This window comes from Cricetulus griseus, chromosome 3 (assembly GCF_003668045.3).
Source record: "Cricetulus griseus strain 17A/GY chromosome 3, alternate assembly CriGri-PICRH-1.0, whole genome shotgun sequence".
Classification (NCBI taxonomy): domain Eukaryota; kingdom Metazoa; phylum Chordata; class Mammalia; order Rodentia; family Cricetidae; genus Cricetulus; species Cricetulus griseus.
Window position 1 is genome coordinate 4793294 of NC_048596.1, and position 137656 is coordinate 4930949.

Genomic DNA, 137656 nt, shown 5'->3' on the forward strand with positions numbered 1-137656 from the left:
GATGACTGCAGAGGGAACATGCCCCTTCTAAGAAGGCTAGCTGCCACTGTGTGGGTGACAGGAAGGACTCAGGACTGCTGAGCCTCTTATGAGGGGGCCTTTTCCTGTTAGGTCTGGGTCTTCTTGTAGCAGAAGAGGTTACATTAGGTCTGTAGTTTCCAAAGTGCTTGAGAGATTCTAGAGGGGCTCAGAGAGTCCTTCAGCACCTGTGGGTGAGGCAGGAAGAGGTAGCCTGGAGTCACAGTCTTCACATGGCACCAGCCTGGCCTGCCTTGGTGTGAAGATCATGGACCCTCCAGGACCCCCAGCTCTAGCTCTTCATGATCCTACATAAAGTGGGTATTAGAGGTGCTTTTCCTGAGACCAGGCGACAGTTGACAGCAAACTTCAGCAGAGGACACTCCTTTGTTCATGTGATCCAGGGTGCCCATGGGATGGCCCCTAGCCCCCACTGTACCTATAGAGGCTGACTGTTGGAGATGGAGAAACCCCAGTCATCATGGGCTGGAGGAGTTTAAGTGGCATAGCTGTCTGTAAAGAGCCCCAGTCTTAATCCCTTAGAGTTGTTGGGCCGGCCAAACTGTCACAGACCTGGTATTCAGTACTAAAGTTATACTGACAGAATCAATGCTACATTGCTGGCGCTAAGTCCTGAGAAAGCAAAGGGAAACCCCGATTAGATGGCTTGATGAGTTAGAAGGTTTGGGTTAAGTTCTCCTGTGTGACCTGGCCAGGCCCACATTCTTCCGGCTTCATAATGAGCTACAGCTTCTTAGTCCTATCCGAACACACCTCACTATGGGCCACCCACTTTGCCAACAAGCAGCTACTGTCTCTCAGCTCTTCAAGCATAAGTTGTTGCTAAACACTTGAGCTGCCTCCGATACCACAGCAGACTGGCCATCGTGTATTAGAGAAGGATCGTCAATCAGGCCACCACCAACAACAACAACAACAAAAACCCAACCATCAGCAGGTTTTCTCTTTGACAAGGGGCTGCAGGGCAGAGTACCTACCTGCCTCAGTACTAAAGGGCTCGGGTGGTGGCATTCATCACCAGAAAGCCCGCCCCTATTCCTACCAGGGCTCAACAATGAGGTTGGTAAATCTGAAATCAACAAAACTGCATCCTGTTCCGTCAGACTGTGCAGCAAACACAGATGCTCACAGCAGAGCTGTAATGCAACCAAGAAGATGCTAAATATTTAAATGTCTGCCTGGTGCTGACTCTTACCAGAAGGGGTTTTATTGCACAAGCTTTAGACAGAGGTATTTTTTTCTCTAATTTTTAAAAAGGTGCCATGTCCGTGTTTTCACGTGTACTATCAAGTTGCCTTTTGGTAAATCATTATTTATCTTAATCCTCAGGCTCTTTTTTTCACACTGGAAAGTTCTTTACCAGAATTGTCTCAAAGCCAGGGAAAACTCTTCCTAATTGGACGATAGTTTATTTCTGTTTCTAGGAGCAACCACTTCAGATCGCTAGTGTGTGGGTGGCTTGCATACATTCGCCATGCAGATGTTGCATTCCTCCAGAGGGACTGGCCAGATGCTCTTACCAGGCAGGGCCTCATCCCAAAATGGGGTGACCTAGGAAGTCAGCCCCACCAGGGAAAGTGCCATCTAGGCAATGAGAGGACTCAAAGGCCAGCGCCTCCTGCCCCAAGAGATGACACGGCAAGCATTTGAGAATGTTCCCAGGGCTCCAGGTCACAGCTCAGCTTTATCTGAGACAACCGTCTTTGCTCAGCTTCTTGTTTCTCCCTCACAACTCACATGTCTGGGATCCTGTCTCAGTTTCTGTTCTGGCTCTGGGACTGAAACGGTGCCGAGATCAATGGTCTCAGAGAGCTCCCATCTGAAGGCCTTTGACCTGCCATTCTAGATGGTCCATAGGTGACCAACACCGTCCCACTCTTCTTTAGTTCCCTTCAGATGCTTGCTTTGGTGGTAAAAGTAGGTCATGGAGTCTCCACTCAGGCACAGAGCAGGAAGACAAAAGTCTTCGGTAGACGCAACTTGACTTCAGTAAATGGATTCTCGCTGGGGTCCATTCATTAGGCAAGGATGCAGCCACTTGTCTGACGATCCTAGCTTGATTCCAGGAACCCACAGTTGAAGGACAGAACTGCCTCCCTAATGTTGTCCTCTGGCTTACAATACACACCATGACATGTTTGTGCCTGCACACACACACTCGAGAGCACACACACAACAGCCACTAATCCTAACAAATTAAAAAATTGAATAAAGAAAAGATTCCATCACCTCTAAAAAACAGAACCACGAACTGGGGACAAACTTTAGATATACCAATCTGTGGGAGGCATTTCATATTCCACAGCCAACCTGTAACAACCCCCATTACTGACAGTCTTAGTGCAGACTTAAGGCTCAGGTAGGGCAGACATACAAAGGGCTGTGCAGATGGGCTGGCCCTTACCAGATTATGACCACCATCTGAAATTCACTTGGAGCGATTCAGTGGACTGAATCATAAAGTTGAAACACAATGTCCCTTATTATGTTGTCAGCTGTTAGCATTTTCATGGGAATGCTTTTGTCCCAGAGCCCGTTCTGACAATTAGTCCAGGCAGCATTGGGTAGTGCCCGGGAGGAAAGTTAAGACCAGAATAGAAATGTGGGAGCAGGCAGCTGTGCCATGGGCTGGGTGATACCAGGAACTGTAGCCAAGGTCGGGCTTCTCCCTGAACTGGCCAGTGAGGGGGCTCTCATGGGTAGATGTGACATGACATGTATCCCTCAGGAACATTTTGTTTCAAGTTGATAGTGCTAGGTTGTAGAGTCTTCTCTTCAAAACAAAACAAAACAAAGGATATTAACATGTGTGGGTGGTATTGAGGAGATGCCCACACATGCCACTCTGGTGTGCATGCTAGGTCAGACGACGACACCCTGTTCCCCTGTGCTGGCTCCAGGGATCAGACTCAAGTGGTCAGACCAGTGCTTCCAGCGCATCTGCCTGCTGAGCCACCTATCTGGCCGGGGCTGTGGAGCCTTTAGGAGATGGGGTCCACTTGGAGGAAGTGAGCCACTGGGGGGTGAGACTTGAAGGTTATTGGCCTGCCTGGCTTCTGGCCTGAGCTGTTTCCTGATCCAAAGACAAGGATAAACTACGTGACAAGCTTCCAATCCCCTGCCTTCCCTGTACTGGACTGTATCCCCTGAATTGTGAACCAAAATGAACTCTTTCTCCCTTGAGTAGCTTCTGTCAAATGTTTGGTAACAGTGGGCAGAAATGTGACTATAGAGAAACAATGGTAGTGTAGACTGCCCCAGGTTAATGAGACCCAGCCTAGGATGCTCTTTTCTAACAGGCTGTTTCCTGCTTCTGCTTCTTTTGCCCCTTTTCGACTCTCTTCAGTTCTGTCAAAACCCATTACTTCTCACTCAAAAATCATCTCACCAGCTGAGCCTGGTCACACAGGCCTGCAATTCTGACTATCCGGGAAGCTGGGGCAGGAGAATGGAGAGTTGAAAGCCTGATTGCGCTACAGAGTGAGTGCAAGGGCTAGCCTGAGGAACTAGTGAGACCTTGTCTCAAAAGACAGTAAAAAGGTCAGGGTGTCTCTGGGTGGAGTACTTGCCTACAGTGCTCAAGGCCCTGGCTCTGATCCCCAGTACTGCAAACACCAAAGAAGCTGGGAGTACATTCCATTTGCCAAGTCAGAGCTGCCTTTGGGTCTTCTAAGGACTATGGGATGGTGAAGAGCCAGAGCCAGCCAGCTGTGAGTGAATCTTACCTGAGTGCCACAAAACGTGATGGTACCAAGAGAGAAAGGAATAAGCAGTGTTTCCAATTGCCATCCAAATGTCATACTGCTTCACACAGGTTTCCATACAGATTAATTTCAGAGTAATTATCCTAACTTCACCGTACTGTGTAAACCACTTTGGAGAAACGTGATGAGCTTGCTGAGTAGGCAGCCACGATCCTGGCAATGGCAAAGGTTTTAGAAACACTCCTCCAAATTCCTGTGTCTCCCCAGTTGGGGCAGTTAGGTCTTATCCGCCCTTGTTTAGATGAACAAGACAAGCTCTTGAGTAATTAGCATATTGTCGACAGCTTTCAACAACTTGGAATAATCTGCCCAGCTACAAAAAATGGGATGGGGGGGTAGTAAATTAGCCATAAATTGAGAGAGCTGGCACACTGTGGACGCTGAGAGAATATGCAGACAGACAAAAGGTCAGCTCCCAAGAGGCCACACAGGAGGAAAATGTACTTCCTGTGAAACTCCATTGACACTGGGTGCAGAAGAAGCAGTGGGAATTAGGGGTGTTGGGGCAGAGCTGTTAGGGTGTGTGGTCTTTTTAAGGGACAGGGGAAAGACAAAGTGGAGTCCTTGGAGTTGAAAAGGACCCAGCAGGAAGCTGAAGGAAGCCATCAAGGTTGTCTGTGTGGTTCTACCTGACTTGCCAGGTAGCTCAGAGGTGAGTGGTCCTGGGAGGGCTGCTGAGTTTGGAGTCAGTGCAATCTGGGGCGGGGGGGGGGGGGGGAGGAGGAGGGGGACATTATGTGATTCCCTTGATGTCACCATACTAGGGGGCACTATGTAAATCTGAACCCTCAGCCCAGAGCACATGACAGCTCTCCAGGGTGAGGGTAATGGGTCCCCTCAGGGTGCTCCCTACAGCTTCACTTTTACTGACAGCCAGCTAAGCCTACAAATGGTTAAGACCAGGCAACTTCCTTCCCACAGTCCTGTCTTCTGGGGACAAAGTGGGAGAAAAAAAGACAGACCCAGCTCTAGTGCAGCAAAGCGGGGTTGCGAACACTGTGGGCTAAGTGTGTCCTGTTCCAGAACAGACTCCAGGTGCCTTGCTGTCATACACTGTGGGGCAATGGACTCAGGGTGCCTTGCTGTCATACACTGTGGGGTAATGGACTCAGGGTGCCTTGCTGTCATACACTGTGGGGTAATGGACTCAGGGTGCCTTGCTGTCATAGGGAAACACCAGCACTGATAAGAAGCAAGTAACAGGAAAACAAGAGGAAAAGAGAAAATGATGCACCAAGTCTAAAATTAGAAGGCGGATTCAATCTATTCAGTCTAATAGGGAACGGTGCCATGTTTTCTGGGAGGCCAGTGACATGCTGTCCCATCTCCTTTTTAAATTAAGAGTTAAATAGTGTTCCTCTCCATTTAGGGGCCTGCATTCTGATGAGTCTCTTCTGGTTTTGCCCAGTCTTTTTTTTTTTTTTTTTTTTTTTTTTGGCTCTCTGACCCAAAATCTCCATTTCAATAAAAGCACCAGGCTCCATCACAGCCTGTGTGGACAGCTTCCCTGTAACTACCTTTCACTGTGAGTCCTTGGCAAGTCGGGAAGTGGCAGAGGGGTCAGAGGTCAAGAAAGAATCAGGCCACTGATTAACACGGGAACCCCACATTTCAGAAAAGAAAATTCTGCTCGACACATTTCCCTCCTCTTCTGCATTTAAATGATTCTGGATGAACGGTTTTCTGGAAGGGAACAGGACTAAGCAGGCACCCTCCCGATAACAGCTCTAAACCAAAGCAGGACTGTGTGCACAATGGACCCAACTCCTGGCCAGGCTCTCAAGGCACAGTAGGACAGCGCTGTGCATATTCAGTGCTGGGTATTTTTATTTGGAGAACAAAGGCTATCTTTCCTTTCAACTCCAAGACTTGTTTGCCAAGATTATCTTTATTTAAATGCTCTGTGTTAACCAGCAACACCTCCATCCTCTTACTCATGATAGTCATTTTACCCTCCAGAGTCAAAACAGACAACACATACACTCACACTCACTCTCTCTCTCTCTCTCTCTCTCTCTCTCTCTCTCTCTCTCTCACACACACACACACACACACACACACACACACACACACACACACACACACACACACCAGAAGAATGAGGGAAGCCATAGGGCACAATATTAAGGCCACCCAGGGATCCCCACTGATCAGCAGGGTCAAGTTCAAGGACAAGACAAAGGGTCTACTGCACTCTTCTAACTTGACTTCTCAACCTTCCTTCCTAAGGTCCTTATCCCTTCCTCCTTTGTTTGTTTAAAAAAAAAATGTAAAACAGGTCTTATACATCCCAGGATGGCCTAGAACTTTAAGGTAGCTATCAAAGTAACTGAACTTCTGTTCCTCCTGCCTCCACGTCCCAAGTGCTCGGATGACCGGGGTATGCCACCATCCTCAGTTTATGTGGGTTAAGAAGCTAAGGAAGGTCTCCTGTGTGCAAGCCAAGCATTTTACCAATGGAGCTATGAACAGCTCCAGGAACCCTCAGTGAAGAACCTCAGATCTAGGTGCCCACATCTTCCAATCCGGGAGTGCAATCAGAAAGCAACGGGGAATTAGTGCCTCACCAAGCACCTTGCAGCCTTTGGTCAAAGGCTGACTAAGCACCTGCATGGCTCCCCCACCTTCCAGATGAGGGGTAAGTTAGGCTTGGAGGGATGACAGGCTGCGTTAGCTCCTCCCCAAACCCCACATCGATGCTCTAACTCCTAGTAGATCCTGTGACCACATTTGAGTAAGAAGTTTTAAAGCAGAACTCGGATTAACCTGAGGATCCTCAGGGGAGTCTAACCTCACCTGCAGATGTCCTGCAAATGTAGCTGCCATGCTCAGGACATCCGTGTCGTCCCCTCCACAGCTCCGGGACGATGCAAAAGAGAGAGCAGGAGACGGTAAAACTGGAGGATGGGGAGGTGTGCTGTGGAGATTCCTCATGAATACACAGCAACTGTGGTTCCCTGCACGAGGCCTACACACACACACATGCCATGTGCACATGCACACACACACACATGCACACGTACGTGCACACACACACACACAAATAAAATAGAAATTGTATTTAGGTGAGCTAGTTGAGAGAAGAAGGGGCCCAGCAGGAGTGGGAGAGGGTTAATAGAATAAGTGGGGGTTGTGAATATGATCACACAATATATCATATACAGACAGGAAATCATTAAAACACACAACAAATCGCAACACAGATAGCAAGTACAAAGTTACCACCACAGAAACTCACAGCAAGAGGGACCAAGCGGGGCTCAAGGAGAAAGCCCTTGGAGAAGACAGGCTTGCTACGCTTTGGACTTCAAGCCCCCACTGAAAGGAGCAGACGTGTGTGGCTTCAGCCGCCATCAGTGGTCTTTTATCGGGACAGCCAAGCAGACGGATGTCCTGGTCCTCTGGAAGACTTTCCTTTCAGCTGCTGCCCCCAGCTCTGCAAGTCCATCCAGCTGCTCCCTGTACTATTGATCTGGAAGGTGAGACTTGGCATTATACGGTGATTGCCTCTTCCCTCCTTAGCTGTTAGCTGTGTCTCCTCATCTTCACGTGATTTAGCTGGAGCCTGCTGGGGCGCTCACTACCTATTTGATGTAGGGTCTTTTCTGATTCACCAGACAACCAAAAACTGCCCCCAACCCTGTGAGACCTACAAAGGCACAGAGGGTTTCCTTCAGAAGTCAGTACTTTTCTCTTTTTACCTGAAAAACAATCTATTTGTATGTAACTATGTAGACGCCCAGGACTGGCGCATGTGTGTGCAGGTGCCTGCAGGGTCCGAAGGAGGCATCGCAGTCCCCAGTTCTGTTTTAAGAACTTTTCTTCTGTCTTGATTTTAAAACAGTGTCAGGAGGAGTTTCTTATGACAAAGCAGCTTGTGCAACCATTGTTAATGTAATAACATACTTTACATGCCATCTCTATGTCTAAACACTTTCCTGCATGGAGTTCCTAACAGTTACTGATTATATTAATTTGTTATGTCAAGCAGCCTGGCTTATTAGCTGGCCATATAAACTTTTGCTCAGTTTTCTAATTTTCTTATGACAGATACTAAGAAAGAAACTATAGGACTATGGGAGACAACACTAAGACTCAGTGAGAGCCTCTGCCTCAAAAACTGGGTGAGGAGTGATAGAGGGAGACAGCTGACTTCAGCCTTTGTTCTCCACATGAACATATACACGTGCACACACACCCTCACACACATGTGTACACATGCACTCACGCCCTCAGGCACATGTGTGTACACCACAGACAGACAGGAGAGGAGGGAATCTTGGGGTCTCTGTTTCTGTGAAGAGACAACATGACCACAGCAACACTTATAAAGGCAAACATTTAATTGGGGCTGGCTGACAGTTCCAAGGTTTAGTTCATTATCATCATGGCAGGAAGCACGAAGGCTTGTGGGTAGACATGGTGCTGAGAGTTCTACATCATGAAGAAAACTGTGACACTGGGCACCACTTGAGCATATATGAGACCGCAAAGCCTGCCTCCACGGTGATACTTCTTCCAATAAGGTCACACCTACTCCAACAAGCCACACCTCTAACAGCAGTATTCCCTATGGGCCAAGCATTCAAACACATGAGTCTATTGAGACCTTATCTATTCAAACCACCAGAGAGAGAGAAAGAGAGAGAAAGAGAGAGAGAGAGAGAGAGAGAGAGAGAGAACGGGGAGGAAGGGAGCAGGTCAGATAATCTTTCACACACACTCTCTCTTTCTCACTCTCTTTCTCTCTCTCCAGAGTTTCTCTGTGAAGCTCTGGCTGTCCTGGAACTCTCTCTGTAGACCAGGCTGGCCTTGAACTCAGAGATCCGCCTGCCTCTGCCTCCCAAGTGCTGGGATTAAAGACATGTGCCACCACCGCCTGGCTTCTCTCTCTCTCTCCTCTCTCTCATGTCTACCATTAAATGACTAACCTTTTTTTTTTTTTTTTTTTTTCCGAGACAGGGTTTCTTTGTGGCTTTGGAGGGCTGCCCTGGAACTAGCTCTTGTAGACCAGGCTGGTCTCAAACTCACAGAGATCCGCCTGCCTCTGCCTCCTGAGGGCTGGGATTAAAGGCGTGCGCCACCAACGCCCGGCCCAACCTTTAATTTTTATTTTATTTATTTATGTAGTGGAGGGACTTGTGCAACAAGTGGCTTTCCCCTCCCACCTGTGGTTCCTGCAGATTGAACCCGCGCTGTCAGACATGGCAGCAGCTGCCTTCATCAGTCCAGGATGTCCGGCTCATTGACGTTCGATTTGAGACCATCTACAGATGCTTTGGGCCCAGTTCAGAGCTATCCTGGGAGGCATTCAGCCAGTCCCACATGTCAGGTTGGACATGTCTGGGAGTTGTTAATAAGAATTTAGTGCCTAAACAGAGGGAGGGGGAGGAATGGGCAGAGAGACATAAATTAGTCACAGCTGGCACTTTTACATGCTTGGCTGGCAGTTTGAATTCTCGTCCCATTCCAAAACTTCACCTACTGTTGACCTTATAGCCACTACCTGAAGGCCATCTAGCACACCCCACCCACCCACCCACCACCCACTCCCACCCATCCCCCACCCCACCTCCGTGGCTGCTCATTAATCTCAGGCCAAGGAGGCCTTGCCTGGCAAAGGACTGCAGAGCCCTACAACAGGATGCCGCCATTGGCAGCCGGGTTCTCTTATCAGAGACTCACAGTTGGAGAAAAGGCCTCCGTGGGCAGAGAGGGTGGCCTTTGTTTGCTTTTTCTTTTCTTTTAGCTGAAGGGAATTCCTGGGGAAAAAGGATGCCAGAGAAAAGGAAATGCTTGCCAATAAGAAAAATTCTTCCCAGCCAGACTCCTGCCCCACCCGAAGGACCGTCCCAGCTTCAAAGGGTTCATCAAGTGTTCTTCATGCTCAGGTCAGTCCCAGTCCACAGCAGCTCACTGGCCCTTTCTTGCAGAGAGGCCTGTGCCTGGGTTCCTCTGCTGCCAGAGCTACATTGAGATCAAGGAGGGCCAGGCACTCGGCCAGCCCTTCTTGGGTTTCCTAGGGTGGAGGCCCAGAAGGACCAAGGAAACTGGCAGAAACCTAGGGACCACCTGTCCAAGAGGAAGGTGCAGAAGGCAGAGAGCAGTGCCACAACCTCACAGCTAGATTGGAGGACAAGTAGGGGCCTGGCTATGTGTCTGCCTGGCTGCTGGCCTGGAGAACACACGGCCTGTGTGGTTTGCTACTGAGACATTGCCTTGTGTTGGTGGCTGTTGCAAGTGGAGGTTTGGAAAGAGGGCTGGGTATTGGGGTCACACCCAAGGCCATCACCCGTGGGCAGGCACGGGGGGGGGGGGTGTGTGCTCAGGCCACCAAAGTGGCACTGATCGGGGTTTGCCTCTTCCTCATTTGAATGATCATTCCTGTCCCTACTGTGTGCCAGCCACTGGGGGAGTTGATGAAAGAACTAGCCTGGAATCCCTGCTCTGACCCCCTACCCTACTGAAGGAGGGAAGACAGAAAGAGGTTCAGTGAAGGAGGAGAATGATTTAAAGAAGGGTGAAGCTGGAGGTTTCTGTCCCACCTGGTCCCACAGCCACTGAGCTCCAAATAAGCACATGAATGCTATACTAATTATTAAACTGTTTGGCCAATGGCTTAGGCTTCTTATTGGCTAGCTCTCTCTTAATTATTAACCCCTTTCTATTAATCTATGTATTGCTAGCATGTTACTCCTTCAGCAGCATGGTGTCTTGATGGAAGAAGTACTTCCGTGTATGTTCATCTTATTGATTGTTTAATAAAGTTCTGTTTGGCCAAAGAGGCAGCAAGTTAGACGGGACTAGGAGTCAAAGAGGATTCTGGGAAATGTAGTAGAGAAGTGGTGTTCCTGGCAGGAAGTGACACAGCAAGGAGACTCATATTTAAGCAAGAAGAAACAGGAAGTGTCCCTTTTGCCCTTCCTCCTCCAGCGGTGCTATGTGATCCACCGGCAAGAGAGGGTGCCAGCGAAAGGCATCCTCTATAAGATAAGTCTTATAAAATATATAGATTTACGATAATTAAGACTGAGCTAACAGATGAGAATCCTAGTCATTGGCCAAGCAGCTTTGAACCTAACACAAGTCTCTCTGTGCATAAATTTGGGCCTAACTCAGGCGGTGGCTGGCGTAAAGCGCACACATGGTGGTGGGGCTCGGCGGCTTTTGGTGGAAAGATTTATCATAACAGTGTCTCTTGGCTGCTTCTCCCCACCTCCTCTCCTCAGAATTCTCCTTGCCTGAGCCCCTCCTATACTTCCTGCCTGGCTACTGGACAGTAAGTGTTTTATTCATCAACCAATAAGAGAAGCACATATACAGTAGGATGTCCCCCATTAATAGGGTGGCCAGGAAAGACCTTGCTGACAAATGGCGCTTACGAACAATCTTCTGGATGTAGGCTGTTGAAGCAAGCTTCTTCACCCTCTGACTCACGGAAAATAGCATTATGATAACAGCAATAGGTGAGATGACTTAGCTTCCCTAAACCTTTCCTGGTCTTTATGTGTTAAAGTCATCTGGCTTCCTGAGAGCCTTCACGAAGTCGCCACATCTCTGTGAGGAAGAGTAGGAAGCCTGGACAGAGGAAAGTGCTGTACACACCAGGCGGGCCATGCGGGCAATGTCCAGATGGCAGGCTGGCTCCAGACCTGCTCCTGTCTCTCACAACTGGAACACAGGGCATCCAGTTCAGACAGGAAATCCCCATTTGAAAGTTGATGAGACTTACCCAACCGAGAAATTCTGCCAGTTCAGAATCTTTGTATTTCCACTTTTCCTCCTCCAACATTGTATAATAAACTTTTTTCATTCATTCATTCATTCATTCAGACAGGGTCTGTGTGCTGGATGGTTTTATGTCAACTTGATGCAAGCATAACATTTGACTATTTCAGGACATTTTCTTAATTAGTGATTGATGGAGGAAGGGCCATTGTGGGTGGTGCCATCCCTGGGTGAGTGGTCCTGGGTTCTGTAAAAAACCAGGCTGGGCAAACCAGTAAGCAGCACCCATCCATGGCCTCTGCATCAGCTCCTGTCTCTGGTTCCCGCCCTGTTTTGTATTGCTGTCCTGGCTTCCTTCAATGAGGGGCTACAACATGGACGTGTAAACCAAATCAGCCTTTTCCTCCCCAGCTTGCTTTTGGTCATGGCTTTTCATCACAGCAACAGAAACAGTCTCACTATATGGTTCAGACTGCCTTCAAACTGATGGCGTCCAACCCTAAATACCAGTCTTTGCATCAGACATGCCCGGCATGATGGAACATAGCGAATGTGGCATCAATACGAGTCGAGCCCTGAACACCAGGTCTTTACGTCAGACAGACACACCTGGGGAAAATGTAGACAGGCAGAAGATATGACCTACAAGGCTGCAAAACCAATTCCTAAGGAGGTCAGAGGGCCAGGGTAGTGGAGCCACCAGCTAAGACCTGCCCAGAGGCGGGAGGAGGGAGAAGGAGGGGGAGGGGAGGGGAGCAGCAGGAGGGGGACACAGAAAGATCCCTGGGGCCTGGTGGACAACTTAGCCGAAGGTAAGTGATGCTGAAGGAGTGACACCCAAGGTTGTCTGTCCTCTGACTGCCAAAGCATGTACACACACACACACACACACACACACACACACACACACACACACACACACCAGAAAACAAAATGCCAGCATCCTATGCTGGCATCTGTCTTCCGGAAGGGTTAGGATTTCTCAGTAAGGCCTCTACCTAGTCCTCAGCTGTGATTCCTCCCAACAGGGGGTCACTGAAATACCGTGAAGTATAATTATATCCCAGGGTCTCCTAGGAAGAAGTCACAGCTTTGCCTGCGTCTTCCCACCTCTGTGTCCTACTGCCCCCCCCTTCGTCACCAGTTCCCATGAGGACAGTCATACTGTGTATCATTGCAATGAGTCCAACCACACCACAAGTCTGTGCATGAATACCAAGTCATCAGGGCTTTCATCTCACAGAGCCTCTGGGGCCTGAGCGTTCTGATCCTGCTCACCCTGCCCTGTCTACCCAGGGGTCGTTGGCTTATTCCCACTGCACTGCCTGGGTGACCTTTCTCAGGGCTCCAGGAGTTCCGGGCACAGGATGAGGGCTGGGCGCTGTTCAGTCGAGCACTGTGTAAAAAAAGGCACGTGCTCTTGGAAATTGTCAAGGGGACAAATCATGAATCCATAGTTTTTTTGATCAACAAAACTGAAATAGAAGCAGAGGCTATTCATTATGCCACTAGATTTAGAGGCTTTAACAAGAAACACACTCGTGCTTAAAGACAAACCAACAGGTCCTCAAAAATCAGTCTTGCGCTGGTCTCTGGCCTGAGAGTTCTAGAATTTCGGTGGCTTTGTAAGTGGGATCAGGTCGACACATCAGTGTGTTCAGACTTTCAAAATTTTATCTTTCTGTCTGAGGGGTGCATTTCAATTCCCATGCACAGTTCCTTTAAAGATGTAAGTAAATAACCAGATTTCCATTTGAGTCCCAGTAGTCTCCTTTTCCTAAGGGTGGAGGTCTTCCCCCCGTCCCACATGTCTGTATACCAACAGCCTGGGCCACCATGCTTCTGTTGGTGTGTTTGTGATTGTGTAGCAGCTACAATACTTATATCTAGTTAGGCCCCCTTATTTTGACAAGGCAGGCAAGCCTTGCTCCAGAGCCAGGATGAAGAAGTCAGGGAGCGGAGAAGGCCCAGCTGAGACTGGGAAGGGAGCCACAGAGCTGTTCTGTCTAGTGTTCCCCTGTCCCCAGGGATCATTAGCTTGGGGATCTGTATGCACACAGACATCCAGAATCAAAACCAAGGGGCCCTTCACTCGGCCCAAGCCAGCATGGGGCAGGGGGCGGTGACCGGGGTGGAGGGGCGGGGGTCGGGCAGGGGTGCTTAACCTAACCAAAATCACATAGGTTCCCAAAGGAGGACAGGGCCAGGCCAGAACATTCAGGGTTGAGCACCAGGAAGTCTGTTGTAGACAAAGTTGTAGGGAAGTGTGAGTGAGTGAGTTTGTAGGACAGAACCCAGCACAGATTCCAGCAGATAATACCACGGCAGGTTGCCCCTCAGAACAGGAACAAATCTTAGACATCAAACAGGGAAATGAGAAGTCACTGCTACTTAAAGTGGGGAAGCCAGGATGGGAACCTCTTAAATCCCTGCTGGCCTCTGCAGGTCATGACAGGAATGAATCTGGAGGTGGTGGATGAATGCTGACCAGACCAAAACTTAAACCCAGCTTTCTTAGCTTTGGTTGCATTAATTGAAGCCCCGAGACTAAAGGCCAAGAGCCCTAGCTCTAATTCCACTACCCCAGGTCAGTATGCCTCAGGGGACCGGCAGTGTTTGTCATGTGGCTCTTTCTGGAGGTGACGAAACGGAAGAAACAAGCGGATTGTTTATGAAGCATTTATGGAACTCTAGGAAAGTACAGAGCACTCTTCCAGTGGCCAACCTGAGTCAACAGATGGCCTTCACCGTGTAGAGAAATTCATCTTTTTCCAGCTGAACATGTGAAATCACGTGAACACAGATTCCAACTTCTCTAAGTTCTGCTGGCATCTTGTGACAGCAAATATTGATTGACGTTGGTGGGCCACTGGCAGGGTCTTGCCAGTGTTTGAGTTCTCTGGAAGCTCTGCCAGGATGTAGTGGAGAGAATAGAATTGGTTCTGGCTTGGTCTCTGTTACCAGCCAGCAGTGTGTCCTTCCATGACCTATGTGGATTCATGGCCCGCCTGGTTACCACAGTTGTAGAATGATGGGGTTGGACTGGATCTTTCCCAGATCTACAAATGAGTGATCTCATGACACAAAGAGGGGGCACCATGGCTAAAACCATCTGATGTTACTGTGGACTTCAACCCCATTTTGATAAATGTTTTCAGGCTTAGGAGGTGGCCTGAAGTGCACTTTCAAATCTAAATTGGTCTCTTCCAAAGCCCAAGTCAACAGAAGGCTTGTGGCCTCTGAGAGCTACTCGGAGTTCCAGGCTGGCCAGATGGTGCAGAGTTTGGTGCCCCTGACAATGGAGTTTGGTTCACCTCTGGCTGGATCCTGCAGCAAAACCAGATTAAGGTTTTTATGTCCCCATTTCTAGCTGGATAGGCACAGTTCAAATATAAAAGCCCCAAGTGAGGGGGAGTGAGTACCAGAATTTCTGTTATAATCTCTCAAGAACATTAAAACCCTACCAAGGGATACTCTTAGCCCCAAATTCCACTGGCACAGGCTGACTCCCAGCAATCAGATGAGTCTCTGAGATGGAGTCTGTCCTGTTCTTCCCTAGTGTCTACAGCTTGAGACTAGGGAAGAACAGGACAGACTCCATCTCAAACATCTGTGGCTCCCCCTTTCTCAAGTAAGAGGCAAAGTGAAAAATGGTTTTCTTTGATATAGAGGATATCAAAGCAGCCATGACCATGGGCAACCTTCCTAATGGTCCAGACTAGTCACACCTATTTGAGGGTTACAGGAGGATATTTTAGCCTCTAAAGCATTCTTAAGTTTATGTATGCAAGTATTCCGTGTAGAGAAAGCTGTCAGTATGGATCGTGGAACAGTGGTCTGGATTTGTGGTGCACTGAGTAGATAGGTACCCACGGATGCTGGCCATCCTTGGGTGATATTCTGAGGAACCAGCTCTCTCCTGCAATCCCTATATGACACACCCCTTTCCTGTACTACCCTTTGCATACACATTTATGACATAGGAGAAAACTTTTTATGGCTGTAAAAAAAAAAAGATATTACAATGCCTTGAATGCCCCAGTCCTACAAGTAGCCTCATGAGACACCACACTAGTTGGACCTCCTGCTTATTTTCCAGGGATGGTGGTGTAGAGGCTAGATGTATCCAGAGCACAGACTATCCATGAATGACTTAGATTAGGCGTGGAGATTATTGTCTTATACTGTATCTCAGGTTGCATCATGAATCACGTGGTTTTAGAATTTGAAGATTAAGCCACTCTTCCCCTTCAAAAGCTGTGCTAGCCAGACAAGATTAAGCCAGTCAAAATCCCAGGATTGATGTGGGAGGGGCCCTGAGACCCCACGGGTTATGAATGTTGCATTGACAGTGAAGGCTGCTAAAGGAGGGACCCTCTTTTGGAGGTCTGCCTGTTGGTAGGTTGCCCACGCTCCAATGGATGGCCCCACACCTGAGTGAATATGTGGGCAGAGCTAACCAGATGCAAAAGCTTACCAACAGCATTTTTTCATAGGGAAGGCATGAATGGAGGATGGAGATGGAGGGGCCAGTAGGTGGGTATGATCAAAATACTCTATGCACATGCATAGCTGGAAACAGAAATTTCTGTTCTACCTGTTCCCACTGCCCTTAGTCCCAAGTAAATACACAGAGGCTTATATTAAATAGAGACTGTTTGGCCGCCAATGCCTCAGGTTTCTTACTGGCTAGCTCTCTCTTAATTATTAACCCATTTCTATTCATCTAAGTATTTCCATATGGTCTTATCTTACCCAAGAAGGGTCTGGACCTGTTACTGCTTCCTCAGCTACATGGTATCCCTTGGCAGCTCCTCTCTGCATCCTCTCCCCAGAATTCTCCTGGTCTCATAGCCCTGCCTATACCCCCTGCCTGGCTACTGGCCAATCAGTGTTTTATTCATCAACCAATAAGAGAAACATATATATAGGAGAACATCCCCCATCACATAACTTTTCCAAATAATAAATCTTAATTTTTTTAATGTACCTCTTGGAACCCCTCCCATTCCCTGGAGTTCTTTATTACTTTTCCTTAATCAATGTACAATCACTCTTTTAAATAAACAAACACATTTACTCTCTCGGGTGTGTATCACAGCTTCACCTCCACTAACAACACGCACACTTCTCTGGAATGTTTTCATCTTGCAAGTCACAGTCCTTGTCCCCATAGCAACTCCCCACATCCCTCTTCCCAGATGCCGGCAGCCTCGTTCTGTCGCCATTGACAATGTTACACAGCTTTCAGCCTTCTCCACTCAAAGCCTCAGAACAAGCTCAAGATGAAGTTGTTGTTGTTGTTGTTGTTGTTATAATTTCCATTTCATTTCCGGACAAACTGAAGCCTTAAGTTTGTTTAACTCCACAGACTTTGAACCCAGACTTCTAGATCCCAGAATATGGAGTTGGCCTTTTGTTATGCTGTACTGGATTCAACAACAACAACAACAACAACAACAACAACACACACACACACACACACACACACACACACACACACACACACACACACACTTAAGGTACAATGCTATTTGAAACTAGGGCACTTGAAGATGTAGTGAGTTAACTAAAGATGAGGGTGGACATACTAAATTAAGATAGGCCCAAATCTGAAGATGAGTGTCCTTGTTAGCAGGGCAATTAAAGCCACATACCCACAATGGGATTCTGAGGACATCCTGCACCCACCAGAGACTAGTGAAGTCATGGGGGAATTCTTTCTTTGCACCATCCCAGGGAATGTGACCCTGGTGACATTGATTTCAGGCTTCTCATCTCGAGAACCTATCAGAGTAACTCTGTGATGGGAATGTTGTTCTGTGTCTATGTTTGTCTTATTGGTTGATGAATAAAATACTGATTGGCCAGGCAGGATGATAGGTAGGACTAGGAGACAAGGAGGATTCTGGGAAGTGTAGGCAGAGGAGTCATCATGTGATCCCAGGAAGTGACGTAGCCGGGCAGAAACTGCCACTAACTAACCAGAGAGGTCTTGAGGTCTGTACAGATGGGCAGGAAGTGACATAGCTGGGCAGAACCAGAATATATGCAGAGACAACCAGGAAATCGCTCTCTTCTCTAGTAAGATAAGACCACGTGGGAATTTTTAGATTAATAGATATGGGTCAATATTTAAGACAGAGATAGCCAAATAAGACACTCAAGTCACTGGCCAATAGTTTCATAACTAATGCAGGGTCTACATGCTTCTTTAGGGCTGAGAAGGGCAGCAGGACCTAGCTGGGCCTGGAAACATTTTGTGTAACAAGTCTGCATTGCTTTGAGATGCCTAGTTTGTGATTTGTGTGTGTTCATGTACTCCTGTGTGTACATGTGTAACTTGTATGTGTTCATGCATGTGTCCTCGTGTGTGTGCATGTGTACTCCTGTGTGTGCATGTGTCCTCCTGTGTGTGCATGCATGTGTCCTTGTGTGTGTGCATGTGTCTTTGTGTGTGTGCATGTGTTCTCCTGTGTGTACATGTGTACTTGTGTTCATGCATGTGTCCTCGTGTATGTGCATGTATCCTCCTGTGTGTACATGTGTAACATGTGTGTGTTCATGCATGTGTACTCCTGTGTGTGCATGTGTCCTTGTGTGTGTGCATGTTTCTTCGTGTGTGTGCATGTGTACTTGTGTGTGTGTGCATGCATGTGTACTCCTGTGTGTGTGCATGTGTCCTTGTGTGTGTGCATGTGTCCTCCTGTGTGTGCATGTGTACTTGTGTGTGTGTGCATGCATGTGTACTCCTGTTTGTGTGCATGTGTCCTTGTGTGTGTGCATGTGTCTTGGTGTGTGTGCATGTGTACTCCTGTGTGTGCATGTGTACTTGTGTGTGTGTGCATGCATGTGTACTCCTGTGTGTGCATGTGTCTTGGTGTGTGTGCATGTGTACTCCTGTGTGTGCATGTGTCCTCCTGTGTGTGCATGCATGTGTCCTCGTGTGTGTGCATGTTCCTTGTGTGTGTGCATGTGTCTTTGTGTGTGTGCATGTGTTCTCCTGTGTGTACTTGTGTTCATGCATGTATCCTCGTGTGTGTGCATGTATCCTCCTGTGTGTACATGTGTAACTTGTATGTGTTCATGCATGTGTACTCCTGTGTGTGCATGTGTACTTGTGTGTGTGTGCATGCATGTGTACTCCTGTTTGTGTGCATGTGTCCTTGTGTGTGTGCATGTGTCCTCGTGTGTGTGCATGTGTCCTCCTATGTGTGCATGTGTACTTGTGTGTGTGTGCATGTATGTGTACTCCTGTGTGTGTGCATGTGTTCTTGTGTGTGTGCATGCATGTGTCCTCGTGTGTGTGCATGTGTCCTCGTGTGTGTATGTGTCCTCGTGTGTATGCATGTGTTCTCCTGTGTGTACATGTGTACTTGTGTGCATGCATGTGTACTCCTGTGTGTGCATGTGTCCTCCTGTGTGTGCATGTGTACTCTGTGGGGGACCAAAGTATTTCCATATTTTGCCATCCAGCCTTTGGTCTCACTAAACATGGAGCACCAGAAAGCTCTGGCCCGCTATTGTATTGTTAATGCCAGTAGGGCTACTATTGTTTACTATGGCCTCAGGGTAATATGCCTCTTATTTGCATTTGTATGTGCCAATGCATTTGAATAGGCCCTCACCTGGGTGGAGGTGCTAGAGGTGTGTGAATAACTTGTGAGGACAGGAGGTTAGGAGTTAGGGGCAAGCCACCAGAGAGGAGAGAGGGAACAAAGAGAGGGATGTTTTCCTTGTGGTATTGGCAGGATGGTTAAGAAACACCAGAAAAGATGGCTAATAAAGAAATGACTCTAGTTCCACAACATGGAACTGAGAGCTCTCTGAAGATGACAAGATGCCTGTGTTTGGTCTTTATCACCGTTGGGTTGCTGGGAGCTTCCAGGTCCACACACCCCCACTCAGGCCGAACCTCATGGCTGTCGTGGGTTAAAGCTGAGACAAGCTGGGTCACGACAGTACTCCTGTGTGTGCATGTGTACTCCTGTGTGTGCATGTGTACTTCTGTGTGTGTGTGTGTGTGTGTGTGTGTGTACAGGAACACACCTGTGGGGGAGGAGGTTATGTGGACAGCAGAGGTCAACCGTTGGCGCTGTTTCTTAGAAGCCATTCACCTTGCTTTTGCTTTTGTTTGGCAACACTCCCAACACTCCAAGTAGACAACTACGTGCTTCTATGCCAGGCCTTTCTTCTTTCTTTCTTTTTTTGAGTTCTTGGGGAAGAACTCTGGTTCTCATGCTTGCATGGTGTGCTGGCTAATTTTACATCAGCTCGACACAAATCTAGGAAAAGGAAACCTCATTTGAGAAAATGCCCCCAGCAGATTGGTCTGTGGTGCATTTTCTTGATCGATGGTTGATTCAGGAGGGTCCAGCTTGACATGGGTGGTGTCACCCTGGGAAGATGGTCCTGGATACTATAAAAAAGGGAGGCTGAGGAAGTTATTGGGAGTTAGCCAGGAGTCACTACTTTTGCTTGACTTTTTACCTGCCTCCAGGTTCTGCCTTCTGCTACCATCCTGACTTTCTTTGATGATGGACTGTGACCAGAGAGTTGTAAGCTGGAACAAACCCTTTCCTCCCCAAGTTGCTTTTGGTCATGGTGTTTATCACAGTGGTGGAAAACCCAACCAAGCCACATACAAGGTCTTTACTGGCTGAGCCATCTCTTAGGCACCTAGTTTGTGATTGTTCACTCCAGCACTTCTAGAAGACACACACAGGTACAATCTCTTGAGCAACTAAACTCCCAACAGCTGAGGAGTGCTGGAGGGATCTCTAACCGAGGGCCAAGATGCCCAAGATAGCCCACCTCAATCCAGGTTAGACCTCTTCTCCCTGATCCTCCAAAGGCTCCATATAGAACTGTCTTTGTTTGCCCCTGACCAACACACACTCTGTCTTCTCTAGTTCTTAAGCCAAAGCCCCACCCCAGGGCTGGGGTAAGAGAAGGAACATGGTGGAGTCATTGTCTGTGATCCCAGATGATAAATATTACAGGACACAGGCTTGGGTGCATGAGATTTTCTTTCTTCTTCCATGCGACTGGCCTGAGATTAAAATCTTTCTGCTCTTCTCCCACTCATGTTCTTGAACTTGAATGCACTTGAGCAGTTTGTTCACAGCAGCTTTGTGTATGTCCACGTGCATGTAGTTTTTAGCAGTCTCTGCTGCCCATAACTATGGTAGCTTGTAACAAGAAGCTGAGGTCAAAGTTCAGCTGGATGAGGGGGTGGGTGTGGTGGGAACCTCTGCAGGACATACTGTTCCGTGCATTCAAGTTGGCAGGTTCACACGGAGGAGGTCAACAATGCTGTACCAAGGGGACATTCTTCAGATTCAATGCCATGGCAAGGGATGCTCATGTCTACAGAGCGTTTGAAAAGCAAGAATTTCCTCTTGTGTGTGTGGGGGGGGGAGATGGGGGGATACATTCAACGGAGCCCAATAACTGGGAGTCCATAGTTTTGATCAGATGGAAGGCACATGAGAGATGCTCTCAATAGTCTCCTTTGTCAGATTGAGAAGCCTGAGCACAATGGTTCTCTCCAGTTCCTTCCCAGACCCACTGCCCCAGCCCAAACAAGTGCACAGAGGGCTCTGCTGTTTCTTTTCATTTCTCTCTCTCTCTCCTATCCTCTCCTTAAGTTTACCTCCATCCTATACAGTCTTGGCCTTACATCACCTGTAGTTTAAGTTGTGGGTTTCAGTAGGGTGTAACTGTCCAACTACCCACCCATCCTTCCATCCGATCATCTTTCCAGCCACTTACACATCTGTGATGATTGATTTTAATTGGCAGTTTGATACAAAGTAAGACTCCCTGGGAAGAGTGGCATTATCTATGGGGAATTGTCTCGATTATGTTAATTGATACAGGAAGACCTAGCCCACTATGGGTGTCACCATTCCCCAGGCAGGGATCCTGGACTGTATAAGTGTAGACAAGGTCTCAGGACACATAGGCACACATGCCTTCATTCTCTCTCTGCTCTTTGCTGTGGATTCGACCAGATACTTCAAGTTCTTGCCTTGACTTCCCCCAAATGATAGACTATCACCTGCAACTCTAAGCCAAATAAACCATTTCCTTGCCAGATTGCTTTTAGTTACAATTTTTATCATAGCAACAGAAATGAAACCAGTATATCACCCAACCACCCATCCATCTCATTGAGTAGACAGCTATGGACATACTATTGAGTATGACAGTATCCCTAATGAACACTGGGATTATGAGGACAAGATTCTAGCTACCAGTGAAACGACAGTCTAATCAGAGAGGTACATGTTTGCAAGTAAGCAGCTCCAAACTCACCCCTTTCAGAGCAGCAGCTCCCCACTGAACAAAACTGGAGCGTTCTTCCCCGTTGAAGGGCTAGAGAACACAGGCAGTTCTACAAGCAGGAGCTATCTACTGACCTATATAATTTGAAAAGTTTGTGAACTATATATTCAGCAACCGGACATCCTGAAATTTTAAATAAACTCTAGTTTAAAATATTCTATTCTCTTTTTAGTTCATGTGTCCTGCAAGCATGACTTTTGAACCCCAACTTTCCCTGAGGCTTTATTTAACACCTCAGACTGGTTCCTTGGACTTCAATCCTGCAGTCCTCTGTTCCAGTGCAGCCATTGTGCAGAGCCGCCCTATGGAGGCTATATCCTCCTCAATCATATGAAGCACGGGTTTCCAGGGGACCCCACACATGGAGCTACATGAAGAAGAGCCCTGCACCCACCATTTTAGGTGGGAGGTACTGAACGCTGTGTGACAGGCACCCACAATGCTTAAGAGCTCTTCCTACAGGGGCCCACAAGTGCTGGAGAAGAGGTAGAGCAGGATCTTCAGAAGATAGGGAAGTCGGAGTGTTCTTTCCTCCTTGTTATTACCTGTCCTGGCATGAACTGTGCTAGGCCAGAGCTCACACACAGGAGTCTCTAAAATCATGGCAGTTCTGTTTTATTAATAAAAGGATCCCCTGTTTTCTTTCCCCAACAGTTTGGAAAGAAAAATAAGCGAACTCTTTTCTTTAGTGAAAACACTATTTTTTCTTCTGTGTTTGGAGACAGGCAGCCTCATGTAACCATAGACAGACTTAAGCATGCATAGTCAGGGAGCTTTCAAGGAATGGTCTCAAGTCACCCAGGCCTTCCTCCAAACTTGCTAACCCTACCTGTGTGGCCTCTGTGGGAGCGCCATTGCCATCACAGATGCTCTCATCTCCTCAAAGACTTTTCCTTTCTGGGGTCTCAATTAGAATTACCAAAGTCATTTTTAAAAATATGTCATATGAACACTCCAGCTATAATAGACAAGTTTAGATTAAATCTGTTAATGAATAGATACTTTCCTTCAAACCCGCCCCCCCCCAAAAAAAAAACATGTTGCCCAATCAAACACATTGAGCACCGATTTTACACCAAATACTTATGGAAGTCACAGGTCAGTGTCCTTGGGGTAAGGAGATGAGGAACCATCTTCTGGGGGTGTGCTTCCTCCTTCTGGGGGTGTTTCCTCTCTCAAAACAAGCCTCCTGGACCTAAAGTTTATTCTACAAAACAAATCATCAATAGATACAAGGTGAGTGGCCCTAGATTTCCTCACGAGAAGACCCAAGACACTGGTCCAAATACTCATCTTGATTAGTAATATCTAAAATAAAGCTCAGGCGCTCTGTCTGAACATAGTTGACCAGTGTTTGCCTTCATCACTCTGGGAAGATCCCCCAGCATGGAGCGTGTACTAGGTGGTAATGGTAGCATCTGTAGCTGGGAAAGGCTGGAAACACCCTGTTGTGTGACAAGACTCCAACAGGCTCCCTATGAAGGAGAAGGGGCCCTCAGTGGGTCATTGACCTGTAGAGCTAGAAACTAGAGTCTACAAGTTGGACAGTACTCCAGACCTCTTGTGGAGTATCACACCACCCACTCAAGGGAGACACACTTCCTGGGCTCACCGTGCCAGGTGGTGACTGGGCCTGGGCTTGCCCATATCTGGAAAAAGATTATTCATGATTTGTTTGCTGTCCTTGGGCTCACAGATATGACTGATTCCCGTCAGGCTCTTCTCTACCAGCAGAAGAAATTAGCTTCACCGTCGCACCCACAGATGCTGTGTTCCAGAGCTTCCGTAACAGAGTGTGTCTTCTAGGTTCCTGTGGCCACCTAAGCCTTCACCTCTATCCCAAGTCATCCCTGGAGTACACCAGTGGCCTCTTGTCTCTGGGAAATTAAATTCCTGTGACTTAGGGGTGTGTGTGTGTGTGTGTGTGTGTGTGTGTGTGTGTGTGTGTGTGTGTGTGTGTGTGTTTAATTTTTCTTTTGTTTCTCTTTTCCTGAGAACCATCCCCTCTACAGGTGCCAGCCTTCCCTCCCCCCCCCTTTCCCGAGGTGTGGAAAGCTCTTATTAGAACATCTGGGAGTTCATGGCTCTCTTCAGAATCAAGGCAAAGAAAAAAGCTGCAGTGTGTGTCTGTCTCTTGACAAGACTGCTTAACTATAATCATAGCTCTGTCACACAATAAGCAGGCTTATGAGGGGTTGTCACAGTTTCCCTTGAAGTGGGAAATGTCTCAGGGGGATTAACTAAAAGGAACAAGGAGGAAAACTCAAGAAGCAATCAGTTTTTCTTTTCTTTTTTTTTCTTTTTTCTTTTTCTTTTTTTTTTTTTTTTTTTTGTGCCTTTTATATAGTCACCATGCTGCAAACCTTGTCTTGGCTACTGATACTGCAGAGGAATCCAGAAAGAGACAAAACTGAAGCTTTGGACTGAGTGTATAGGAAACCATGCTGCTATTCCTGGAGGTTTTAATTCTCTTAGCCTAGTGAGCCGGAGAGAGAGGTGAAAGGTTCAACCCTCATCATTCCAATGAAGACATTGTTCTCATGGTGAACGTCAAAGGCCACTGCTTCATAAACACATAGGTGGCAACCTGTAATGATTCCCCATCACAACTCCAGAGGATTTACGGATTCTTTGGCATAAAAAAAAAATTCTTGTGGCTGGGGAGAAAGCCTAGACCATGTGCAAGCATGAGGTCCTGAGTTCAAGCCCTAGATTCCATGTAAAAGACCCAAGTATGGTGGCCTGAATTTGTAATCCTGGGGCTACAGGAGTGAGGACAGGTAGCCCCTGGGGCTCCTTGGCCAGCCAGCCAAGGTGAGTTCTGGGCTGATGAGGTACCAATATGACACACACACACACACACACACACACACACACACACACACACACACACACACACACACACCTCTTTTTGAAGCCATTTGCATTTATATTTCAATAAAAAACGAGGAAGAAAATGTTCTGGGCTCTGTAGCTGGGAGCCCTGGAGGTGTTTAGTGTTCCCAGGCTGGTCTCTTGACTGTTCCGTGACCATCAACCTCTGAACCAGGGATGCCTCCCTCTCTGTCCTGAGCTGTCCCGCTCTGTCAGGATGGTCCCTCTGTGTCCCTCTCTGTCCTGGTGCCTGCTTCCAGGGTGTGCACCCCAGCTCGGCATAGCCCAGCATTTGGAGGTGGGGCTGGTGCTGTGTGCTTCCCTTGGGCCATCTGGCAGGCCTGGAGTCCTAGACCTTAGGTCTTAGAGCCCCTAGAAGACATCTCTCCTTTCTCACTTCTCCCAGGTACGCCACTTCTTTGAATTAAATAAGTTTTCAAGCTTAAGCCAAGCCTTCCTTTCCCTCCCACGGTTAAGCCCTGCATGGAAAAGCCCGTCGGCAGCAGGCAAATTTGTTGAACCCGAGCTGCCCCACAGGAACAAAATGTTTCCTCCTATGGTTTTCCAGCGACTTCTCCTTCCCCTCCTTCTTCTCACACTCAGGCTAAATGAGAGCTCTGCCTGGCGATGCAGCCTCCAGAAAGCCAGCCTACTTCCCTGCTCTAAACCAGAAAGCAGCCCCGCCCTCTCACCTCCCAGTAATTGTAACAGGATTGTGGCAGATGCCAATTTTCAAACACAATGTTAGCACTGTTTCAGGTGCCTACCCCTCATGTAGACTAACTAAGGCAGCGTTGTTGGAGTTGGTCTCAAAGCCAGGCTGGTGAGGCCTCAAATTATGATGTGCGTGCCCAGGTGAGGGGGTTGGGACATCAAAGGAGGGATCCATTTGCATGGCAAACAGAAATAAACGCCGCCGGCGCAGACATCGCAGACATCTGGTTAGGAGTCTGATGTCTGCTTCTGAGGTGGGGACAGTTAGTGACTATAATGAGAGCTGGACGTGGCTTTGTCTTCTAGCTTTGTTGGGGGGTCTATTTCTGAAGGCTTGTTTTAAAAAGAAGATTGTTTTAATTTTAATTTGCATATGTGCCTTGTGTGGGTATGAGGAAGAGCACCGGTCGTCTTTGGGCACCAAATAGGGTGATGGGTCCCTGGGGCTGGAGTTACAGATGGTTATGAACCTGCCCCACACGAATGCCCCGGAGCCAAACTGGGATCCTCTGCAAGAGGCCCTGCTTTGAAGAGCTTAGTCATCATTCTGCTATCCTCACAGGTCGGTGCCTTGCTCAGACATTATCAGAGAAACCTCCTCCCCGGGTGGATGGGAGCACACACAGAGACTCGCAGGCATTATACAGAGAGTGAGAGACCTTGGAACACTCAGCCCTAAATAGGATGTCTCCAGCAAATCTCTCCTCCCCTCAGGGCTCAGGGAACCCTGCCGGAGTGAGGCAGAGAGTGAGAGCCAGGGGGAATGAAGGACTTAAGAAGCTCCTTTTGGAGGCTTTGAAGGAAATACGCTTCCATTGCTTCCAGCCTCTAGCAATCAATAAAGAATTGTTTGGGAGAGGGAAGTATTTAGAGCGAGCTTACATGGAAAAGTAACATTTGTAATTAATGTGACTTTTTATGGACCCAAATGTTCTGAGTTAGCCTCTTATGTAATTTTTGCACTGTCTCTTATGATCTTTTTATAGTCGATTTCTATCTTTAAAAAGGCAGACTTTGTATTGATGCTGCCTCACTGAAGGGGTTTGGTCACCCACGATGAAGCCGTACCCACCCGGGGCTAGTGGGTGACTCTGAGCATGTCCTTACCGTCTCTGGTTTCGGGACGATGATGATGTGATGGCCTTTGTTTCCTGGTGGTGCTGCAGAGACAGCACAATTCACAACAGGGCATGGCTGGAAAGGGAGGAAACGGAGCTCCTACCCGGGGATTTCTGAGAAAGGGCAAGGACTGACTCATGGGGCCAGCGTTAGAACCTGGAAAGGTCTCCGTGCTCCTTACCGGCTTTCCGAGGAGGAAGCCAGGTGCTCGGACGCCTCCTGCTATGCCAGCTGTAAACCCTAGGTAAATGACAGACCTGCTCTCACAGAAAGCAAGGGCATTTTGTTATGGGCACAAACACATTCTGTCACTCTTAAGACTAAACAGCAGCTGAAAGGACACCGATCCCCACAATTCTTGAGCTGTGCAGGGTGGGGAACCTGCACCGAGAGAGCTTCTCAACAGCCTGGGAGCCAAGAATGAGCCCGGCAGTGTCCCTGCACCTGAAGAGCCTGTGGGACTGAGGGCCGAGCCTGGGTGCCGAGTCTGCTACTGCCTAGTCTGTTCATGGTGCTGTAGCAAAACGCCCCAGACCGGGCTATTTAGAAATAACAGAAAGGCATTGCTCACAGGTCTAAAGACTGGGTAGCTCAAGATGTCTTGCCAGTTGCCTGGCAGGACTGGGGTGGGGTGGGGTGTCAGGAGAGGTGCCTGCAGTCACACGAGGGAGCCTATTTACACAGGCTCTGATTCCATTTGTGAAGATGAAATCCTCATGGTTTAATCTCTTCCCAAAGCCGGACTCTTAACATGATTGCACTGGGGACTTAATTAGCACCTGGATGTTACACCAGGTGGCTCAAACCTGTAACCCCCGCTGCAGGAGGCAGAGCTGAGGGTCACTGCAGGTTTAGGGTTAGTATTGTCTATGCAATGGATTCCAGACTACGCTTCAGCAACAACAAAAACAACAGCAGCAGCAGTAACAATAAACTTGGGTGCTCATTTATTCAGACCATAAGAATCACTATGGCTTGTGGGTATCATTTTCCCTGAAGGTGTGATGCTTCTGAGCTGAACCCCATGATTCTGAGAGCTCTTGGTACCACTGGACAGCCCTCATGGCCTCATGGGCTGTCATTTCCCACTTTGGAGGTAATTAAGGCTTCAGATGGTAGTGTTGGGGACATCTTAAAAAAAAAAAAAAAAAAAAAGAAGCCTATCTTGCAAAGAGGCTCAAGGCAAGCTAGGATTTTCCCTTAAGTGGTTATGGCCATGGGAAAGACCCCTCCCCATTGTGCTCTGGAGTAACATAGGCAGGCTAGCCACTACCTCACACACCTTTGATGGGACTGCCCCATCTAGCTGATGGGTGCTGTGGCTAATGGAAACGGGGTGTCCCTACTTGATGAAGAAACAAGCCTAACAAAACTTACTACTGACTGGAACAATGGGCAGTCTCTTAGGAGGAGTTCTGGAACTTTCCATATTTAATTCCAAACAGCAGGTCCTGGAGTCCATACTGCAGGCAGGCCAGCCGCCCTGCAGTGACTTCCTGACCTGAGTTTCTTCCATACCAGCTCATGCATTGGCTCCATATGAGAGCCATGCCCGCTCTGCGGGTCGGGAAGAGCTTGGGAACTGAGTGTAGATCTCTACTCTTGTTAGATGCTGAAGCTGCCGGCTGCAGTTAGAAGAGGAGCAGCCACCAAGCACTGAGTCTGCTCTAATTGCTTGTGTGTCAAGGTTCGGGCAATGTTTTCAAGTGTAAGTAGAATGTGAGCGTGGTAGCAAACCAGCAGAGTCAACACCAAGAATGCAATTGCCCGGTAAGTCACTCCTCACACAAACTGTCTCTTTAACTTGCAACATCTGTACCAAGACCTTTCGTCCCGCAAAATGAATTACCCTCTTGTTCTTTTTATCTTTCTTAGGCATAAAGGGCTGACTTTATTGTTGTTGTTTTTTAAGGAGGTTTTATTTATCCCTGATTTCTTTTCAGCCAAGGCTAGGACAACAGCTAGGAGTGACAAAGGGCGATTAAAATGTAACACAGTGGCAAGCCATCAGTGACTCAAGGACCACCTCTGCCCAGGCCCAGTGCTAGGCTACCTGCCTGGCTTTTGGATTCACATTGCCGGCTTCCTCCTCCTGCTTTCCAGGAGGGCAGCTCAGTTGTAGTTTGGTGCTGTGAGATATACACATGTTTGCTGACTATGGAGAGTGAGGATGTGAGGCCTGCCTCTCTCCCCACTCCCCCTCTCTTATTGGTGTGGATCAGAGTCTGAGGGCACCTGGGATTTCTGGGTCCCAGGGTCATAGTACAAAGAATACAGGGACATGGGGACAGTGGTAGAAATAGAGACAGTGTATTAAGGGCTTCTGAGGCTGGGCAAGGGCAAGAGACAGAGGCCCGATTCTTTGGGTCATAGTCAGGGTCCTTTGTGGATCTTTTACATAGCACCCACCTGCCTTTGCAATATCCGTATGTTGCCTTTGCATTTGGGGGAGTGCTTTTCTGCACATGGTATGTCCCTTACATGTAGTCTTGGTGGAGGAAGCCAATTGGCTTCTTTCATTTGGTAATCTCTCTCTCTCTCTTTCTCTCTCTCTCTCTCTCTCTCTCTCTCTCTCTCTCTCTCTGTGTGTGTGTGTGTGTGTGTGTCTGTCTGTCTGTCTCTCTCTCTCTCTGTGTCTCTGTGTGTCTCTGTCTGTCTCTGTCTGTCTCTGTCTCTCTCTCTCTCTCTGTCTCTCTCTCTCTCTCTCCTCTCTCCTCTCTCCACCTTCCTGTCTTGCCCACTGGCAAGTTATTGTTGTTTCAAAGTCTCATTATGTGGTCTAGGCATGCCTCAAACCTGCGATCCTCCTGCCTCAACCTCAACAGATCACAGGCACATTCCATCACGCCCAGCCCTCCCTCCCTTTTATAAAGCAGCATGTCCCATCTGCATTACTTCCTCATGCCACTAGGACAGATGATCGTGAACACAGTGACTCAGAACAACTTGCATTTATTCTTAGTTATGGAGGTCACAAGTCCAGATGGACCCGAGAGAACCAACATCAAGATGGCAGCTGTCATGAGACCCCAGAGCCTCGCTGGTCTTTTCCAGTTTCTCATCCCTTGGCTTGTGGCCCCCTCCAGCATCAACGTCACTCCAACCTCTGCTTCTGGGGTTACAATTCTTCCAAGAGATTCTGATATCTAGGATCATCTCCCCACCTGGGAAACACTGTCCTTATGTAAGACAATGTCACAGGTTCCGGGACATCAGGCTGTAGACATGGTTGAGAGGCCATTGATCTGCTAAGCACAGGATCCAGCTCCCGAGCTGTGGATGGGTGGGAAGAGGGCAGTGGTTATGTAGGGGGAGTTAGGAGTCCGCAGCCTCGGCAGGACTTGGAGCACGTCCATCCCTTTCACGTTTTTCAGATGGTGAGTCTAACTAAAACATCAACTCAGCTGACATCACAGAGCCACGTGAACATAACGACATACAAACTCACATTTGAAAACCCCATGTTGAAGTCGGCTCCTGATCCTCATGTGTGTAGGGCGGCCCTTTGTTCCTCATAGTGTAGGTTAACTTCTGGGCCTCTGAGGAAGTGGCTGGTGCTTCCACAGAGATAGGAAAACTCCAAGCGTGCTTATAAACACAAGTAAATTGAGTTTGCACCAGGCAACAGAGTGTACTCAGGCCCTGCCTGTATTTACCATTGTCGGAGTCCATTCCTTGCTCTACAGTAAATACAATCAGGAATTTCCCCTAAGTGGACACCATTGTTGAATTTCCTTCCATAAAACAAATGGCAGCAGAGGCCACAGAGATGTCCCCAGCCTCGGAACAATGGATACCATTAAGAGAAATGTTTTTCTCTGAGGGCCCCAGGTTGAATAAGGATCTTAAAGGGCAGATTGATCTGGGAAAGGGGCAAAAGAAGTCCCTCTAGGCTTTTCTGCCTGTTGCTGCTCCCATATGTGAACATAGTGCGATGTTATTCCATGTTTGTCCATGGACTTTCAGGTTATTTACAAAATTCAACATGCTTTCAAGATGAAAATGCTCAACAAATTAGGGAGTGTCATACTCTGACAAGGTCAAATTTGATGTCATTGTCATCTTTAAAACATTACTAATGCTCTGAGGGTTTCATAAATGTATTTTGATTGTATTCAACCCTTCATGCCTCCTCCTAACTGCTTCCAGATTCTCCCCTCACCTCTGTACTTTTCTTGTTTTAATCTAGTTGCCATATGTTGGTCACAAGCGATTAATAAATTAACCTTATTTGCTGAGCCAGGCTTGGCTAACATTGGAAATGTGTCAGAAAATAAGGAAAAAATAAATAAATTTGTTAGCCACATAAACATCTGAAAAATATCATTAAGTCTCTTTTCTGAGTAAAATTTTACTTTACTTTGAGCTCAACTGTCTTTATTGTTATGTATATTTGAGGTACACATCTTAGTTTCTTTTCCTGTCGCTATGATGAGACCACCTGACACAAGCAGTTTAGGGAAGAAAGGGTTTGTTTCAGCTCGACACTCCAGGTTGCTGTCCATCATTTTAGGAAGTTACAGTGGCAGAAGCTTGGCACAACTTGTCACACCACATCCATCGTCAAGAAACAGAGACAATAAGTTAATGCAGGCATTGCTAGTGCTCAGGTAGCTGTCTCCACTCAGCTCAGCATCCCCTGGCTGAAGAATGGTACCTTCCACTGTGGGGTCCTCTGTCTTCCCACCGCAATTAACACAATCAAGATAACCCCCACAGACTTGCCAGAAAGCCAACATGATCTAGACAATCCCTCAGGGAGACCCCCCCCCCCGCCACACACACACACACACTGTGATTCTAGATTGTGCCAAACTGATGACTAACCATTACAGCATTCTAATCTATTTGATATACACAGACATTGTGAAGAAATAATCACATCCATGCTAATTAGCATGATCACCTTTTTTTGTTTGTTTGTTTGGATGGTGAGAACACTTAGGATCTATTTTCTCACCAATTTCAAGTGGATAGTGTAGTAACATGTCATTCATTAGGTTTCCAGAACTAACTCACTTTACACTGTTTTGTACCCTTACCTCATCATCCCTTCTCTCTCTGGAGCCTGGTATCTACCATTCCATTCCACGTATCTGTGAGTTTGATGATGACTCTCTGACTGCTCCTCATTTTCTTGGTACTGAAAATCAGATCCAGGGCATTGCACATGGTGGGCACACTTGAGTTTCACTATTTCAGCTGCCATGTAAATAAGATCACATAGTCTTTGTTCTTTCTACACCTGGCATGTTTCACTTTGCCAGCCTTTCTTTCCTTCTTCTTGAGAGTCAAATACTATTCCCTTGTATGAACATTTGAAATCCATGGATTTGCCATTGGAGGTTTAAGTTATATAACAAATTTCAACATCTTTTTCAGATAAAAGCGCTCAACAAATTTGTTATTGAAGGAATGTATATCAATATGATAAGTGACATATAATAACTACAGCTAACATTCTGTTCAATAATGAAAGAGGGATTTTGTTTTCTCTAAAAGCAATTCAGTTCAGCACAGTATGGAGAATCCTAGCCAGAGCAATTAGGCAAGAAATAGAAACAAAAAGCATCCAAATTGGAAAGAAGTAAAAATTTCTCTTCAGATGGTATGGTGTGGTATATAGAAAACACTAAGACTCTACCAAAAACACTAGAATTGATAAATGACTTCAGCATGCCTAATAAAGTCCCCCTCTGGCCTAGAAGTAGGATGCAGGTCTCACTCAACAGTCAGGGATGTCTAACACAAGAATGGAAACCCACTAGTAATATCAGTGGTTGGCAGTGGGACACCTGTATGATTTTGGGGTGCTGTTTGTGTTTTTGAGATAGGGTCTCACTATGTACCCCAGGCTGGCTTACCATGCTCTATGTTCTGCAGTCTGGCCTTGAACTTTTTGCCTCCGCTGGGGCAATGCCACACCCAGTACTGGGGATCACATTAGACTTTGGGGAAACATTCAAACCACAGCATTGTTTTTCCTTTGCTTCAAGACAAGGTCTCCCTCTGCAGCCCTGGTTGGCCAGGAATTCATAAAATAGACTAGGCTAGCTTCATGTATTTTTAAAAAGTTCTTTAAAATTCAGTTAAAAGGTAGTCTGCTCTGTCCTTCACCTGGCAGTCCAGTGAGGAGGACTCTGCTCCAGCCCCGCCACTGCCAGGAACACAGGGTATCATCTTCCCAACTCTCCACAGAAGGGGAACACAGCGTATCTTCCCAACTCTCCACAGAAGGGGAACACAGGGTATCATCTTCCCAACTCTCCACAGAAGGGGAACACAGGGTATCATCTTCCCAACTCTCCACAGAAGGGTGAGACTTCAACATTTCTTATGTAGTCCCTACCTACTGTTGTGACTAGCTCACTGGCAAGTGTGTAAAAAAGACTCGGCCTCTCTCTCCTTCTGTCCAGCCCTCACTGGTGGAATGGAGGACTACTTCAGATAGAGCACACTTGGAAAATGGGGCCCAACTCTCAAGGGAATAGTTTCATGCCAGGAGAGGTGAACGAACAGCTAAACTGTGGGCATCCTGTTACCAGGATGAGCCACAGCCATGGATAGATTTGGGGGAAGCTGGAATGCAAGTTACTACGTTCAGGAAGTCAATAAAAAAGACAAAAAAACCCAGCAACACCCCCCCCCCGTACTGTATAATTCTGATAGCATTCCGGGAAAGGCAAACACAAAACCATGGACACTGTAAAGCTCGGTGGTTCCAGGAACTAGTGGGGACAGAGGACTTTAGAGCAGTGAAATCAGCGTAACCATAACAAGACTGCAGACTTACTGAACCCACTGAATGTATAGCACCAAAAGTGCACCCTAATCTGTAACCCTGATAGTGAGGGTCACATGGGATCCCGGGGTGGGGGGTGGGGTTGAGGCTGCACATGCGGGGTGCTATCGCTTTTGTTCCGTTTTATCCTCTGTAGACCTGTATGGACTGAGAATGCTGTGGCCTGGGCCTCTCGAGCAGCTAACTCTTGAAGACAGGGTTTCTCTGTAGCTTTGGAGCCTATCCTGGCACCCACTCTGTAGATCACAGAGATCCGCCTGCCTCTGCCTCCCGAGTGCTGGGACTAAAGGCGTGTGCCACCAACGCCCAGCGAGGAGCTAACTCTTTACTTGGAATTTGGGGTGGGGATCCCATCTTCATAGCCACACCTGGAGTGGAGCTCCCAATCTCCAACTCTGGGCCACAGAAGGGAGGAGGAACGAGTTGTGGTTGTAAGGTTATGGTCACTCAAGGACCGAAATCTAGTAGGTTTTCTTGAGTCAATCCATGGTCTGTTTGCTCTATTTCCTTGGAACCATTTCTAGAGACTTTGAATGGTTACTTAAAAATAATTTTCAACAGCTACGGTTATTCACTAAAAGAGGGACTCAGAGCCTTGTGTGCCTCATTTAGGAGGCACTGCTTTACTTCCAACTTCTTTCATCTTCTCTACAGAAGGTTCTGTTTAACTCTTGGCTTTCCAGCGTCAGGTGGCTGTGAACAGAGTGGGAAGGGCTGGAAAGAGGACCAGGAAGATAGAGCAGTCAGCGTGCACGCGGGAATTCCTATTAGAGGTGCTAAAATGAGCAACCTCAAACACATGGCTAACTAAGGTCATAAAGATCTAGCCCACATGTTCATTGAGCAACATACCAGGGTAAAGCCCATGGATTAGAGCCAAGAAATAATCTCCTGGCTGGCTTGTTAAACAGTTGACTGTACTTCCCAGAAGTTTCCAGAATAGCCTTTAAAAGTCTTTGTAGGGCTAACCTCACAGTCACAGAACCTTAGTTCCTGTATTCACACGCATCTTAGTAGATTCCGACAGAGACATTTGCTAATGCAAATTCCTTAAATAACTTCAGAAATGTATGTTCATGTCCAACCCTAGCCTACAGCAAAAGCATCCAAGAGTGCCTGAAAGCTGGTCATTCTGAGATGCAAGAAAACCGAAGATTCTTGACCATGTGGGTATCAGCTCTTCCTCGAGGTAAAACAATGGAAGCAGCTGTTTTTCCCTCCTCAACTTTCTGCAGGGCTGATGTGGCCATGCCACTCAAGGACAGGAGGACATGGCCAACAAGCTGCACCAGCCCCTGGCAATCCTTGGAATTCTAAGGTCGGGTCAGCTTCCTGAACATGACTAAGCCATTGTCTTTCCATTTCCAGGATGGGGAGATAAACTACACTCTAAATATTTACTCTTCTTATCTCCTGTATTCTAATAAGGGATTTGCTTGAGGTGACATGTCAAATGAAATGCTAAATATAGGACAATTTCAGTTTACACAGAGAAAGATTATTCAATGGGTGATTCTTTGCAAATTAGGTCATAAACACCAGGGGAAATGGGTGCTTCTCATGTGCTGGCAGGATTTCAGAACTCAGTATTCCTCAGGGAGCCCCGTCTGTGGCTGTGCAGTGACTCCTTCAATAAGGGAAGGGACCCCCAACACACCACACAGCAATGCTCTCTGCTTGCTTCTCAAGACTAAAGTTAAAATAACTCAATATTTTTTAAATGTCATTTGCAAAGTTTGATTAGATAGCAACTACTTACTGAACTGACACTCTTAGATGAACTGAATTTGACTGCAAGTGCAAGCAGGAAACCAGAAATTGCAACACACATGCAAATTATACATACCCGCATACATACATACATGTGCACACATGTAAAGATAATCACACAGCATGCATGCAACTCGTGTGCCCATCACAATAGAGATAGAAGCACACTCTCAGGGTCATGGGGTGTCTTCAACTAAAAAGCTAATTCTACAGAAATAGAGTTGGTTCTCCAGTGCTCCTGGGATTGAACCTAGGGCCAGTACAGGCCAGGTGAGCACCCGCCAAACTGCGTCTAAAGCCCTTAAAGAAGTCCGGTGAACAGCACAGTGACATTCCCTGGTGTGACTTCTCTCCCATCTTAGCTTTATTACATGGAGTTAAAATGGACATGAAGCAACCCATTTGTTGATTTTAAGGGGTATCTTCCTTTTAACTGGCCTCTGCTTGTTGCTGGATGCTGCTCTCATTTCACAGGTGGAAGGGCAGGTTCAAAAGGAGCCTGTCACTCTCTGAGTCTGCTGGCTAAGTCTTCCCCTTAAACACTGAACAGGTAAGTAACCAGGGAACAGCATGACAAAGGGCTAGATGCATCCCCATGCCTTGATTTAAAAAAAAAGCAAAAACAAAAACAAAAACATAAAAAAGAGCAGTATGTTCTTTGGAAATCGTTAAGACTGAGGTCACAAATCTTTAGATAAAATTATATGTTGGAGCCGGGAAATGGTGGCGCACACCTTTAATCCCAGCCCTCGGGAGGCAGAGGCAGGCAGATCTATGTGAGTTCGAGACCAACCTAGTCTATAAGAGCTAGTTCCAGGACAGCCTCCAAAGCCACAGAGAAACCCTGTCTCGAAAAACCAAAATAAATAAATAAATAAATAAATAAATAAATAAATAAATAAATAAAAATTATATGTTGGAAATCATATACGTTTCCCCATCCAACGCTCGATTCCAGCAAACTTTTAAACTATGCTGGCTAAAGATTTTGGTACATAAAAATATTTCAATGCTTTTATGGATTATTCATAAAGAAAATAAAGGAAGAGTGAGTGCCTCATTTCTTAAAATCCTTATGACTGATATATATATATATATATATATATATATATATATATATAAACACATATGTATATATTATATATGGTATAAATTGAATTAGCTAGTGATTGGGATTACAGAAAACTACCTCTATTAACAAGACTTCACTTTGTTAACAAAATATACTTAAAATAATTCTGAGTCCTATTAAAATTCTAAGAAAAATACTCAAGTTGGTTTGTAATGGGTATCTCATTCTAAAAACTGGCATCTTGGGCTTAGCAGGTAAAGTGATTACTGTGCCACCATGAAGCCTGGAGCTCTGATGCCCAGGATTCACACGGATGCCAGCGGCTGTGGTGGGCAGCCTGTAATCCAGCACCTGGGAGGCAGAGAAGGCTTGCTCAAGGCAAGCTGGCTAGCTATACTAGCCAATGCCAAGTGCTACCCAGGGAGACTGTACTTGTAAGGTGAGTGTGATCAAGGAAGACAGCTATGCCAACCTCTGGTTTACACACACACACACACACACACACACACACACACACACACACACACACCCCACACCACGTGGACAAGCACCTACACACCCATGCAACCTTGCACACGCATACCACACATACAAACATAATAAAAATGCTATCTGACAAAATCCCAAGGCATAAATAACAAATGACTCTTTTGGAATCACACTAAACAGGCTTGTCCTTATACCGTCCAGCACATGGCTCAGAACCGCAGGTTGCCTGACTTTACTTCCCACCTGATGGGCAAATCCCTGGGCTGAAGACATTCACTGTCAGAAAATTCGTGGTTTGCATCTTCTCAGTTCTTTGTTGTTTTTTTTTTTTTTTTTTGTATTTTTTTTATTAGTTCAAATTAGGAACAAGCTTGCTTCACATGTCAATCCCTTCTCCCTCTCCCTCCCCTCCCCCCAACCTCCCACCTGCCCCCCACCCCAGCCACCCTCTGCTCCCCAGGCTGGGTAGGGCCCTCGACGATGGGGGCTCCCCAAAGTCCATCACATCATCCTGGGCCGGGCCTAGGCCCTTCCCCATGTGTCCAGGCTGAGACGTGGGATGGGCTCTCAAAGTCCCTACTTACATCAGGGAAAAATACTAATCCACCACCAGGGGCCCCCTAGAGTGTAGAGGCCTCCTCATTGACATCCATGTTCAGGGGTCTGGATCAGTCCTGTGCTGGCCTCCCAGACAGCAATCTGGGGTCCATGTGCTCCCCCTTGTACAGGCCAGCTGTTTTTGTGGGTTTCACCAGCCTGGTACTGGCCCCTTTGATCTTCATTTCTCTTTCTCTGCAACTAGGTTCCAGAGTTCAGTTCAGTGTGTATCTGGGGGTGTCTGCCTCTGCTTCCATCAGCCACCGGGTGAGGGCTCTAGGTAGGGATCAGGACAGCAGAGGAGGGGGAAGGAAGAGTCCTTTCTCAGTTCTTAATCACTTTTCTTGTTTAATCAAAAAAACGATTCTGGGCAGCACTAATCTGTAATAAATCCAGCTGTTCAGACAGGGAGCTGGCTGCTGGAGACAGAGAATGGCTCAGGGCCATCCTTTTGTGACGTGGCTGTTGGCATTACGTTGTGGGACAGGTGAGATTCGTGCCCATTTTCTGCACACGTGCTTACAAGGCTGGTCCCCTCTGCAACAAGCACTTATTCGTGAGGGCTCTCACACCATTCTTCCATTAGTTCTGGTTCTTTTCCAGGAGCACAGGTGAGCCACATGACTGGGGAAACAGCAGTTTTTACTTCACTTTGTCCTGAAAGCCACCCAGAAACACACAGCCCAGTAAGGATTAGTTCCTCTGCACATGGCTGCAGAGTTTTCTGAGCCCTGATGCCTTTCTGGTTTTCCTATTCATAAATATTTGAATATATACAATACACTTATTTATTTAGGTGTATACATGTGTATTTTTCCTGCATCTGTCTCTGCAGGCAGACAGGACATGGCTGAAGAGCTTGAGGACCCCCTGGCCCTCATGCTCTTGCTTTGAACAATTTTGATATGCACAATTTCAGCTTCTGTGTTGTAAACTGCACCAGTCTCTAGGAACACAGTCCAAACTACAGTCACAAACGTCACTGTCGTCCACCAACCATTCTGTAATATGTGTCCCACAGTTAGAAACCAGTAATGTCACTTCCTTCAAACTCTACAAGCAACCGCTCATTCCATCTTTGACTCATTGTTCTTACAGATAGCAATGCATGTAGCTGTGCTCCATGACAGCTAACGAAAATGTTGAGTCAGAAGAGGGAAGTGGTCAGTCAACATAAAACACACTGCAAGACAAACTCAGGTAACAGAAGGTCCAGGAACGATCAGAGGTTCTTTGTATTTCAGATTGCCTGGCCATTGTACGCTGTTTAAGCTGGGGTCTCACTATTTCACCAAGGCTGGCCTTATGGCCTTGGTCTTGGGGTTCTTGTGGCCCGCTCTCCCACACTCGAGGAATTCTAATGTACACTGACTTCTGGCTTGAAGAGTCATTTTTGTAGTCTTTCATAACCGCAAAATCAAGGTCTGTTAGTGAATGTGTATATGTACATGCACGGTTGGTTTTAAAAAGTAAGAAAAAATGTGGTATTAATATGTATTCTGAAAGCCGCTGTTTGAATAATGTGAGCTCAGGCACACATGCATAGCTATTTTCAATGGCTACTGTAGTCCACTGAATGGATGAGCGGCTTCATATTTCGTTGCGGATGGGCATTTAGGCTGTTTACGTTTGTTTTTTTTACATGCTAACACATTGTCGTATACGTACACAAGCATTCTACTGAATTGGTTTCCAGAAGTGAACTACTATCTCATTGAGTTCTAGGTCGCACTGGGTTACATAGTAAGACCCCATCTCAAAAAGGAAAGTACTGTTTTGCTGTTGGTCCCAGCAACACAAGGCTGCACCACAATAAAATGACACCTTGTGATGGAATGTTAAGGATTCAATTTGACAGGACATGGCTGAAGAGCTTGAGGACCCCCTGGCCCTCATGCACTTGCTTGACCAGTACTGGTGTGACCAGTGTGACGTAGCTGGCAGGTCCCCCACAGAATCTGTGGGGATGGATCACTCACTGTTCGACTGCTGCTGCTGTGCCTGGGCATCCCTGTGTGCCGGCTGAGGTGATGAGCCGTTTGTTATGAATAGGCCCACTAAGCAGCTGAGCTAACACTCCTGAGGGAGCACCATTTCATTCCTGCAAATTCCCGGCAATCGCATGCTGATGTCCTGATAATTCTCCAATTGGTATATTTATAGTTTGCGATAGTGTTTAACATACACAGGCATCGTGGTTTGAATGAGGTGTCCCCCATAGGCTCAGATACTTGAGCACTTGGTCTCCAGCTGGTGGCGCTGTTTGGAGATGCTGTGGAGTATCTGGGAGGTGGAACCCTGCTGGAGAAGTATGTCACTGCCAGAGGGTTTCGCTCACCCCTCTTCCAGTTTGCATTTTCTGCCTTGTGTTTGTGAATTAGTGTGAGCTCTAGGCTTTCTGCTGTGGCTGCTAAGCAACAAAATTAGCGATACACTTAAAACACAGCATATTAAGGACAGAAGCGCAACATTAGAGATAAAATATTTAATCTATTTCATGAAAAAGAAATACAAAGCTTTGGAAAAGAGGTTTAGGTTTCCATGTACAGTACAACACCCTCGCTTCCCAGGACCCCAGGAGTCACACTTTACAGTAGAACACACCAGGAATCACACTTTACAGTAGAAACACACCCTCACTTCCCAGGAGTCACACTTTACAGTAGAAACACACCCTCCCAGGACCCCAGGAGTCACACTTTACAGTAGAAACACACCCTCACTTCCCAGGAGTCACACTTTACAGTAGAAACACACCCTTGCTTCCCAGGACCCCAGGAGTCACACTTTACAGTAGAAACACACTCTTGCTTCCCAGGACCCCAGGACCCCAGGAATCATATCTTTTAAGTTAATGAAGGCCACCACACTCTCATTCCACCTAACAGCACTCTTTAAAAAACCACTTGAGTTTAGTCTAAAAATAAATGTAAAATACCAGGTGCTTAAAAAATATATTAATCCATCTACATTAAACACTTAACAATGCACAGCAGGTAAATTCTTTTAGGACCAAACCATGTCTAGAACTTGCATTGTTTAGGCACAATGTCACCATGGCAGACCACCTCTAGTCTCACAAATGAAATTACAAAACTTATTCACACAAGATGGGAAAGAGTCTAACGTGACACATGCCTCTAGGAACCGTATCTTGAAGGAAAGATGGACAGATGGAAATCCTGAGTACCTCGCAAGCATGAAGTAATGACAGACATGGTGTCAGCACCGACTCTCCGTGCACTCCTACCGAGGGGTCTAGAACTACACCATCAGCCCATGTACATTAGGAAAATTTACTGCAAAGAAGACAAGTTAATTTGGAGTCACACGGGGTCCGGGTTCCCTGCCTTTGAAAACTGAGACCTTACTAGGACTCTAGAGAAATCACCCAAGGCTCTACCCATTCAGTTCTCTGTGGAACCTTGGCTCCTCAGCAAAGTTTCTCCAGGAACTACAGCTGCTCTGAGGGTGCCACGATGACATCACAGGCATGCATCAACAGCACATTCCAACTCCATGCAAACAAAAACCACCTTATGTTTCTGGGGGAACTAAAAAGAAAAATAACTTTTAAAATAGAAGATAGCTCAATGGCTATGTTAGGGACTTGTGTATTTTCCCCTTATGTCTTATTTATCTCAACATTTTCCATGAAACTGGGTATAAAATCTAATTCCCTGTGAACTGTCAGCATCTCAGAGGACACTGACCCTCCTTTTTATTTTATTTTACTTCAAGTGGAAAGCTGTAACTAAGTATCCTAAGAGTACCAAGGGCTTGTCTACACTTAACAACCTCAGATTTAATGTTTAAAAAAGTGATTCTGCTCAAGTCCATTTCTTAGGCAGGCCAGACAACACTTTTGGTACAGGACTGCTGGCTTAGTGCTCGCTTCTAACCCAAGGCTGATGTGCACACAGGGGAGTGCACTTGAAAATGCTCACAGTTCTTTTCAGGAGGCTGCCAACTTCAGAATGGCGGCAGACACACTGGAGTGACACGCCAGGGGAGGAAAGGACACACGGAGAATGAGTAACTATAGCGAGGCACACATGCCACAAGCATCTAGGGTTTTAGCTTTTCAACTCTAACCTCTGGCAATGATTAAACCCCAGCAGCACACTATGGCAAATGCTGGGCTGGAAGAGCCTGAAGGAGAGCTTGTGCCCTGGTCCTCTTCCAGCCTTGTACTCTACGGTCATCCGAGAGTTGGGGCACCAGCCTACATCACAAGTCAGCACAAGCTGGAGCCAAGGTTTATTAGTCACAGAATGCCATGTGGTTCAATTACACAGCCTGTGGCTTTTACGGCCATTCTTTCTATTACCCTATTGCAATGAAACAGAGAAAAGCAAACTTCATTAAAGCTGGGGTAAAACAGTGACAAAGGGTGACTGCCAATTCTTCATGTCAGCTATAGGGCAGGGTGGTGGAAAAACAATCTCGGTGATTAGCATTGTGGTCTACATTAAGGCATGTGGCTACTACCACGGTCAAGATCAGACAGGTGTCACATGGACACCAGGAACGCATTTACGACACAGCAGTGTGTTCCTCACCACACAATACTATGTCACTGCCATGCTACTGGGATGCAAAGCATCCCATCAAAGCATCACCGACACGCAGCAGTTCACCTTACAATGCCAAGCTGACCTCAGGAATGACTTCTGATTCACTAGGGGTGGCTACACCAGAACCATTAAGGGTTCAGGAGGGCAGAGGATCTCATACTTCTGCACCTCACTTTGGTTCACAAAGCATTGTCTCAAATGAGTGAACTTTTCAGGGACTATGCCAGCCCCGTTCTTCATGACAAGGCCACTTGGACGGTCCTACTGGAATAACTGGTGTTTCTGTACACATACCTGCCGAGAGAAAAACTGGGGATAACAGCAGAAACTAGGGGCACAGAAAACCCTTTGGGAAATAACAATTACACATACCATTCCAAGGCCCAGGTGGTGAGAGTCTATGAAAAGTCATGTAATTTAAATGGCATTATTTGAATTTCAAAAACAATCACTCCTAGGGCTCCTGGAATTCTCTGGATTGATAAGTTACCACACAAAGGCACGAAGTATGTGAACTATGCATGTCTAACAGAAGATACAGCAGGCAGCGGGCAGGGCAGACAGCTGTCCAGGCTCTGCACTTCCTCCACTGGCAGGCTGCAGTGAGGATACATTGTGGACACACAGAGCGTGTGGGAAAGCACCAGCAGGTGAAGAGCTCAGTGAGGCAGACATGAAAGCACTCCTCCTTCAACAGGCTCTCCACTCTACATCTTGTAAGGGAATCAAGCTCTGGGCTCACTAGTCACACAAGTCATTTGAGGGTGCCCAGTGCACCCGCCTTCTAGGTCCTGTTCTAGGCACTGGACTCTATCCCAGGGCTTCCTGACTGACAGACAGACTACCCATACGCCAGAGCAGCTCCCTTCTTTGCGCGGCACACACCTGTCGGGTCTGTACCTTGTTCTGAAGCCCACTCCAGGAAATACAGGTGAAAGCAGGTTAAGATCCTGGGCAACAGCCTCCCAGGGTGACACACCCTCCCAGCACTCCTAGGTCACAGTCTGAAGATTGCTTGTACACGTTGTAAGAGTGTGGTGAGGGCTCCAGCTATGTCTGGATTCTCTATTGAGCACATTGACCGGTTAAAATTCCAGAAGGTCTTTTCCAATACTTCTCTACAGTATGGAGGTGCCTCTTTATCAACAGAGGTGTGTGTGAAATAGTGATCCATCCTACCACAAAGTGTTCTTTTCCTTTTGAGCCCAGATTCTATTGGGTCTACTAACATGTGAAATGGTGAAGAAATATTTTGCTTTAGAAATTGGAGTTGTGAAGAAAATGTCAAGCCCGTGTCTGTGGCCATAAATTATTGTCATTATTAGTCACTAAACTGATAAGTAGCAGTTCATAAATTACTCCGTGCTAAATGCCGTGTGAACATTTCACTGAATCCTGGCAGCAAGCCCAGGCAGCCCTGCTTTATAGGGTTAGACTTAGCTGCAGAGCCCATACCCTTGCCACCACACTGTGCTACACGACAAAAACACCGTAATTATTCCTGTCCTCACCAACTCACTTTAAGGGAGACCAGTATATGAAAGGACTCTAAACTATGCCCCATCTTTTCTAATAGAAGAAGCTTTAGAAAAGCTATTAGTGCTTACAACTCAGATTTATCTTCAAAAATATTAGATTTCTTCCTGAAGTACTGATGATCGGAAAAAGAGAGAAGTAGAATTAAAGGAAACACCAAAGTTTGCTCCTTTAGAAATATTACAGTCCTCCTGCAAACACTTTTATGTGATTGTTCTCTATAAAACTTCACTTTTGATGATTCTTCCTGACTGAGGACTGACCCCAGGGTCTCTGCAAACACCAAACAAACGTCGTCCTACTGAGTTACAACTCTAGTCTTTGGTGACTGGACTTAAACATCTTGCCAAAGGCAACAGCTAAGCTGAAGTCTCTTCAGTTGATAGACAAAAACTAACAGTCAAGTACTGAATATGTGGAAAATCATAGTTACACATTTTCATTATGTTCTCCAAATTTCCATGGCCAAAACTCCTTATCTCAGTGGTATGAACCACAAAGTAGACAGGCCCTGAAACAATTAAAAAGCTCTAGAGAAAACAGAAGGTCCTGAAGTGTTTCCTTATGTGACATTTATGTCACCCACGAATCTAGGAACCTACGTGCATTGTTCAGTGTGAGTTCTCTTAATCCACATTAACCCACCACCAATAGTGTAAACAGCAGTGTGGAAAGGCAGGGGTGAGAAGGAGAAGTCAAACTGTATTTTAAAGATCAAGGAACCACTCAGTCTCTGAAGACTCAACTAAGATTCTATCCAGATAAAGGGAAAACAAATGCAATCTAAAGAGGGTTTTGGGATCTTTAAGGTACATGACAGTACAGAATAAACACTGTGTTTTTAGAGTGGAAATAAATGACCATTATTTCTACATTAGTTAAGCTGTATATCCTCTGTTCTAGAGAGTGATTCAAACAAGGCTGAAATGTACTCAGGGCACTCACTCACCACGCACGGCACAGCAGCTTCACACTGTGGCTACTGGGCCTCTGCTGCAGCCAGTTCTAGAAGCCAGGGTTTCTGAGGTAATGTGTATAACGCTAACCAAGGTCCCTTTCCCTTCCATTTGCATTTCTCCTGAAAGGAGCTTCTGTAGGTTACTAATTAAAGTCATGATCTATATGTTATTATTTCAGAAGGTTTTTAGCTAACTCAATAATAAAACAAACAAATATTACCTGTCAAAACCGCTTTAAAAATCAATCAACACATATGTAGAATGATACTTAGATAATTACACTTTGTATCTAGTACTTTTGTGGAAGGAAGGCACGCTATACCAGACTGTCTACAGATACTTAGTGAATTTATAGGCAGGGTTCAACTGAAGTTTCTGAAATATTGTAATATGAATAAATAAAAATACGCCGAGTCTGTTTTAAACAAGCAAACAGGTTTTGCACAGTTACGATGATAATCTATGATAATCACAGTTACGATGATAATCTATGATAATCACAGTTACGATGATAATCTATGATAATCACAGTTACAATGAGAATTACACTCCACTATCCCTTTCAGTGATGCTTCTTATAAGGCTAAAAAAAAAAAAAGAAATACCAGAACAGTAAGCAAACCACTGTGTTTCAGCCCTAATACTTTAAATGAAAATATATTAGGATAACAACTGCATTAAAATATTTTATATTGACAACAGCAATTTGAAGGTTTACATGTGATCTTTTAAAATATCAGAATTAAAGATCATAATTTAAATTCTAAATATGGGAACCAAAACAATAACAAAAAACCCAAACTCAATAAATCTGTATTTAACTCTTAAAACTGAAGTATAAATTTCCAAAACAACACAATACTCACTTATATCAAGTTCTACCATTACAATAAACTATCTCACACAGCAACATGGCCTGACCCCCACCTCAAAAGTCAGCATGTCTCTGGGGACGTGGGCATTGTCTGCTAGGAATGTGTTCATTTGAGAAATAGTTAAGAGTAGGTCTGCATGCCCCTAGAAATTGTTTTTCTGTATAAAGTTATAAGGCATTAGTAATGGCATGTCAAAACAAATAATTTATAAAAATAGATTAAAACTCTCTTTGAAAAATACCTCAGGTTTGAAAAAACACAGAAGAGAGAATAAGTAACCACTCATGTGCTCCCTCAGCTTCTAGTGAGCATAGTTGTTAGCTTAGACACTAACTGAACTGGAGGTATCTCACATAAAGGCGCACAGCTTAGGCCCTGTCCAGTTACTATACAGCTCACACATGAAATGGGCTGACAGCCACTGATAAAGGCAGAAGAGGTCACTTAAAACCCTGGTGTTGTTAGTATTGACTAAAAAGTATATTACCTAACATAGCATGGACTGCAGCCTTGTGCCAAAGACGCAGCAAAGCTCACACTACTGTGGTTTAAATGATGCTCCCTGACTTGGCTAGTGCACAGCTGAAATGAAGGAATTGGTTTAGAATTAAAACATTAATAAGGAGCACAACTTTATTCTGGTATCAGTTGTCACAAGTGAGCAATGGGTTTCTATAATGCTTTTCCCCCTAAACGGCAGATGGAGGATGGATGGTGGGTTGTAGTGGGAAGCTGTGGTGGGGGGCTTCCTTCCAGCTGGCTCTCTAGAATACATGTGTGAGCTCTACAGGAGCTCCACAGCCTGGCTGGGTATCGGTTATGTGCAAAGGTTGCCGGAACAAGATTGCCTTCATCATGCAGGCACTGCTGTCTGCACTACAGTAGTAAAGAAACACGCTGACGGATATCACAGCTTCAAGTGACAAGCACTCAGCAGGAATCTGAAGTGAAATTGTGGGTTGATTGGAAATATTCTCTATGTTTCCAGATGGGATCTGTTCCTGAAGAAGCCACTCATTGCCTAGAAAACAGGAGAGAATATTATAAAGACTATAGAAAATACAAGAGGCTGGCCACAGCTCTGGGCAAAGCACTTGCCACAAAGTGTGAGAACCAAAGTTCAGACCACAGAACTCACCTAAATGCTGGGTGCATGTGACACCCACCTGTAATCCCAGAGGACAGGGCATCTCTGGAACAAGCTGGCCAGTCAGACTTTTCAGAACAGTGAGCTCAGGCTTAGTGACAGACCCATGTGGACACACATTCACACACATAATATACACACACATTTGAAAAGACACAAGTGGGAAAAGAAAAAAATTCAGCAAGTATTTACTACAAGCCTGTGAGTGCCAGGCCTCTTGCTCTGTGTAGAGGACATGCAGCGTTAAACAAAATGACCCAAATAAGACGCTAGCTCCCAGACTGCTCATCTCTGTGTTTCTTTAGTGCAGCTTCCCTTCTGTGGAATCTGTAAAACAACCCCCAAACTGCTTTCCACTGAATGAAGCTGAGAGCTGCAGCTATGGCTCTTTAGATCCTTCTCACACCAGCTCCAAGTGCGGCTGCTGTTGAATCAACACCAAAGGGATGATGAGAGTCTAAAAACTACAAAGAACACAAATGTAGACACAATAAACTATTTTAACACTCAAATCTTGGAATAAGACACTGACTATTTCTTTGTATCCCATTTGAGACACACACACACACACACAACTTATGAAGAAATGAGATGCCTGAAACTCTTTAAAACATGCACACATTCTAGCCACTTTACCTATTTCTTTTTTAAAAAAATTTATTTATTTATTTATTGTATATACAGTTATCTACATGCACACTTGCACACCAGAAGAGGGCACCAGATCTCATTACAGATGGTTGTGAGCCACCATGTGGTTGCTGGGAATTGAACTCGGGTCCTCTGGAAGAGCAGTGAGTGCTCTTAACCTCTGAGCCATCTCTCCAGCCCCAATTTACCTATTTCTATGGAGCCAGCCCCAAAGACAAAGTCTCTTCTACCCTTTCGTGTAGACATGGGCTTTCTCATCCCTTCAGAATCTTTAAATTAGTAGGATTCTTGCCAAAAAGCTTATTTGCCCTATATAGTAAAAATAGAGCCCATATTTTAGACAAATAATCAAGCATCTAAGTATTTGACTCCTTCACTTAATGTCATCTTCACTTCATAGGACAATGACTCAGAATTTAATTATTTGAATGTTTAAGAAGGCAGCATTAAAAAGGTTAATTGTCACCAGGCCCTGTTGGCACACACTTTTAGTCCTAGCACCTGGGAAGCAGAGGCAGGTGGATCTCTGAGTTTGAGGCCAGCCTAGTCTACCGAGTGAGCTCCAGGATGGCCACGGCTATACAGAGAAATCCCTCTTGAAAAGCCAAAACAAAACAAAAACAAGCACAACAAAACAACAAAAACAAAACAAAACAGGCTAATTGTCAATACCTTACTTAAAAAAAATACTGGTCTCTACACAAAGAGAAATTAAACATGGAATCTGTGATCCCCAATTATGGGGCTTCTTTGCTATGCATAGACACAGCCAGAATAGCTGGACCCTTCCTAGGGCTTCCTGGAGCCCAGAGAATGGCTGTGGCTTAGGTTTGCACAGGCTCAGGGAGTGTTCCGGGGCAAGTCCAGACTGTAACCAGCAGTGCAGCTGCAGACCAGCAGCTTCTGCCTGAGACTGAAGGTGAGCAAGGATGAGGCCAGAATTGGGTTACCATACAAACCAACAAGTGTGTGAGAGGGCATGAGAGTGACAGGAGTGAGGACGTGAGAGAGAGAGAGAGAGCGCGTGGAGACTAGGGCAGAGGACAGTCAACTTCAACAAGAAGTCCCGAGTTGAGAGTTCTGGTCCCCAGGACCTCACTTCAGACCTGGTCTCTGCTGTGCACAAGGGCTCTAACAGCAGCAGGCAGGACACTGAGTCCTAAGGCAGCAGGGTTCCGACACACAAGGGCCGCCAAGGGAGAGCCACAGAAAATGAGTAAACGAGGAAGCCCCACTTCATTTCTCCTCATCAGACTTGCAACTTATTTAATTTTTTATTTCTTTGACAGGCTCTCACTCCGTAGCCCAGATGGCTTGGAAACCATTATATAGCTCAGGCTAGCCTCAAACCTGCGGTCCTCCTATCTCAGTCTCCTGAGTGCTGGAACTGCAGATGAGACTTTAAGTGGTTCTTTTTGAGGACAAGAAGAAGAAGATAGAATAAGGCAGACATGCAGGCAAGTCTAATTCTCAGAAACCATGCTGTCAGAGATGCCTGGGCTCTTATGGGCCACACCGTCTTAATGAAAGGGAAGAAGAAATCGCAAAGGCCAAGAGGAAAATATCAAACTGGTCATAGCTAGATTCACATTTTTTTCACATAATTTCCCTCAAATCTTTCCCAACATAGTAAATATATAAGAAAACTATCAGTTCAGCCCCGGACTTTACTCTACTGCCTGCAGAACTAGGCCCTACCTTCAGCGGTCAGGAACCAGCAGCTGGCCACACCTTCTGTGAGCTTTGCCCCTGGTGGAAGGTCCAGCTTGAGCTTGAGTTGCAGAGTCTGGCCAGGACACACAGGCACAGGGGGGAGCTGAATGTTGGGGGCAGACTTGGGTACTTTGGGCGCTGTCTTCTGCTTCTCTGTAGCGAAGGGGCCATCTACCACAACACTGCCAGGCTTCAGGATCGGGAGCTACAAGACCAGAGGACAGGTTATTAAAGCACAGACACCTCTAAGACCAAAGCAAGAGAACCTCGTCTCAGACAGGGACAGAAAACTGAAGTTCTCCGTCAGTGACACACATCAGTGTTTCCCAGAGTATGGAACACCAGCCTGCCTCAGCAGTCAGATCACCTGTGAGGACAGCAGGAAACCACTGTCCCATGGTTTACAAATGGCAGGAAGTTAAAGCAACACTTTAGGGATTTAAGGACAGTGAGTATGATACACGCTCATAACCTCCACTGCCAAGAGAAATCTACACAAGATACTTTTGATGCCACTTTGTGGTTATTTTAAAATAAAACACTCCCCACCCCAGATAAACAGGACATCACAAAACAGTGGGCAACAGACACTTCTCTTTGAAAACGGATGTGAATTTGGTCAAGTTTTCCCTAGTCTATCTCGTTTTCAGAGTTTGGAGAGCTGTGACTTACACAGGTTCCCCCAGAAGATGACTTGGTGATGGAGTCACCAGAGGAAACAGACAGCAATAACCTCAGGATCACTGAATGAAACAACAGGTTCACATGATACAATGTCATCACGTCTCCTCATTTAAAAACAGAGCCAACTCTGCAAATCCCAGCGTTTTCCTCAAATGCTCAAAGACTAGCAAGAGACCTGCACAGCAAGTCCCTGGTCTGGTTGTCCCAGAACACAACGGGGCATCCATTTCCGACTCGGGCCAAGCCAAGGCTTTAAACCTCAGCCCCATCCTGAAACCCCACCTCCTCTAAGCCACATCTAAGATGACTCACCACAGAGACTGTTCTTGCTTCCAGGTCCATCACTTTGATCTGGTGATTATTAGTGTCTGCTACATACAGCAGCCGGCCACTGTCACCGACACATAAGCCTCCAGGCTCATTAAAGGCCGACTCCGCAAAACTGCAAACAACATCATTTGCAACTCCGGTCCCGGCTAGTGTTGTGCAGAGTTTTGTTTTTGGATCTACAACTTTAATCTAAAGAAAAATGGACAAACATTTTCCCTGAAGTCAGCCCTGTTTACAGCAGTGCAGGGAAACAGAGGCTCCCAACTGCCATTAGCATCCCCAGTAAATAAGTCTTAGAACAGTAGCTATTTCCATAGTTTCCTAAAACCCCAACACTCAAAGTATATCAGGAAAGGGACAATATCTCATCCTGAGGAAAACCTTTAGAAATCTTAGTTTTAGACCGTGTTTTGTTAATTCCAGGGTTCTTCTTTTTTTTTTTTTTTTCCTGGAATTAAAAATAGTCCCCCTTCCTATCCCCATAGTGGAACCCAGTTAACCTGACTTCCTGAGAATGCTGCTTGAGGAGCGTTACTTTTGTTAATGTAAGGCCTGACGGTTATGTCTCAAGCACATGAAGTCTATGGTTGCTCATCACATGGCAAAGGACTCTGCAGAACTACTGGAAACACCCAGATGGAAGAAAGGTGTATTTGCTCGTGGTCATTGTAACCGGGTAACAGTTCAAATATATAAATCTTCTAGTGTCCCAGTTAGCTTTAACTGCTGACCTGATACAATCTAGTCAACAGAAAAGGGACCCTCAATTGAGGAACTACCCAGATCAGATGGCAGTGGACGTGTCTTGTAATTAATGTGGGAGGGATCACCTGACCAGGGATCGGTGGGTAGGCACCGATCCCTGGTCAGGTGATCCTGGGCCATGTAAGAGAGCTAGCTGAGCCTGGGTCTGTGAGCAAGCCAGCAAGCAGGCCTGCCTTCCATTCCTGCTCCGACTCCCCTCCATGATGGACCTCGCCTCGAAGTGTGAGCCAGCTAAATCTCCCTCCTAACTGCCTGTGGTCGGTTTTACTATGGCAACAAAATGAAACTCCACCAGCTGGCTTACACTTCCCTTGTTCCTGACTTCTTTACCGAGCAGCTTTGATGGGTCATAGTTCATACATCTATGTCACAGCCACAAGACTTAGCTTAGCATTTCCCTCAGTTCAGTTTGGACATCAAAAGGCAAGGAAGGCCCAGGACAAGCTATGCAGCGTTGAGAGCTACAGCTGCTCTTTGTATTTTAGAGAGGCACTGGTAGGAGACGCACGGGTCAAAAGCAAGGCACTGTCTCTCTGGCCAAGACTCACCTTGTGGTTGTACGAGTCTGCGACATACAGCAGACTCCTCTTCTGGTCCCATGCAACCCCAAGTGGATGCTGAAGCTTCGCAATGATGCCGACTCCATCAGCATCACCAAAAGCAAATAAATTCTTTATTTTATTGTTTTAAAGAGAAAGAAACAGCAGTTATTTTAGTGTTTTGTTAGGAAAGTAAAAACTAAGGTTGTTGTGTTACTAAAGCCTAAGGGGAGCTCTGGTTTTCCTGGTAGATCTGGGAACGTGACGCAGCCTGGAGAGCCGCAGCAGAGGGGTCTGGACCCCTCTATTTGCTGCCTTGCTGTGTCATCTGCTCAGGGACAGGCCAAGTCTAGTGCTCTTTCCAGTCCACTGCTACACCCAATGTAACCTCCTCTGTCTGTCTACCAGCGGCTACTTTATCTTTTCTGTCCCTGGGAGCCTCAACATGGATGTGTAACCAGTTTCTTTACAGTCAGGCTTTCTTTGGTTTCACTGCATTCTATCACAGACAGGACAAGACTGAGCTCCTGACTGTCACCCGTGACTCATCATACTGCAGGGAAGCACACAGAGCAGCTTCTTTACCATGGGGTCCCGCTCTCCTCCTACAAGGTGCTTCACGGCTCCATCTTTGAGTGAGACGCTTCTCACTGTGCTGCTCTCACTGTCTGCTACAAAGAGGCAGCTCCAGGGGTCTTCTGAGGCCAGAGAGAGACCTGAGGGTTGGGCAAACCCCGCCTTGTGAGGATAGGCATTGTTTCGGTTCTCTTCATTTCCACTCCCAGCAAAACGAAGGCAGGTTCCTTTTTTCAGTTCACTGGAAGACAAGCACGGGTGGGAATCCGCAAGTGACCACATGGATGGTGACAGCACAGGTCAGCAGTCCCACAGAACCCGTGGTGCTGGCCCGGCCTCTCCTGCAGGTGTCCAGGCACTCTCTCGAGGAGTACTCCACCTCACTTCTCCGCAGTTTACTAACCACTGACGTCTGTCACCCCCGAATAGCAGGCCATGAAATCAGGTTGTTATGAAATAACAGTGAGAGATTTTATTCTCATTTTGACTTCTTAGTTTCACACAATATCAGGTTCTAGAAGGAATTTACTAATAGACTGTCCAGTTTTTGATAAAATTTTAATTCTCTTTAAAAACATCCGTGTCTTCTCTAAAGCAGATAGCTGTTTCAAGAAACCCAAGTTGAAGATGATCATTTTCAGAAAAGTGACATAATGACTGTACTGCATTAAACAGTCAACTGTACAAAACCCCTTTCTTCTACACACTGGGACACGTCTACTTAAGGTACCGAAGCAGAGGCACACAACTGTCACACACAACTGTCACACACAGCTGTCACACACAGCTGTCACTGCTGCAGCTGCAGAGAGACCGTGTCTCAAAATGCTGAAAAGAACACTGCAATGATGCAGAGAAAGTTTACACCTTGACTTCTAAATCTACGCCAAGAGGATTATAAAGACACTGTTGGCAGTAAAAGAGTGGGTGTACCCCATCTCCAAATACAGCACACACTCTGAAGCCCGGTGTGACCAGCACTCTGGACTGCAACCTTCTTTCTCAAGGCTAAAGCAGGGGTGGAAGGCAAGGGAAGGAGTGGAAACATGTGAGAGAGGGATCCCGTGACACTGAACGTGGACGGACAGTGACACCAGAGCATTAGCGGCCACTACTACCTGAAAATCTCATTTAGACACCATCTTGGCAACAATGTAGTAACTGTGCAGTAATGCACCCACAAAATTAAGATCAATGTAACTTGTGCAACCCTTCTCCTATGTTCTGGCTGCCTAGCATTACTTGTGGCTGCTGGTATAAGCACACCTCATGGACCACTGGTGACCCTATTGCTCACGTCACTACTGTCTCTGGCCTGGATGGCAGCCACAGCCTCCTGCATAGGTTCTTGCTCCACTCGGGATGCTAGGTTTTTTCCAGAGTACAGATCTGACCATGCCACTTCCCAGCTCAGGCCTTTCTACATCAGCTTTTGGGATCTTCAAATCTCTTAGCAAGGACTCAAGGCGACATGGACCTATGTGTGCACTGATGTCACAGGCACCAGCGGTGGCTCAGAAGACCTTCTCTGCACAAGTCCTCTGGGGCTTCAGAGCCTGTGGGCAAAAAGCTTAGCATGAATGACTACTTCAGAGGCTCTGATGACATGCGATTTCTGTATATTCATTGTTTGCTGATCTAATTCTTCTGAGGCTGGGCGTGTCTTTTCATCTCTGTTGTCTAACACAGGGCCTAGAAAAAGTACATTTAACAAATGTACTTTTGGGTCTCAGCCTTCCTAATGCTTCTATCCTTTAATACAGTTTCTCATGTTGTGGTGACCCCCAACCATAAAATTATTTTCATTGTTACTTTGTAACTCTAAACTTGCTACTGTCATGAATCACAACATAAATATCTGCATTTTTCCGACAGTCTCAGGCAATCCCTGTGAAAGGGTCGTTGGACCCACATGTTGAGAACCACTGTTTTAGATGCATGACTGGTCACAAAATAACACACAACTGTGTCACATTCACCCCTGGACATTTGAGATCTTGATTTGCTAGACAGCTGTCTCTTTCTGCTGATAAAGATAACTGATGAGCCCAGGGGTGGTGGCGCATTTAATCCCAGCACTCGGGAGGCAGAGGCAGACAGATTTCTGAGTTTGAGGCCAGCCTGGTCCACAGAGCAAGTTTCAGGACAGCCAAGGCTGCATAGAGAAGCCTTGTCACAAACAAGCAGACAACCTAACTGTGATGGCTAGAGTCTACTCTCTATGGCCGTCATAACAACTTCAGGGTCTACGATTCTGCCTTACGTCAGTTTTTGTCAGCTTGACACAAGCTGGAGTTATTTGAGAAGAAGGAACTTCAACGGCAAAAACTCTTCCTTCCATCAGATTGACCTGTGGGTCATCGTCTTGACTGATTACTGATATGAAAGGGCCCAGCTCACAGTGGGAGGAACACATGGGCCTGGAGTGTAGAAGAAAGCAAACTGGGCAAGCCAGCAAGCAGCATTTCCCAATGGGGCTGCTGAGTCCCTTCCTCAGACTCCTCCATGACAAACTATATAACCTGTAAGCTGAGATAAACCCTTTCCTCCCCCAGTCAGTGTTGGCCATGGTGTTTATCTCAACAACAGAAACCTCATCAGGACAGACTTTAACCCATTTGCTTATTCTATAAGCTTGGCAGTATTAGGCACAGAAGACACACTAATAATGGGATGAGGCTCCTTTAAGAGGTAGCTTAGTAAGAAGAAATAGTTAACACTAGGCATGACCCAAGAGATTACAGAGGTGAGAGAGAAGCCACAGAGGAGAGTGTGGCCAGCTCTGCCTGAGGCGGCTGAGGGAGACACTGCAGAGACAGTGCTTTCCTATCCACACATGCCCAACAGTGGTTCATATGTGTTCTGTGTGTGCCAATGCTATGCCTAACTCTTCACAGGGCAATCCCGTAAAGCGATGGAAAACGCAGAGGCTCTCCTGTGCTTACATAGTAAGTAGCAGCTGGTATTCTGTTTTGGGTCGAATACATCCGAGTGGTGGCCACTCTCCCATGCAGCACTCAGCCACCTGAAGGAGTGACTACAGACACCTGTCCTGTGTTTACACTGCAGAGTATTAAAGCCCCAGCTAACATTTCTAGTTCCCTCTAGTACCCAGAAGAATGGCACCCCTAGGCTCTTAGAAATTAGATGCAGCCCTAAGGCTTAACCATGGCTGATGAAATACAACTCCAAGAGATGGATGCCATTTCTGAGCAGCAGCTTCGAGAGCCAGTCAGTGACTCACCACCACCTCCTCCTTCCCCCTCCCGCCCTGCAGAAGAGCCCCTGACAGCAGCTGCTTCCTCAGCCTACGACTAGTGCTCTCCAGTGAATCTACTTGAGTGAACAAAGAACACTGCTCCAAGTTTTCTGTGGTGTGAGGCCAGCAGGTGCTGTGAGGATGGTGACCTGGGGAAGGACCCCAAGGAAGGACAGCCACTTACCTTTTCTTTGGCAGTGTGCCAGAGTCCAGGAGGAGAGCCCATATCTGATGAGTCCCGGCCATGGCTATCCACAGGATGTCATTTCTTTGGACTTCTGAATCTTTATAAAATAAGTAGCGTATATTATATTCATATCAGGCTAATATGAGACTTAACCCAGAGACTGAAATGTAATGGCGGATTCTAATTTTTATAAATCGGCTGTTTTGGAAAATGATCCTTAGTGAGAAATCTGACCTACAGAGTTACCTTCTCACCTGCAACTATTTCATGAGAACTCAAAGCTGCCATTTTTAAATTAAATGCAGTAAAGGGTGATAATTCAATACATGTTTACAAAGTGTAATGATAAATTAAAGCAATTAGCATTTCCATTTCCTTAAGCCAAATCCACACATTCTTAATAGCAGTATGTCAACCTGCATCTCTGGAAACAGTGTTTTTAAACACTGATTTTTTAAAAAAATTATGTGACACAAAAAAAATAGGCTAACATTCTCTAAGAAAACTGGCAGTTTCTATGGGAGAAATGATGCTTTTCAGAGTGATGTGAAGGCACGAGCTTGCTGCCCCAGAGCCTGGGGCAGAGGCAGGAAGAGCTCAAGTTGGAAGCCCTTTAGATTACACAGCAAGTCCCAGGTAAATCTGGTTACAAAGTGGACACCCTGTGCTAAAACAAAATGACCATAAAAAGAAGTTTAAGGAATATATCTTTTTATTATTATCATGATACGAGAGTTGAGATTCAAACACAAAGTAGAACATTTAAAAATCCACTTGTCTAGGTGACTGTAAAATTTGTGGGAGTGGGCACATGTGTGCATAGAGGTTAATGTTGAATGTCTTCCTTAATCATGCTCTACCTTGCCGGGCGTTGGTGGCGCACACGTTTAATCCCAGCACTCAGGAGGCAGAGGCAGGCGGATCTCTGGGAGTTTGAGGCCAGCCTGGTCTACAGAGTGAGTTCTAGGACAGCCTCCAAAGCAATACAGAGAAACCCTATCTCAAAAAAACATATAATGCTCTACCTTATTTATTTATTAGTCAGGTTCTCACTGAGCCTGGAGCTCACTGATAGGTCAGACTGGCTGGCTAGTAGGAAGCCCCAAAGACCCTCTTGTCTCAGCCTTCCAGTGCTGGGACTATAGGACTACAGGGACTACAGGGACATGCCCCTGTGGTGGAGCTTTCATGTGGTGCTGAAGACTGAATTCAGATCCACAAGCTGCAGGGCAAGCCCTTTACCTACTGATCTACCTCTCAGCCCTGGTTTATCAGACCAAGAGTACAATATATTATAACATATCCATTTACTACCATTAATTTTACCATCCTATTTTTAGACACTGAATGATGTCACATATATAAGAGAACAAAGCTCTACTTCTCAGATTAATTTCTTTGACATATTTAAGTAGGTATTCTGAAATAACTGAGACATTTTAATTAAAGCAATCTGGTAAGACATTGTCTTATAGAAAGTTATTTTATCTGTAATCTCTTTAACTTCAAGGATTTTGTAATGAGAAGGGTATTTCTTCCTTAATTAGTAATAATTTTTAAGTTTCTTTCAGTTTAGTAACAACGAAGATAACCAGCAATGATGATGGTTGTCAAGTAATTACAGATGCTACAATGCCTAGCCTTCCAAAGACTCACCCCGAGATGAGTGCGGTCAGAATCCTAACTATAGGTTGAGTGACTGCACACCAGGTCACTAGCTAGCAAAGGAAGGAATTGCACTCAGGGCCCAAGGCAGCCATGATATGCGGATCCTCTCGGTTCTCGACTGCTACACAGTAGAAAGTATCTGCTTGCCTCCTTCATACAGAGTCATGTCTGCAGACTCAAGTGTACTCAAGGACACTGCTGTCCACTGTCCATGGATGGCTCTGTCACTTTACAACCAGAAGAAAGACCTGTGCAGCTAATTTTTAACACACCACACTTCAGCCATTCTAGGGCTACTCTCTGGGACTAGTAAATGACTGTCATCTAAGCTAATAAAATAGTCCATGATTTCAGATATAATGACACAGGCAACAGTACTCACATGTCAGCCATGACCATTACTTCATGGACCTGGACTGTACCTTCATAGCATGTTGCATTAGGCAAGCATAAATGCAAACTCCAAAGCCCTAGAGCAGATGGCACTGAGGGCAGAGTGTGACACAATGTCTCCCACATAAGTTTATTAATTCCATAGTAACAGTGACTACTACTATACGACAGACCACACCCAACAATGCACTCAGTTTACAACTGCTCACTTGTATTACAGCAGTCACAAATCTAAGACAATAAACTCGTCATTCAAACAATGAAAATGAGTTCATGCTCCTGATTAGATAATGGTATTATTAACTAAGGAAATGAACAACAAAATAAAACAAAAGCTTCAGTAAGTATTATAAACACAAGGCACAAATGAATAATACCCATTTTACATAATCGGGAGTGTTTCCCACTCATGATGTTCCAAAGCCTGTATTTACCCAGTTTAGACTAACATGCAAAGAACTGTAGACAATTACAGTCTGAAGCCCACTGCTAATAGAGGCCCCCCTAATTCTCTCTGAATGCAACTAAATGATGTATCTTGAGTTGTGATAGCCTCTAAAACAAGCGCCCCTTCCATGGCTGAGGAGACAAACAGGCAAGATTAAGACTGGCAGGGATTTCATCAAGCGATGCCAGGACTGCCAACCTCAAAAGACGACCAAGAGGGTGAGCACAGGCCCTGGGGGTAAGCACCACCACAGTGCTGGCAGTGCTGGGTGCAAACAACACCTGCTGCTTCAGCTCCTGCACCACGTGTGCTCCCTCTGTCCTTCTGGGACTCTCACCCTCAGCCCCTAGCACAGACTCCTTCAGACTGCTTTCTTGCTTCCCCTACCCAACACAGCATGCTCACTCATGAGCGTGTGCACAGGCACGCACGTATGCACACACGGCTCGGTGCCCTGCAACCTTACCTTACTGTTCTCGTGACTCTCATCGCCACCCTACGTGCTCTGTTTGCTCACTCGTTGCTCTTCTGAGAAGGCAACAGCTTTGCTTTTTTCAGCTTCATTACCAACAACTAAAACAGTGCCTTCCCATAGTAGATGCTCAGCAAATACTCACTGAGTAAGTAGCCTTTTCCTGGACAGTGGCAGACAAATGCTCTCATTTTGCCAGTACATCCACAAGCCCTGAAGCTACCAGAATGATGGCTGATACTTCCTAACACTGGGAACGATCTGTCTCTAGTCAGAGACGTCTGCCATAGATGCAAGCCTGTGCCATCATCCTCCACATCAGCACACTGAAGATAGGAAGTCTCACCCTGAAATCAGCTTTGCACACGAGCAGATGTGACGTATGTGGTAACCAAGTCATGCAGAGCACTCACAGGATGGGCCTCATTTCATAGAAATCCCTTTTACGTCTTTTCCATATTTAAAGACACATAGTGTAGTCTGATGATACATCTGTGATTTCACTTTGTTTTTTTTTTTCAGATAATTTACAATGGGCTGGGCTTAGGATCTCACAGGGCCGAAAATCCTCAAGTTACGTACGAAAATTGTCTTTCTGCACCTTTTAATGTCCCAGTCATAAAAACCCTGAGCAAAAAGACACATAGATGACCTATTTGATTTAGGGGTAAAGAATACTTCCAAAAGAACTGACAGCAAACATAGTAAAAGAAGAAAAACTATTAATATATTCCTGCCAACAGAAATGAGGTAAAAAACAACCACAAAAACCCTATCATTATCTCTATATAACCTCACGTGAAGGCATAGTGTGGAACAAAAGCAAAAAAATGCAAATATTATAAAAGAAATTGAAAGCAGGTGACATGGTTATATATAGAAACCATGAAGGAATGGTCACAAGTGTAAGTGAGCTCAGCAAGGTTCTGCAGACTGAAGGCGCGCCGGAAGATACCACACAAGTACAGACCCACCCTCTTCACTGGAGTCACCACCATGAGTCACAACAACAACCCAGTTTCTTGGTAACCCTGCTGTCACCCTCACTGACACTTCCACTCACAGCCACACACAATGCACCAGCAAGTTCTGTTGGATGAAGAATTTGATCAATTTGAGACATGTTCACTTTGGTCTAAGGCGCCATCAGGGTGACTCATGAATTATATCTAAGCTTATTTGTCCCTGTGTTCACACCTAAGAAGAGCCCTGTGTCTTCTGCTGGGATGTGAAGCACACCTGTCATCCCAGCACGAAGGAAGCAGAGGCAGGAAAATCAGAGTTTAGGACACACAGTCAGGTCCAGGCTGGTCTGTGCTACACAAGCAAGACCTTGAGTCCAAACAAACAAAAAGAAGAGAAAGATGACCCATGAGAGCAGTCAGCCGAGTTTCCCTTTCAACTTCAGGAGTCTTTAGAGCCTACTTTTGCAAAAGAACTTTGCTGGCACACATCTGACTAAAAGATCCATGTGGCCTCTGCTGTCTGGTTCTCTGAATAGGTCAGAGTAGCCCAGGCAGTTTACCACACATACAAAGGGAAAAGTGTGTCTGCTACAAAGTGTGGGAACTTGTGTGTTCTTGGCTTACACACTGATTTCCTTTACAAGTTTGAACGGTGAGGTAAGCACAGACACACGAGCTGTGTCAGCTTAGGGTTTGCTCTTTGGCAGTGTCTGAGAAGCAACCATCAGTGAGAGATATCAAAATAACCATTAGAATACATCCCAGTGAAAGTGTTGAGTTTGGGAAATCCTACTATCATCATCTTCATTTTACCAAACTACAGTATCTCAGAGAGGTTAAGTAATGTTTTAAAATGTGCACAGCTAGACCTGGAACTTGAGTCACCAGTGACCTGCCTCATTCGTGCTGAGATAAGATGAGAGCACTACAGAGGAGCACTCCCGCTCAGTCTGTTTCTCTGTCCACAAGCCTCTGTCTTGGTGCACGCCAGCCAGTGTATCAGGTACACGTTCATGTGTGAGCTGCTCCAACGCACCTGCAGCTTTCAACTCCAGGGTGGGAAACTGTTTATCCCTGTCATGTCTAAAAGATTTTTAAAAGGTAAAACAGAATTTCCACAAAGACTGCCAAAATGATCTTAAAAATAAGAATAAACTCAATAAAAGAAACCTGGAAGAAAAAAAAAAAAAAAAACAACCAGAGTCCAGCTTGGAAAGTGCTGCCTAATGTTAAGGTGCTGTGAGCAGCGCCCACCCGCCCTCCGGCTGCCTCTGTAGCTCTGAAAACTCCTTCCGAGCGGCTCAACCCAGGCACAGGGAAAGACCAAAGACAGCTGGGGGTGGGGTGGGGTGGGGTGGGGTGGGGTGGGGTGGGGCAGAGACCGCTCTATGCTGTAAGTGGAGGGCTTCTGCTAGGGAAGCAGGACCCACAGCCACAGCCATAGCAGAGCCCCTCTCCCCAGCTGGGCTGATGCTCTCCCCCAAGTTTGTGGAGCCCCAGGACAGCCAAGCACAGAGTGACAAACAGTGGAAGTCTGTCCTGGGGATGAAAGTGGACAGACAGAACCACCATGTGGCTCCATGTACTGAGGTGACAGAACAGAACCCCGAGGGTAAAGAATGCCACCAAGAAGACCCCAAGCAGCTAGATCCCACTTCTCACACCTCTCACTACGCAATCAGCCCAACTAGAGGCACTGGAATGCTCCTGAGCAAGCAGCATTCTTAGCAATAATGAAACCCAGCCAAGCACGATAGCATAAGCACTACTTAACGAAGTCTTTATAGCTCTAGTCCACATTACTGACATATAATTAGTGATGAGAACACAAACATGAAAGCAAGAGGGGGGGAAGCGCAAAAACAATGAACTGAAACTCTCAGTGCTGTCCTGAGACTGACTTAGTCTGCTGAAGACTGGGGAGAGAGAGCCAGAGTCCCCACAGAATGGGCGGCTTCTGTAGAGACGAACCCAGAACCAAGAGCACAGCACAAACTGTTTCTCTTTAAAGGCACCGTACTGAAAATGAAGAATCCTTCCAAACAGGGACATTGGCTGACAGACACAGTCAAGGAAAGAATTGGTGACCCTGAAGACAACAGCAAGAGTAGTTATGAGAACAAGGAAAGAGGAAGGGAATAGGGACCAAGGGATGTGCGAAGGCTCCAGACAGGGTGCCGTGGAATGTCACCTGAGTAGTTAGAGGTCCAGAAAGACAGAAAGGAGCAAATGGTGAGCACGTGAGGATATCACAGGGCTCCTTGAAAAGAGAAGCCCTGAACAAGGAAGACATCAAACCACAACAGTCCAGGTGGGCTAACTCAGAAGTAACAGTCAAACTGCTGAAAACCAAAGGCAAAGGCTTGAAAGTAGCCAAAGAAAAAATATACTTTACCAATAAAAGACTAAGTGCAAGAAGTAGAGCAGGGTGCTCAGAAACTATGCAAGCTCAGTCCAGCTTACCTGTGAAGTAAAAACACCTTTTGAAATGAAGGCTCAACAGAAAAGGCAAGCAATCAGCATTGCTGGGTTAAGAGAAACTTAAGCAAAGTCCTATAGGCAAAGGCAATGATTTCAAACACTTGCTTGGGACTGAAGAAGACAGCCACTTTGGAAAACAACACAATCAATTTCATTCCTAGGCATTTACCCAAGAGAAGTAAATGCATTACCACCACAAACAAATAGGAACTACAAATGTTAGTGAAAGTGTTACTGTATTTATAACTTTCAGTAACTAGAGACACAGAATGAACTGTGATGACCCGTACATTGGACTACTCAACAAGAAACAGCAAACCACAACAGCGAAAGGCCCTGAAAGCACTGTGCTCGGTGGGAGAAGCTGGACATAAAATGCTGTCTTGAGGAAGCACAAAGCCACTGCTATGAGGGGCAGACTGGGCGTGGAGATGCTGGGAGACGGAGCAAAGGGCACGAGGGAACTTTTTGAGGTGATGTAGCATTCCTCATCTTGACTGTGGTCATAGTTACATGAGTGTATGCATTTATCAAAAATCTTAGATCTACACAGTAACAATAAAATTTGTTTTTTGTAAATTTTACCCTGTTAACCTAAAACAAGACAGTTTAAGAATTTTCTGACATGTTTGTCCTTCTGTGACTGGGTTACCTCACTCAGAATGGTTTCTTCTAGTTCCATCCATTTGCCTGAGAATTTCAAGATTTCATTGTCTTTTTCCACTGAGTAGTACTCCATTGTGTAAATGTACCACATTTTCTTTATCCATTCTTCAGTTGAGGGGCATCTAGGTCCATGTTCTGGCTATTACAAATAATGCTGTTATGAACATAGTTGAACAGATGTCCTTGTTGTATGAATGTGCATCTTTTGGGTATATGCCTAAGAGTGGAATTGCTGGATCTTGTGGTAGACTGATTCCCATTTTCCTGAGGAACCGCCATACTGATTTCCAAAGTGGCTGTACAAGTTTGCACTCCCACCAGCAATGGAAGAGCTTTGGTGATCCCTCATGGAAGGCCTCACCCTCTCTGGGGAGTGGGTGGGGGATGATATTGGGGGTGGTGGGTGGGGGCATGGGAGGGTGGGAGGGAGAGGGAACTGGAATTGATGTGTAAAATAAGATTGTTTCTTATTTAAATAAAATTTGTATATATACCAAAAAGAATCTTCGGACAGAGGAGCTTCTTCCTGCAATAGAGGGGAAATGACAGGGAGCCCTACAACTTGACAGGAACACTCAGCTCTAAGTGGGGCCTAACCTCCCTCAGGCCCCAGGGTTTTCTGCAGAAGAGGCGAGGAAAGATTTGAGGAGCCAGAAGTAATGGATGACTCCAAGGAAGCCATGTCCTCCAGACACAGCAGGACTAATGCACGTATGAGCTCACAGGAAGCCGTGTCCTCAGACACAGCGGGACTGATGCACGTATGAGCTCACAGACTGTGGCAGGGCTCACAGGGCCTGTCCGGGTTCAAAGCAGGTGAGGTCCCAGCACTAAGACAGGGGAGGGAGGGTGGGCATGGAGCTTCCTAACCAAGATGCTTGCTTGCTAAAGAAAACTTAGTTTTCTCCAATGGAGTCTCAGGGAGTTTACAAACCACACTTTGGGATGGGAGCTTTGCTTAGCAGCAGCTGAATAACACAAAACAAACTCAATGGCACTTCTGTAGACTTTTCATGTCTCATTTTGCTTTGTTTGGGATATTTTTTTCCTTTTGGTCTTATTGGTCAATTGCTTAGATACTATGGTTTTTCATTTTGTGCGTGCACACGTGTGTGTATGTGTGTGTGGGTGTGGGTGTGGGGTGTAGGTTTCTTGTGGTTTGCTTGTTTGCCTGGTATTTTTGTTTTGTTTTCCTGAGACAGAGCTTCTCTGTGGCTTTGGAGGCTGGAACCGCTCTTGTAGACCAGGCTGGTCTCAAACTTACAGACATCCACAGCCTCTGCCTCCTGAATGTTGGGATTAAAGGCATGTGCCACCAACACCTGGCTTCTTTTGTTTGTTTGTTTTTAAAGAGTGGGAGAAAAAGAAACTGGGCAGAGCTGGGGCGACGGGGAAGACATACGAGGACTGTGGAAGGGGAAAGCATGGACAGAGTATACTATGTGCAAAAACATTTTCAACAAAACTATTGTATAAAAAAGAATCTTTTGTCAAATTTTAGATATAAAGATACAGCTGTTTTTCAAAATAAAAATACACTGGCCACAATGCATAAAATGTATCCCTTTAAACATGCCTGTATCATTGGATTACACTTAAAAATATTCACTGGTAATTTACAGAACACTAATAAGCGACAGAATACATTTCATCTACAGACCATCGGCTGAGCACACTCGTACTCAGTTCCAACCATCAAAAGTGACATAAGGACAGCTGGGTTTGTATCTAGAAAAACCCACCAGAGTCAGGAAGATTGACAGAACTCAAGCACAGTGCTCTTTCTATAAATGACTCTGAACCAGGGACTGTCAGGAGAGGTCAGCACTGGAGGGTTCCGACCGACAGATAAACACCACCCATACAGGCTATAGTCTGGCCTCAGAGAATCAAGAGAACTGAAACATGGTCAAGCAGCTGCTCAAAGGTCAGCCCATCACAGACATTAGCCTCACACAGAGGACTATGGTCATATTATTTAAAGTGATAAGATGAAACTTAATTTGTAAATTCTACCTTGTTAATTATTTTTACTTTATTGTAGCAATTCTATAATTAGGTGAAATGTGCAGGTGCTATTTAAAATATTTGTAATATTTACAATTTACATATATTTTTAGAATTATCAGGCATTTAAAATCTATTTCTCAATGTCTCGTTCAAGTATATTGTTTACTAGCTGAGATGCTTGCAAGTACACATTCAACAGCTGTCTTTGTTACTTTCCATTGCTTTTCCTTCCCTACTTTTTCTGTACTGTTTAGCTTTTAGATACACACACAGAGGAATACGTGTAATATAAAGATTAAGAAACTAAATCTGATATGCACATGCCAGTACAAACCTGAGAAAGAGCATCACTGAAGACTCCAAGCACCCCTCCATGATCACATGCTCCCTCTTCTTTCTAGAAGTCATTAGTGTAGACTTTTGTCTTTTCATTCCCTTCTCTTTAAACTTAAATCTGTGTGGGTGTAGCTCCCAAGCGTGTGTCTTAACTTCTAATGAGACCCAATGGAGGTTTCTTCCTCAGACTCCTGACACTCGCCCACGATGCTGGGGTGCCGCGGTCCACTGATGTGCACTAGACAGAATCCACTATTTAAAGATGTTACAAAGCAACCTTTTTTTTTCATGTTTTCTCTCTGATAATTCTGTCTTCTCACTTCCATGCATTATGGTAAAATATAAGAAAGCTTTATAAATTTTTTGAAACAGAAAAGAGCTTAAGAAGAACTATTGTCTGGAGCTTCTGAGGCTTTTCAGTGTTTATGGTAACATCTGCTCTAGCCAGTTTCATGATCTTATGTTTAAATATACACACTACTGAAACAGGAATGCAGAGGTTGTTTACAGTTTCAGTAGAAAAATACTATGAAAGAAGATACAATAGAGGCAAGCAGCTAAATCAATTGTTGAATGCATAGAAAACGTAACTTTTTTCAGCCCTCGTATTTACTTCTTTACATGTATTCAAAACATCTCACCATGCTTTGAGAAAATAAAAACACCTTATTTGAGGTGATGAAAGAAAGACTAGTAGGAACCTCTTAGACGAAAAGTTCTATTCTTGTATCACGAGAGCGGCTAGCTGGCTGTGGTGGTGCCTATTTACAAACACAGCACTCCAGGCTGAGGTAGCTTGGCTACACAGAAGAAATTGTGTCTTAAGAACCACCACTAACAACAAAAAAGAGAAACTGACTTTGAAATGTATATTTATATTTCTTAAAATAAAATATGTAAGCCGGACAGTGGGGGTGCACATCTTTAATCCCAGCACCCAGGAGGCAGAGGCAGGTGGATCTCAGTGATTGGAGGCCAGCCTGGTCTACAGATGAGTTCCAGGACAGCCAGGGCTGTTACACAGAGAAACCCGGTCTTGAACTATCCCCCCGACTTGCAAAAAAACAAAAAATAAAAAACCTTATGTTTTATGACTCATCATTGTAACTTTTTTCCAGTCTGTCTAGATCAGCAGTTCTTAGCCTGTGGGTCATGACCCCTTTGGGGTAACATCAGATATTTACATTAAATTATAGTTATGAAGTTGCAACAAATTAACTTTATGGCTGGGGTCACCACAACATAAGACACTGTACTAAAGGGTCTCGAATTGGGAAGGAACACCCACACAGCCCAACAACTACACCCAATTCAGCAGTCTCCTGAATCTCATCTACTTATGTTTCACAAACGGTCCTTGGAGCTTCCAAAGAAACAGTCTCAATGAGATCAAACTTAAGAGAGTTAAGGAAAAAGACCAATAAGGATATAAGAGAAAGGTGTGTATTAACATGTTATGTGACATCACACTTTGTAGAGGGCAAATTTGTCTTTTAGATCCCTCGTGATCAATTCAACAACACAAGAGTCAAAACATTCTGAAGCTTAAATTAAATCTGAAAATAACACAAATAACCTGATCTTTAGGAAAACAGAGTAGCCATCCATATCACAAAGGTCAAAATAAAAACTCTCCAGTATACAATCAGATCTCATTTGTAAGTCAAAAACTCAAACATCAGAAAGTCCCTCATGGGGCTGCATTTTGAGTTAATAAATAATATGAAATAAATATGTACATATAAATGTAAATGAATATCATATTTTTATTGTGGATATATTAAGTGACATCAAGCAAATATGTAATTTAGTAAAAATAATTCATCTAATCCTATGATCCAGTTATCAAAGAATTATACATTAATATAGGTTAGGACTATCAAGTAATTTAAAACTTTAGTTATTAAGATGTTTCTGGGGCAATATGTCACTCTGAGAATCAGGATCATCCTAGAATTTATAGTAATTTAGTTTAATAAAGCCTATCTGTCCAGCAATGATTTGGTACAGACACCCAGATTAGCTGGTTCACAGATAACTCATTAACTAGCATGACCACTGAGGGAGGTCTTTCAGACCTCTTTCAAACTACACTTTCTGAGCTAGCAAACACTGAAGCCCATTCAAGACTACTTCTCGCCTGGTAGTAGTGGTGCACACTTTTAATCCCAGCACTCAGGAGACAGAGGCAAGTGGATATCTGTGAATTCCAGGCCAGCCTGGTCTACAGAGTGAGTTCCAGGACAGCCAGGGCTACAAAGAGAAACCCTGTCTTGAAAAAACAAACAAACAAACAAACAAAAGACTACTTCTCTTGCCCATTTTCTGGAGCGAAGATGTGTTGTTACTTTTCTATGGCTTTGAGGAGACACCACAGCAAAGGTAACATAAAGACTGAATTTACTAGGGGCTTGTGTATAGTTTCAGAAGGTTGAAGTTCATGACCATCACAGCAGGGCACACACAGCAGCAGCAGATAGGCCTTGGTGCTGGATCAGCAGTAGCTAAGAGCTTGTAACTGATCCATAAGCAGGGGGTCGACAAAGAACCAACTGGGAAGGCTGTGGGCTTTTAAAATCTCAATCCCCCCCCCCAACCCATGACACCTCCTCTAACAAGGCTACACTTCCTCATCCTTCCCAGACAGTTCTGAATGTGAGCCTATGGAGCCATCTCATTCACATCTCACCACAGGATGTTTTCAGAACTAAGTGACATGCAGAGCCCCAAGCTGAGCTGAAGAAGGATCTGAAAACCAGGGCTAATAAGATGCATGTCTCACATGGCATTCCATTTGACTTAGAACCTAACAGAATACCTGTAAGGGAACCTATAGCCACGCCTGCTTAGGGGCTGGCTACAGGTGTGCCTGACCATGCCTTTGAGGGCGAGGTCAGGGTGACACAGAATGAGAGGCGGTCAGGTAGCTGGTTGCGGTTTCAGCTTCACCTTTCGGCTTGCTGTACAGACTGCTGCCCGCCGGCCGGCTAGGTAACTCTGTAAGTAAGGCTTTTCCCTATTAAATACCCTTGTATTTCTACCTGACTCCGTATTGGTAATTTCCCACATTATCTGGTGTCAGGAGTGGGGTATTGGAAACCTATGCTCCATTTGGGACAGCCTGCGGGTCCCACAGAGACAGCAGCCTAGGCCAGGAAAGCGCCCTGTCTCCACAGATGCTCCAGGCTCGCAGCTGACACGCTGCACCATACAAGTGAGTTCCAGCTGCCGCTGAGCTGCTCAAATTTCCAGAGACCTACAAGGATGACACGATCTGACAATCCAGGCAATGGTGGAGAGGATAACCTAAAAGCCCTTCCCCTAAAATGAGATTGATGACTTCTCTTTACGCCATCCTAGAGTCCTCATCCAGTGGCTGATGGAAGCAGAGACAGACATCCACAGATATACACTGAGCTGAAATCTGGAACTTAGTTGAAGACAGGGAGGAATGAAGAGCGAAGGGGTCAGTACCAGGTTGGAGAAACCCACAGGAACAGTTAGCCTGAACAAGGGGGAGCACATCGACCCCAGATGCTGTCTGGGAGGCCAGTACAAGACTGATCCAGACCCCTGAACATGGATGTCAATAAGGAGGCCTCTGCACTCCAGGGAGCCTCTAGTAGTGGATTAATATTTTTCCCTGGTGTAAGAAGGGACTTTGAGAGCCCATCCCACGTGAAGGGATGCACTCTGTCTCTGGACACATGGGGAAAGGCCCAGGACCAGCCCAGGAAGATTTGGTGGACTTTGCAGAGCCCCATTGAGGGCTCTACCCTGCCTGGGGAGTGCAGGGTGGATGGGGTAGAGGTTGGTAGGGGGAGGGGGAGGAGGGATGGGGTGAGGGGAGGGAGAGGGAGAAGGGACTTACATGTGAAACAAGCTTGTTCCCAACTTGAACAAATAAAAAAAATTTTTTTTTAAAAAAAATACTCCTTGGCCACTATATAACCTAACTTAGGAAAGTACACTGTGATTTTAAGCAATGTAAATTCTGATAGAAATGACAGAAGTTGAACATTCCTGGCTCTTTGCCCAGTTGTATCCACATCCTTTTCCACAGACAGCCTCATGGTGGCAAAGCACACATTCCTGTCTTCTGACTTTGCACCACTTGTGTGACTTGTGTTTCTGTTTCACTCTTAGATGCCCTGGAGCTAGGGCTAATGCTGGTTGTGAACTACCCAACCTGAGTGCTGAAAACCAAACACAGGTCCTCGGAAGAGCAGCAAGCATCACTGTGATAATTACTAATAGATGCAGAAGACACAAAGTGGCCAATACAAACATCAGTAACTAAATCACTATATAACTACTGGCTATTAATCACTAGCTATTAATCTTACATTTCCCTCTCTTGAGAGACAGTACTAGCATAGCAAAGTAAGAATTCTCAACACAATGCCATTCAAATAGCCAAGATCACATGGACCATTTAGCTTCAAATTCTAGTTGGATGTATTCTCCTGTCTCTACGTCTGGTCTTAGACGTGCAGATAGTAGCCATGGCAGCACTGCTGAGGACAATGATGAGAACACTGGTGTCTTTTCTATATTGATACGGTTAATACAGGCTTGTGTTGTGTCAGCATCTGCCTAACTCATTAGGGTAATATTTTTAATTATTTAAAAGATGCTATCTTATTTTAATATTTGGGAATTTTTTAAAAATGAAAAAAATAGGTCAGCTTCTTCTCTGATATCTCCATTTCTTTCCAACTAGAGTCAGCAAAGACATTATTAAGTGATAGGTAGCTCGTGGATCATCTTTGTTTCTAAACCACACTCCTATCACTTTAACCACATTTAGAATGACACCAATGGGAAAATGCAGATTATATGAGATTATTCAAATCAGAATCTTGTATGTACTGAGCCTGATCCAAGAGAGAGCCAGTTAACCCGTCATTCTTATAGAACAGGTATTCTATTTGTGTATACTATGGCTGCCTCTACTTTACCCAAGCAGCAAGCTCCAAGCCATATGTACAAACATATAAAACAAGCTATACAATTACTCTAAATAAACATTTCAAGAATCTTCTTAATTAAAAACCTTAGAAAATATTTTTTTTTTCAGAGACATATTTTCTCTGTGTAGCCCTGGCGGTCTGAGAACTCACTCTATTGACCTGTCTGGCCTCGAACTCAGACATCCGCCTGCCTCTGCCTCCCCAGTGCTATGATTAAAGGTGTGTGCCACCTCTGCCCAGAAGAAAAGAATTTGGTAGAGATCAGATTTTACTTTTATTAGCAGAATTTGCTGGCGTGCGCTGCTAAGCTCTCATACCTGAGGTTCCAACCACGACATCCCAAGGGGAGCTGATGGGCTGCTTCTCGCCTCTCTCTCCCCCCTCTGTATCTGTCCCTTGAACACCAACGCCAGCTACAGTGCTCACTTTCTCAGCTTCTAGGTCAATCTATAAAAAATACAGTAAGCGTTATTCAATGCATGTTACTTTCACTTTCGGTGAGTGAATCATTTTAACAGAATATACAGTGTCTTTGAAACACAGTGTTTTATAAGGATATTAGAGCAGACTTGTCACTTAGATGTACAGCTAGTCCCCCTCTCTCATGTCCTGTAATAAAAGGGAATGGACTCCCAACACACTACCTCATGCGTTTACAAACCTTCAAACATCAAGCCAGACTGAAGAAGAAGCCACCTACTGCAGGACTCTATCTGTGTGAAAGGTTCAGTAAGCGTCCATCAGTAGCCAGAAAGTTGATTGCCTAGAGCTGAGAATGGTGATTACCTTTGTGTGACAGCTCCTAATTGGGAGCTGAAATATTCTAAAAACGATTTAAAGCTATGACTGCAAAAACCTATTAAACTGATTAAAAACTAGTGAGTTCTATACTTACATGGGTGACCTTTCTGATAAACCACAATAAAGTCATTAAGATAATCCCGTGCATAGGACACTCGTGTTTTTCAGGTCATATGCAGATAAGCATATCACAACGGTTAGCTACGGTTTGCTCGTGTGAGGGAATGGCAAGGGATGTGGGAAAGGGGATACAATCTATAAACTGACCAGGCAGTGCTTGGGAGGCAGAGGAAGACAGATCTCTGAGGGTCCAGGCCAGCCTGGTCTACAGAATGAATTCCTGGACAGCCACGGCTACACAGAGAAACTTTGTTTTAAAAGTCAAAGCAAAACAAAACAACCCTGTAAGTTAATAAAACTATTGTAGACAAAGCAGGGTGTGCACGAACAGTGATGCCTGTCCAGTGGATGTAAGAGGGTGGTGAGCTTACACATCTGCAGACGAGGTCTGCAGAATAAAATTCAGTAACTATTTCTGTGGAAAGACAAAGGGAGAAACAATGCAGCTTCCTGTCTTCACAGACACCAGTCATGTCACACTGAATGGACACCAACCTTAGGAAACCCAGGATTTTTGTGATGACACGACTTTAATAAACAGGCATTTGAGAGGGGGCACAGTAAATAAGAACAAGCATTTCTGATGTTGCCAAGTAGGTGTCTCACTACTCAGTGAGTGATCAGACATCACTGACAAACTACAAAAACAACTCCCAAAGAAAATCACTCATGAGAACAGACCTGTAAGAGCTCAGTAATTAAAATCACATCATTTTTCTGTAAACTATACAACAATACTAATGAAGTGCTACCTAAAAAAGGGGCTTCTTGACCAAATAAATACTCCCCCTAACTTCAAGTTAGCATATGTAAATGTCTAGGAAGTTTCCAAGAATCAAAAAACATACCCACTTTAGTGCTTTAAGTCACAATATATATTGATAAAAATAAATACATACAAACATTTCATTAAATATATATAATTTGTTAGTAACTTACTCAACAAATATTTATTGAGCAATTCAACAGCCAAGTTCTCCTCAGCAGCAAAGAAAACATTGCTTTTGCCAAGACACACACAGCAGTGGGTACCACTACAGTCTAGATAGTTACTTGCTATAATATGAATACTATGTGACACCTCTGCCAAATGAGTGAAGACAGATGTCAATGCTGAATGAAAGTGAAGTATCAGAAGCATTGTGTTTACCTAACAAGACAGATTACAGGCACCTTAGTTATTTTCAAAATTTACAATAGACTATATTTGAAATCACTAATGGTAGGAAATATTAAAAATAACTGGCTTTATCTATAATGGAATATGACAGTTATAGCAATCCTGTGACTAATACAGAATGAGTAAAACCTGCAAAATGCTGTTTAATAAATTCTATTTGTTTTAAAAAATTCTCTAGAAATAGTCTTTGAAGTCCAAATTTGAATAAGAGTATATTGATAGAGAATTTTTTTGAAACCTTAATGTATTTTTTCCTTTCCCTCCTCCCCACTCTTCCTTCTTTTTTAATACAGGGTCTCATGTAGCCCAACCTGGCCTCCAACTTGTAACATGGATGACCCTGGACTCCTGATATTAAAACATGAACTTAAAATGGAAAATTACCTTTCTTATAAGGTGGTTTTCAGTGTCGGCCACATAGATGACATTATTCACGATAGCTACACCCTGTGGAGAATTAAAAGATGACTCTGAAAACATTCCATCTTTTCTTCCAGGGTTAGGTCCTAAAAGACAAGGTAGTTGTGAGACAATCTTTTTTTCACATTAAAAAGCAACTTCTAAGTAACAAACCTCCAAACAAATAATTTAAAAAATTACATTTAATGCTATTATTTAAAAAAATAAACAACACAGCATTTCAGTATTTCCATCTATCTAAAAATGAAAATAAGGGGCTAGAGAGATGGCTCAGCAGTTAAAAGTGCTGGCTGCTCTTCTAGGGGAAGGGATTCCAGCACCCACATGGCAGCTCACAACTGTCAACACTAGTCCTGGGATACAATGCCTCCTCTACTCCCAGAAGGCACTGCACACACACGGTGCACAGATATAGGTGCAGGCAAAACATCATACATACAGAAAAATCATTAAAAATTTAAAATAAAGATGTTTGCCGTTTTCCTCTATTTCTCTAAGTCTATCTATTCTGGCTAGCATACAGCAGAAGAAAATAATTTTCAAAGCATTTTAAATACCTGCTACATAGATTAGAAAGTTAAAAATTACTTTAACCTCTCAGCAGCTAAAAGGATGATTAAAAATGATTTACTGGATGTGTGTGTGTTTGCCTGCATGCATGTATAAGCACCATGTGTGTGTCTGGTACCCAGAGGTTGGAAGAGGTCGTCAGTTCTCTGGAACTGAGTCAGTTACAGATGGTTGTGCTGGGAACGGAACCCAGGTCTTCTGCAAGAACAAGTGCTCTTGCCTTAACTGCTGGGCCATCTCCCTAGCCCCCAAAGGGGTAATTTTTTAAAGACAATTTAGACAACAGACCCCTTTGGTAATAAAAGGAAACTGCACGCACACTCCTTCCCTTGAAAATTATTTACACTCAAAACTGCCGTCCGCAGAACTACACCTTGGAGCCACACTGTCTTCGGGAGTCACGAAGCCCAGGTGACACTCATCCCTACCCTGCTTCACTGCCATACAGTCGTGTAACATTCTCCAGTTTTGGAACACCCCAGCTCCAAGGAGGGGTGGTGTGGCACGGTAATACACACCTTCGGCTACCCAAAGCCTCTAGGTCAATTGTCACAGCCTGCTTTGCACACTCCCACTGCCTTACACAGCAGGCAGAGAGGTAGTCAGGGAACACAAGTCCATTAGCTCCCAGCTCTAGCTTTCCTAGCTGGTGGTCTAGGTGAGCGCTCTATGTCTTAGTTTTACTTCTGAACTAACAATACCCCGAGTCTCAGCATTACGGGAGTGGAAACAGATGCAGGCCGTGTGTCTGGAATGAAGCCAGGCATGTGGCTTGCCACCGTCACTATTAATACTATTACTGTTGCTGACGTTAGGAATGGGGAAGAGCTCTGTGGTCGGTCACTTCAGATCTGAACACAGTGAGCAGTGTCACCACCTAAATGTCCAATGAGACACTGTCGGAGGGACATGCTAAGAACCCTGACAAAGTCTGTTAAGTCACATAAAATCAGTAGCTCTTGAAACTATGGGACCAAAGCTGGGGGCTGGAAGCTGGCTTTACAAGTAAAAGAACTTTCTCCACGTCTGCCACCCTGAGACTGACCCTGTGACCCAGATGGTGGAAGGAGGGACCGACTCCTACGAGCTGTCCCTCACCTCTATGCTGCGACACGTGTATCCTTCTACTCCCCAACACACAATAAACACATAAATGTAAGACAGAATCTTAGGTGGGTGTGGAAGCTTAGGTTTGTAAATCTTGGAGGCAGATGGACTGCTATGAATTCAAGGTGAGTCTGGGATATAGTGAGTTCCAGGTCTGCCTGGGCTAGAGACAGAGACCTGTCTAAAAACTCCCAAGTTAATAATACAGCATCAAAAAAAGGCTATATTTTTTGAGGCACACTGGAGAACACCATTTGCAGATGTTTTCTGTTAAAAGAACATTGTTGGGTTGGGTGTGGTGGTGCAGGCCTTTAATTCTGTCTTAAGAGGCAGAGGCAGGTATATCTCTGTGAGTTTCAGAGCAGACAGAGCTACACAGAGAGCTCTAGGCCAAGCAGAGATGTACAGTGAGAGCCTGTGTCAGGAAACAGCACTTACCTACACCATTTTTAATGTTACAGTATACTAATATCTGGGTGGGAAGATGGCTCAGCTGGTAACGCACCTGTTGTGCGACCACAAGGATCCGAGTCTGGATTGCCAGCACACACAAAAAGCCAGGCAAGGCAGCACATGCCCTTAATCCCAGAGGAAGGTGGACCAACGTGACTTGAGGCCAGTTTGGTCTACAAAGAGACTTCCAGGACACCTAGGACTTCACCTTTGACCCTGTCTTAAAACAATAATAAGAGCAACAACAAGGACACCTGTGGTGGGGCTAGAGGACAAGGCTAGCAGAGTGCTGAGCAGGCCTAGCCGCACCCATGGGCCTCAGGCTCACTGGGAGACCACACAAACCTCGGGCTTCTGTGTCAGCATACAGACTCACACGAGCAGGTACAGACTCCACACACACCAAAACCATAAAGACCAGTAAAATTCAAGACATTTTTTCAAGTAACAATTCTCCTAACTGCTCATTACAACTGAAAATAACAAGTAGCACACACACTCCACAAAACCACACAGACTCTAATAAGAACAATGACACAAGCGATGAGCCTATCTTGGCATACTACGATGAGCAATGGCTCAGGAACACAGCTGAAGTACTTCCCTACGTAAAATGCTTCCTGTGCTATGAAGTGGGATTGGCTATAAGGACACGGTTCCTTTCCATCTCATATCTGTTGTGTGTCAATTCAGCCCAGAGAAGCAGGTTAGTCTGAATGAACTTAGGAGACTGTGCTAATCGAGCAGATGGAAACAAGAGGCCTGATCTCATCAAAGGCAAGGAGACATGGAATGAGGCGGCCGGTGCTCTCTCTCGTGAAAGGGGGGGGATCCAGACGTATGCTTTAGTTCTTAAGGACCAAATAAGAATAAAAGTAAAATAGTGTACAAGCCCAAGCCTGTTGACTTTATAATCTAAATACTAAGTTTCTTGGTCACTGTCTTGAAAACTATATGGACATATTTTGTTAGAGAAGAAAACATGAAACTTCTATTTAAAATGTCATTGACCTAAAATTTTGGCATATATTTCCATGAACAAATAAAAGTGACATTTTTATTAAAAAAACAGGATGGAACACACAAATATACCTAAAAACTATATAACTTAATGATTTCCTGTTTTTGACATGGAGCTTCTGGGTTTTGTTTGTTCTGAAAAGGAAAGGGAGGTTAACTCAGATACCACAGACTAAATAACAAAATAACTGGCTGCTTTTGTGTATTTGCTTCAACTCTTTTTAAAGTGAAATCACATTACATAGCATGTTACATAGCCCTTACCTCCGATGCTGCACTCAATCTGCCCGTTTTTCTGAATGACCAAGATTCTGTGGTGCCCGGTGTCTGCAACCACCAGTCTGCCAGTAGCGTGGTCCACTGCTACTTTGCCAGGGAACAGCAATGGTGACAGTGGCAGAGACTCTTTAAAGAGTTTTATTCCAATCTTGCCATCTCTGATCTGTCCCCTGTCTTTGTAATACTTTAAAGCCATAGAAGTATATAAAAACAGTTTATCTTTGTGTCCCTCTCCAATCAAAGAAAACAGCATGTTTCCACGAGGTCCCAGTATGACCAGTGTTGGCCAGCAGGAGACTTCAAGCTCCTGCCAAAGGCTGGCGTCTGCATCGTTAACCACAGGGTGGGTGATGTTGTACCGAAGGACAGCACTCTTGATATTGTCCAGGACCTTTTCATTCGGAAACTTAGCTGAGTGAACACCCACAATCAGAAGGCCATCTGAAAATGGAAGGTGTATGTTAGACATTATGAAATCTTACAAACATCATCCATACATTAGTTTGCTCATTATATAAACAACCTAGATTTTAAAAGAACTGTAAGAGTGCTTTTAACTGTATTTAAACATGTGTATACAAAATTAATCTAAATCTCAGACAATCTTAATTTCTCCATATAAATGCGCAGGTTCAGACTCATATGTGGTCTTAGAACTCTGCTCTACTAAGGCCAGCCACAGGGACGCACAGCACAGCAGGCAGGGGCCCCTGGCACTGAGCCAGAAGTTCTGCTATTGGCTGAAGTCAAATGGGCAGCTAACACCCTGAAACCCCACTGCATTCTGGGAGAGAACCAGGGAGGCTGGAGTGTGTGCGGGAAGCAGTGAGCTTATTCTCTAAATTGACATGCACAAGGCAGGGCCAATAAAGCACTGCAGATGCCGAGCACTGAGACCTGAATTACTAAATAAACAGGAAAGACATCGAAGGATGAGCACAGGGGCTGGAGGAGGGGTGGCTCAGGTCAGGGGCTTGGGCCCCTGGCACTCAAGTAGTGACTCACATCCATCTGTAAGTCTGGGTTCAGAGGATTCAGCGCCCTACTTTGATACTGCAAGCACGGCATGCATGTGGTAAACACACGTATGCAGGAAAAACTCACACATAAAATAAAATGCCTTTTTGAGAAGACAAGAACTTACAGCCAGAAGTAACTGGGCTGAATGCCTACTAAACAAAGCCAAAAATATCTATCAGGACTTCAATAGAACCCACGTTCCAGATATCACAGAATTCCAGAGTCTGAGGTACAGCAGCAAAGTACTGCTTTACAAAGAATGGTAACTCAGTTCCTGGTCACCCAGAGCCACAGTGAGATCCTACCTCAAGCAAACACCATAAAGAAAGATATCTGATTTACTATCAAAGGAAATTAAAAAACAAACAAGATATTGATGACAAGACAAAGTAAGTTGGGTTAGCAGAGACTTATAGCAGCTATGAAATTGTGTTCCATGAGGTAAAAGAAAAATTCAAATGAAAAGAAAGAAAAGATAGAAAAAATAAACAGAGATAAGACTGTTTAAAAAAAAAAAACAAAACTAAAACAAAAACAAAAAGCCAAAAAAACAAAACCTAAATAAAAATGTTAGAGTAGAAATCCGTCCATGATGAAGACCTTTAGTCCGAGCACTTGAGAGGCGCGGAGGCAGGTGGATCTCAGTGAGTTCAAGTCCTGTCTGGTTTACAAAGCTAGTTTCACAACAGCCAAGGCAACATTCACAAAGAAACCCTGTCTGGAAAAAACAAAGCAAAAGAAAGAGTTGAAAACACCTACTTGAAATAAAGAAACTGAATGAGCTCCCTGGCAAACAGGTGCAGAGGGAAAGGCCAGGACCTTCCAGGCCCTCCAGGAAAGACGACTTCTCTAGGCAACTTGGGGTCACTTTAGGAAATCTAAGAAGCTGCAAGAATCCAAAAGGAAAGACATAATTTGAAAATGCCGAATCTTCAAATTTTGGCTAAAAGTAGTACACCCAATTCAAGGTCAGTACACCACCTAAAACTCAATTAGAAGGAAACCATGTCTAGATAGATCGTGACCAAACTGCTGAAAACCAACCACTGAACAACCAGAATCATCTTGGGATCAGCTTTAAAAAGAATCCTGAGCAGTGGCTGCCTGGGACCTCGATGGGGTGGGAGGGTCGAGGAGAGGTGGGGAGACTTGAAACTTCTGCCAAATTACTGACCCTTTATCAGTTTTCTCATTTGTAAGATGAGGACGGTATCAGGAATGACTTCCTAGGCTAAGTGAATTCAGACATAATCTGTGTAAGGAATTTAGTACAGTACTCAGTTTACCTCACCTAATTTAACCACTGTTTTTTAAATTACAAAAATCAACTTCTCGGGTGGGGGCAGGTGGGGGGTTGAGGGGGAGGATTGGGGGGGAGGGGAGGGAGAGGGAGAAGGGATTGACATGTGAAGCAAGCTTCTTCCTAATTTGAACTAAAAAAAAAAATACAAAAACAAAACAAAACAAAATCAACTTCTCTGCACACGCCTTTAAACCCAGCACTCGGGAGGCAGAGGCAGGTAGATCTATGTGAGTTCGAGACCAGCCTGGTCTACAAGAGCGAGTTCCAGGACAGCCTCCAAAGCCACAGAGAAACCCTGTCTTGAAAAACCAAAAACAAAAAAACAAACAAAAACAAACAAACAAACAAACAAACAAACAAAAAACAAGAGTGCTGGAATGTTGCCTTACAGTGGCTTGGCTTTGCAGTCTATTTGGGACAATTCCAACTAGTTTAATGCACATGGTTATGTAACTACTCTTTCTGTCTGGAGACTTTTTTGTTTTTGTTTTTTGTTTTTTGGTCTGTAAAGTTTAACAGTTTCATTAAGCTGTTCCTAGGATTCCTGGGTACAGGAATATTCCCTGGTACCTGATGGGCCCTTTTAAGATGAAGAGTCAAGATCCTTTTTTTTTCTTTCCTTCTGTTGTAACTTCAGGCATTAGTTTGGGGTGGCTGTTTTGGTTTTCTTGAGGTTCTCCAAGTAGTCTTATGTTGCACCTTCTTTGTCTTCTTATTCTATCATTTTCTCCCTGCACTGTTTTATCCTGTGGTTAGGCTATTCACATCCCTAGAACCCACTACCTCCCTCACTCAATTACTATACGACTTTATCCTCCCTGGGACATCTTGTAATTTATATGTCATTTCTAATATAATCTTGAATTTTTCATTTATTGAATTCAATCAACACCCACCCTTTTTCTTTTTTGTTTGTAACATTTCTGGTCCAGGTTGGTTTTCATTAGTCTTGAGTGCTGTTTGAAGATATTACTCCAGGAGGGAATACTACAGTTGTCAAGTCTGTGACTATTAATGAGGATTTTCACACAATCTTTTTGCTGTACTTGTATACGGATGTCATCACCTTTATCATTTTTGTGACCAAGGTTCCTAGCTTGAGAGCGCCCTCTTCTGACAGCTCTGTTTTCTGTGCCATTTCATTTGTGGACATCCCCCGTGGAGGAGTTACTGTATCTAATTCTCCTTCATTTGTGGACATCCCCCGTGGAGGAGTTACTGTATCTAATTCTCCTTCATTTGTGGATATCCCCTGTGGAGGAGTTACTGTATCTAGTTATCCCACTTATGCTTTAGGGATCCATCCAGGGAAACCACACTCTGTATGCTTGTCCTAAAGCAGCACCTCTGCAAGCTTTCATCCTTCCTTAGCATCTAAGGGCTGTGATAAAACTAGGACATTCACATCTAGGTTGACTATTTTGCACTTTGTACTGGGGTGTTTTTACTAGGTTTGTGTTTTGTCTCAGTCTTCAGGACTGCTCTACTTGTTCTTTTTTCAAAACTTTTGCCTTTTATTTTTTCCTTTACCTTTTAAACTTAAAACATTGTCATACGATGTATTTTTATTTGTTTTATTTATGTTTTACACTTTTCCAAACTCCTCACAAATTCTCCCCACTTCCCTATCTACCCTACTTCATGTTCTTTCTCAAAAAAGAGACAAAAAACCTAAAACAATAAACAAAAACAAACCGGACAAACAGAAAAACAGTAAGACAAACAAACAAAACCAAAATGAAACAAAAAGCCCACAAACAAACAAAACCACAGTTTGTTTTGTGTTTGCCAAGTACTTGTACTTTTTCTTCTGGCGCTTGTTAAGCCATTTCTATCCCTGTGCTAAGCTTGTGTAAGTAACACCATTAAATAGAATTTGGTTTATTTCTTGATGGACATGTGATGTGAAGTCATGATAGTCTATAGCTAGCAGTATTGTGAAATTCGGGGTCAAATACACCTGCATTTGCTTTCCTTGTTATTTTTATGTTGGGGGGGTCAAGTAGAAAGATTTAAAAATTAGATGTATTAGCCACCTTTTTCATAGCTAAGAAGGGTGTATTCTGGTTCACAGTCTGAGGATGCAGTTTGTCATGGCAGGAAAGCCCTGGCGGTAGGAGTGTGGGGCGTCTACAGTCAGGATGCACTGACACTAGGAGAATTCTGCAAGCTTCCTCCTTTTTATTCAGTCCAGGAGCCCTGCGACACAGAACACTGCCCCTCAGAGTTAAGGCTGGTTTCCACACTTCAACCACCCTGATCCCGACAACCCCTCAGGCGCCCAGAGACTTATCTCCCAGATAACCCTAGATCCTGTCCAGATGACAATACCAACTATCACCGTGGCTACCATTCTCCTTCAAGTCTGGAAGCAACAGAGATAAGTTCTATTTAACCCTGTATTTATAATTTACATAAAGTAATTGATTAAATAAATGTAATCTAGTCTCAAAGTGAAATACTGCAAGCAAGTGTAAGGCACAAGGCAAAGCTCCCTGGTGGCTCTACTAGTATTTGACAGAGCTGAGGTACAGACAGGGAGATGGCAAACGTAATTACACAAGAGAACAAAAGATACAAAAATTGAAAAAAATCTCTGCATGCATGTGATATAATTAGTATACCAGAAAAATCCTTGAGACTCAATTTAAAAAGATTTAGCAATTTTGAACATAAAATTACTATGAAAATAGCCTTCATATATCAAATAATAACCAGTTATTAGCTTACAGAAAAAAAATACATGTATATGATAAACTGCCACATTAAATGTATGGAATGATGTTTAGATAGGTAAAAGTTAAGATACTTACTGAAGTAGCAGAAGGGACAGACAAACACACACACACCCTCTGCTAGCAGAGATGCAAATGAGCATGACGCTAGGATGGGGAATTTAGAAAATGCAAAAAAAATGACTTTCACAATCTCATTTCTAGGAAATGACCCTTAAGATAGCACACATCATACGAAAACCTACCTCTCCACACAATTATTCATTGCAATTACTGAGTGACACCCTGAGAGCCAACATGGAGAGAGACAGCGGAATGAAATACAGGACATACACTGCGAAGCATTATCCACAAAATGTCTTAAGTGCATCGCTTCCTGTTTAAGAGAAAAGGTAACAAGACATGAGATAAAGTACAAGGCTGAAGAAGATAAGGAAAGGGCGCATGAATGGCAAACTCTCCACTGAGTTCTCACTGTGAAAACCATGCTGTTTCTCTCTCTCTCTCTCTCTCTCTCTCTCTCTCTCTCTCTCTCTCTCTCTCTCTCTCTCTGTCTCTCTCTCACACACACACACACACACACACACACACACACACACACACACACGCACGCACGCACGCGCGCGCACAAACCACGCAAAGAAAATGGCAAGGGCACTAAAGTGAATTATAAGCAGTAATAACTGAATCATCCTGCCCTTCAAAGGAACACTGTAACTTCTGAGTGGAAGCAGTTGGAAAGACTAGCCTCAGTAATCGCTTAAGTCTTTGAGAGGAACTAAACTAAAAACAAAGACAGCTTAGGAGTCATGAGCTCCTTAAAGATGTGGTAACTATGGGGTGGGCTGTGAGGGTGCAGGAGGAACTAGAATCACGCCCGTGTGGAAAGGAAGAAGTCCAAACCCAGCATGAGCACAGGCGGCAGCTTGTGGAGCAACTGGTTAGATCTGAGACAAGGCAAACACTGAAATACGTGTCAGCAGTGACTCCAAACTTAACAAACTCAAGTAAGAACCTGCAAGTTAAGCCCATGTATTTATGCATATGGTATAGCTGTTTTATATTAATCAAAGTATATCACGATACTTCCTAACTACTTCCCCCAATCAATATATCCCAATATTTTCCCAAAGAAGTGATGAATGGGATAACATCTCAATGCTGAGAAGTTGAAATGAGATAAAGAGTGTGGTGATATATTGTTTATGATTTAATCAAGCTTGCCTGGGGATCAGAATGCAAAGCAAGTCACACCAGCTAGTCATAGAGGCCAGGAAGTGGTGGTACACACCTTTAATCCCAGGACTCAGAGGCAGATGGATCTCTGTGAGTTCAAGACCATTCCGGGCTACACGAGAGCGAATCAGTCTAAAAGAGAAACAGAGCTCACGCCTTTGATCCCAGCACTAGGGAGGAATATAAGGAAGAAGCCAAGGGTCTCATGTAAGATTCAGTTTCCAGTTACAGGGAGACAGGATCTCCATTTTAGCCTCGGTAGGGGTAGGAGCTTCTGGCTGGCTGCTTTGCTTCTCCAGCTTGAACCCCAGTATCCGTCTCTGGGTTTTTTTTATTCGTGGTACAAAAGAGAGTGATAAAGGAGATTCATGGGGAGAAAATAGTACATACAAAGAGGACAGAAGCTCAAGACCATAAGAACAAACACAAAGAAACAGTCTGCCTTGAAACTCATGGTCAGAGTTTAGACCTTCATCCTAAGTGCAAGGCAAGTTATACGGAAAAAGAAAGGCAAGCGCCAGAGATGCTTCAAACTAAACTCATGACCTTGCCTCCACATCTGTGTTTCCTGTTATGGAACTGCATTATCAAACATCCAATTAAATAAGCAAGAACTTAATCTAGAAAGTCTCTGTAATAACCCATGAACTGCCTTCATCATCCATAGGTAATTCATGACCATACCTCATCAGACCTTCTACACCCGGCTAGAGAGCACCAGGACCTTGAGCGCACAGAAAAGCACCAGGGCAACCAGGAATGTTAGATGTGCAGAGCTGTCTCCTCAGCAGAGGAGATGTTTACCTGTGTTCTGCCCAGAAGGCTGGGAGGAGATGTAGTTAATGGCACTGGTGATCTGTGCTACCTGTAGGGCCAGGCCCACTGAATCCCCAACTATTGCATTTATCCCAGACGCTTCCTCACGAGCCCTTGACATTGAACACTGTTTCTCAGTTGACAGAACCCATCCATCGTTATAGGCGATGCCGCATGAACTTTATTTAGAGCTTGGCAGCCTCTCTGCTACCTGTATGACCGAGACCACAGCATATCCTCCCCAGACCCTTAGGGTATAGAACCTACCCTTATGGAAGAGGTCACCCGTACTTTGCAGAGTTTCAGTGTAGCCATTCCTTAAACTTTATTGTGCACATGGGATTGAGTTAACTGTTACCAGGAAATGTTTTTCCAAATTGCACTATCAACATGCCTAAAATAAACTGCCCAATGTCAGCATCTAGGAGTGTGATCCAACACCAGCTAACCAGGTCACACTGAATGAACGGATTTCCTTCTCCCTGGTGTTTGCAGAGACCCCCTCTCACCTGTCCCATCCACAGGGTTATTTCCTTCAGAGTCAGACTGAGCTCTGTAACATACAAATATGATTGTCCCCATCGTGCAGAAAATCCTTCACTGTTCTTAGTGTGATGACCAAACATCATTTGCTCCTCTCAAGGTGTTCTAGCAACCTGGCCTTCCTTCCGTTCCTTAGGACCATCACTACAGCAACCCTCCTTTCCCACCTCCCCATGGTTCTGCTTATCGGAAATCAGTTCTGTGTTCGAGTAACCAATGTTGTACATAATTCTGGCCCTAAAACTCAGGAACAGTATGCTAGTAATTCATGTTTATCAACAAAGAAGCCATACATTGTTCTAGTGAAAAGGTGAGAGATTGTGACTTAAGGAATGAAAATAAAGTCTACAGTAAGAACGCATATTTATCCATCATCGTGAAGACGGAAAAAGAAAGTTGTGCTAGTCCTGCTATTATATCTAAAACTTCAAACATGACTAAAGGCCACAATCTGATAAGGGACCTCAAAGGTATTACAGGTAGTGAGCAGCGCCCACAGGGCCTTGGGCACTAGTGTGTAAGAGAAAGAATGAAGATGAATGTGTGTGTATATATCATAGAGTCCAAACAGGATGACTATACTGCCTGTTCATATACAGGCAATTGTCATATATCTATTCCCATTTTTAGCATTAAGAATCTTAAAATACACAGACATTTTTCTTAAAATAGCTTGCTTTTTCTATTACCTAGATCATAAAAATAAGAACGAGAAGACCCTTCTCTTTATGATTCCAACACAAGGATCAAAAACAGAAAACATGGAAGGAAAGAACAAGAGAAGAAAGCAAAGAGGAGTGAGAAGGCTGGAAAAGAGGAACAAAAGGAGAACATCTTCCAAACAATAAGCAACAAAATAACTTCTAAACAAATCACTTAAAAACCTGAAAGGAAAGTATGGTGGTTTGAACAAGAATGGCCCCATAGGCTCAAATATTTGAACACACAGTCCCCAGGAATGAAACTGTTTGGGAAGGATTGGGAGGTGGGGCCTTGTTGGAGGGGTGTGTCACTCCAGGCCTGATGTCTCTGCCTCTGCCCATTGCCTGCAGATCAAGATGTAAATCTCTCAGCTACTGCTCCAGCACCATGCCTGTCTGCGTCTTCTAAAACTTTAAGACTCCCCACTAATGCTTTCTTTTATGAGTGGCCCTGGTCATGGTGTTTCTTCCCAGCAATTCAACAGTAACTAAGATAGACAGACACATGGAGATTCAATTGTATACACTATAACAGAAAGAATAATCTAGTCAAATACAAGGACTGAAAACATTTGAGGGCTTTTTGAAGACATTAAAAAAGTAAAACCTGCAGCCCAAATGGCAAGCAGAACTTTATTACATAAAAGAGAGAAAATCATCCCAGGCACAGGACAGTACAGCTAATAGTATTAATAATCAAGAGGGCTGACAGCCGGCTCAATTGGCAGCACTGCTGTTCAGGCAGAAGGTCTGGGTTCAGATCCCTATCAGCCATGTAAAAGGAGGAGCAGAGGCTGGAGAGATGGAGGTGGGCAGACCTGGGAACTGGCGGCCAGCCAGGCTAGCCACTCCATGACCTCCAGCCTCACCAAGAGAATCCTGTCTCCAAAAGTGAGGAGAGAGGCTGAGGAGAAACCTGAGGTCAACCTCTGGTCTCCGCACACAAGCACATGGGAACAGCCCACTGCCAACAACAATCATACAGACAACCTGGGACAAAGCTAGAGGGGCTAAAACAAAGGAAGGAGGCAACTGTGGGCAGAAGACACTGGACATTGAAATCAAAGCCACTAAAGACCAAATTGAAGCAGAGATTAGAAGCAAAATACAAAGACAAAAAAAAGTCATTTGGTTCTTAGTTAGACTAAACCACTGAAAATGTGCCATAAATGACCAATATTTTCACAGCAGTTTAACTCTTTAAGAACACAGAATAAAGCCTGGCAGTGGTAGCCCACACCTTTAATTCCAGCACTCAGGAGGCAGAGGCAGGTGGCTCTCAGTGAATACAAGGCCAGCCTAGTCAACAAAGCAAGTTCCAGGACAGGCTCCAAAGCCACACAGAAACCGTCTTGAAAAACCATAGAAACAAAAACAAAACCAAAAAAAAAAAAACAAACAAAAGACCCTTATGCTTAGAGGAAGGTATGGCTCCCAGCAATGGAGCCTGATGCCAAGTCTGAGACCCGGGTTACAGCACTCAGGCACATGTTGGAGGGAGAGGACTGAGGCCCACAAGTTGTCTTCTGACCTCCGAATGTGCCTGATGCTCCACCAGTGAAATGTAGGGAGACACTGTAGCCCCGCCTCCTAGGAGCAGGCCTCTGTGAAGGCGTGGTCAGGGGAGGTTGGGGGCAACAGACGTGGATGACCTCCCTCTCTCTCTGGCCTCCCTAGCCTGTTGCCTCTGGGCCCGCTCTGGCTTGCTGCCTTTGGCTGGTGTTTATCTGAATAAAGGTATCTTAACCTCACGGATTACAGCTCAGCTTCAATCACCTTATAGTGAAGAACACGGAGTGAAGAACAGATGGTTGGTGGGAAAAGAAAAGCAGCAGACCCCACTTTCCAAATGGCCTGGGTGGAAGAGGGGCTCAGGTCGAGCATCTGCGTTTGGGGGGACTCTCGCCCTTTCTAGCACAAAGAGAATGGCTCCCCTTGTCTAAACTGTGACTTATGCCAGGTAAGCATTTTCATTTAGGGAGTCTGGTATTCTGGAATATCACAGGAAAGAAGCTGCTCTGTGAACACCTCCGGGTAACAACTGGGAGATGAACCTAACAACTGGCAATAAACTCCCTGGTTGGCAGTGTGCTAACCGTGTCCCAATTCCTTGCTGGAGGAGTGGTGTGTTGTCAGGAGTGGCCTGACAGCTTGCATGTGGTCTCCCTACATCTGCTCCTCCTCAGCCTTGCTTGTGTTCCTTCACTGTAACACCTGCAGCCACAAAGGCAATTGCACTCTGAATCCGAGGCTGTGAGCCCTCACCTGGTCCTTCATAAGAATTATCACTGAGGGTGGTTTGACTCAAAATGAAATGAAACTTAATCCCTTGCAGGTTCAGTTTCCTGTGAAGTCAGAGGTGCACTCCTGCAGAGGTGTGTCAAGTGTGCAACAGATACTCCAGACACTGCAGAGTCGTGTCAAGTGTGCAACAGATCATTCACACACTGCAGACGTGTGTCAAGTGTGCAAATAATCTACACACTGCATGGCGGGAGCTAGTGTCTGCACAACAATAACAAATATGCAGGCTTTAAAAAATCCAATTCAGTTACACATTAAATATACCTAGAGATCACGTTAAATATGCAAACCCTTTTCTAGGAAAATGCTTTTGTATAAATCAACTTTGCCTTTCCTGTGATATTTAATAGCTGTCCTAAATGAGTACTGTAACAATACACTTCTGAGGTAACAGCATAAAGAAGCTAAAATCTTAGAAACTCTTGTAGCAAGCAGAAACCACTCGGGCACTTTTACTAATTTAACATAAACATGTGTTGCGTTACTATGAACTAATGACCAGGGGCACAGTTGCAACTTTAAGATGTTTAAGCAGTAGAGTGACTACAAGCAAGCACTGTTTACTTTTTGTTCCATATGCTATTATAAAAATGGCATTGGCCACTATTGCAAACCTGAATTTAAAAGCTGTTATTCATTTACTTATTCTGGTATTTTGAGATAGATAGGGTCTTGCCACGGAGTCCAGGCTGGCTTAGAATGTATAATCTCCTAGCCTCTGTTTACTGAGCGATGGGATCAGAGGTTGCACCGCCATTCTGGCAAGAGTGGGTTTGAAACAGAGCCTCTTTCGAGGTGTTTCAATTAATGAGAAATTCCTCCTCCTGCTGTGAGTCTGGATTTAAAATACGCGGCTGGCCACCGTGACAGGAGTGGCACTGCTCCACTATGTGCAGAAACATATCAGATAGAGGAAGACACTTAGCTGCAAAAAAGCAGTTTAATCTGGTGACAGATTACTGAACTTCCATGTGATAATTTCTGGGTATGTCTTTTTCAATATGAACTGAATTATCTTGTGACAATAAAAAAGCCTTTGAGTTACCAGGATTTTCATATGGTAGCATATTACTGTAGCAGTGTTTCTTTGACATTACAAGGCTGAGCCCTTAGGCTAACTTAAGTAGTTTCCAAAGCCCAAAAATTTATCCCACAAACTGATATTCAAAACAGTCAAATACAGAAACACAAATTAGTCAGCTAGTCAGTCAGTGGTTCTCAACCTTCCTGACGCTGCAACCCCTTAATACAGTTCCTCATGCTGTGGGGACCCCAACCATGACATTATTTCATTGTTACTTCAGAACTGTAATGTTGCTGCTGTTATGAATCCTCATATAAAATCTGATATACAGGTATCTGATATGTAACCCTTCCCCACAAAGGGGTTGTGACCCACAGGGTGAGAATTACTGGTCTACAGTCTACCAGTCTAGCAATAAGCCATTTGGGTAGCAAACCACACCCTATGGTATGCTAGGAAACTAGCTCTGTGATTTGATGGAATGATCAAAAAACAATCCACAAAATTCCCTGATTTATAGTATTTGTTGACTTTCATGGTATAAATACTTCCCCCATGGCCATTTTCAAGTTTACAATTGCCTCATAAAAATGTCTATATATCTAGCAAATGGGTCTCACTGGTCAGCAGGAGTCAGCACCACTCAACAGACTGAATTTCTCCCACAGGGGCACATATTTGTCTCTATAAAGTTAATTTTAAAAACAGAAGTTAAGCACCCCCCTCCTTGTTTGGAAATGGCATTTCACTCTATCATTCAGGCTGTCCTGAACTCCTCACTTCCCTCCCTCAGTGTGGTGGTCTGAAGAGGAATGGCCCAGACAGACTCTGTTTGGATGCTTGGCCCACAGGGAGTGACACTATTATGAGGTGTGGCAAACTTGGAGGACTCATCTGCTCAAGCTACTCCCAGTGTGGCACACAGTCTCCTAGGGCTGCCTGTGGATCCAGATGGAGGACTCTGAGCTCCTTCCCCAGCGCCACGTCTGCCTGCATGCCACCATGATGACAATGGGCTAAACATCTGAACTGTAAGTCACCCCAATCACATGTTTTCCTTCCTAAGAGTTGCCATGGCCATGGTGTCCCTTCACAGCTTCCCCAGTGCTGGCATGATAGGCATGCACTACCACATGCAGCCATCTTTGTGTGCGTACAGGGTTATTTTGTATAATGTTTAGTACGGCAACCATTTCTAAGTGTAGTGTTGAGTACTAAGTGCATTCATACTGTTGGGCAACCAACACAACTCCAACCACCATCCATCTCTGAACTCTTCATCTTACAAAACTCCAAGACCAGCCCAAGCTACATAGTGAGTTCCAGACCAGCCTGGGCTAAGGATGAGACCCTGTCTCCAATAAATGCTCTAAAATGTATTCGCTGCACAGTAAGTCCTTACCACTCTCCCCACCGTTTTACTTCCCATTCTATGATTCTGACTATTCTAGAGACTCCACGTAAATGGAAGCTCTCTCTCGCTTGCTCTTTTTTTTTTTGAGACAGGATTTCTCTGTGGCTTCGGAGGCTGTTCTTTAACTTTCTCTGTGTAGACCAGGCTGGTTTTGAACTCACAGAGATCCGCCTGCTTCTGCCTCCTGAGTGCTGGGATTAAAGGTGTGCACCACCAATGCTCGGCACTCACTCTTGGTGTGTGTGTGTGTGTGTGTGTGTGTGTGTGTGTGTGTGAGAGAGAGAGAGAGAGAGAGAGAGAGAGAGAGAGAGAGAGAGAGAGAGAGAGAGAGAGGCTGGTTTATTTTACTTAGCATGATGTCATGTATTCAAGGGTCCTCTCCAAGTTGTCAGAATTTCCTTCCTTCTTGAGGCTGACTGGCACAACCCTGAGGACATGTCCATTTTACCTTTGCAATCATTCTGCAGTAAAGAGTTCGGCTGGTACTGTGTCTTGGCTGCAGTGACTGAGTTTCAGTTTCTCCACAGGTTACACCTGTTAAGCTCTGGGTTTTCAGACATTTCTACTTCATCAGTGGCACACAATTATAGATGATCCTATCAATGCCAGTGACTGCTTCATCTGCACGTCTGGTTTTAGTAATCCAGCTACCACTGTCAAGAAACCAATTTGTCACTTCTATTATTCTCCTATTATCTATTCTTTTTCTGCTCAAACCTTCACTGTTTTGTTCCTCTGCTAATTTCATGGTAGCTCTTTTTCTAATTCTTTATGCTGTTAAGTTTAGTTAGTGTGTTTTTTCAAAGTGTTTATAAGTTTAATTTATGCCATAATTTTTTGTTCATTTCTAAATATTTTCTAATTTCCTTTTTGCTCTGTTGGGTGTTTAAAGATGTGTTTAATTTTAAAAAACTATGCATCATTCCAGCTTTCCTTTTACTGATTTCTAACTTACTTTAATTGGTAACAGAAAAGGTACTTCATATATTATCTTTTAAAACCTACTGAGAAACTGTGACCTGATATATGATCTGTTCCAGAAAGTGGTCCATGTGCACGGGAAAGAAACGCACACCCCAATCCGATGGTCGAGGTGCTCTGTACAGGGTGTAGATCTAGCTGGTTTACTGTATCCTTCCAGGCCTTTGTTTCCTTACTTCTGTCTGGATATTGTATTCAACTATTGAGAATGGGCACTGAATTCTTCAATTACTACCATAGAATTGTCTATTTCTCCCCTCAAATCTATCAATAACTTTTAGGCCAATTTTTACTATAGTATTTGTCTACTTAGTCTTGCAGAAATCAAGCTACTACTTCATTGTTACAATAATGTACTTTTTATAATTACCATGTATTTACTTACACCTGTTTCTTCTCAAAATAGTATCTTCAAAATTGTATTCTGCCTGTAGTGAAGGCCTCTCAACTTTATGTGTGGGGTTAGATGTTTTCCTTTCTCTTCCATTTGAGAAGCTAACTTGCAATTGCAAAGTGTTGCTCAGCAGTCTTTCTCTCTAGGAATTTGAATACACCAGCCTACTGCCTTTAGCCTCCAGTCTCATCAAAGACCAAGGAGACTGCCAACTCCAAGTTCTCTCAACATAAAGAAACTTCTTCTCTTCTGCTGCTGAGTTCTGTGTCCTTGCGTCTCAGAACAGACTCTGGTCTTGGTGAGGTTCTCTTTGAGTTCATTCTACTTAAGAGTTCAGTTAAGATTTCTTGGATACTTATACTCATGTCTTTCATTAAATTAGGGCAGTTTGGGGCCATTACTTCTTTAAAAGTCCCCACTACAAAACCTACAATCTACTTGATGATGTTCCTCATGTCCTCTAGGCTCTAATCCTTTCAAACATTTTATAAATACTCAACAATTTCTGCTGTTTAGCTTTAAGCTCTGCCTCCAAATGCTCACTTCAGTTGGTGTAGTCTTCAGTTCCAGAGTCATCTTTGTGCTTTTTAAAAAGGTTCTCCTATCAATTTATTGTCATTTCCTTTTTCTCAGGTACTGTTTTATCTTTTCTACATTTTCTACTGTTCTTTAAGCATTTTTAACATTTGTCTTAAAAACTCTCACAGACCTGTCATTTGGTCTTTTAAAGGGACAATTTCTGTGGTTTATGTTTTCTTTGAATTGGCCACTGTTCCTTGTCTTTTTTGATTAGTTTTTAATTGTCTTATGACGTTTGCTGAAAATATACAGCAGCTCTGCCTTCAATAGGGAGCTCTGCCCTAGACAGATTCTGTCTGGACAACCATCCATGCTGCAACAGTTCTGCTGCTTCTCACTCCCCCATCTCCCTACAGTTCTTTCTACTCACAAAGCATTTCACTTTTTAGAGGTTTATTTATATATACACATGTGCTGTAAAAAAACAAAACAAAACATTTCCACATTAACATGCTAAGGACACAGATCCTTGAGAGGAGGTCACTGAATCTGCTCTGGGCTTGGTGTCAACTAACTACACAGTCATTTAATTAGGTGACCTTAGATAAGGAAAGGATCAACATACAGATTCTTAACATAGTATACAGTGCTGTTCTAAAATAAAATAAAAACAAACTAACAACAAGCAAAAAACAACCTTTGAAATTACCGCATCCTCAATGGAAGGAGACAGTCTGAATTCTTAGGAAGGCCCTAAAAAGTATGTCACAACATGGCCTCAGCCTACCAGTCTCTGTCTCATTTTACTTAATTTACTTTTTTCTGGATTTATATATTATATATTGTATGTATGAATCCTCTGTCTGCATGTATGCCTGCACACCACAAGAGGACATTACAGATGGTGTGAGCCACCATGTGGTTGCTGGGAATTGAACTCAAGATCTCCGGAAGAGTAGCCAGCGCTTTTAACCAATGAGCCGTCTCTCTAGCCCGTCTCTTTTCATTTTCATCACAAGTTCTGCCACACTAACCCTGTTCCTAGACGAAGAACCCTACTTTTTCTAGCATCTATGTTTGCTACCCTGACACTTCCTCACCCTGCTGTCCATTTTCAATTTCACACACAGCACTGCTTGAAGCTCAGGTCAATTCTGTTTCGCCGGGAAATCTTTTCAAAGTGTCACAGGGAAAGTGAGCTACTGCTCTTCGGAGAAAGGTCCATAAGACTTTTAAAATTTTATATTGATTTTGCCACCTTAATGCTTCTTATTCAGATTTGTTACTCATTTCCTAAAAACATTCATCAAGCATGCTCAATGAAGGTGCTGGCTTGCATACGAAACACAGGCACATACTACCTAGGGCATAATAAACACAGTTCTTGAGTCTATGCACAACAGGTTTTGATGACTCAGTCATTTGTAAATCTTTTGGTTAGTATTTTAAAAAACAATATATTGTAGTTAAAAACATCTAAATCTTTATTTGTATTTTTAGGTTTTGTCAGCAATCTTGTATAACTGTGTTCCAAGACATTCGGCATTTGTGCATCCACAGGGTCTACCCCGTATCTATTCACAAGACCAGCGACCCTGTCCCTTTCATGCACTGTCCCTTTCATGCACATGCCAAGCGTATTGATGCCTTTAAGCATAAGTAAATGAAACCATTTTATTAATTTTACTCTCATGTTGTTCTGAAAACACATCAACAAAAAATCAAAACCTGATTATTTTCCAACTTGGACAACAACCTCTCAGTATAATCTTCCCTACCTCCAAAGCTTTAATGCCATAAGAGGATTTCCTCGTGTGCTTTGAAAAACATTAACTGTAACAAATCACTTTCTAATGATGCAAGGTCAAAGAAAAAGTATCTGCTGTATTTTTCATTCCACCATGGTTCACGTCAGAGCCTGATGACATTCCCTGCTGAAGAATGTCAGCCTTTGCATCGTCACACTGAGGAAGAGTATAAAATGGGGCCAGATGTTTCACTTTTTTCATAGAACAAATTTAGTTAAGCCTGGGATGGAAAAAGACTTCTTTAAAATATCTCATCATGCAAAAAGTAAATTAGGCTCAAACTCTCAGACAAAACCTGCATTCTAAATTCTGGTTCTCGATTAAGCAAACCATTATCACTAAGTTTAACCCATGCTCATGAAAAGGCACATGGAAACCAGGCAGATTCAGGCTTAGTGGCAGCTGGGAGGCAAATCAGGGGACCGAGAGATGAAGGGCCAACCTGACAGCCTGGGCGACAGGGAGACCTACCCTCACAATTAGAAGGCATCTTGCTCACAGATGAGGGTCACACCTAGAAGCACCACAGTCCTCACAAATGTGAGGAACCAATCAAAAGCAGGTACCTGTGTCGGAGAATCTTCGCTCCAGGGCGTGGAGGTCAGGCAGCACGTGGATACAGTTAATGCAGCAATACGTGAAGAAGTCAAGGACAACCACTTTCCCACACAGATCCTTGTAAACGGAAAGAGGCTCTTCTGTGTTCAGCCATTCTAACCCTGGAATTTACAAGACACAAATTACAGCACTAAAGAAAGCAAGAAAGAAAAGGGGGCAATTTACCTAAACTCTCCATTAAAATGTGAGTCCTTTTTTCCTAAGATGAGTATAAATAGTCAAACACTTTAAGGGATGATAGCATTAGTTAAAGTCTGTGGCATTTGATTTTATTATTCTGTTTCTCCCTGGGTCTCTTTTCTATCAATAAGTAAGAGAACATCTTCATGATTTTAACAACGTAGGTATGTATGATTTAATGAAAAAGATCAACTAGGCAACTATGTGGAGATTAAAATCTCAGAGAGGGACAAACAGGAGGAGGGATGGTAGCAGGTTGAGAATGGATAATCGGCTATTATGAGGCAATCTGCAAGGTAGTAATAACAAAAACAGCATGAAATTTCTTCAGAAATGGCATTACAGTCTAGGGGAGGGATAAAATCAACACAATAAAGCAAGATAAGATTTTAAAAAAATATAACTACACAAATAATTAAGTATAAAAGCGATACTGAGGACAAGGGTCAAATCTGAAAAGCAGATATGGAAAAGATGGCGATGGCTGTGAGAGGAAACATAAAGTGCTTAAAATAATCTTACAAAAGAGAAGTCACCATATTCTAGAGTTGGACTAACAAACCCTAAATATAAAACAAAATATAATGAAGAAAATAGGAACTTAAAATTTGTTACTTTTTAATACAGAATTTATAATCAGTTGACACTGACTCAAAGTTTTAACTCTACTATGAAGATTTTGTTAAATTAAAAAGTATAGGATCCCTACTTAAGTCATCTAAGAAAACAGGGACACTTATTGCTTATAAGTAAATAACACAGCTATTAAAGTATTTAATTATACCTCGAAGTAGACAGAAATAGTTCAGAGAAACTAGGAGGCAAAGTTGGAGAGGAGACGCAGACAGAGTGGTCCGGCCTGCCTCCTTTCCATGGAGACCTGAACCTTGTCAGTGGACAGAGCATCTCTGCACACTGCACTCCTGAAGCCACTTTCACAGCTGGAGGTGAGGCAGCAAACTGCCGTTCCCTTTGCCTTGTTCACTAAAATTCATTCTTACTACAGCTCTCAGAAGCACAACAAGTAGCTGTTCTTTACCGAGCCCAGAAATTCCCCTTTTCACTTCCTGGGGGAACCTGATGGTCTCTCTGTGGCATATCCAGTAAACAGCATCTCTGACCCGGAATTTTGGAGCCATTATCAAGTGAAATAGGGATATTTGAGCACAAGCATTGTGTGCCCACAGCATTCACCAATCAAGACAAGGACTAATGACTGTGTCTACACCGCTGAGACATGGACGGGGTTAGTGTCAGGAACAGAAGGGCAACTTACATCCTGGAGAGGACGCGGGAGAGAAGCACACAGTTTCATCACGCTACTTAAAACAGTGTACAAATTAAAACTTAGGAAGAGTTTGTTTCTGGAATTTTCCATCTACTATTTTGAAGTGATTAACTATAGGTCCCTGAAATCAGACATGAAGGAGGCTAACCTAGCAAGGGGGACAGCCAACAATGAAAACTACAGTTAGTCCATTCTAACAAAATTGTAGAAAAGATTATCTCAAATCAAATTAGTATTTCCACCAAATACTCCACAAAGGGTTCAGGGTTCAGTGAACACTTAATCATTCCTTTTGATAAGTATTAGTTATGTATCTAATTTATGACACAAAGTTGTTAATTATACCAACTAATTAACATGGATTTCACATCCCAAGTGCAAGAAATTTAAGACTCTGTCTCTATAGGTTGTTAAGGTTCTATAGATTGTTAAGGGTGTTATTATATTTAGACACTGTGCTAGATGTTCACAGATTTAATGATAACAATGTATTTTAAGCAGCAATGACTACAATAAATACAATAAATGGCCACCTTAGTAAGTCTCCTTGCCTCCTAAGAATTTGCCCGAATTACCTCCCGCAAACAACCCTGTATAGTAGCATTGTTCCACTTTACAAGTGAAAAAACCAGACCTGGAGAAATCAAGTAATGGGTTCAAATGCAAAAAATTAACAAAGGAAAAAACAGGGGCCTAGTTTCAGGTCGGCCTGGATCCACCCGTTACATTGCAAATGGCAGTTTCTGTAGAATGGGTATATTCTCTGTTGGCCAGTAAACTACAATTGCTCTGTTCATTTTTTAGCATTCTGTCCTTAATAATCGGATATCAAAAACACAGCCTGATTGTTTTCTCATGAGTCTGACTTGAGTCACAGTGGTCAGGTATCATAGTAATAAGTAAACTGTTTTCTCATGAGTCTGACTTGAGTCACAGTGGTCAAATATCACAGTAATAAAGTCACTATAAAAACAAAACAGAAACGTTCTCCCAGAATTCTGGCGGATGGCTTGTAATAATGTATTTCCTACTTGCTTTATCACAAAATTTCCAGGAGATTTGTACACATCTGTATAAGTGTATTTGTTACTTGGACGTTTCTCTGATGGGATAAACACCCCCCCCCCCCCAGCAATTCCACACTATTTAAATCCAGGATACTAAATAACGAAGGCTGGAAGGGGCAAGCCCCTCTCCAGTCCAGCGCAAAAGGGTCAGAGAGACATTCAAGAGTGTTGTGGGACGGAAGAGGCACCGAGACATCCTTCCTTCCGGGGGATACGCTACCCAGCCACAAGTAACCAATTAACTATGCATGTGGTTTCAGTGTCGCGCCAGGACGCAGGCCAACGCCAGCAAGCTCAGCCACCACAGTCCCAACCAAAGGCCCACACAGCTGCGGGTATCTGTTTCTCCCTCCTGTGCCAACGGTCCCCACAGCTGGGTTCAGGCCTGACTCCTACACCACAACTGGTTCCAACTTTTAAACTCCACGCGCCCACCACTGGAGCCAGGGTGGAGGAGCATCAGGTCTGAGGTCTGCGCAGCGCAGCGCAGCGCAGCTCCACTGCTGCTAGACGGGCTTGCAGGCCAGTGCCCCGGCCTCCCCGTGCCTCAGTTTCCCCGGGCCCCGGCCTCCCCCGGGCCCCGGGCCCCGTGCCTCAGTTTCCCCCCACTTTTGCACAACAGGCTCCCCAGGGCGCCCCGCAGGCTGCACGGGCGTTGACAGCCTGTCCCCCGCCGCAGTGCTCCGAGAAGGCGGACGGCACGGGGACGGGAGCGGGGGCGCTGTCCCCGCTGTCACCCCCGTCCCCGCTGTCACCCCTGTCCCCGCTGTCACCCCTGTCCCCGCAGGCCGAGGCCGCCGCTCACCTCCCGGGAACTCGGGCACCGCCAGGTCGCGCTCCCAGCCGTCCACCTTCTGCAGGTACTGCAGGACCAGCCCGTCCTTCTCCTGCTGGCTCTCGGCGTCCAGCAGCGCGTACTCGAGCGAGGTCTGCGCGGGCAGCAGGCCCGACAGGCTCGCACCGCGCGCTCCGGGGGCCGCCATGCTGGGCGAGCGCCCGCCGACTCCTCCGAGCGGGCCCGGCCGGAGCCACGCTCGCCTCTCTTCTATCCGCTCGACGCCTCCCTTCGGTCGCCCGAGTCCACCCGCAGGCCGCGCTCCCCGGCCGGCGCTGCCCACCCCGCCCCTTCCCTGTCCCGGGCCGCTCGCCCGCTCGCCTGCCCGCCCGCGAAGCCTGGACGTTCGCAGCGGCAGATTCGACACGGGCGCCGCCGCCGCCGCGGAGGCCGCGCTCTCAGAGGGGCCGCGCAACCCGTCCCCCGGGAGCCCGACAGGGCTTCCCACCCGGATAAAAGCCAGACAGCCGCGTGCAACTTAAAAAGAGCCGACTTAAGAGAAAACCCTCCTCGCTTGTCCCGCCCTTACGCCGACATCAGCCGATTCGGCACGGCGGCGGCCTCCGCGGGAGACGGTTCCCGCCAAGAAAGAGCAGAAAGGTAACGCGGGTGAGGAGTCCTCGGAGAGCAGGAGCGTGGTCATTGCAGGTGCCGAGGCCCTGCATCCTGTCGCTCCGGCAGTGCTGAAAGTGCCGGAGCGGATGGAACGCCCGGGCGAGCGGGGCAGGTGGCGGGGAGGCAGCCGCAGCCGGTGCCCAGGTGCAGCCACGAGGGCGTGCAGGGCGAGCCTCGGCGCTGGCAAAGGGGATCGGCAGGGCTTGACCTGGCAATAATTGGGGGACCCCTCACTGGCCTCTGCCCCACCCCAGATCCAGAGGAAGGGGCGGGGATGGGGCCTGTGGGGACTGTGTCCTTGACCTTCAGGACAGACAGACTGACAGCCCCGTGGCCCCAGGGCAGCCTCACTCAGTGTTGGACTTTGTTCACTGTGCAGGGTTTGATCCCGTGGTGGAGAAGACGTGGAGCTGCTGGGACACCCGTGAGTCACGACAGGGCCGGCCGTGGTGTGGGGCCAACGCCCCTTTGGCTGTGGCGTGACTGGTGTCGGTGGTGAGCTGAAGGGACTGGACTGGACCTGAGGATGGACGGGAGCCGGGATTGCTTCCCTACGCTTGCGGGGTTTAAGATAAAAGTTGTTGGGCCTGTGCTTCCCCCACACGCTTAGTTCTCAAGCCATCACTGACTCTCATTTCTGTGACTCAAGTCCTGGAAAAGAAGAAAAAAAAGAAAGAGATGCTGGAATGGAACAGAGTCACAATGTAAAGAAAATGGTACAGATATTAAGGTTCTCTTAATTTATTGTCATATAAATTTATTGTCGTATAAATGGAACAGCCAGTGCTCACAGGTACTAAGTGTGCTGTGTGCCAATATAACCGTCACCAAAGCTTTAGATTCCAACTAAGTTAGTTGGCTTTTGGTTACTTTTTTTTCCTATAAAAAAAAAAAAAGGACTCCGAATTTACTAAAGACTAATGTACTCATATAAAATCGTTTTGCCATGTTAGAAGACGAGTTTTGGGAAGAAGACATCTGGAAATACAAATCTAAAAGAAAACCAAAACCAGCACATCCAATTAATTGTTCTCAAAATATTTCAGAATCTGTTGGAAGAACAACAGATGGAAAACGGAAAGGAAACAAAAAAAGAAACGAGGAAGATAAAGACAAGACCAAGGACCACAGAGTATGCCTCGGAGAAGCGGACAGTCAGTCTTCTGTAGGTTCCAGTCAGAATTTAAGTGGTAGAGATGAGGTTCAGGAGTCTCAAAGCAAAGAGACTACCCCAAGAAAGCCCTGTAGAACTCACAAAAACAAACAGCTGTCCCCCAGGGTCCGCCCAGTTTATGATGGACACTGCCCAAGCTGCCAGATGCCCTTCTCATCACTGCTGGGTCAGACACCGCGATGGCACGTTTTCGAGTGTCTGGATTCTCCCCCAATCTCTGACACAGGTAAGCAGAGCCCCAGGGACGCTCCTGTTGCTGTCTCCTCAGTACTGGGGAGATAAGAGTGTCCAATCATGCCTGTGAGCTTATTGACGGGCTGGTAACCTGAACCCAGGTCCGTGTGTGCACAGGAGGTACCGCGTTGAAGGAGCCATCATCCCAGAGTCTCAGTTACTTTCCATAAATGTTCACTTTTGCCCTGCTTTCTCTTACTTTACTCTTACAAGGACTGTATAGGGTAGAGGGTATTAACATTTTATGGATGAGGATTCCTACAAGTTAGATAACTGGGCCGATTTGTTATCCTATTTTAGAATTGATAGAAATTATAAACACATTTGGTTTCTAAATATGGGCGTGTTGTATTCATCATTTGAGTTAGTACCAGGAAGAGGAACTACAAGGTAACCTGAGATGACTCAGATTCTCATAAACTGTGCCAGCGACAGAAGTGATGCCATGTTTTTATTATATTTTAAGATAAATGTCATATTTAACAAGTAGAGATTTTTACTTGGACTCTACAGAGAATTAGTTACGACTTTTTTTAAGCTAAAATTTTCTGGTGAAGAGAGGATTTGAAAAGAAATCTAAAAGTATTTGGTGTAAGTGTAATTAATAGTGCCTTATAAAACTATTTTGATTTAATTTTTGGTATTTTAATGTTGATCTTGACAACAGCTGTCATGCAGTTAGCCATGGCTATTGCCAGAGTTCTTAAAGGTGACCCATGGTGGCCTGGGCCGTAGTGGTGCACGCCTTTCATCCCAGCACTCTGGAGGCAGAGGCAGGCAGATCTCTGAGAGTTCTAAGATAGCCAGGGCTACAGAGGGAAACTGTCTCAAAAGCAAAATAAAATGATGACCCATGGTTTTTGTGCTTGGAAGTTACTTTATTAGGCTGTCAAAGTTTATTGTATAAAATGTTCTTTTTTTTTCTTCTTTAACTATTTTCAGAGTGTCCCGAGGGTCTTCTGTGTACCTCCACAATTCCTTCTCATTATAAGAAATACACTCACCTCCTGCTAGCTCAAAGTAGGGCCAGCAATGAGCCTTCCAGCAGCCCCTCACACATGCCCGCTGGACGTTTTACTGAGGCAAAGCCAGCCTCTTCTTGTAACCTTGAAGAAAGATGGCCTGTGCATCTGAAAGCTGAGAACTTAAGAGTTCTAGATGATTCTTTGTTGATACAGTGTCTAAAAACATCTGCACTTCCACCTGAAACCAACAGAAAGAATCCCCCTTCCACAAATTCTCAAATGTCTCTAGTTCCACAATGTACAGAGCCTGTTAAGAAGGACAAGCTTGTGGGAGGTGGTTTGCCTCTCCCTGAGGATGCGTTAAGCAGTCAAAGCGCCTCACAGGGTACGAACTTGCCATCGCCAGAAAGTGACTGTGGTGGCTGTGAGATCTCCTATTCGCCATTGCAGAGTGATGAGGAGACTTACGACTTAGACCAAGAGCTGGACGATTCACAGCAGGAACTGTTTTGTACCCAAAGCTCTAAAGACAGCAGCCTAGAAGACGATGGTTCTCCCATATTTGAAAATTTTCATGATCCCTTCCCGAGGGAACCGGAGGGAGTCTTCCCGACGGCGGAAAGCCTGGTAACTCGGGCTGATTGCAACAGATTGTGTAAAGGCAGCGTGCTGAGTGATTCGTTTCAGCTTCTCTCCCAAACTGAGAGCAGACTTTCCCAAGATGACCCACCGAGCCCAGACGCTGGCTTTCTCCTGTTCTCACCTGCATCGGCAGCAGGGCCTGCTGCTTCTAATTATCAAGCCACTAAAGCAAAACCTGGGGAGCCAGAGGAATCCCGCTCACTTGGATCGAGTCATCAGAAAGGGAAAATGGCAACATCAGCTGTTGGCAGTCAGATTCCCCTGCCGTTACGTGCAAGTGCTATGTCGAAGCCAATGGAAAAGGAGGGAGGAGAGCACCAGCCTTTGCACCCAACCCAAAGTCAGATTGGGGGATTACGGAGAGAGAGCTTGGGTGCTACCATTGCTAACTCCGCCTGTGCCTGCAGAAAGGTAGAAAAGCCGTCTATTGCGGTTCTTGCCAAATCTTTGAGCCCATTGCCTTCCAGTCCCAAGTGCAGTGCAAGTCAGCCTTCTAAGAAAGTAATGAAGCAAATGGATATAGGTGTGTTTTTTGGACTACCCCCCAAAAGACAAGAGCCGTCACTGAGGGAAAGTGTTTCAGGAGAGCCGAATGTCAATCCAGTTGCTAGTCCTAACAAGAAGAGGCCCCGGCCATGCAAGAGGAAAGCAGAGAACTCCCTAAGTGACTCAGAATTGCACTCAGGGGATTTAAATGAGAGTCAGCACTCTATGGAACAGCCAGGAGAGAGGGCCCAACGTCGAAGAAAGAGACATAAAAAGTCAGATTCACCACAGCAGAGGTCTGGCCACCCCATAAACAATCCAGAGCTGGGAACAGTCAGTTTAAATAAGAGCAGAGCCTTCGGAAGGAGGACTCATGGCAGGCCACAGAGAGGGAGCACTGGCACCTCGAAGTGGTCCGGGAGCAGGGAATTGAGAAGAGCATGTCCCTTCTATAAGAGAATCCCCGGTAAGTTGAAATGCTAGCCTCAGCTTCTCAACGGAGACACCGAGTGTTTAGCTTCTCATTCCTTGTCATTGGGTAGATATGTTTGAAATAGTTCATATACAGCATATACAGAGAATCGGATGAGTGTCACCCTCACTGGGAATTCATGGCTTTGGAGTTCTAAACCGTTCCTAATTCAATGCTTTATAGAAATTAGAAATTTCAGTTGCCCCTTACGTATCAGTATTGCAAAAGTATTAGTTAGGACAAAGAAATGATTGGTTTGTAAATTAATGCCTTTTGACATTTTTTTTTTTTAATGAAATTGTCCACACATCTCTACACTGGGATGTTTAGTAGACACAGGGGTTGTGCTTGACTTTCGTAAATTTCCGTTTTTAATAAACCGTCTTGAAGCTGAGGGTTAAATGATAGTTGGGGCATAGAGAGGCCCCTGCTCATCCCACCTTGGGCATCTTGTTGCAGGAACTGGTTTTACTGTGGATGCTTTTCAGTATGGCGAGGTCGAGGGCTGCACTGCCTACTTCCTCACACACTTCCATTCAGACCACTATGCCGGCTTGTCTAAGGACTTCGAGCGGCCAATTTACTGTAGTGAGGTAAGTTAGTGTTCTAAAACTCTGTCTTTGTGGAATGTCTGACTTTGAGAAGCCTGTTTAAAAAAAAAAATAGACGATTGAAAACTAGAAGAGAAGATGGATAAAGCAGCTCCTTCGTCAGATTGTAAAATCCAATATGTCACTTCCCACACCTACAGCCTACTTCTACAAGCACGCATTTTATTATGTGGGAACAATAAATGATCTCACAGTATACTCGGCAGCCCAAGGTTCACTCAGGAAACATTCTTTGAGTGCCTGTGTACGTATAGAGGCAAAACACTTAGCTTTAGGGAGATTGTAGCTTCCAGGGATAACAGTCACAGATTCGACTAAGATGGGCTTAGTACTGTGACAGTGGACATTTTAATCCCGATGCCCAGGCGCCTTAAGGAGACATTGATTTCATACATTGTTCATGAAGTATCCTCTTTTCTTAGTGGGAAGGAATGGATGGGGGAGTTTGTGGAGAGGCACAGGCACCTCAGAAATGTGTATTTTAGGCTTTCAGACCGTTTAGACAATCTAGAACATACCACGAAAAAACACAGGATAAACTCACAGTAGTGCGCAGGGAGCAGGTGGAGAAGCATTTTCTGCTTTCTCCTGGGAATAGCGGCTTTCCCAGGTGATGAAAAGAAGAGTGACATGGCTGTCTCAGTGTGGAGAGTTCCCATGCATCAAAGCGGGGAAACAGATTATGGAGACAGCATGGTTCTTAACTGGTATGAAACACAACCCTGTGTTTTGCTGCACCAGTAACCCATTCGCCATACTGCAGATAACTGGCAATTTGGTGAAGAAGAAGCTTCGTGTGCAAGAACAATACATCCATCAGTTGCCGATGGACACTGAGTGCATAGTGGATGGTGTCAAAGTTGTTCTGCTGGATGCCAATCAGTAAGTATGGAGCCCCCTGTCTCCACTTGGTGCAGAAGGCAGTACAGCGTCTCATACAAGGCACCCATTGCAAACATTGTCCACACAGAGAACAGAGGCATGACTGTTTGAGAGCTTATAGCTAATGAACTTGGTTCTTAAACAGGAATAAATCCTTTTTCTACTTTTGAAAAAATAATTTTAGCATCAGATTAAATGTAGAGAGAGAATCTGTTATCTAACCCATGTTGTCAACCTATGTTGACTTATGACACTATATTCTTAAAAAATTCTTTTACTGTTCTTCAAAGATGAAGTTTTCTATTTTAATAGAATTTACATAAAGTAAAATCTTATATTCATTGGATACTAGAAGATTGTGCCTTGCTCCCCACCCTAAGCTAAATGATCTTAAACTAAAAAAGGAATTATTCCATTTTAGACTCTATAAAGATTTGGAAGGTGTCTTTTTCCATTGAAGCAGGTGTTTTTCTCTGTGTCTGTTGCTGTCCCCCATCTCCTCCTCTGTCTTCTCTTCCCTCCCTCTGTATCTTTCTCCATCTCCATATGTTGTAATGATAAGTCTTTACTCCATCCACCTGAGCCCCGCCAACACGTGGGCACCCAGAATAACACACAGAGTCTTATATTAGTTTACAATGCTGCTGGCCAATTGACTAAGATTTCTTATATGCTAGCTCAGTCTTAATTATCATAAATCTATATATTTTATAAGACTTATCTTAATCAAGGGTGCCTTCCACTGGTGTCCTCTTCCTGGGATCACATGGCAGCTCCATAGAGAAGAGAGCAGGAGGAAGAGCAAAAGAGCTGTTTCCTCTTTGTCCCTGCTTATATTCTGAGTCTGCCTGCTATGTCACTTCCTGCCTGGATCACAAGACTTCTTTACTACGTTTCCCAGAATCCTCCTCGATTCCTAGTCCCACCTGTCTTGCTTTCTTATTGGCCAACAGTGCTTTATTCATCAACCAATAAGACAAACATATACACAGAAGGACCTCCCCCACCAATATGTCCCCCATTTTAAGTTCTGTCAGGCTCCATATTGCCCAAACACAGCGACCACTATGCTTCTCTCTTGGATGTGAGCCTGTTCCCTAGAGATCGTTTGCATTTGGAGAAAGAAGAAAGGCTACACCTAGATTTGCTGAAGTCCAGGCCAATATTACCATGTTAGATTCTTAAAAAAAAAAATGTTGTCTTCTCACTTTTGCTAATATTCCCCTTTTTTCATTGCTGGTTTTGAGTTCTGATATTTTCTGGAGTTAATGTTATTGAACTATAGGCTTGGGCAGCCTCCCCGGCAGCCGTGCTCAGCTCTAAAGTTCATCCTCCCATTGATGCTGAGAGAAGAGCCTGGCTCCAAGGGCCCTGTCTGTCTCGGCACGCTCCTTAGATGCTTGTCTCCAGCTGTCCAGGTGCTTCCATGATCCTTTTCCGTCCTCCTAACGGCGCCGCCATACTGCACACTGGAGACTTCCGAGCCGACCCCAGCATGGAGCGCTCCCTTCTCGCAGGCCAGAAAGTCCACACGCTCTACTTAGACACCACGTAAGACATGCCTTCTGAGTTCTCTCTTCCCCCCACCCCCGAGAGCTTTGCTCTGCATTTTATGGGTAATTTAAGCTTTTGCTTAGATAATTAAATGATGGTTTACAGCCAATTGTTTTTAAGACTATTCACCAAAAGGATGCCATTCAAAAATATACCTGCTGCCAGGCCGTGGTGGCGCACCCCTTTAACCCCAGCACTCAAGAGGCAGAGGCGGGGGATCTCTGTGAGTTCGAGGCCAGCCTGTTCTACATGGTGAGCTCCAGGACAGCCAGGGCTACACAGAGAAACCCTGTCCCCAAAAAACATATTATATGCATATATCTGATAAAAGACAAATTTTAAATTATGTTATAATTTTTTGTTATTTTATTCTTGAAAATGTTTATAGGATACTCCTGTTACTAAAAAAAAAAAAAAAAAAAAAAAATTGGGGGAACAGATTTTAAGAAAATACCCTTTAAATTGTTCTTTTCTGACATGTCCATTAGCTATGGATAGAGGCTACAATGCAGTTTTGTTTATGACTATTGGAATTACTTTTGTTCATTTCTTTTTTATTTAATAATTACTACTCATATTTACAAATCCATCCTCCCCATTCCCTCGCCCTCCCATCCTCCCATGTTCCCCACCAACCCCCCCCCAGCCTATCCCCAAACTCCTCCCCAGGCATCGTGAGGCCCTCCACCAGGGACCTTCAAAGTCTGTCATCATTTGGGGGAAGGCCTAGGCCCTCCTTGCTGTATCTGGGCTGCAATAGTCAATAGTATCCCTCCATAGGGAATGGGCTCCCAAAGTCCATTGTGCTCTAGGGATAAAGACTGGCTCTGCTGTCAGAGGAGCCATAGACTATCTTGGACTCCTAGCTGGCACCCACATTCAGAGGGCTTGGTTTGGTCCAATGCTGTTTCCCCAGCTTTATGACTAGGGTCTCCATTCTATCAGTAGGTCAGGTTCACTGTTTCTGCAGGTCTCTCCATCCCCGTCTTGGTTCCTTTGCTCAAGCCTCCTCCCTCTCCACAACTGAATTCCAGTAATATGGTTCAATGCTATGGGTGTCTGTTTCTTCTTTGAACAGCAACTGGATAAAGGCTCTCCTTCCTCTTTCTGCCCCCGGGCTCCCACTTTGGTCATGGGTTCTTGTCCCCCTCCGTTTCTTCGAGGGACTATGCAATCTTCTCTTGGGGTCCTCCTTGTTTCCTGGCTCCTCTGGCAGTGTGGATTGTAGGCTAGTGATCCTTTTCTCTATGTCTAAAAATCAAAAATGAGTGAGTGCAAACCATGTTTATCTTTTTGTGATTCAGTTACCTCACTCAGGATGGTTTGTTCTGGTTTCATCCATTTGCCTGTGAATTTCAAGATTCCATTGTTTTTTTCCACTGAGTAGTACTCCATTGTGTAAATGTACCATATTTTCTGTATCCATTCTTCAGTTGAGGGGCATCTAGGTTGTTTCCAGGTTCTGTCTATTACAAATAATGCTGCTGTGAACATAGTTGAACATATGTCTTTACTATATGAGTGTGCATTCTTTGGCTATATGCCCAAGAGAGGAATTGCTGGATCTTGAGTTACTGATTCTCATTTTCCTGAGAAACTGCCATACTGATTTCCAGAGTGGTTGTACAAGTTTGCACACCCACCAGCAATGGAGGAGTGTTCCTCTTTCTCCACATTCTCTCCAGCACAGATTGTCATTGGTGTTAGTGATTTTAGCCATCTCTGACAGGAGTAAGATGATATCTCAGAGTGTTCATTTCTTTAAAAGGTAATTTATAAATGGTACATTTTAATCCTTCAGAGATACAAATATATTTGCCTAAGAGACTATATTTAAATTGTCTCACCTTTATTGATAGAAATTGTATATATTTATAGTATACAATGTAATAGTGCATATTAAAATAACTCATTGATTTGTTGGGAATTAACTATATTAAACATTTCAAGGATTTTGGATGAGATATTTTAGTAAAGGGTGCTCTTTCCAAAAAGCAAAGGCAGCAAGGACAAATCTCTCCACAGCCAGTTTGCTCACAGTGATGCTATTTCATCCTGTGTACTTTAGGAAATAGATAAATTAAAGAAGGAAGTTTTTATTCTTCATGTGACTCTGAATTTCTCTGTGAGTTGTCATGGGAGTCTTCCCCTTTTTGATGGCTGAGTAGCAGAAACAATTCTGAATGTCATGAGAATCATTCGTTTGGTGTTTATAATGTATTATATTTTGGCAAAAAGCACACTTTTCACCTAAAAATATATGCAGATAATAGCTGTGCCAGCCTTTCACTGGGTGTTTCTGTGTCTGGATCCAGATAGATCTTTTGTATTTTTTAAAAGATTTGTTTTTTTAATCAAGATATCTGTTTCATCGCTCCCATCCCCTCCCTTCTCCCCCTCCCATACTCAGGAGACCTTGACTATTTTCCCTTCCTGGGGCCCTCTATGTGTATCTCTTTTAGGGTCCCCCTTTTACTTAGCTTTTCTGGGCTTGTGGATTGTATCATGGAGACATTATAGGGTTAGGGAGAAACCTGGTGCTAAAGAAATTCTCAGGAATCCACAAGGATGACCCCAGCTAAGTACCATAGCAATAGTGGAGAGAGTGTCTGAACAGTCCTTCCCCTGTAATCAGATTAGTGATTATCCTAATTGTCATCATAGAACCTACATCCAGTCACTGATGGAAGTAGATGCAGTGACCACAGCCAAGCCCTGGGCTGAGCTCCTGGAGTCTAGTCAGAGAAGGAGGAGGATCATATAAACAAGGGTGTCAAAACCATGATTGAGAAAACCCACAGATAAAGCTGACCTGAGCTAGTGGGAGCTCACACTATGGGGAACCTGCATGGGACCAAACTAGGCCCTCTGAATGTGGGTGACAGATATGTGGCTTGGTCTGTTGGTGAGGAGGCCTGCCAGTGGCACCAGGACCTATCCCAGGTGCACGAATTGGCTTTTTGGAGCTCATTCCCTATGGTGGGATACCTTGCTCCGCCTTGATGGGGCAGGGGCTTGGTCCTGCCTCAACTTGGTATGCCAGACTTTGTTGACTCCCCAAGGAAGGCCTTAACCCCCTCTGAGGAGTGGATGGTGGGGCTGGGGGTGGGGGGGAAGGATTGGGGTTGGTATATAAAATTTAAAAAATTTAATAAAAAAGAAAAACAGTTTTGTTTTTATTATTATAATTACGTGTCTGTGGGTATGCAGTCGAGTGCAGTCGCAGTGGAGGCCTAAGGCACTGCATGCCCTGGAACTGGAGTCAGAGGCTTGGTTGGGATCTGACTGGTGGGGTGCTGGGAACTGAACTCAGGTCCCCTGGAAGAGCAGTATGTCCTCTTAGCCCCTGAGCCATCTCTGTAGCCCCATATCTGCTGTGTTCTTGTTATGGGTGCCTTTATGTATCTGTGAAAGGTGATAACCATGCGGATATCACCTTTAATTTGAAACTGTACATTAAAATTCATATTAAGTTTCTTATTTATTAAGTCAGAATTCTTTCCTACAAATATAATCTCTTAATTATATTTTTTTGATAGTGACTTGGGTTTTAAAAATAGACACTGAGTTTTAACATTCATAACTAGTGGTTAACTGGGCAGAAATATTCTCATTGAGAAGAAAGGACTCAGACAGGAAATTTCTTTGCAGATGATAAAACATAATTAAAAGTGTATGTTGAAAAACTATTATGTATTCTACCTTAAATTGGCAGTAACTGGAAATAAGTATTTTCATTCTAGCCAGTGAGACTGTCCTTTTAATGTGTTTGTACTCTTGGTGGACATTATCGGCTGTTTCATTTTCCTCTAGAGCAGCACCCAGGTAGGGCCACTGTCAGTCTCATATTCCTGTCCTTGTCACAGGTACTGCAGCCCAGAGTATACCTTCCCATCCCAACAGGAGGTTATCCAGTTCGCCATCAACACTGCTTTTGAGGCTGTAACTCTAAACCCACGCGCTCTTGTTGTCTGTGGCACTTACTGTATTGGAAAGGAGAAAGTCTTCCTAGGTGGGTGGTGGCAGTATCTAATTTACATTAATATGTTATAAAGATCAGATTCTCCTGCATAAGACCCTTTCAGTCTCTCCTCTTGCATCTGGTATTTACTTTCTGAAATGATCCAGCATTGCCTTTGAAGTTACAGGGAACATGGATAGTGTTTGATCGTTTAAGCCAGGAGGCTAAACTTTATGGAAACATTTGATAAGCGCATTTATGTTGACACTTTGCTCATCAACAAAATCTGTGTAGCACTGTGATTTTAATTAGCTTTGAAAGGTGCTTCATGCATAGCCATATGGCATCATTGCTTCCAGTAACCACTGGCAAACTGTCGGAGAACAGTTTAACTTCTGCTCCTGGTTGACTTCTTCTGGCTTCCTGTGGTTTGTCTAGGTGGAAAGGTGCTATGTATGTTTCTGCAGAGTGCTCCCCTTAGGTGGTAAGGTGTTTTGTTTCTGCAGTGTGTTCCCCTTAGGTGGCAAGGTGTTTTGTTTCTGAAGAGTGCTCCCCATTTCTTTTAAATGTGATGACCATCTGTCAACTCCCAAGAGATGAAATGATAAGGTCAGGGCTTAAGATGTCCAAATGTGCTTCCTTTCCATCTACCTATTTCTATGCTGCTTTCCTTTTTATGATTAATTTTATTTTTAATCATGTGTACATGTGTACGTCTGTTTGTGCATGTGAGTACCCACGGAGGCCAGAGAGGGCATCAGGTTACCTTAGAGTTGGAATTACAGGTGGTTGTGAGCCACCGACTAGGACGCTGGGAACAGACTTGGGGCCTCTGCAAGAGCATTAATTGCTCTTAATCACTGAGCCAGTTGGGCATCTCTGCTTTCTGTACTTCTTTTGTAGTTTTTAAATAATAAGTATCGACTTTTAAAGAGAAATTCTTTGGCTTTAAGTTTGTTAATTCCACATAGCTAATGAGCAAAGTCATTTGGCTATTTGTAGTTAAAGTGTGAATGTTTGTTTTGTGAATTTGTTCTTTATTTTGTAAATTCTTATTTTAAAATTTGAATAAGCTATAACTTTGTTTATTTAACAAGCCCTGATTTTATTGTTTTTCATCTTCTGCTTTGCCAACAGCCATTGCTGATGTTTTGGGTTCAAAGGTGGGCATGTCCCAAGAAAAATATAAAACTTTGAAGTGCCTCAATCTACCAGACGTCAATTCCCTCATCACTACAGATATGTGCAGTTCCTTGGTTCACCTCCTCCCAATGATGCAAATTAATTTTAAGGTAAGCATTCCAGATGCGTATCTTTTAGGATGCCCCAGGAAAGGTATTTATCTGCACTTAACTCTAAGGAATTCTGTTAGAATGAAGTTTCTCCCCCAAGGGAAACATTTTAGCTTTTCTGTGTGAGTACCTTTGTAGAGGAATTCACACGCCTACCAGGAGGGTCAGCCCAAAGGAAGGAACACAAATAGAAGCTTATGTGCCATCTGGCCATCCAGACGTCCGTATCAGGACCACGTTTCTTAGTCGTATCTGGGCGAATGAGGAGTTAGACAGGTGTAAGTTCCTCTCCTCAGGCCTGTCCTATTCAGTTCTGATATTCAGCCCTAGTCATTAGACACTGGTGTCTACTGAATGAGTTAGTGTGGCTGAGTCCCCAGGAATAAACAAGAACACATCCCTGTGGTTTCAGTTCTAAGATTTGCTCCATATTCTAACCTGTTGATGCCTGGCAATGGATTATATTAATGTTTTATAATAAACACTATTTAGAACATAATACACAAAAAACGTGGTTTTACTTTTGCCTTTGTGTTTCTGAAGTAGCTTTTCCTGAAGCTTTTTAAACTAGGAAGCCTGTGCCTGACAAATAATGAGGTGTCAGGAAAACAACTGCTCATTCCTTGAGCAGGAGTTCTCTCTGTATACCTTTATGTGTGAGGTGAAAGGGTAAGTTTGGGATCCTTTCCCCGGGGCTCGTAGTCCATAACTTTGCAGATATAGCCAAGGCAGGGGCTGCATGTTGCTAATTAGCTGACTCAGCCCTGTGAGTGTTGTAAGTTTGGGCGATGCCTACCTGGTGAAAAGTCTCCGCAGATGTTAGTTCCTCAGAAGATGCGTGACGCTGCCCTGGAGAACGGGCAGCACTGTTTTATACCCTCCTCTGTTTCATCTGAGCAGATTGTTAGGGTGGGGTTGTCAGTATTATGAACGTTGAAGGGTTAGAACTTTTCCCAGGGGAGTTCCCAGATGCTGTGGTGCAGACAAGGCCACAGGAGGGAAGGAAGGCAGTCTGCACCTAGAGTAGCCATGCTGACCAGCACAGGGACTGTGCAGTGACGTCATGATGGGAGGGGCCAGAGGGCAGAGAGCTAAGGAAGGATGAGAAGACTGTCCCAAAAAGGTACACTTCGATGGCCAGCCAATAAGCATACTAAAAGAGACACAGTGCTGGTAGCTGTCAGGACATTACAGATCCTAACCACAGTGAAATAACCCCCTGACTCTCACTTGGATAGCTATAGTGAAACAGGTAGACAATAACTACTGTTGATGAGGGTGTGGGGAAATTTGATCCCTGTTCTTTGCTAGTGGGACTGTGAAATGATGTCCTTGCATTCAGTTTGGTAATGACCTGGTCAGTCCTGGGCATATCCTTGCTTAATGAAAGCCTGACCTTGCATAAAGCTGTTTAAATATTCACAGTAGCATGATCCATAACAGCCAAAAAGTAGAGACAACTCCAATACCCATTAAATAGTGAATGAACAAATTAAATGTGATATATCCATAAAACAGGATGTTCTTCAGCTATAAAAAGAAATGAATAATAATGCTTGCTGCAGTATAAACTATGAGAAAAATATGCAAGATAAAAAAGGCAAACGTGATTCCTATCTACTATATGATTCTATTCATGTGAAATACCCAGAGTATGTAAATCTGTAGACTTAAGAGTGCAGGTTTCTGATTGCCGGGGTTTGGAAGGAAGGCAAGGGAGAGTGAGCCAGTGGTACAGGGTTTGTTTTGGGGATGGTGTAAATGTCCTAGAATTTGATAATGTCATTGTTGCACAATTTTGATTTTGTAAGTAGACTAAAAACTGCTGGTTTTAGTTATTGTAACACTGGCAGTTGCAGTCTAGAAGTCAAGAGGGAAAAAACAGACAAATAAAAAGCAATAAACAAAGGAGAGGTAAAGACATGGAGACGAGAAGTAGAGCACTGGGTATTAAGAGAAGGCCACAGTACTGCAGAGGCAGAGCACACAGCCTGGGGTTCCTTAGGGAAGTGGGCAGGGTCTAGGGAGACAAGAGATGAGGCTGTAAGTGGTGAAGTGAGTTTCTCAACAGCCTCACTCAGAGACGACGCTCATGCTTACTGCATAGCCAGCAGCTTCACAGGCTGCTTTCTGTTCCTCATGGCCTTGTTTTGGAGACTGTATTTCTATCATCCCAGGCCTAAACAGAAATAAATCTCGAGGCAACTGCAAACTCAAGTATAGTTTTTATTCAGGAACTTAAACTGGCTTTAAGATTTGGAAGCCTTTATTCTGGGCACTATTCAGGTTGGTGTTCTTGAAAAGGGAGTGACCTGGTACCGTTGTCTAGATTTTTAATCCTTACCCAGTGTATTTTACCACTTCCAGGAGTTCTTGCTAAAAAGTTAATCCTTTATGGAAAGGCTGTTTTCAGGGTCCTCAGATGATGGACATCTAAGAAAGTGAAGGAAGGCAGGTGGAGTCTCATAGCACACCAGAAGATGGGGCCGTAAAGTGCCAGCGTGAACCATGTCCCCTTTCCTCGAGGTCCCACAAGCTCGTACACACATGAACTTGAACGTGTGTACACAACACATACACAGGCACACACCTTCATATCTAAAAATTAAGCCTGAAATGCTGCAAATGACGCCTAATCTACTCTTACTCATCCCAAGGTCTTACAGGCATTGTATGGCTGACGGCCACCCAAGACTTAACCCTTGTGGACTAAATGAGGTAAAACATGACATGCAGATGCTGTAGGGATTGTTGGCATTCTGAAGAAAGCTGGTGACATTGCCAAGGCATTTTTCTCACAAACTGGTTACTAATAAACACAGAGAGACAGTCATAAATCAGGGGCTTTGTGTTGACTAAATTGTTTATAATAACCTTCCTCCTGAGAACAGTCCTGCAATTGTAGTGAATGCACCCCTAGTAGTCCTGGCAGCCTTCTCTGTAGATCTGGCTCACGGAACTGTATCTATTTGTAGCGCTGCTTTATATCACATGCTATTTTTGGAATAACTGATTTGTCTCCTAGGAACCAAAAATTGATTCTCATTTAATTCTTTCAGGTAGTTTTGAAGAAACAAATAGAAATAGCTAAGTAGGTAGTGAATGCTGCAAACTAGACTCCAGTTTATGTAACTGTGCATATAATTGTATGTATTGCCCACGGTCTCTGTTTACTGGTACGTCTTTCTTCTGGAGGGCAGAGTGAGGAAAATAGTAATTAAGAAAATAACCAAAAGAAAAACTTGAAAATTTACAGTGCCAGGGATAGAATGGAAATGTCTGTAATCTAGCTCTCAATATCAAGGGTTAGGAGTCGATTGGAAATATGGGTTTTTCATGATAGATATCTTTATATTTGCGTCACATTAATGACAGGTTTTGGTTGGTACCAAAGGAAGTGGGGGCAGGCTGCAAGAGGACTCAGCGTGTAAGAGCACAGAGACGGGAAGATGGCTGGGGCTGCTGGCCACCCGCCTGCTCCAGGTTCAGTGACTGACCCTGACTCAAGGGAACAAGGCAGAGCATGACAGAGCAAGGAAACCCCATGTCCTCCACATGTACATAGGTGCCCATGCGTGTGCATGTGCACGCACGCGGGCACGCACACACACACATGCACACACGGGCACACACACGTACACTCACACACACAGGTACACACATAAAACACGATTATTTCATCAATGAGGTGAATTTTACTTCATTATAAGCTTTTTAAATCCTCGATTTCAACCTGAAAATCCTAAGTATTGACCTTTAAAAGAATCCCTTAGGTTACCATTACCATTCTTGCGCCACAGTTATCTTCAGCTGAGTTGCTCCCACGTTTCAAAGATTTAACTTGGAATGGGTTCTTTAAGAGGTTTTTGAAATGCTGTAGTTAGTTATGACTTTAGCTGAGGCACTTTATTCTACTCAACACCTTACAAGAGGAGCTTGTGTTGTGGTTTGGGTAAGAGTGGCCCCCGTAAGTTCCTGTATTTGAATGTGTAGTCATCAGAAGAGGGGACTAGAAGTTGTGGCCTTGTTGGAGGAAGCGTTTCACTGGCCGTGGGCTTTGAGGGTTCACAAGCCGTGGCAGGCCCAGTCTCTCTGTGTCTGTCTGCAGCTCAGGATGCAGCTCTCAGCTACTTCCCCAGCACCGTGCCTGTCAAACCTGCTGCCATGTTCCCTGCCCTGAGTTAGTGGACTGAGCCTCTGAAACTGTAAGCAAGCCCCCAGTTAAATGTTTCCTTTTATAAAAATTGCCTTGGTTATGATGTCTCTTCACAGCAATAGAACAGCAACTAAGACAGAAGCTGGTACCAGAGACTGGAGTATTGATGTTTGTTGGAGGGAAATGGAAAACTTTGGGAGTTTGTGTAGTGGCGTCTTGCCTGTGAACCTGTAACGGTGGCTACGTCCCCGCTTGGCCCGGGCATCAGGTGCAGATGGAAACAGAAAGAGCAAAGTGTGTGGTCTCTCACGAGCTCTCTTCAATTCTGTCTGACCTGAAGCCACACCCAAAGGGGTGTGGCCACTGTTATAGGTTCACAGGCAAAAGGCTGCCTCCAGTTTGGACTAAGAATGTAGTTGGACACTTTCAGCTAGGCTTAATGGGCCATTCTTTTCAGGAGCAGGGAATGTAGTGCTGAGGGTGATTTGATCTGTGGGAACCAACTCAAGAAGTTTCAGAGGGGATGACCATCAATAAATGGCCTAGAGACCATTCTTGTGATATTTTGGCAATGAACATGGCTGCTTTTTACCCTTGTCCTAAAAAAAAAAAAAAATCTTCCTGAGGCTAAATTAAAGAGTTTTGGATTAATGGCTTGGCAGAGGAAGTTATAAGACAGCCTTGTATTGACTGTGCTGTGTGATTATCAATGATCATTCTTATGCAGGTCTGTAATGAAAAGGCGAAAACTGGGCAAGGAAAAATACAAAATGTAGAGTGTGAGGAGAAAAAGAAAAAGTGTAGTGGAGCTAAGTCCAGTGCTCAAGGAGATAAAAAGTTTAAAGAAAAGCCTGACAGTACATGGGATAAAAGGAGTGTTGACCTCAGGGCAAGGTCCCGCCCAACTGGTTTCCAACTTCTTAAAAGGAATTAAAGAAAAGCCTAAGCCATGAAGGAAACCATCTACAACTAAAAGCGGATAAAGATGTAACTGAACAAGGGGGCCACACTCCAGCCCTAGAAAGCAGCAGAACTCGGCAGCTTCAGCCAGCCATGTCATTCTGACTGCAGAGTCAAAAATACAAGAAAGGAACTGTGGGATCTCCCTCCATGGCCAGGCATGTGTCAGGGATGTCCCTGCATGGCGCTCCAGAGAGGCTATTGTGTGACGCTGTGAACGTGAAGCCTGGGTTGCCTTGGAAAACCCAAGATATTGGAGATGCCAGAGTCATAGGATGGATATCTGCCAAGGAAAGTTGCTAAGAGGGAGTGGAACCAGCCCCAGGGAAAGAAGTGTGTTGCAGGCAACAAAGCCGAAAGGAGCTGGAGATCTGAAGAGCGTCTTGACATCAGACATGGAGCTGCAGAATTTGGAGTTTGCCTGCTAAGTTTTCAGGCTTGCTTTAGTCCCGCGTTTCCTCACTCTGCTCCTTTCCTCCCTTTGGGGCTGGTAATGTGTATCCTGTGCCATTGTGTGTTGGAAGTCCATGACCTGTTTTGACTTTGATTTTACAGGGGATTAAGAGATAGCATGAGTCTCAGAAGACACTGGATTTTAAGCATTGTTGAGACTGTGATGGGCTTTTGAAGTTGGCACTGACGATGTGGCTGCAAACCCATGGGGTCTGAGAGTGCACGGCGCTGGTTTGAGTATGCATTGGCCCCCGCAGGCTCTTGCATTTGCTTCGTCAGGCTTCGTCACCAGGGAGTCCACCTTTTTGAAAGATGAGAAGGATTAGGCGGAGGGGCCTTACTGGAGATTTGTCCCTGGATGGTGGACTTTGACGTTTCAGAAGCCCATGCTAGACCTAGTCTCTCTGCTTTTGGGTCAGGATGTAGTGTTCTCGGCCACTTCCCTAGCACCATGCCTATCCGCACCATGCTCTAAGCCTCTGAAACGGTAAAGAAGCCCCCAGTCAAGCACTTTCTTTTATAGGAGTTGCCTTGGTTGTGGTGTCTCTTCATAGCAACAGAGCAATGACTAACACAGCACATGACTTCTGATTACAGTGACCTGAAGATTGAGGGCGAAGCCAGTTGACGTTGAAGGGGTAAAAGGCAAATGCCCAAGAGGAATGCTGTGGTACATTTTAAAATGTGGATCTGTGCTGAGTACAGTGCTCCCCTTAGCTGGTGATTTCTTGTCCCCTGTCAGCTTATACTCAAAGATTTTTGTTGCGTTTATGTTTATCGTTATCAATATTAATGTCTCTGTATGTGGGTTTTTTTGTAGCTAACTCAATCATAATTCATTTAACTCCGTTACTTAGCTTTCAGATGATTCATCCTAGTTTTTTCCAGGCATTGCCTTAGCTTGTTTAGGAAAGTCAAAAAGAGAGGCTGTATGTGTTTCCCATGACCGTCTCCACAGAAGCATGGCCCTGGGTTGCTGTGTCCCCACAGAAGCAGGGCCTGGTTGCTGCATACCAGTCTCAACAGCAGTCTTAACGCTCTCTGTGATTGTCAGTGCTCGTCTCTAATCTCACCCTTCAACCCCACACCACCTGCCTCCACTGACACTGACCAGCAAACCAATGCACTGTTTCTATCTAACAGGGCTTGCAGAGTCATTTGGAGAAATGTGATGGGAAATATGATCAGATTTTGGCTTTTCGACCTACGGGATGGACACATTCTAACCGCATAACTAGCATAGCGGACATTACTCCCCAGAAGAAAGGAAAGATATCAATATATGGTAAAATTCTTCAAACTTCTCACTTTTCATCCATTTCTCTCCCTTTTTTATACATCTTTGTTTGTGCACATATACCATGTGTAGCCATGAGGTCAGAGGACTGCTTGCAGGAGTCGGTTCTCTCCTGCCTTATGGGTCCTGGGGATTGAACTTGGGTCATCAGATGTGGCAGCAAGTTTCCTAACCCACTGAAACAGCTCTCTGGTCCAGAGTTTCTCACTTTTACTGTTTGGGGTACTACTCATTCCTTAAAAAGCATTGTGAAATGGTAAACCAAGAAAAACAGATGGCAAAGAATTTAGCAGCTCGAGAGTCTCCAGGCTGTCTACAACTCTGCACTCCTATCCAGTCCGTCGTCAGCCAGCATACAGGAGCTGATGCTGGCTAAGGCTGATCCCTGCATGCTGTAGTCAGGGTTACTTACAGGAAACAAGGGAATTACTTGAAAGGGACAGCGCTGTGGTTTTATACCCAAGTTTAGCTGACAGGAAACAGTGAGGTTGTGGCAGGAAGAGGTGTGTTAGAAGTGGTGACTGCAGGGGTGACAGCAGGCTTGCCTTTGTTGTAGTCCCTTGGGAGAGGTTTCCCTGGCCCCCAGAGCTGCCTTAGCACATGGACAGCAGGTAGACACACGCTGTTTCACCAGACCACTGAGCACTCGCTCACTCAGAGGACTCTCCTGACCCTTCTCCATGGGACTCTAAAAAAAGACAAAGAGATTTTTAGAATTTTCTTTTTTTTTCTTCTTGCTTTTTATGTATGCAAAGCTTGGCATTGGCATTAGCTTACACTGGAAACTAAAAGCCCCCCCCCCCCGCCCCTCCCCCTTCCCATTCTTCCCATTTTCCTCATATTTCCTTCGGTTTGCCACAAGTTCACAGCTGAGTCAAATGTTCAGAGCAGCAGTTCTCAGCCTTCCTGACACGGCAACCCCTTAATACAGCTCCTCATGTTGTGGTGACCCCAACTATGACACTATTTTCATTGCTGCTTCATAACTGTAATTTTGATCCTGTTATGAATCTTATTATAAAAATCTGTGTTTTCTGATGGTCTTAGGTGATCCCTGTGAAAGGGTCGCTCAACCCCCAGAGCGACTGCGGCCCACAGGTTGAGAAAGAAAATCCCAATTAAATATAATTCAAAATGCATGTCCTTAGGTATGTGCATTTTAAAGTAATGTTTTTGGGGTTTGTGGAGTTTTTGTGTGTGTGCCCTGAATTTTATGTTACGTTAATGTTTTAATCTTTATTAATTATAAAGACGTCAAGTTTTATTATCATAACTAAAGAACCAGAGTTTCTTAGCAGCAAATATTCTAGATTGCTTTTCTATCTTCTTTTACTTTTATTATTGTTTGTTTGTTTGTTTGTTTTTAGTAAACACTCTGTTTCCTTTGGTCTTACAGGAATTCCCTACAGCGAACACAGCAGCTACCTAGAAATGAAACGTTTTGTCCAGTGGCTGAAGCCACAGAAAATCATCCCCACCGTGAATGTCGGCACCTTCAAGTCTCGGGACACAATGGAGAAGTACTTCAAAGAGTGGAGACTGGAAGCTGGATACTGATGCTGTCACCAGAAGCAGCAGGAGGTACGGACGGCAGGTGTCAATAGTTAGTCTAAACCAAAGGAACTGTAAGTTGTGAAAGACTCTCAGGACTGTGTTTTTCTCACTCACCTTTGAATACTGTATCCATGCTACTAAATGCCTCCCAGAATCCTCAGGGACGGCTGGGAGGGGTCTTCCCAGGGCCTTTAATTCTTCATCCTTCCTCTGCGAGGCAAAAGTGATCTGCAGCAACCTGAGGGGGAAAGGAAAAGGGTTCATGGAAATGGATGCTAGCCCAGAAGCATTGTCTATGGGATAGGAAATAAAACTTTTATATGATAGGCACTCTTAAATAAAAATCAATATAGAACTTACTACACCATCTTTTGTTGTTTTAATTGTTTTGCTTTCTTTTTAACAATTTTATACTCACTGCAAAACTGAGTAAGAAGTTCAGAGTTCATGTGTGCCAAGCCCCACACTGATTCTAGCCCCTCTGATTATAGCATCCTCCACCAGAAGGGCACATGCTTTAACACTGGTGCATGCGTGTTGACCTCATAACCATAGTTCACAATTTGCACAAGGATTCACTGTTGGTGGTCACGTTCTGTGGGTTTGACAAGTGTTTAACATATCAATCAGGGTGTGCCATAGTGTTACGATAACTCTTCCTGCCAGCCTGGTCCCAGTGCTGTGTCTGCCCCAAAAAACACACAGAGACTCTATTAGGAATAATGCTGTTGGCCAATGTCTAGGGCTTCTTATTGACTAGCTCTGTCTTAAGTACTAACCCATAACTTCTATTGTATGTATTTCTCCATGGTCTTATCTTACTGAGAACACCTGACTCATGCATCCTCTCCTCCCGGGATCACATGGCGGCTCCTTCCTTACTACACTTCCCAGAATCCTCCTTGTCTCCTAGTCCTGCCTATCTTGCTTCCCTATTGGCCAACAGTGTTTTATTCATCAACCAATAAGAGAGACATGTACAGAAGACTTCCCCCATCATCTCTTTTCTGTCTAAATAAAAAGAAAGGTTTTAACTTTAACATAGTCAAATTATATATAACAAAATAGTTATTAAGCAAGAACTATAATTAACAATATTTAGTCCAATAACATTTAGCAAGATTTAAAGAAAGTATTTTATCTATCCTATCTTTGTGAGTCTAAAGTCTTATATGTAACTTATCTTTTATTGTAAATAAGGAAAATTGTAACCATGACTATCTGTCTTCAATTCCATCAAAGACCACAGAAGGATAAAATATAAACTCTAGAATTGACAGAGACATCTCGCTGCCTGGACAGTCACCCAAAATCCTGTAATGTTCCATCTTTGGCCCATAGGCCATAGTGCGTTTGGCAGACTCCTGGGTAAAGCAGGAAACTTTCAACTGTCTGCCTTTATTGGCAGTTTGTCAGTCACTTTTCTCTGTGCCCTGTAGGATGTCTGGCAGCATGAAGCAGGAACCCTGTAGCATGACCATCTTGTTTCAGCAGTCACTTTCCTGTGAGTCTTGCATGTCCATTTTATATAGCATAAAGTCATACAGTCCAGACAAGAGCAGTTTCTTGCCCAAGTGGCTAGTCTTTTCATATTGGAAGCAAACTCCATAACGAGTTTCTTCTATGTCCATCTTCCCTACTGACGAAGTTGGTGTTGTCAGGAGTAGTTGTCTCATTGTCAAGAAAAACCCTAAACCATTTTAAATGCCATATTCTGTAGGTCTGAAAGTTTGAAGAATGCCTATCCAATTGAAATGTATCTCTATATATGTAGAAAACCTAACTAAACTAACTATAAGTTTTGATTATATGTAACTATCTATAATCTGTATTTAATTATACATTATATATTTAAATGAGCTATACAAACACAATACCTAAACAAGAGGAGAAATATATATATCACAAAATTGACCTTAAATTTGTATCCATCAATGGAAATTCATTCCAATAAAAAGTATTCATTTCTAGTCCATAATCTCCCTTTTACCTTTAAAAAGAGATTGGTTGTGATCATTAACCACTTAAAACCAACCCCATTTAAATAAAAATCAAAATTTATAAACAATATTTGGGGATTTGGGTGTCATTCATTCCAAACTGCTTCCTGCTGGTTGTGAGCACTGTCCATACCATGGGGATCATGACAAAACACAGAAACCTGGCTAAGTCCTTGTTTTTGCAGTCTGTAAGTCTGCATCTGCTCAGCTGTTTTAGATGTTGGATCACCTGGGACACTGTTTCAGGGGGTCTTGATCAAACCATATTAGTCTGGAAGGAATCCATAGCTTTACATTTTCTGTAGAAACACAAGCAAAAATTCTTTTTCCAAGTAACCTGAAGGTGTTGCTCAGACTCAGGTATCTCTTTTAGATAAGTTTAAGGGTATGGATGTGATAGGTATGGTCAAAATTGGATATAGGTATATCAACATAGTTTCTAGTGAACTGGCGTTAGCAACTGTTAGCTATAGTTAACTAATTGTTAGATTATTGTATGTTGACTGTTTAGGGTCTTCTTTCTGTTTATGATGTTTTGCACACAAATATAAAACTATATTGATGTATATACATTTTGTATATTGATAACAGCTTAGGATATTCTATCATATCGAATTTTACAGTTTTACCTCTAGTCAAGACATTTCAGCTCTATCTCTGTTAGTGAGAATTATATATATGTATATAGTTACATTTTGTGAAGTCATTGTCCTGGTTAAATTATTTTGGGACACTTCAGCACTGGACAACTGTGTTTCCGAGAATTACTATTACCACCCATGTTTCTTATCTATGAGATTAGTCAGACATAGATATTTGATCTTCAAACACTTCAAAGATCTACAGAATATAATGTTTTAATATTAGTACTCCATTGACATGAGACACAATTGCTCCTGACAGCACCAAGCTATTCCGGAGAACCAATGTCACTCCTCAGCTAATGGCCTTTGGGCAAAGAACTGCCCCCACCTCGACTGCTGACTTTGGACATGCTGTCCTACTGTGCTTGCAGGAGATAAATTAGAAGACTGCTGGACCTTGCCAAGCAAGGGTGAGACAGCCTTTCTACCTCCCTGCTCCTGTGTTGGTCTGTCAGATATCTAGGCCTTAGCCAAAGCCCCTATGCTGCTGTGAGATTTTGGGTGACTGTCCAGGTAGCCTGCTGTTTCTGTCTTCGCTGCACCTTTGGAAGTTGCACACCTGTGCTTCCTGCCTACCCTAGTATTGTTATCTTCCTTCTCAGGTCTCTGATGAGGTTGAAGATTAGACTGTCACAATTATTGTTCTCTTTCTAGATAGAAACATTAGATACAAGACTTAAACTGTCCAGCTTAGGACAGCTCTGTAGTAATCTCTTATTATGTCTTTACCCTAGACTGGATATGTAGTTCTTGGCATTTGCTCTTGTTGCTTCACTGACAATAGGTTTTAAGTGTGTTTGTTCTTACATTTCCTTCTGCTAGAGCATTATTGATATTTGCTGTCTTTGTATATAGTTCCTTATCAAGCCTAAACATTAAACTAAAAGGGTAATTGTAATGAGATATCCACCCTGCCCACATCTGTAGCACTGACCACGCCCATTTGGGTGTGGTCACAGGTGCGGACACAATGGAGGGCAGGACTAGATCTGGGGTCCCGGACCCCTGCTCTCTTGCTTCCAGTCGGGTCACAGAGGCCAGCCTGGGTGATCCTTGGGGAGAATCTGCAGCCATCACCTGCCTCTTGTGTGAGTGCATTTTCCCTGAAAAAACTTCCCGTAACCTGTACTGAGTCTAGTGAATGTTGATTCCCATGCAACACCATACAAAAGTTTCACTCCCTTAAGTATGCTTTATGTGCCTGGAACTGGGATTACAGTTATAAGCTACCATGTAGGTGCATGTAGGAATTGAACCCTGGTCCTCTAGAAGAGCAGCCAGTGTTCTGAACCACTAAGCCATCTCTCCAGCCCAAAACTCAATTCTTTGTATGATTGAAATCAAAATTAAAGACAAAGAAATGGTCAAAATGTCTTCCAATGTGGCTTGATTTTTAAATTAGGTCATTCATTTCCTTAATGTTAAATTGTTTAAGTAGTGTGTTTTGGATAAGGATTCTTTTTCATAAATATCATTTGCATCTGACAGGGTTTTAATTTTAATAGAAGTATAGCATGTTATATGTCCCTTTCATTGGTCATGCTTTGGGTGGTGTACTTAAAAACTCACCATTGTGCCCAAGGACGTATCTTTCAGGAGTTTTATAATTTTGCATCTCGTATTTACATCTGTGACCCATTCTGAATTAGTATTTATAAGATCTGTGTCCAAACTGATTTTTTTTTTTTTTTTGCATGTGTATGTACAGGTGTTTCGGGGCCACTTGTTGCAAAGATAATCACTCCATTCTACTGTTTCTTCTCCACAGTTACAGGTCATTTCTGGGCTTTCTATTCTGTTACATTGACTTAGCGTCTTGATGACGATAGCTTTATAATCAGTCTTGAAGCTGGGCAGTGGTAGTGCTCCAGTGTAGTCCTCCTTCAAGGCTGTTAGCCTTCCTTGGACTTGGTCTTTTCATATGAACTGTACAGCCATCCCCTCAGCAGATCAAGCTGTGAAGCTCTGATAACTTGGCAGTGTTGCGTCTCCCTGCCCTTGCACACAGTGCTTTAGTTTGTCTGTTTTTCTTTCATCACAGTTCTATGGTTTTGTTCATATAAAACTTGCATACATTTTATTAGATTTACACTAGGGTAAGATAAATGATTCTGTGTCTTAAATTTCAAATTCCCTGTTTGTTTCTGGGATGTGAAAAAAAAAGCAATGGACTTTTTTATGTGGATGTAGGTGTGTACATGTAGGGGTCAGAGGTCAATCTTGATGTTGTTCCCTGAAGCACCTTCCATTTTTTATTTGAGACAGACTGTTATGTCTTGGATTTGGCAGTGTAGGCCAGGACAGCTAGCTGGACTGCAAGCTTCCAGAGATCTGCTAACATCTGCCTCCCATCTAGCCTTCTCTGGGATTACAGGACATGGCACACCTGGGTTTTTACATGGGTTGAAGGGATCTAACCTCAGGTCTTCATGCTTTCCAGGCAAACACATTACCAATTAAGCCATGGTGCTGGTTAGGTTTATGTCAGCTTGACACAGCTGAAGTCATGGGACAGGAGGGATCCTCAAATGAGAAAATGCCTCCGAAAGATCTGGCTGTAGGCATACCTGTAGAGCATTTTCTTAATTAGTGATTGACATGGGAGGACCCAGCCCATTGTGGGTCCTTGGTTCTGTAAGGAAGCAGGCTGAATAGGTATGGGGGAGCAAGCCAGTAAACAGCACCCCTCCATGACCTCAGCATCAGCCCCCGCCTCCAGGGGTACCCGTTTGAATTCCTGTCCTCACTTCCTTCTGTGATGGTAAGCCAAACAAACCCTTTCCTTCCCAGGTTGCTTTTGGCCATGGTGTTCCATCCCAGCAGTAGTGACCCTAAGATCGGCGCCTCACTCTGGACACTTAGGTACTGCAACGTCAGTGAGCAGAGTTTTATTTCTTCATTCCCAGTCTGTGTGCATTTTATTTCCTTTAAGAGCTGGGGCTCCCAGCACATGGTGAAATGGAGTGGCAAGTGAAGACATCTGTGTCTTACCCCTGAAATCTATGGAAGTGTTACACTTTCTCACCACTGACTATGGTGTTAGCTGGAAGGTTCTGGAGGATTTCCCTTTGTTTTTTAAGTCAGGTTGAGAAAGTTCCCTTCCTAGTTTACTAAAGGTTTTTATCGTGAGTGGGCATTCTTAACCAAGTGCTATTCTGTTTGTCCTGATAGGTACCTGTGAGTTTTTAAACTTCACCTTCATAGGTCAGGTTACATTCATTGGTCTTGAGGTCAGCTTCATAAAACCATGTGGGATGATGATGTTCTCCATCTAATTCCTTATTCAACACTGAATCCAATTTGCTGGTTTTGCTGAGGTTTTTCACATCTATATTCATTAGAAATAATGGTTTTAGTAGTGGGTTAATTCCAGCCTCATGAAAGGAGTTAGGACACCCCTTCTGCCTGTCCTCTGGAGAGACTGTGGCGAATGGCTGCCATTTCCTGCTCAGCATGGAGCCCACATGTGTCAGGTGCTTTCTCTTTTAGGAAGTTCTTTGTTGTTGGTTAAACACCTCTAGCAGATACAGCTCCATCACATTGTCTCTCTGCTGTGTGTCACTCAGGGTCAGCTGCATCTAAATTACCCAGGTTCTGTGGGCTCTAAGGATCCACAGCTGTGATACTTACACAGTTATAAAGAGTACCACTAAAGTAATTCCACATTTGACTTTAGGAAGATGATTCAAAAAGCTATGTAACCACTGTAAGGGGTGTGGGAAAGTTTGCAGGGGTGGTGTTAGCTAGCTGAACTATCAAGAGATCAGATAACTGTAAATGTATATTGCTGTGTAACTGTTTTGTAAAATGTGGTTAGGTAACTCATTTGTAAGTGTTTATGACATCAATTGAGTCATGGATCCAAAGTGACAATTGCATGCCCATGCATGTTAACAGAGTTTTTATAAGGTCTAAGGAAATGTTACTGCCATATATGTACAGATGTGTATTCTTGCATTAACTCCATCCGTGAACTTAACTGGGGAATTCTTTGATGAATTTCTTCAGTGTATGTTTATATGTAAATACTTAATAACGGATTTAATCACAAGAAAGGTACTCATCATGACCTTCATTTGTATAAACTCTGGTTTTAATTTGTTGGAGAGTCAAAGGGTCTAGGCTAGACAGAGTGGGAATTGTTTGTGGTGGGAATTTAACTATATTCTCAGTTGACTGAGTTTAAAATATTTCCAATTGTTTTGATGTTTAAACTTCCTAGAGTTATTTCTTAAGGGTTGTAATTACAAAAGCGTCATGGCTTGCAGAGGCATTTTGAACATGGGAGACATGGTTAAGTCATTAGAGTCCTTTTATTGTCTTTTCCTGGAATTGTGTTTCCCCTTCCTCTTCCTTTTTTTTCAACGATACAGGTTGAACCCAGGGCCTTTGTCTCCAGCCCATCATTTTTATTGGTATTCTTTTGTTATTTTGAGTATTTTCCTTATAAAACCAGGTGTGCCTTTTCCTGTGCAGAGCAGTCTCTCACCCTCTGCAGTGACATCTTCTGTGGCAGCTTGGCATGGTTTGTTTTGCTGCTATTGCTACAAAACATAAATTCACTCATGAGCCTATCATCTCTCTTATGAATAGATCGAAGCCCCCACCAAATGATTCTAGGCTCTGTTGAGCATATGGAGCCTAGTGGTTTTTTGTTTGTGGTTTTGTTTCATTTTGCATTACTGTGGATTCAACCTAGGGCTTCGTGTATGTATGCTAGACAAGTGACCTGCTATCAGGCTACAGTCCCAACACTTTTTCATTTTTATTCTGAGAGAAGATGTTGTGAGTTGCCCAAGCTGACCTTGACTCACTATACACTCCATCTCAGGCCTGAGAGCCTTCTGCCACCGCCTCTTAAGTAGCTGAGGGTAGGTTATAGGATGAGCCCCACCCAATGTGGCTCTCAAGGTCTTCTCTAATCTCCAACCGTTTGGTGAAGTGAGGTGAAGGAGCACCAACTCTCAAAAGAGGTGAACGACAGCTCCCACCATTCTGAAAGCCGAGAGGGAGGAGTGGGTTGAGCCCACCTAGAGGGAGGTGGTTTTCTTTGTGTGTTTGGGTCTCCTCAGACACCTCCTTGGCACTGCTTGCTGCCTTGGACAGTCCATGGCTCTTGAAAGTTTGATTTCCAGTTCTGAAGACTTTAATATAATGTAGAACCTTTCTCCCTTACAGTCAGTGCTTTTTAGGCCTAAGTTTCCCTTACTCTTTGCTCAATCATGTTCGCCTTTAGGAAACGGCCCTGTGCCTAGGCCATCTATTTAAACTGAGCTCCCTTCCGTTGCTGAGTTATTTCCCTGTCCACCAAGCGCACCCTGAACTTCCGTACTTCCCCCTGAGTAGCCGCCAATAACTCACAAAACCCCAAGAGGAGAATCACTTTTGGTATTGATCCCCCAAGTGACCTATCTTAAAAGAACTAGTCAGTTTGCAACTTATCTGATTGGTGTTCCTTTGCTTCATCTGATACTGATTTTAGAAAGAGGCTAATAAAAATAATTTGAAGGGCAGCAAAATCAGCAGTTGTTACTGAACGATGGGGCGGTTTGGTAGTGAAAGTTAATCTGGTCGGAATAATTGGGGCATGTTTACCTGGCAGGCATTTAAGGGTCGTAGTTACCTTTCACCTCTCCACTCCCTTCAGTATCAACCCTTTCCTCCCAAAAGAGTAACACGCTCCCCTCGGATTTCACAGCTAAATTTTTTATAAACCAGAAATAATTCATAAAACATTTGTCATTCCACAGCTGAGCCAGCAGGGTAGAGAAATGCTCTGGGCCTAGAGTTCAAAGAGCTAGCTCTTCCCAAAGCTGACTGTGCACCAGGCTTCTGAGCACGAGTGTGAACTCTCGAGCTGTGCGCTAGGAAGCCGCTCGTGCCTCAGTACAGTCCCAGATCCACGGCATCTAATTACGCTGTTTTGTCCCTTGAGAACTAAAAATGGATTTGTGAGGGATTCTTTTCAATATCTCTGTCCTTAGTACATATGAGAACACCAGTGCTATAATCTGAAGCTAAGAGGGAGATTTCACTGCACTTCCAGAATGATGACTCTTAATTGGTAGCAGGTTTTCCTGGAGCACCAAAACCCAGGTTCCTTTAAGATCTGTCCCATGGTGCGTTGCAAATACCTAACGGCCAGGACTTATATTTTATTCATCTTATGATACAGTACCTTCCAGTGTCTGGTCCAGAGACGGTTCTCATAAATTATAAATGCTCAAATGGACCTTGAATAAACAGTGACAAAACCCATCTACATTTTAAAGATGGGTTCCAGAGTTCTTTTATGTGTCTCCTTCCTGTGAAAATAGGTTTGTTGCAGAGTAACCACTGTAAATAAAAATATATTGAAACTAAATATACAGTGAATTGTTTCAGTACATTCAAGTATCTGTTCTTCAAATTGAATTTGATAGAGGAACAATTTAGAGAATGAGCATTTTAAAAGAGATAAGCAGCTTAGTCAGGTGGCAGAGGCTTGAAACCTTAGTTACTCTAGAGACTGAGGCAGGAGGATTGCAAGTTCGGCCTGTCTCAAAAGCCAAGACTCAAGTTTGAGGGTGTTTACTGCTCAGTGACTAGCTCATGTGAGAGGAAAAGACACGTTGGTATGATTTCCTGTCCTGTGTGCAATAAGTGACATGATTTCCTGTCCTGTGTGTGGGAAGTGACTTGGGGTCACCAAGGTCCATGATCCAGTACATATGAAAGTAATTTGCAAACAATGATATGCAGATAGTCTGTGGGTGACCAGGCCAGTCTGTAAACAGCTTGCTCTGTTTAAATCAAACTTGGCTTTATGTAAAAAGTGTGATCTGTTTTGGAGTGAACTTTGTGGTTGTAGGGCCTGGTGGGCCCATCGTGGTTTGCAGAAGGATTTAAGGTGCCTGCAAGTGCTCCGTGCTTTGTCTGACATTTTCAAGGAAAAAGTTTTAGTAAAGTCAAGTTGTCTTATCAGCCTAAATCTTTCTGATATTTCAAAGTGGAAAGGGAAAGCTTAAGGTCACAGAAGCATCAACACAGGGTTCTAATTCGCTGTTGGATAACATTAAGCTGCTTTAAAGTTCTTAGGAAAGGACTGGAGCAGACTTCTTCCTGTTGAGGCTGGGAGCTCTAATTACATATCACACAGGGCAAGCAGATGAATATGTAAATGAGCTAAAAGCCACAGTGTGGGTCTACAAGGGATCAAAGGTCAAAAGCCCCTATAGAGCTGTTGGCCAGATGGTGACGGTGATGATGATGGTGATAACCTTTCATCCATGCTCTATTTGTATGGCTTTCTGTTTGTTTGGGTTTTGTTTTTTAAGACAGGGTTTCTCTCTGTAGCCCTGACTGTCCTGGAACTTGCTCTGTAGACCAGGCTGGCCTTGAACTCAAAGAGATCCGCCTGTTTCTGCTTCCCAAGTGCTGGGATAAAAGGTGTTGTCACCACTGCTCAGCCTATGTTTTGTTTTTTGTTTTTGTTTTTGTTTTTGTTTTTTTTTGGTGGCTTTTTGTTTTGGTTTTTTGAGACAGGGTTTCTCTGTGGCTTTGGAGTCTGTCCAGGAACTAGCTCTTGTAGACCAGGCTGGTCTCAAACTCTCAAAGATCTGCCTGCCTCTGCCTCCCGAGTGCTGGGATTAAAGGCGTGCACCACCACCACCACCACCACCACCACCACCACCACCACCACCACCACCCCCACCCCCCAGATGTTTTGTTTTTAACAGCTTTATGGAAATATATTTCACACGCCATTTAGAATGTACAGTTCAATGGTTGCTAATGGTTGTTGGTCGGTCAGCAGCACAGTGAGGTTTCAGCTCTAGAAGGGCCTCTTAGATCTCTCCTGCCTCCCCTTTGCCCTAGGTACTCATTGTGGACGTTTATCATGAACGTCTAACATGTGGTCTTTTGTTTTCTGCTTCCTTCAGCATAACATTTTCAAGGTATAGTAGACCATACCAACTTCGTTCTTTATAAGGGCAAATAAAATTCCATTATTTGAAAATTACAGCATGTTGTTCATTCAATCACTCCTGAATTGTTTCCGTTCTTTGGCTGTCATGAAACATGGTGTTATGAATATTCTTTGTGTGTGGTTTTTGCATGGAGATGTATGTTCATTGAATGCACGGTGGTATTCCAGGGGGCCATGAAGTAGCTGTATGCAGTATAGCTAAAATGGCTGTTGCCGCCGGGCGTTGGTGGCACACGCCTTTAATCCCAGCACTCAGGAGGCAGAGGCAGATGAATCTCTGTGAGTTCGAGGCCAGCCTGATCTCCAGAGTGAGTGCCAGGATAGGCTCCAAAGCTACACAGAGAAACCCTGTCTCAAAAAAACAAAACAAACAAACAAAAAACAACAACAACAAAAAAGATGGCTGCTGCCTCAGGCTGTAGACACGATGCAGAAAGAACTTCACAATTACTACTTGGAATGGAAAACCTGAGATCATAGAGTTTGAAAAATCACAACGGCAAGATCAGTCACTTTAAAAATGCCTATGATGTTGACATGAATATATAAAAAATAAATAACTGTTTTTTTATACTTTACAACTGCAGCAGACTATCAAAGACAGTATCTGGAAGCCACATAATTCACTAGTTTCATAATTAAACAAATAGCACATTTAGTTCCCCTTTAGCCCTAACTCATATGATTCCTGGCAAAGATTGGGTTTTTCAAACAGAGACACTAAAACCCCCGCATTTTAAACAACCCAGCTATTCTCAAGTGCTGAGAATAATCATCCAAGAAACATCTTCTTGTTCTAAAAGAGACTCCAAATTGTTTACATAGGAACTCTACACCCATTCCAGACTGTGTCTTTGTAATTTATTCATATGTAATAAAATTTCTAACAAGTTTTTGACAAAGAACAGGTAAGAAAAGTCAGGAGTCATCAAAAGTTCAGCACAGTTCTTTGGTCAACATTTGAAATCCCTAGATGAGAAGAAACGTGGATTTGGCTACAGTATCCTTGCTGAGCCAGTAAACAGTTGGGAAATACTAAACATCCTTCAGCTACATATCTGCTCCCAGGCTGGGAATACAGTGAACAGTTGCTGTCAGCCTTCTCAACTGCTCGGTATTTAATGGCAGAAGCTTGAAGAATTAATATACAGCGCAAGAATAGTTCATTGGCAGCATGCTCACTGAGCGGCTTGGTGTGTTCACCTAGGAATGTTTACAGAGTGCTGAGTGTGTTAAGACACACTGCTGACAGAGGACAGACGGACTTCTGAGGGAAGAGCTTCAGGAACAAAGTAACATCTGAGTGGCACTGTAAAAGTGAGTGTGTAAGGGTGCTCGTAAGGGAGGAGAAAGTGAAGGGTGACAGGTGTCCCCCCAAAAGACCCAAGGAGCGGTGAATAAAATCTTTCTCTCAGGAAAAGGTGGACACACATCCTGGAAATACAGAAGGGTCTGTAGGGTACTGCAAGCAATATGACAAGAGGCTGTAAGACAGATGCCATCCTTTAAAGGGCTAACACTCTGCAGGAGAACATGACATGAGGGAGAGGAGACCTCAAAGCCAAGAGGAGGTGATTGAGGGGGGGGGGGGAGTCTTGTTAAATGGGAGCCACTGTGTGGTCCCCTTCTGGTGAGGGGTCACAGTCTTGAAAATGAAACTTGACAAAGATATATTGAAAGCAATTTTCATCTTTCCCGTTTCTTCTCAAAAATGTCAACTGGGAAGTGCCTTTTCAATACATGTTACAAGGTCAAAGTTACTGCCAAAGGTCAAAGGCGGAGACACAGTTTCAATATATTATTACAAGGTCAAAGTTACTATCAAAGATTCTTCAGCAATGGTGCTAATGGGATTTCAGTTACATTGTTGGAAAGATTATATTCATTTTTTTTCTGTTCTATCCTAAGATTCATTAGTTATAATAAATGAACAGGCTCACAAGGACCAGATGATTAATAGTCATAGTCAGTGGGTAAGAACTACAACCAAATCTTGAAAGGCAAAATAAATTTAAAAGAAAAGCAAACTGTTTGGAGTATTTAATTTGATAGGTGGTGCGGTGGGAAATCTGGAATGAGCTGTAGCTGTGTGTTTGTGTGTATAACTATGTAAGTGAAAACCAACAGATAACCACTTGAAGCAACCTTTGCACAATGCTTGGTCTTGTAATGAACAACGTTTACACACTCATGGTGATGTAAACAGTGATAGCTTTAATTGTTTAGTAATAAGGATTGGTTGCTAACACTAATGAGGAATAGAGGAAAAAGGTGGCTATGGAAAGGAAGGGCCAATTAGTTCCCTGCCAAAAGGGCTTCATGGCTTCCAACTGCAACTGAAATGAAAATAAAGTCCCTTATGCTAGAGAGATGGCTCCTTGGGTAGCACACTTGCCATGTAAATTCGATAGAGGACCAGAATTCAGATCTCCAGAGCTCAAGTGAAGCTGGAAGCTGTAGCACACACATCTGTAATCCCAGCTGCCTACTGTGACAGACAGGAGACCCCATCCCCATCCCCCAGCTAGCTCGGTGTTTACAGTGGGGTTGAGACCCTGCCTGTCTCAACAAAGTGGAAGAAAATAACTGATGCCTGAGCTTTCTCCCTGACCCTCACACACACTCTGTGGCATAGAGGTGCTTTTACTCGGGCAGGCGTGGGACATGCGTACATGTACAAAGACAGTGCCTTTCTCATTCCCCCCACTGCCCTTTACTCTTCCTTTGGAGGTACTGGTATGCTCACTCTGTCATTTGTCCGTGGCACTCTCCTGCCCCACCATGTGTGTGTCTGTGTCTCTGTGTCTGTGTGTCTGTGTCTGTGTCTGTGTGTGCTGGCATGGTCTCAAGTAACACAGGCTGGCCTTGAACTCACTAATCTTGACGTCTGATCTCCCTGCTGCTGCCCCCCAAGTGCTGCCATTATCAATAAGGCCAAATTATTTCTGTTATTTAAACAAGTTTTTTTTTTTTTACTTCATCAAGGATTTTTGTTGTTGTTGTTGTTAATCTTTACATGAAATAGTCATTTTGATAGGAAACGAATTGGCCGCTGATACCTATTCTCTCTTCTCAGGAAGAGAATTTTAGCTTAGCGCATGGCTGCCCAGAATAGAAACTGCATTTCAGTTTTCTCCTACGACTTGGTGCATCAGTGTGACTAAGGTCTGGGCAAACAGACATGAGCAGCAGAGATGAGATGGGAGACTCCAGAGATGGCACCCATACAAAAAACCATGCCCTGTCCTCTGCTGTTCTTACTGTTTTAACATCATGCTAAGGCGTCTCTGGTTTTCCAGACATGGAGCTGAAGGAGTAAAAAGATAGACGGCACCTGGGCTCTGGTTAGTCCGTCCTGAGCCTACTGTAAGAAACAAGCACAACATTCTTTTTGCTAAGCCATTCTTGTAAGGTCTCTGTCACCCAGAGCCACACCTCCCCCAATGCAGAACTTTCCTCCACCCCAGGGGTTCACAACACAGGCATTTATTTCTCAGCACACAGGGCTCAACCCGATGTCACCTGGGGAACAACATTGCTTGCTACTCTGTTGAAAGACAGTCTTCACCGTCTTTCACTGTTGGGTTTTTTGCATACTTTGTAGCAGCATGTTAACTTCTTTTACTCAGTGACTCATACTCCAGTTGCCTTTTCTCCTAGAATTCAAGTTTCATGAGTGGAATGACCTTGTCTATTGCACCCATTAGATTCCTAATTCCTAGAATAACATCCACTTGGAGGGGAGATGGTATTTTATTTGTTGAATGATTAAGTATATCATACTGTGAAATTAACAAAGTATAAGTTAGTCTTAAGATCAGCATACACATAGTGTTTGGAAACATGGAAATAAGGTAGAGAAACAGTATTTAAGATGTTCTTAAATGGCTGCTTCTGGGAACAGGGCTGAATTGGAGACAGGCATCACGGGATGATACTGGTTTTTGCTCTATGTCTTTTGATAATACCTGATTCTTAACCCGTACATATGTAACTTTGGAAAATATCACACTTAAGAGTAAATATTGCGTTTCAAGTGATATACTAGAAGACTGCTTAATGAGACGAAAAGGATATCCACAATATGAAAATTGAAAGAGGTTACATGACATGTTGTTATATAGAATGAAAATAGTTTATGAAGTATGGACTGACTACATGTATAAAAGATGACGTGTTATAGTTAATACACATGGTTTGTTTCCCATGTGTAATCTAAGTGGATATCCAGTTTTGAAAACAAAACGAATGTTTCTTGATTAATTATGATCTGTGGATATTTGAAGGATACAGCCGGAGCTTCCACCCCAGGGTTTCCAGCCTTGGGCCAGCCCTTCCTTTGAGCCGTTTAATGGGAAATAGTGAGGAGCTACCTAAGTGTGTTGAGCAGAGACGGTGTGATAAAACTGGCTTCAAGCAGATTTGTGAAGTGGTGAGAAGCTGACAGATTAATTAGGAAGCTCTTGAGGTGAACAGGCACCAGACCATGGAGACCTGAAGCAGAGAGCAGCATTAGGAAAAAGGAGGGGTCTCTAAAACCAGCTCAGAGAGGTAGCAGGGTTGGCCAGAGTCAGGAAGCGGCCGGACCCCAGCTCCACCAGGGTAAGGACAGTTTAGCCCTGTTTACTGTTTCATCCCAGGGTCTACCTGGCACAGCTATTCGATATTCAGGAACTGTTTCATCCCAGGAAGGGAAAAGGGTGAAGGCTGAAGGCTGGCAAGACCAGCGAATTTGCCTGTGCAAACTCTACAGGCTTCCCTGAGCCGTGGGAGGGCTTTTGTGGGGGGTGGGTCCAGTGAGCCTGGTTTGGATGTGACTGTCAGGATGCTGATGCTATTGGCACTTGGTCAAACAATGAACAGTATTTGACTAGAAAGCTGGGGAAAGAGACAGCACAGAACCTCCAGGCACTGCCCAAGCTATAAGATGGGATGGGTTATGGTGCCAGGAGGGACAGTAAGGAATACTTCAGTACAGCCCTGAGGTTAGTTCCAAAAACTGTACCACGAATAATAAAAACACAGAGACAGATGTTGGGGTTCAAGCTGAAGATTAGAAAAAGCAGCCAGCCAGTAGAAAGTTCTTACTATTACCTCAGAGCAAAATGGGTGATACTGGCTCCATGAGTCCTCAAACTGTAATGGTCCTAGCTCCTGTCTCCTCTGGCTTATAGTCCTCTCTCTGCCCAGCCATAACACTCCTGTCTCCATCTCCCTAGTGCTGGGATTAAAGGTGTGTCATCCCAAGTCCTGGGATCAAAGGCGTGAGCTCAGTTTCTCTTTTAGACTGATTCACTGTCATGTAGCCCAGGGTGGTTTTGAACTCATAGAGATCCATCTGCCTCTGTCTCCTGAGTCCTAGGATTAAAGGTGTGGCCACCTAAGCCTGACCTCTATGGCTATGGCTAGCTCTGCATTCTGATCTCCAGACAAGCATTATTAGATTATAAACAATATAGAAAACTACCTTAATTTACAGAAGCCATTGTTGATAATGGGCAAGACAAGATGCACAGGGCATTGGATATTGGAGCCTATTTTAATAGTTAGGGTCACTGATTGGCCCATATGCCACACTTTCTTTCTTTTAATAAGTCTCTGACTTGTACCCACCATCTTATCAAAGTCGCAGTGGCTGTTTTGGCAGCGGGGAGGTTTTTCCATGGGTCACATTCGTACTCGGGTCCCTATCAGCGCTGCTTCAGAACGTGGCTTCCACATAACTTGGCTCTCCTGCCTTGAGGTCACACCCACAGGTCCTGAGAGTCCTCTTTGTCTTCCCCAGGACAAACACATACTTCCTTTCAGTGTGGGAAGTGGTAAAAGGTTTCACAACATTAAAATTAAAAGATAAGTTTCCATCAGGTTCTTTATTAGTGATTGGTATTTGGATCATGTATTTTTCCACATTATCTTTGCCAAACAGATTCTCAGCTCACAGTTATTTCCTGAGTACAAATTCTATTTTCCTTCTCTCTTGTTTCAATTCATCATGTTTTTAAAGTCAGTTGTGTGTGTGGATGCATGTGCATGCATGTATAAGGATGTCTTCCTGTATGTATGGACATGTATGTTCATGTTCGTGTGTGGAGGCCAGAGGCTGATATCAGCTGTCCTCTTCTGTCACTTTCCATCTTATTTTGTGAGATCGAGTCTCACTGAACTTGCAGCTCAGCACTCAGCTGGATTGGCTGACTAGTGAGCACCAGCATCTGTTTGTCCCTGTCCCCAGTGCTGGGGTGACAAACATGTACCACTGTGCTTGGCTTTTACAAGGGTCCTGGGACCGGAACCCAGGTTCCTCTGAGCTGAAGTTCCAGGAAATTGCTGGGTGCTGAGATTCTGGTTGTCATTGCTAGTAACAAGCCTGGATGGTTTGGAAGAGCAGCCAGCCCTCCTGACCACTGAGCATTTTTGTAGCCCCAGAACCAAATATTATAATTTGTTGTTTGGTATTTACTTATTTAATCACATTTGTACCACAAAGAACAGATCTTTCTCCTGCTTAGGTTTGGAGTCTTGGAGGTAAAGTTAACAGAAGAACCATCTTTCTCTTCTCAGTATGGGCACGCCAACCATAAAATGATATGTGAGTTCATTACAACGGAACAGCCCAGGGGTAAATACATGAAAGACTGAGTGAGAATTCTTCAGCATTTCCATCCTATCAAGAGCACACAACAGTGGAATAAATCCATATATGCAAACCAGGCATAGTGTGGCACACACCTTTAATCCCAGCACTCAGGAATCGGAGGCAGGTGGGTGTCTATGCATTAAAGGCCAGCCAAGAATATGCATACATGCAGATTATTAATTTTATAAATAATTCATTGACACAAATGAATGGTAAATACTATGTATCGTGCCAAGAGCAGAACACTAGCTCATGGGTCAGATCTTCGTTTAATAGTGTCATACATGAGCTGACTATGACAGATCCCCTGAACTGCCTTGGTGATTTCTGAAGGACCTGCCCCTTTCCTGGAAACAGAATAAATCAGCAGCCAACCTTAAAAAGGATATTTAAAGGCATGAGGGAAGATATGAGAATGAGAAGCTGTAGATGTTGTGTCACCCTAAATAAGAGCTGCCTATTCCTACTCACTGGAGACATCTTTGGTGTGCCTTTCTCTCCCCTGTGTTCAAGGTTCCCTCACAGTCTTAGGATAGCCACTCTCCCAGACGCCAATGGTGGATTCCCTCCTTAGCAGGCAATAGCCAGGGCTAGTGGGAACACCCAGAGCTGCTCACTTTTGGACAAGAGGGTAATTCTTTAAAGTTCCTCTCCTCCCCAGGATCCTTCCAGGATTGCTCTGTCCACAGCACTGAGCCGGGGACACACGCCCCCACAGTTCAAGCCCTACTGTAGACGGCTCGTTCGTTTATACAACTCTTTTTCCATTCCAACAGCTAAATGCCTAAGGACAATAAGCGTTTTCCTGTTTGTGTCTAAAGGGTCCATGGAGACTTTATCCTGGCATGGGGAGAAAGGGTGTCGTTAACCCATTGCCATCACACAGCAGATGGTAGTGTCAAGACTAAGCGGGCAGCTGGTTTGCTTCTCTGATAAAAGAATGAAAGACTTGCTTGTAAATAGCTTCACTGCGCTCACAAACCCAGAGCAATCTTCCTGCCCTCGCATTCCCCAAATGTAGCTTCAAAGGCCTGGTTTCCTTCCTAGGGTGTGAGCTGTCCGGCTTACTGATACTGATAATCAATTCCTGGAGCTTTCCATTCTGGCTGCCTTATGGCAGCTTCTCCCTTGTGCCGGGACTTTGAAGTTGGGAGGACTGTAGACTGCAGTCTGCGTGCCTGTTCCTGCCACGGGGGTGGCGTGGGATGAGGAGGATCGCTTCCGTGCCAGGAGCTGAGCCATGGTGTGGTATTACGTTTTCCCACTGTTTTCCATCGTGCCTACCACACTCATCTTTAAAAATAAGATGGGTAATATATTCCCAACCTGGGCTAGGGCTGCAGACAGAGGTCCCTTGGCTTTTCTGAAGCTCTGCCAGCATTTGCTACATGGCTGCTTCATCTTAAAAATAGCTACCCGATGGATTGCACACCAGGGGGGAAAGAGAATATACATGAATGAACCAAACTGAGAGGAGAGAGGGGGCAGAAGGGAGGGACTAGAGAGAAGGAGAAAAGGAAGAGGTAAAAGAAGGGAAAGGGCAAGAAAGAGAAAAAACATCAGTCATTGTTATGAAATAAATCATGTAATGAAATAACCCTTAAAAGAAAGCATGCCTTTAACCAGTCCCAAGGCATCAGGAGCAAATCCCACCGCCTTTACAGAATCAGTCGGTTCAAAAGAACTTTCAGGTTCCTCATGAGTTTCCCCCAAACCAGCTTGAAAGTAGAGAGATCAAGTCAGTGTTTGCAGAACCAAGATTAGAAATTTGCAGGCTTCAGGCATTGTCCTTTTTTTTCTTCTTTTCTTTTCTTTTCTTTGCAAGGGCCTCAGATGATTCTAAAAAAAAAAAAAAAAAAAAAAATCCATAGCCTTCACAGCTTCTTTTCCCCCAGGAAAAGGTAAAATGTAGCCATTTTGTAGTCATTTTGTAGTGCTTGAATCATCAGAGAAGAAATGTGGGCGCTCTAGTTGCCTAGCTCTGAGCAACTGTAAGTGAAGCCATGTGAGTGCACAAATACCCAGAGAGAAAGGCAAGTCTGCAGCACCTGGTGGACAAGGAGCAGCACAGGGCGGACTGCATAGCCCATGGTCCCTGAGGCACGTGTAGGAACCACAGCCTCCAGTAGCTTAAGCATCCAGGTGAGGACTAGTGAGTGACATTTAGAACAAAAGACACCCCTGAAATCACAGCAGTGAAGGGTTTGTTAGGGTGCCTCAGGACTCTACAGCACAGCAAATGTCTCTCCACACTGAAAGCTCATTTCCTGCTCTGCCCACAGACACCTGCGGTGCAAATGCCTTGGTGGGGGGAGGGATGAAACAATGTAGGCTTTAATATTTCCATAATCTACATGGAAAGACTTTCAGCCTAGAGTCCAGCCGTGTGGCTAATCCAGCGCATCGCTAATGTGTGCGACTGTCAGTGACAGCTCATTTAATATCCAGAATGAAAATTTTTTAAGTCATCAGTAATGTATCTTGAACGTCTACTGAAAATAAATTACAAAACAAATTCTGTTCCTAATAAAGTTTATTTGATGAATCGGGGAGTTTCCCTGTTTACTCAAACCTAGGTTTTGATAAATACTCTCACTGTTTTGTTTTTTCTTAAGAGCTGGCAGATGGGGAAGGGTTCCGCCAGCAAAGGGAGAGGAAGAGAACACGGGTGGACTGGTGGGAAGGAATAAACAGTGAGCGCAGAGATCTTGCTGCAGGCGAGGCTTGGAGCCTTTGAGGTAGAATGCTGGGTACTTAAGACACGGGTGCTATCAAAGGGCTGGGCTAGCTTGGCTGAGTTTGGCAAGGAAACTGAGCGGCTGTATGTTGAGGGA

The 137656-nt window shown here is 44.4% G+C and overlaps 2 protein-coding genes across 5 annotated transcripts; one reads left to right on the forward strand and one right to left on the reverse strand.

The window, feature by feature from the left end:
* Positions 1 to 39788: 39788 nt before the first annotated feature.
* On the reverse strand, positions 39789 to 96441 carry Nhlrc2 (NHL repeat containing 2). The gene is made up of 11 exons (XM_027406923.2): positions 96235 to 96441; positions 92843 to 92995; positions 75464 to 75919; positions 72014 to 72135; positions 69846 to 69975; positions 55114 to 55213; positions 51680 to 51911; positions 51104 to 51226; positions 49773 to 49979; positions 48762 to 48981; positions 39789 to 46286 (listed from the first exon to the last, which is right to left on the reverse strand). Exons 1-11 carry the CDS (start codon positions 96410 to 96412, stop codon positions 46030 to 46032), a joined length of 2178 nt encoding a protein of 725 aa, XP_027262724.1. The 5' UTR covers positions 96413 to 96441; the 3' UTR covers positions 39789 to 46029.
* Positions 96442 to 97429: 988 nt separating this feature from the next.
* Positions 97430 to 121581, forward strand: Dclre1a (DNA cross-link repair 1A). 4 transcript variants are annotated; one of them, XM_027406920.2, is made up of 10 exons: positions 97430 to 98279; positions 99230 to 100846; positions 101312 to 101445; positions 102227 to 102345; positions 103756 to 103896; positions 107766 to 107911; positions 108998 to 109152; positions 115865 to 116006; positions 117415 to 117599; positions 120476 to 121581. In XM_027406920.2, the coding sequence occupies exons 1-9, from the start codon at positions 97826 to 97828 to the stop codon at positions 117573 to 117575; spliced, it is 3069 nt and encodes a 1022-aa protein (XP_027262721.1). In that variant the 5' UTR covers positions 97430 to 97825; the 3' UTR covers positions 117576 to 117599; positions 120476 to 121581. The 4 variants fall into 4 exon arrangements, with proteins under 4 accessions (XP_027262721.1, XP_027262720.1, XP_027262722.1 ...); XM_027406922.2 differs by lacking the exon at positions 120476 to 121581 and adding an exon at positions 105590 to 105601 and having other exon boundaries at positions 97805 to 98279; positions 103778 to 103878; positions 107729 to 107911; positions 117415 to 117936; XM_027406919.2 differs by lacking the exon at positions 120476 to 121581 and having other exon boundaries at positions 117415 to 117932.
* Positions 121582 to 137656: the final 16075 nt, after the last annotated feature.

What these genes read in the sequence shown, in the direction of transcription:
- Nhlrc2 (XM_027406923.2), bottom strand. Translation starts at nt 96,412, where the DNA reads ATGGCGGCCCCCGGAGCGCGCGGTGCGAGCCTGTCGGGCCTGCTGCCC. An exon ending in AAAACCACCTTATAAGAAAG is followed by an intron (nt 69,976 to 72,013) that starts GTAATTTTCCAT and finishes TATTTTTTATAG; the next exon opens with ATTGACCTAGAAGCTGAGAA. An exon ending in CTGGTTCCTGACCGCTGAAG is followed by an intron (nt 46,287 to 48,761) that starts GTAGGGCCTAGT and finishes CCTGTTTTCTAG; the next exon opens with GCAATGAGTGGCTTCTTCAG.
- Dclre1a (XM_027406922.2), top strand. Translation starts at nt 97,826, where the DNA reads ATGTTAGAAGACGAGTTTTGGGAAGAAGACATCTGGAAATACAAATCT. An exon ending in TCCCCCAATCTCTGACACAG is followed by an intron (nt 98,280 to 99,229) that starts GTAAGCAGAGCC and finishes AACTATTTTCAG; the next exon opens with AGTGTCCCGAGGGTCTTCTG. An exon ending in GTTCTGCTGGATGCCAATCA is followed by an intron (nt 102,346 to 103,777) that starts GTAAGTATGGAG and finishes GCTTCCATGATC; the next exon opens with CTTTTCCGTCCTCCTAACGG.